Source organism: Chiroxiphia lanceolata, chromosome 1 (assembly GCF_009829145.1).
Source record: "Chiroxiphia lanceolata isolate bChiLan1 chromosome 1, bChiLan1.pri, whole genome shotgun sequence".
NCBI classification, from domain to species: Eukaryota; Metazoa; Chordata; class Aves; order Passeriformes; family Pipridae; genus Chiroxiphia; species Chiroxiphia lanceolata.
Genome location: NC_045637.1, coordinates 74324606 through 74451921, shown reverse-complemented (window position 1 = coordinate 74451921; position 127316 = coordinate 74324606). Strand labels below are relative to the sequence as shown.

The 127316-nt window shown below is 40.0% G+C and overlaps 3 protein-coding genes across 13 annotated transcripts; 1 reads left to right on the top strand and 2 right to left on the bottom strand.

Moving 5' to 3' along the window:
• The first annotated feature begins 41888 nt into the window (after positions 1 to 41888).
• Positions 41889 to 49936, top strand: SNRNP48 (small nuclear ribonucleoprotein U11/U12 subunit 48). Of its 2 annotated transcripts, none has more exons than XM_032702234.1 (9): positions 41889 to 41942; positions 42025 to 42138; positions 42237 to 42297; positions 42816 to 42890; positions 45565 to 45753; positions 46649 to 46770; positions 47210 to 47325; positions 48544 to 48705; positions 49653 to 49936. In XM_032702234.1, exons 1-9 carry the CDS (start codon positions 41904 to 41906, stop codon positions 49690 to 49692), a joined length of 918 nt encoding a protein of 305 aa, XP_032558125.1. In that variant the 5' UTR covers positions 41889 to 41903; the 3' UTR covers positions 49693 to 49936. The 2 variants fall into 2 exon arrangements, with proteins under 2 accessions (XP_032558125.1, XP_032558117.1); XM_032702226.1 differs by having other exon boundaries at positions 48541 to 48705.
• Positions 46893 to 60881, bottom strand: ROPN1L (rhophilin associated tail protein 1 like). Of its 9 annotated transcripts, none has more exons than XM_032702301.1 (7): positions 60625 to 60690; positions 59550 to 59587; positions 58447 to 58604; positions 56389 to 56512; positions 56056 to 56217; positions 53540 to 53715; positions 46893 to 47480 (listed from the first exon to the last, which is right to left on the bottom strand). In XM_032702301.1, exons 3-7 carry the CDS (start codon positions 58575 to 58577, stop codon positions 47438 to 47440), a joined length of 636 nt encoding a protein of 211 aa, XP_032558192.1. In that variant the 5' UTR covers positions 58578 to 58604; positions 59550 to 59587; positions 60625 to 60690; the 3' UTR covers positions 46893 to 47437. The 9 variants fall into 9 exon arrangements, with proteins under 9 accessions (XP_032558192.1, XP_032558184.1, XP_032558201.1 ...); XM_032702293.1 differs by lacking the exon at positions 46893 to 47480 and adding an exon at positions 51502 to 51629; XM_032702268.1 differs by lacking the exons at positions 46893 to 47480; positions 60625 to 60690 and adding exons at positions 52751 to 52922; positions 60821 to 60881.
• A 4759-nt stretch (positions 60882 to 65640) lies between these two features.
• MARCHF6 (membrane associated ring-CH-type finger 6) lies at positions 65641 to 111906 on the bottom strand. Of its 2 annotated transcripts, none has more exons than XM_032684020.1 (26): positions 111806 to 111906; positions 106990 to 107086; positions 106078 to 106151; positions 98492 to 98635; positions 97011 to 97083; positions 94858 to 95026; positions 93322 to 93514; positions 92988 to 93049; positions 90989 to 91021; positions 89896 to 89947; positions 86722 to 86780; positions 86129 to 86209; positions 85491 to 85559; positions 85299 to 85373; positions 84339 to 84473; positions 83728 to 83847; positions 81516 to 81616; positions 80664 to 80801; positions 78722 to 78923; positions 77288 to 77357; positions 75897 to 76078; positions 75077 to 75211; positions 72950 to 73039; positions 71386 to 71518; positions 70321 to 70456; positions 65641 to 68718 (listed from the first exon to the last, which is right to left on the bottom strand). In XM_032684020.1, exons 1-26 carry the CDS (start codon positions 111822 to 111824, stop codon positions 68628 to 68630), a joined length of 2733 nt encoding a protein of 910 aa, XP_032539911.1. In that variant the 5' UTR covers positions 111825 to 111906; the 3' UTR covers positions 65641 to 68627. The 2 variants fall into 2 exon arrangements, with proteins under 2 accessions (XP_032539911.1, XP_032539902.1); XM_032684011.1 differs by having other exon boundaries at positions 106990 to 107089; positions 111806 to 111896.
• Between the last annotated feature and the right edge of the window lie 15410 nt (positions 111907 to 127316).

The following is a 127316-nucleotide window of genomic DNA, read 5'->3' as shown; positions in this document are numbered from 1 at the left end:
CAGCATCGCAGTGAGGAGGTTGGGGCTCGGGCGGAGCGGCAGGGGCGCGGTGTCGGGGCGGTGTGCGGGGGGAGCGGGCGGTTGCTCCCTGCGGGCGCCGAGCTGCAGCCACAGGTAGGGGACCGGCGCGTCCTGAGCACCCCTGGGCTCCTCATCCTCAGTCCAGGGGCGTGCCGCGCTGCTCGGCGGGGGCTGCGCCGAGAGGTGGCCCGCGGCGAGCCCACCCGCGGTTGGGAGAGGCAGGGAGTGGGACCCGCGGCGTGGGAGGCAGCGGCTTCCGCTGGTCCTTCAGCGTGATCCCGAGAGCCGCGATTGCAGCGCGAAAACTTTTCAGGAATACAGCTAGCCTGTGTGGAATTCTTCTTTTGAAATAAATACTGAAACTAAGGAGAACGATCGCACAGAACTCCCGTGCTTTGAAGCAGAGCTTTAAAAGCAAGTAATTAAATCAGCCCTGACAGTTTACCAGCTGTAGAGATGGCAAGCACTTAATTTTTATGGAAGGCATTTGGAGATGAGATTGTGAAGAATAATGCATGTATAAATTGAGTTCCTGCTTTATCACAGTTCCTCTAAAACCTTTTCTCCCTTTCAAATGTCATGGAATAACACTGCTTTCTGGCAAGGAAACACTGGGAAGGAACGATTTGGCCAACCAGATAGGATATTTTCTTTCTTCAACAGCTCTTTTAAGTGAACCTCATATATCTGACATCCTTCAGCAGGTGAATGTTCAGGGACTGAGTCCCTGCCTGATGGACAGGAGAGAAATAAGCTGGTATTTCTGCACAAGGTGAGACAGTGTATGATCCATGCTTTTTACACGAAAAGAAGGTTTGAATGAAAAATAAAATGTTACTAAGTAAAGGGGCCTGAATAGTAGGTGTTTACAGTCTTTCAAGAAAACATTGTGTAAACCAGATATGATGGGTGATACAAAGCCCAGCAGCAGCTTCTTGCTGATTCCTGACTGGTGGGGTTATCCCAGAGCCCATCAGGAGGATATCTGTAATCAGAATTAGTATTAAATAGCTCCTGGATTGGCTGCTTCTGCAAAGGAGCTAAACTGGGAAAGAAGGAGATTAAACTATTCTCTCACCTCCAAACACCTCTGAGATCATAGCTGATGTACATTACCAGCTATACTCGTATTAATGCCATCTGTCTTCCATTATTTCCTTTGGTAAAGAAAGGCCCTTGATCCAATGCTGCTGTATGTGTCTGTTCCCAAACAAAATGCTTTTGAGCTGGCTTTACCTGCAGCATGACAGTCCCACAGGATTCACTTCTTACACTCATTGCCTATCCATTTCTTAAGTATTTGCATTCACAGAGTTAAAGGGCTCCATTCATTTAACTTTTTGTTTCCAGCTCAGTTAGTGTGGCCAATGAACTGCTCAAAAGAATGTTACCTCTTAGAATAGCACTTCTATTTTGGAAGAACTTAATTTTTGCTTGAGACTCTGAAGCTGGCAGGGAGCATTTGAATTGTTCTCATCCTGAACTCACTGTAAAAGCCAAGGAAGACTTTTGGCTCTAGCAATTTCAAATAGAAGGAAAAAAACCCCAAAATAATTCTAACTATTTTTTTTAAATATATGGAATTTTTAGTAGAGATGCAGGGACCAGCAACTTTGAACAGGAAAAAAAAAACCCAAACACCACCAAAAAAACAACCCTGAAAAAACTTAGTACTAACTACAGGGAAACCACACTTATTTCAATACAGGAAAAAAGTTTGATTCTGAAAAGTCATCTTTTTTCATGTTCAGAGTTTACCTTACCATCTTATTAATGAATCTGTTTTCTCTCACAGCTGTAGTGGTTCTGTGGGGATCTCAGAGATGAAATCTGATTTCTCTTACCTGAGCCTGACACTTTCATCTTTTCTCTCAAAGAATAGTGCTCTATTGCTTGAGCTTTCAAAGCAAGGTGTCTGGCTGGTACAGAGCAGACATGGTGTTTCCTATTGAACTTTTCACTTTTACAACTGCTATTGAGACTATTTCAAATTATTCAATCTCTGTGCAGCTTGACAATAAGCTGCCACATAAAGGTGCACCTAATTGGACATAAACAGTTACACGACTCCTTAAGATGCTAATGCAACTATTTATCTTGTCACACAGAGGCTCCCACCAAGGCTACTCTGCTTGAGCACGGTTATAGATGTAAAACAGATGATGCCTGGTTTCTTGGTTCTTTCAGTGACACAGCTTGTACGTGACAAGCAGGGTTTCTGTAATTTGTGCTTCTGGGAGTAAATCAAATTGAAAGAATGTGAGGAAAGGCCATAGAGTAAGTCTTCAAATGCTTTCATATTATATATGTTTAAAAAAAGCTGTTTTCATGGCATTTGTAGGAAGACAGCCTCAACCTTTCATCTAGAAAAAAACTTACTTAATATAATCGAAGTTAAACGCTGCTATTTATAAAATTTAGTAATAAAAGCAAAGAAATAAACATTATCATCTTAAAGTAAATACCCCAGAACTATTAGTCATTATCATAATCTGTATCCCATTAAAATTTATTGCTGGGAATTACCAAGGCAGGAAATTAAAATACCCAGAGCAGATACCACCTGTCCTTATGTAGACAAAGCTTCCCTTGAAGAAATAGATTTTTGGAATGGCTATAGCATGGGACTGCCCCCATTTTGCCTCATTAAGGCTTGTAAGCCATTCTGTTTATAAACAATTCTGAAATTGAGATTTAATGAGATTCATGTACAATAGTAAAGATAATAGTAAGATAAATAGTAAGACTCAATGACTCTTATGTGTCCTTCTCACATTCAACAATTTAACCTAAGGAAAAAATTCACAACAGACTGAAAGTTATTGCCAGTATTCTTAAAAATGAAGTCTAATCAGAACAAAAGCATGGTTTCCAAAATAAAATAAAATATGTTCAGTTTTGGTTGTTTTCATTGTTTAAGGTGTCTGAAATTTCTGAATAACAAGAAGCCTGTTTACATTTTATTTTTACCCATCTGACATCTGTGCACTCACTTTTGAAATTCTGAGCATACTTCTCTCTTTCTTAGTTCATCTGCCTGTAAAAATCTACCAGAAAAGAATCTGAGGCTGAGTTAGCATTTGTTGGTAAGGCATTTAAGCTGCTTAGGTACCTTCCTGGTGTATTCCCACAAACCGGCAACTTAAGCAGTTTCAGTGCTTCATGGGTTTTACAAACTCTTGCTTGCACATCAGGCACATTTTTCTGCAGCCATTTGGCTCCTCGTCCATTGCTTTGTAGGTTTTTGCTGGGAGCAGGTGAACAGATGGAGCAGCATATCCTTGCCTGGCAGTACCTGCAGTGGTAGCAATACCAGAGTATTAAACATGAGAGTCACTTCACTTCCTTAGTTCCTCTCTCTGTTGAACACATTGTAAAAACTATTTTCAAGATGCACAGAAGCTGTTGCTTTGGATGCTGGAACCTCTCTTTCACAGCACTTCCACAGCACCACCGAAGGAAATGTTCAGATCACAAGGAAACCTCTCTTGAGCAATCTGCCTACCTTCACATACAGGAGAGGAGCAGGAACCTCCAAAAGACCAGCGTGGGGAGTGGGTTTCGTAGCGTGACCCAAGTCAGCATCACCCCAGCGCTAACCTGGTCCATGCCAAGGGTCACAACAGGTGATCCATGGAGGAAAACACGGACACTGAGGGAAACAAGGTTCTGAAAGAGATGGGGTATTGCATTTTACTGACAGCATCTTTTGGATCTCTGGAGATAGACTTTCAGCATTACTGCCTGCAAGTCTTGCACTGATCCTCAAGACAGACTGGCTCCAGCTTCAAAAACTTGCTGCTTGAAGTTAGTCTCAAGACAATATTTAGGCATGTATATAAGCAAACTGGTTTCTGGAGTTGCTGAGTTCTTGGCAGGGCTAGCAGACTAATAAATCCAACCCCATGTTTATTATGCCAAATAATGTACTTTTGATTTGGATGATCAGGCTAGCTGCTGTGAGGCATCAAAGTGCAATTAACCTAGTCAAAAAACATCAGGTGGTGTACCACTGGCAAGGTACTTGTAAAGAAGGCATTCAAGGTAAAGAGTTAATTTGAAGAAACGACTGAGGAAACATTTCCTCTCAATTACAGAGAGACAAGGAGAGAGAGTTTGCTTTCGTATTTACTCTATTAGTGGGGATGGAGGGGTGAGGGTGGGGAGAGATTCAGCAGAGTCTTGATAGGACTGTCCAACTTTTAAAGTTCTTTGGAAGGAGTAGGGTTGGAGCCTCAGTTTTCCTAAGACCTTGATGTGAAATCCTGCTTGATCTGAAAAGTAACATCTGCTAAGGAGCTATGGGTGGAAGTTGCAATATGCTTCCTAGAAACCAAAGGCTTGAGCTGAATGATGAGAGCAGAGCCTGAGAATAAGAAATATTAGCAATTGTGTTGCTAAATGGTAGTGCTTTCTCACTTGCTGGTATTTTCCAGCTCAGTCAGATTAAATGTTGTTTAAAGCATTTGTAATACCAGCCCATTGGTATTTCTATGCAATTAGTACAATGAAGGGACATAAGTATAACATTGTAATATTAATTATTTAATTTCATTTACTAGCTGTGACTGAAGATAATTGGTGTTCTGCTTTTAATATGAACCTGTATTTTGTTTCTACTGAAATCCAAAACATGGACCTTTCTAGAAAAAGTATACTTCCTCAAGGCACTGGCTTGTGTCTAGCTGATCTTGGCTTAGCTTGTAGTCAAACCTTGCAAGTTCTGCCAGTGCTGAGCTCCCTGAGGATAGCAGTGGTTAGTAGCAGGTAGGTCTCTCAAGGTAAATTGTGCTAGTTGTGATCAGGTAGGGCAGTTCCCCTATAGCAAGGAGCATGTGGAAGATGTGCACCTACCACCTAAGCGCTAATCAGTGGGGCTCAGCTTCATTGGAGGAAGTCGGGAAGTTACTTAACTCTTTTTGAATTATTTCCTCAAGACCGTAAGGAACAACAGTTGTAGCATTACTAAGGCACATCAAATATACTAATAGTCTGCTTTCATGTGTGATTTGATATTTTTGAACATGGTAGGTAAAAGACTGACAATGGAGGAGCCAGTGCAAGTGCAGAGGGAAGAGATGGATGGTGTTCAAAGTCCCACAGAGATGCTCTGTTCAAATATATGCCAATGTAGAATATTTTGATGGTGAAGATCCTTGAGGCTTTTCAATAATTCTTGAACTGGAACTTTTGTTTTCATATTTCTCCTAATTTCTGCCTTAGGGAATTTCCTGGGAGAAAACTGTTGAAAATTTGTTATTGTCCAGATGTTGCCTTATTAAAATACTGAGGAAACCCAGAACTTTGCATAAAATCTTTGTCTGGGAGTCTGCTGTCTCTGAAGAGTGGATTATAAAAATCATCTCTTCAAAATACTTGCTTTTTCTTTTTACTTTGCATATTATTTTTTAAAATGCTACACAACCACACAATAATGTGGAAACAACTCTATCTTGAAAGGTCAATGAATTTCTTTTGCATTGGATGAAGGCTAACAAAGATTGAGAGCAGGAGAGAAAAATGTCTCTCAAATGATAAGATTAATTTTCTTTTTCTTTATTTTGATATTTTTTACCAAAATACCACAATACTAGAAATTAATACATGTATAAAAATTATTAGGGAAAATAATCCCATATATATTCCAGTACTAGATTATAATTATTAGATCATCGAGGTGTGTGGGGTGATGGAATTAGTGTGCATGTGAATTCATTTGTGACCGGTTATCTTATTTTTGCACTCCATTATAGCAGAAGACTCCCCACACACGTGTGAAAATGTGTCACTCAGTTGGGTATCTAGAATAAATAAGTAATGTTTATACCAAAATTGTTTGTTCCTCTCTAAAGGAATTACTTTCCACATACAGTGGATAACCATGCATTTGCTTCACATTTTCCTAAAATTCTTCCTCTTCCTTTATTGTGAAATTATGTGACCAAAAATAGGCTGGTTTGATGCTGGTATGAATAAGCCTGCTGATACCATTCCATATGGAGAAAGTGTGTGTCATGTCTACTCTGACACTTCTGATCAGTTCACTCCTCTTCTACAGATTTCCTGCATGACTGTGGGAGCTTTGAGCCTTTCCTTCCCTGAGGTTTTGCTCCTGAATGACAATAACGGTACATCTCTCTACTCCTGGGATATTTGACACCTAAGGACACTACCATTTGATAGAGGTTCTGATGGTATTTGACTTCGAGTCATGGAAGCACCCTAGGTACATGTCCATCTATCCTTACTGTTGCCCCACATAAGCAAATAGTAAAGAAGTCAGTGATAAATTCGTTCTAATTTTAATCTTTCTGACAAACCCTAGAGAAAGACTTAATATGTGACCCAGTTTCTATTTCTGAAATATTACGGGTTTAATCCTCTTTCTGTTTCAGTTTTGTCTAATTCAAACTGGGGGTTGGACATGCTATCTAATGCAATCCAGTACTGGAGAAATATTGATATAAAAGCAGAAACAGAAACAACTTCACAGAGTAAAGAAATAAAAGGGGAAATCTGGAAGTTGCTGTCATAATTTATTATTATATACCACTCTCCTGTGAGAATTTGGAGTGCTTTAGAATATAACTTGCACTGCATGACGTTTCAGCAAAATATCTCACCTCATGCTGAATAGGTGAATGTCATAACCAGTTTATAGATGCTGAAATTATATTGCAGACTTCTCAAATCCAGCAGAGCAGTGTACAATATAATGCCAAACATACAGATGTCTTATTTTGGCATTACTCAAATGCTTTAAATGATTCATGGTTTAAATGGCTTATCCATACCTAATATAATCAGGCAAATGAGGAATGGGATATGGTTTCTCACTGGAACCACTAGAGAAATCCATCTGAATACATGTGGTGTAGCTCCATCAAGGGCTACAAGAGGCAATCTTGAAACTAGTTCTCTTTTCAGAACATAATGAATGCTGGCCAGAAAATTATAAGTAGCACATTAGGACAAACACAGTTAATATATTCAGCATACTGGATTTTTCTCCACATATTTCTTCTACACTCTTGAATATAAACCAGGACGCTGAGACACAAAGTGGTCTCCAGCAAAGGCCATGTGGATGCAAATCCACTTTGTTGCTTTAGTACAGGATTTCAGAGTTTGTATTTGTTTCTCCATACAGTATCAAAATAGTTAGACCCTATATTTGGAAATGTGATTCCTTGTATGTGCAATGAATCATGCTCAGAGGATTTCTAGTTTTTCCTCTCCCACCTCTTCCTGAGATAATTGAGTTGACCAGAATATGCAATCATATGAATAACCAAAGGCTTGTATTGAAAGAAAAGTATGCTTACATATTCAGGAAAGGCCTTGAGCACGTATTTAAGTGATTTAAAGAATTAGTGCCCTGATAAGATGTGAATGGTTCGAAAACATTTCAGAAACTCACAGAATAATTGTGGGGCTATTATTGTTTTCATATTGTGTGCATTATCTATTAGGTTTCCTTGTCTTTAAGGGGATCATATTCGTTTACGTCTTTGCAGAAATTCAATGTTCTTCAAGGAGATTATTTATTGTTTTCCTGAAATCATTTAAATTGCCATACTGACAGGTTAAAACAAACAGATGCTTATCTCACCCAGTGGTTCTCTTGTTTCTCAGTGTTTTCATAATGCGATTTTCACAAATCACAAACATCATGGGACTCATCCTAGGAGATGTTCAAGTGAAAGCAGATTATCTGTAAAATATTCCTCTTTAGAAAGCATACCTCCCACGTGATCATTATTTAAGCAATTTTAAATATCCTACTCACTCTGTTTCATCCCTTTTTATCAGAATTCTTACTTTTAAGAAAATATATTTCCATTAATTTGCTACAGAAGGAGTTAGGGGAGTAATTCAGTAGATAACACTGATTAGACTTTTGTGGTAAATTCTATGCAGTTCTATTGGTTTCGATTCTGTTACTATCTATACTCCTCTGTATGGATACAGTGTATTAAGCTGAAGAGCTGTACCTGTTATGCCATAGAAGGCAAGTATGGAGGGTCCTTCTGACCTCCTTTACAGTGCTAGTTAACAGGTAATACCAAGTGGAGAAGGCAATATCTCCTTCCTGCACTGTTCTCATTGCCTGTATTTTCTTTACAACCCTAAATGAAGTACATTACTGATTCAGTAAAGGAAATAGATGTTTCAGCATATGTGGTTGTGTGGTTGTATTTTCTTTGGAAACATCCTATGAGTCTAGTGTGATTTCCTTTTGATTGTTTCATGCATATCCAGCAAGAAGAAAGTCCTTTAACTTCCTCTGTAAGAAGGGCAGCATCAAGGGATAATGTTTCCATAGCCGAACTGCTTCAGAAGCAGCAATTAATAATCCAAAGACACCGAGATAGGTAAATATTGTTATCTTTGCTTTTCAGTTGGTGAAACTGAAATAAAGATATCAAGGTCAACGTTTTCCAATTTAAAATCTGTGGTTGGACTTCGATAGCTAAATTAATGACATGAATTGCAAACTTTCGAAACCTACGAAGTCAAAAGGACTGCACATTCTCAGGAATTCTGAAGTCTGAACACTTATATATATGCCAAAATTGTTGTAACCAAATTGAACGTTCTTGCTTTAGTTATTAGGACAATGTTAGATCATGGTCAAAGATATCTTGAATATATTATGTTTTAGAGTTTTGTCTTATGTTCAGCAGTAGATATCTGCCCCCTTTGTTTATTTGCACTTATGTAGTATCAAGATCTTAGGAGGAAATTTTCCTTAAATATCTTGGTTGCTCTTAAAGTTAAGTTGTATTTAGATCTCTATGTTTTCTGTCACTACAGTCTATCTCACACTGATGAAGGAACTTGCACACTAAGTGAAGGAAAATGTATCATCTACTCTGTGGGTGGTTGTGGAAGAGATAAAAATAGGCACTTTCCTGATGAAGAAAGAGGAGGGAAGAAAGAGCATCTTCCTTTCCCAGAGGACAGTAGCAGGGAAGGGACAGGGCAAGATGAGGCAGATCTCTATAAGAGGGTTTGCGAGTGATTCTTCTCCGCATCCACGCAGTCCTGTTTGAAAGGGACGCCAGGTGCGGTGGCAAGTGGTGATGTAGAGCTGTATGGTGTGTTTTCCTTGCATATGAGTAATTTGTTAATGAAGTGCTGACCAGATGGAACCCCAATTGCATTGAACTAATAGGTAGATTTTGTAGGACTCTTAAAAACTAGGGGGAAAAGGGGTACTGAACTGTAAAACTTGAATGTTTTGGACTGATTGACCCTTTTAGGTATCTCCCTCACATTAAGGCATGTGGCCAAAGCAGATGATTTTCCCTTTTCAGTAGACATGGCACAGAAAATGCAGGTATGCTGTATGTACATATGTAACAGAAATCAGTGGTGGAAGAAGACAGGTGCTTTCTTAGCACATGATCTGACTCCCCTTCATGCTGTATATTTCCTTTCCTGGCAGAGGAGTCAAGGACTCAAGTCAGGTATCTCCTTTTTCAGTACTGCCTGGAGGTGGTATGTCCTGCCTGGAGGCACTGATCATGTTCTGCCCCACACGTGGCAAATCGATAAGAGGAAACACAAGCTGTGGGCTGCTGCTGAGACAGATGATAACTCTCCCATCGGAAGCCTGGAAACAGTATTTTGGCAGTCTAGGAAAGGTACACGCTCTGCCTTAATTATGAACACAGTTAGTTATATTGCTCGTGAAAGTTTCATTATACCAGCTAGCATATTAGCATTACAAGCAACATAATGAGGCATAATTGGTACAAGGGTTCAGCATGAACTAATTGATCTGGAAAAAATATCATTTCAGAATACAAACAAGAAAAATAAACCTTGACACTCCTCAGAAATTTACAAGAGGAATTTTATTTACAAAATAGCAGGAGAGAATTGAGAACTTGCTAACAAGCTGATTTAAGTTTTTTGTTGATTGCTTTATAAAAATGGCATCTTGCTCATCACCTAGCAATGAGATTTACGAGCAGGGACCTGTATTTGAGCTGTGTTTGATTAGAAACTGCTGAAAATGTTGTTTTGGGAATAAGAGGATACAACATGTTTAAAAAAGAAAGACTGTTGCTAATTTTTGTTGTAAAATTGTTTATTATTCAAATAAGGTTACTGAGAGAGGAAAAGCCATTCTAGCTATAACAAAACTGTCAGCCCAGCTGTAAGATTTTGTTATGTGCTATGCTGTATGGCGTGCACTAAAGTTAAACTGCAATAGATAAGTTTTTGCTGATCAAACATAGTGACATGACATTCAGTTTAAAAATCCTTCTGCTGCACTTCTTTTCTGTTGTCAGTTAAATTAAAAATACCTCTGGAACTGTGATATCTATAAACCTTTCTGTGTGTTAGAACCAAAAGCAGCTCCTGGGTTTCAGTTAAAAAAAAGGGAGGTTTAGCTGATAGTTGTGAAAGATAATGAAATGCCTTTTTAAGGACTAAGAAATGTTGTAATTTAAATGAGAAACTGCTACAGCAATTTTTAAGACATTCAATTGTTTTTATGTGTACAAAGAACCACATCTTTTCTGTGGAGACAATCCTTTTCTGATACCACTGGGACAGCTTCTGTAGCAAGATACAATAGTGTAAAATGGGCAGAGTCTTCGATGATGGGTATATCTTGGATCAAATGCACATTTTCAGCAGGTATCACTGGTTTTATACCACACGAGGCACTCCTAAATATTTGAATAGCACAGTCAGAAGGCTCCTGACACTCACAAAACGAGCAGAGTGAGTGAGTTTTCCAGGTAATTTGGCAGCCAGGAGACTGAGGAGTGAGGCCAGCGTCATCCCTCTGGGGAGGAGGAGGAAGGCTGGGGGTTGGCCTGAGTGAGGGGGAGGGACCACGAGGAGTAAAGCACATGCACATGCACAGCAGGGGGGGAGGGGGGGTGGAGAGAGACACATCACCGGGCTGGTCTATGAGCATCCTCCTTCTCTCCCAGAGTGAGAGCAGTAGATGTTTACCGGGATTCAGGGTTCTTTCTAGTAGCATCCTCTGTGCTCTTCACCCCAGTTTGTTTATCTCTGCCTAGTAAATCCCTTGGCAGGTAAAACAAATCTATTAATAACAATTTAAACCACTTCAGCACTGCAAGAAACACAGAGCTGAGGCCTGTGAGAGCCAAGTTCAATTCACACATAATTTCCCCATTTAAATGTTTTCGAGTGAGTCACTTTAGGGTGTGTGTGCCGAGTGCACTGGCACCAGTGCTACAAGAGGTAGTGTTTCTCTTTCTTTCTGGTGGTGTGTCGGCTCAGCGCAGATGGTGCAAATCCCCAGCTGTGAATCACCAGGTTTCATGTAACGGGTGTGTTTGCTTCCTCCAGGGATGAAGGAAGAGCAGGTAGGATGGTCTCCTGAGCAAGGAGACCTCCTCAGCCCAGCACTGCAGCTCAAAACACACCAGGCAGGAGCTATCGGCAGTGTACACCTGGACTGTCAGCAGGGATTTGAGGGAAAATTAATTTTAACCTTTCATCAAGCCAATAGATATGTGCTGTATAAATCACATGTAGATATTACATCAGCATTTGAGCTAATTACAAATATGGAGCAGGAGCACATCTCTCTGGTAGTAGCCCCCTGGTCTGGTTGGGAAGCAAGGCATGGTGCCAACAAAGGTTCCTCATTCCTCCTGGAGATCATGAGGACAATTACCTTCTGCATGTCAATACTGACAATGTGCCCAGGCTAGAGACTCTGAAATAGGGATTACCCCCCAGGTCCACATGGCCAGGGCAGCCCTTGACACAATTGGAGGGTTACAGTGGAAGTTTTAGCAAAGGCTGATGTTGAAAGACATATTAAGGTGCTTGGAAATGCTTTGAGATCCACTGGGAGTAGCTTTTGAGAACAACATACATACTGCTGGGAAAACACACTGTGAATAATAGGAATAGGCCGTGGTCCTGAGCAACCAACTGTCTTGGTTTCCAACAGAGTCTCATGATGTTCCCACTTTTTGCTGAGAGTCAGAGCTCTTGAAATCATCTGGTTATCTGTGAATCCCATTTCTAAACTAGAAAGATGAGTAAGTCTGCCTGATAATTTTGAAGATAATCTGTTGATTTATGTTGCCACGGACAGGGATCTTTGAAAGTTTCAGTGTGGCGCTCCTTGAAATCTGTTAATCCACTGTCATACAGTCTTACAAAATGATGCAGAAACTGGGAGCAGTCCTCAAATTCATCACCTGTCTGAGCTAATTCCTCTTCAATCTGGGATACAGATAGCACTTTCCAGATGCTTACTGCTGGTTACAATGCAATAGTACTTCAATGACTTCACGTGTTAGCTATTAATTAGTAAAAACTCTGCCTAATTTGAAATTTTTGCAGTTAGAAATCAATATTTTGGAAGTACACCTGACTGACAGCTCCAGTGAGGAACACATATTTACATGTTAGTGGTACAACAGGCACTCCCTCACTGTATCAACCTATTATTCTGCTACATAGGCAGAATAATCTTTCAGAAATAACAGGAAATCGAGCCCATAACCCAAGAAGTTCTTGGGTACTTTTCTGCATCCACTTTTAATTCTATTTGCTGTATTAGAAGCTCTTCATATGTGGTTTAAGGACATAACAAAATGATTTCATATGAGCAGCCTTTCATTACTGGACAACAGGTTTCACTAGCTGTAGATCCTGCGCTGGACTGTAAGAGGGAAGTTTCTGTACTTCATGATCAATATCTGTCTTTCCTTGACTAAGGTTCAGCCTCTTGGGTCCTAATGTAATTAAGTCAGCTTAACACTTTCCCATTATAAGGAACCCTGTTCTGTTACTTAAAAGTTCATCAAGTTTTAAATGCTTGCGCAAAATTGCTGAGATTTTAGGAAGACTGCTTCCATGAGTTTGTTGGGGTTTTTTTAACCCTAATTTGATTTACTACATTCAAGAAGGGGAAAAAAAAGAGAAAGAACAATTGTGCTGTTCTGGAAGGTTAAAAAAACTCTGCTTTTTTTTTTTTTTAAAGTGGACTTTCTGTAAATATCATGATTAATGCTTTTTTTCCAGCAGTGTCATTTTTCAGCCCTTTGAACCAAGCTGACTAGTGATCATTAGCTGTGTGTTTCTGATTTTCAGAGGGCCTTGATTCCTTCTTTTCAAAGTCCTCTATCCTTTTTTCAAAAATACTGATAATTTACTGCTGCAGCTGAAACATACCTATCCTGTATAGAGAGAGAGTATGTTGGGAAATTCTTAAGAGAAATATGAAGGTAGATAGGCACATGTGTTAGGTATATAAATGCATTTAAGTTGTTTGCTAAGAACTGACAAAATTCAGGTCCCAAGCACCTCCAGTGATATGCTCTAAATTAGTGGAAACTCACAATTCTGTGCTTCATTTCCTTCAAAAAAGCTTTTTTTAGATTTTTTTTTATTCTCTTATAAAAGTCAGATTTCTCCCACCATTCCTTTTTTATCCTTTTTTTAACCAGGAAATATGAAAGCTAAAGAGAGATGGGAAGTAAAATAGTTTCTGGACTAACTTAAAAATATCTGAATTTCTGCCTGATTGCCTTCACTTTCAGCAAACTTCTGTTTTGACACTCCCCCTTTCAAAATGTAGCTCAAAATATTTTTTTAACCATGATTCCTCATGTGCTTGGCATTCTGCTGCAGCCCCTAATGAGGCAGTGACATCTTATTGTTTTCCCTACCTGTGCTGTGTGCAGCACAGATGGGGCACCATCGGGGCTCAGCTACTGTGGGACAGGCTAAGTAGGCTCTTATCCTCTGTGCAAAGCAGCTTCTTGGAGAGGAGGCAACGCAAGCACCACGCCTGCCATTATGTTACACAAGAATTTCTGAGACATCTGTGGTTTATGTAACAGTACCCAGCATCGAGGCAGCATTTCTCATCAGTAGATATTAAAATGCTCTTAAAAAAAAAAAAAAGAGGTCAGAGTTATCACCTCAATTTAAATATTCTGTGTCAGACTTTGAAGAAAGAGCATTTTTCTCATGGTCAGGGTGGTGGTAAAAGACAAGACAGCTTGTGCAAAGATGTAAAACACTTGAGCAATGTGCCTGAGTAAACAAGGCTTATCTATTTAGTACTTAAGACCTGTGGCTGAATCCAAAACATGCCTGAATTACCTTTGTGTAAGCTTGCAGTCATAAAATTAAATACTACTAATCACCTATCTGTCTCTGATGTGTTTTATTTTGAGCTGCAGAACTAGCAGTCCCTATAGCTTGATTTGTTTAACACTTTTTGAACTAAGACCTTGTATTTAGTTGCATGTAGTTTATGTGTGTGTGTGCAGCTGTGCAGGTTAGGATTTTCAATGCTGTCTCAACAGCTTTATCTTGAAAGACAGATTATCTTTAAAAATCTTTTAGAAAAAGTGCTTCTGCAAAAATATATCAGCACAAATTGAAGTTTGGGGAAAAAATATGCTTAAGTATATCAAGGGGGAGTTTCAGTCTCCCCTGGCACTGGGCTTAGGCTTTAAAGTTCCCATTGTTATTTCATGCCCCATTACCACAAGCCCTCTGCTTTGGTTCTGTCCCTGTAAAATGAAACAGCAGCACTTTTTTTTTATGTAGTTCTTCTGTGTTTTGCCCTTTTCGCCTGCAAGCTCTTGAGACCAGAGTCTCTGTCTTAAACATACTGTCTGGCTTGTCTGGACCCAAGTGTTATTTCAAAAACTTGCTGTAGCTTCACTGAAAGAAATTTATAGTAATATAATATTATTATAGGCTCTTTGATCAGCATTTTACAACATAATGAAATAAAAATATGTTTAGGAAGAGGAGTGTATCTCGTAGGAATGATCATTTGTTTGACCTTAATCTGTCATTGGCAAAGCTTTCAGGCTGCACTGTATTAGCAGATGGATAATGGGCTCCAGCTGAAATTACTTGCACAGTTAAGTAGTTTATTTTCTCATTTTCCTACAGTGAGAGTCTCTAAGAACAGAGCTGGCATATAAGCACTTACATACGTTCATGCATAAACATGTTTGCCTCATTGTTTGCACTGTTTGAGTGAGAAGCTGAGGTGCTGCCATCTCTTCTCCAGTGCTTTGCACAAGGAACAAAAGCTGGAGCCAGATCATCATTGTTGCTTTCCTTGGGGAGAGTGGGGAGCCTGGCACAAAAGTGCAGCACCTCAATTGGGACCCATTCCAAAGGACATGGGGAGGGAGGTTTTTCACAGACTTCACTGGATTTTGGATCGTCTTCAGGGTTTTTATCTTAGAATAGCTTGCAAAGCTTCTCTTTATTGAGCTTTTCAGTGATGTCTTTGTGCCGTGTAGAGAGAAAGTAATTAAAAGAGAAAATTTACCATAGCAGTAAACAAAATTAGAAAAATCACAAGATTCAGAGGAAATAGGATTCAAGGGATAAAACTGGAGAGAACAATAGAATGATTACTCATTTTGCATGCATACAATCTTATTGCCTATAACCCTTGTTAACATGTTAGGGAGAGCTCTTGTGAAGATTTTTATTAAAGTGTAAGCAACATGAGAAACAAAAATTATCAATTTGCTACTAATTACACAGCTTTTGATGATTTTGACATCTCTAGAAAGAAATTCCTCGCACCACAACAGGATCAAATTTGTAGTTTTTGTCAAGATGACTACTCCCCTAAATGCTTCAAATATTATTAGAGCAGAATTAAATGAAGTGCAATTCCTGTCTGTCGACCAAAAATAGCCTCTCATTTGAATATAAAGATGTAGAGAGTTATTGATTATAAGTCAAAACAATGTAAGAAAATTGTGCACAAAGAAAGGGGTGCATCCAAGGGTTTTGTTCAGGAATAATGCATTTATTTATTCAGGAATGACATAAAGAAATTTCCATCTTATGAATAATAATATACATGCTCAGTAAAGTAGTTACAGAAATGTTATTGTTTTCATATGGTAGAAAATTGTCATTTGAAGCTGACTTCTTTCCTTAGCATATAAACCTGACATAATGTTACCAATGACATGGGGTCATTTTAATGAAACTTAATTGAAAGAAATTGAAAGGTAGGTTGGATTTGGAACTCCCATCTCAATTATATTCATTCTGCTTATATTAACCAGAGACAAAAGAAATTGCCTAAACTATACTTTATTTCTAACAGAATCACGGGTAAATGACATTCAAAGAAAACTGAAAGCAAAATGAAGAGCAGTTCCCCTGCTTAGAGTTGTAGAAGCTGAACAGAAAAGGATTCTTTTTTACTTTTTTTTTTAAAAATAAGGAAAAGTTTTAGCAACTAGTGTCACAGATTTTGGAGGTCAGATGGGGGTTTAGTGATATTCTAGCAAGTCCCTAGTGTGGTTAATTACAGCAGCAGTATGGTCAGATACCCAGTTGTCAATTTAAAGGCAAGTAAAGATTTCTGGGAATAACTAAGTCCTGTGGATGTAGAGTAGAAAGAAGTAAGCTATGACATTAAGACACAAAGAAACAAAATGAACACTGAGTAAAAAAAGTATTGGGTCAGGAGCCACAGATATTTCAAAAAGAGGCACAAAGCTTTGACCAGTTTGGCACCCCTGAAAGAGTTGCTACCCCTCATGTGGCAAAGCCTGCAAATGTAGCAGCCTGCAGTCTTGCTTGTCCTGTGGCTTGCCCACACCTCTACCAGTCAGAACCAGGAGGTGCAGGGCTGAATTACTCCAACCCTGAAACAGCATGGTGCTGTGTGTGACATAGTGAAATCTGCTAAATTGGGTCTGGGATTTAAGGCTAGAGCAGGAATTTAAAGACTTGGGAATTGCTTTGAGGTTTAACTTTCTCTGCTTGCAAATACACATGTTTTAGTGAGGGTAGGGCATCTCCAGCATTTCTGCTACTGCCACACAGCACACACAAATCAGCTTCAATGACAGGTGTGGAAAAACTTGCTGGATTGCTTGTGGCTACACATGATTGATAATAGAGCAGAGGCAGATGGGATACTTTTTATTTAACTTAAGGGAAGCAAACAACATAGGCTGTGTCAGCATTAAAAGATTATACACTATGACAGGAGCAGGTCTGCTACCTAAATGCTGGTGAGCTCTGTAAATTCATGTTGCATGAACCTTAACATGACATGTAGACACAGGGCCCACAGCATACCTGTACCCTTGTGACACAGCTGCTGGGAGGGAGGTGGGATGCCCTGCATCCACAGGGGCACAAGGTACCTATATGTACACCTGAGACAGTTGTATGGGCTCCAGCTGCAGTCAGTGGAGTCTTGTAGAGGAAGTCAGTGGAGAATAAGTGTGACTGCTTTCCACCAACAGTATTAGATGGATCCTACACCTGGCCCAGATATGGGTACTGCACCCAAAATTAAGGAACAAAACCCCTACCTACCTTGTTAGCAGTTGGCTTGAATATTACAGCTCTGCTGATGCTGCAGACCTCAATGGCACAAAAGAAGGATAATTATGTATTTCTTGCACAAGTTATTTGGACACTGCTGTTGGTCTGAACCATTCAGGATTTGTATAAGGGTGAGGAAAAAAAGTTCTACAGGTTATACATGGGAACTGTGAGTTCCCACAAGGAATAAGGAAGAAAAAGTAAGATTGGTGTAACTAGATATTCCCTGTACAGGCACATGGAATTTAATTTTTTTTAAAAAGGTAATTTTTTTAATCTTCTAGCAATCTTGTGTGAAATCTGTTGTTCCAGTGTAAACAGTTATATTCTTAGTTCAGTTGCTGAATCAGGTGTGAAATAATGAAGTTTTGTTTATTTGTTTTAGGCTAAAATGTGGGAATGACAAAATTACTTGTAAAAAGTATATGAAACTGCATTTTTGTTGGACTTAAAATTTATAGGCAGCATTTTTTCTAGTTCCAAAGAGTCCCTGGACTTTGCATAAATCAGCAAGCACTGGCATTTTCTTAATGTCACTAACAACATTTTGGCCAGGAGGGTCTTAGCTGACTCGGTTCACTACAGAATTGCACATGGCACATCCTGAGGGGAATTACTGCATTACTGTATTTGTTTACATTACTCTTAAAGCTGTCATCCCCAGCAAGTGTAATTGGCTGCCCTGTGAAACAAGATCTTTCATTACCATCTTTCCTAATGCTTAATCAAAGAATAATTCTTTGGGATGTTTGTTATATATGGAGTAAACAAAATGTTTCCTTTTCAGTGAGGTATATAAAGTTACCATTGTCAAATACCGAATGATAAAAGACAGAGTTTACCCAAATGCACTGTATGGGGGCAAAAACTGAAGAAAATTGACATAGATCTGATGCAATGTTGTCGAGGTTACTATATGACAAATCTAGTGAAGAACGTATTATTCCAGGCCCTTACAGAATTATATGAGCCAATGGGCCAGCTAAGAAAGTTAAAATCTCTTTCCAGGAGAAAGAAGGTCACAACAAATATTGGATAACAATTGTGCTGTGACTCAAGTGATGGTGATGGATAAAGCCCAGGTTAATGTAACCTAGCTGAACCCACATCTACTGATGTGTACTGGAGGGGGGTCTGGTAACACTGCTACCCATCATATGCTCTCTGGAGAAGAAGCAGAGTGTGCTTACTGTAACAGTTGTACATCTTTATAACAGCATCCAGACAGGTTGACTGCTTCTGTGTCAGTATTCAGTGCTTTTGGGATAGAAAGACAGCAAAAAGTGCTCCCACAGAGTGAGAGGAAAATATCTCAAAATATCTAAATTGCTTATGAATCAGATTAGGACTTGTGGGCATAGACCACTTTAGGATTATTGTGAACCTGTACCCAGGTATCTGTCCTCCTACCAGCTGGGCAGTTAAGGCACAACTCTGAATGTGAGCAGCATTTTAGGACAGTGACGTGATTTTAAATACTCCACCTTAATTGTTTTCTTCCAGTGAATGTGTATTGACCTCTTTCTTCTGAAAAGGTCAGTCTCTGCCTGACTGGAGGGGTTTGCTGTTACACAATGTGTGGTGTCTTTTGGCACACTGTAATTCCAAAGTTTTGACATCTTGTTTCTTCTCTCCACAGGCTGTTTTAAGGTGAGTCTGTGTTAGTCCTGATATCCCATTGGTCTCAGAGTAGTGTCATTAGAGGGCTTAACATAATAAAACACACTAAGAGCCAAGGGATTTAAAAAACTGACTATCTGACACCTGTGCAAGGCTTCAGTGCATAGGATCTGTGCTTTCCATAGATGTTAATTATTTGTCTGGCAAAAATATCATCTCAAATGGCATGTTCCCCAGGATGTTAAAATGCTCTCCTGATCAATAGGGTTACTGATTCCTTTTACCATTTTGAAAAGTTACATCGGTTTTCATTGGAAAATAAGGCAGTAATAGAGGTGACAGAACAGCTCATTAGTCCAGGGACTGTGACCCATGACTCAGTTTCCATAGGCAGAGAAAATGGAAGAGACAGTAAAAATTGAGAAGGTGGGTCAGAGGAAATGGAAAGGCATTTCTTTTGAAATCGAGGTGGTAACCCAATTCTTCATGTAAGAGTTGTGTGATTTATAAAAGACACAGCCTTACAGAATTTTTTGGCAAACAAGTAACAGGGATGTTTTTTGAGTTCCTCTTTTGATTGTTTGTTGGGGTTTTTTCTTTATCATTTAATCAAAAAAAAAAGTTGTTGCAGAACAAATAAGCAAACCATGACTTTTATTAGGCTGACACCAATGCAAAGAAAGAGGGCAAGTTTGTGTTTAGATGCTGATACAGACATGTTGGATCAGTGGAGAGGTCAGTACAGCACTTGTTGATCTTTCCTTAAAATGCTTTTCCCTTCTTGTCTAAACCTAGTTGCCTGATTTTTCTCTTTAACTGTTCAACAAATGTACAGCAGTTGGAAAACTCTGGAGGAAGGGCAAGTCATCCCATAACTTGAACTACTCATCTGCAGTGGTAGAACTTATGGCATAAGGAGGTGAAGCCTGGTGGATAGCACTTGGTATGAAGAGGAGACAATTTGCCTTGAATTGTGCTCCAAATAAAAGTAATGCAGTGTCTGGAATGCTGGTGTAACATGGTCTTTCCTCTAATTAGCTACTTAGATTAAAAAAAAAAACAACTAAACAATTCTAGAGCATGCACAGTTTAAACATGCTTCAGGAGTATTAATAAACTGTATGTTAATTAGTAGTCTAGGTACACACAGAATTTTTTCCACAGAATCATTTAGGTTGGAAGAGAGCTCTAAGATTGAGTCCAACTGTTAACCCAGTATTTCAAAGTCCACCACTAAAACATGTCTCCAAGCATCACATTTACACATTTTTTGGACACTTCCAGGGATGGTGATTTCACCACTATCCTGGGCAGCCTGTCGCAATGCCGACCACCCTATCTGTGAATACATTTTTTCCTAATATCCAATCTAAACCTCCCCTGGTGCAACTTGAGGCCATTTCTTCTTATCCTGTCACTTGTTACTTGGGAGAAGAGGCTGCCTCGCATCTGGCTACAACCTCCTTTCAGGCAGTTGTAGAGAGCGATAAGGTCTCTTCTTACCTCTAGACTTAACAACCCCAGCTCCCTTAGCTGCTCCTTGTAAAACTTGTGCTCTAGTCCCTAGTTCCAGCCAAAAAGAGGTGACTCATGCCCCGCAATCTACTTCTTCTTCTGAATCCTCCAGCAATTGTGCTCCTTTGCTACGAGTGTCCCGCCTTGAGTAGCAGAGGAAGAGCTTAGCCTCAGCATTCTCATGTCCTTCGTGCCCTCTCAGGATCTGCTCTGTCTCAGCTGGAGAGCCTCTTATGAAGAGGGGCTGGAGATGGTACTAATCTGACACTAGGCAGTTTGCAGAAGACCTCAGAGGAGGTAATCCATGACCCTTCCAAAGTACTTGAATCCCTTCAAGCAACAGACTGAAAACTGTGCGTGGAAGCAGAAGAAAAGGTGCACCAAAAAAGAAAAGGTACAGTCAGTTCCTCACATCTTGTCTCTGCCACTCCTTTCTCCGCAGGGGAAGGACTCTTCACAGTCTTTCCCCGGCCCAGCATGGCTCCCTTACATGGAGTGCAGTCCCTCAGGAACATGTCAGGAACAAGCTGTGCCTGCATGGGTCCCCCACGGGGTCATAAGTCCTACCAGCAAACCTGCTCCAGTGTGAGCTCTCATCTCCATGCCTCCACAGGCCCTGCAAGGACCTTGATCCACCACAGGCTTCCCACTGGGGCCTCCTTCAGGCATCCACCTATTCTGGCATGGGATCCTCTATGGGCTGCAGGTGGATATCTGCTCCCCCATGGAACTCCATGGGTTGCAGGGGCACAGCTGCCTCACCATGGGCTGCATCACGGGCTGCAGGGGAATCTCTGCCTCAGCAACTGGAGCACCTCCTTCCCCTCCTTCCTCACTGACCCTGGTGTTTGCAGGGCTGTTACTCTCACATATTCCCGCTCCTTTCTCTGGCTGCTGTTGCACAAGGGTTTCCCACCTTACCCTGTTTAACTAATTACCCCAGAGATGCTACCACTGTCATTGGTGGGCTTGGTCTGGGCCAGCAGTGGGTCCATCTTGGAGCTGGCTGGCATTGGCTCTGTCGGACATGGAGGAAGCTTCTGGTAGAAGCTCACAGAAGCCATTCCTGTAGGATCCCCCTTTCCTGCACTATCACCAAAACCTTGCCATGCAAACCCAATACATGCTGTTTCTACCAACAGAATTTTTTTTAATTGGATTCTAACAATGATGGGATTTCTCCATGGTGTCCTTTACATGTTTTAGTTAAGTAAGCATAATAAAAATAAAAAAAATGCTGACATGTATAAACAATGAGTCTTTTTTCAACTCTGTTTTCCAAATTCAGTACTGATGATTCAGTATTAACCTGGTCATCACAGCCTCCCATGAAAAAGTAAAAAAAAAAGGTTTTTTGAAAATACTTGTCAAATAATCTTAAAACACTACACAGAGGAAAAAAACACATACACAGCTATGGTCCTTTGTTTCTTGGCAGAACACCTGGAATGTGAAGGGCAATGGTTTTTCTAATAGAAGAACACGCTATGGGATAAGTCTTTCCCAAGCAATTATGTTCTTTCACAGTAATGCTTTTCTGAAAGATAATCTGATGAAATTCCTTTGGTCAGGAGTCTATTTTTAATTAAATACCCTAAGGATAGCTCTTTTAGAGCTATTTAACTCACTTGGCTTTAATGGCTGTCAGAAAACCCTGAGTAATTCACATGGTCAAAGAAATGGAATTTGTGACTAAATCCTAACATCCCAGCCCGAATCTATGGTTTGGCAGAGGGGTTTTAAGGGAGTTAGGGAGTCTCTCTCTGCTGCACAGACCTCTGGAGGCTGGGAAAGTACCTAGGTGTTTGGTATAGGACACTTTCAGATGGACCACTGGCCTGATGCCACACAGCTATTCTGATGCCTCTATGCTTAAACTCCCTAGACATTCACCTACTGCATACTCAACCATCTTTTGGGTCTCCAACATAATGAGACCTCAAACATGCTCTCCAGAAATGTTTATGCCCAGCTCTGATGATGAGCAGTCAAACACATCAGGGAGACCAATCAGTGATTTAGGCCTGAAATTTGTGCATATATATAGATAGATATATTAGACTTACATATATATACATATAAAAATACATTTACATATATAGACATAATAAATTTGAAGGTTATTCTCACAGATTAAACACATACTTGGGTGCAGCCAACAATCCCTGCATTCTGCTTCAGGAGCTTCTGGACCTCCTAGGGACAAGGTCCAGGATCATTGGGTACACCTGGAACCCTCTGAGAAATTGGAGGGTGCCTGCTGCTACCAGGCAAGAATAAAGGAAGGGAAGCCACCAAGGAAGCTCTAGCATCTTCTAAGGAGCATGATCAGCTGCCCTTGACCCAGAGAGGCTGTAGCCTTTGTGGCAGCTGGCTGTTATTTGGGCGGATAAGGCACCCTTCAGCCAGCGCTCAGGAAAGGACTATATAAGAGCCCTGGCTCAGAGTACAGTTCCCAGAGGCAGCAGTTTCTGCAGCAGAGCGTAAGACAGGGGGCCTTGGTTGTGTTTGTACTGTTGTGACAGCCTCACTTATGGTAGTGATGTGTTTAGGGCAGACTGCCTAACAGTTGTTAGAGCAGCTGCCCCTGCTAGGGCAGTGGCTTCATGTAGACTGAGTTCTGGATAGTAGATGAAGCCTTCCAAGTCCTGGGCTGCAGGGAGTACCTGAAGATTTGCTCAGATGCCCAAGAGGCGGCCTGCTGTCCTCCCAGATGTGTGCCATCTTGGAAGAACTATGCTGCCAAATGGACGGGTTACAGGTGGAAGTGAGGAGGTTGTGCAGCATCAGAGGTGACAAACAGAAAGATAGATGAGGTTTATTCTGAGACACAATGTGTGGACAACCCTAGACCCCAACTGCAGCAGAGAAGCAGGCAGTGTCCAGCACTAATACTGAGGTTAAGTGCAATTACTGGAGAATGGGAAGGATGGAAGTTCATGACTTCTAGCACTGAGAAAAAGGCTTCTGCCCCACCTGAGGGCTTACAACTGAGAAATGCATTCACTGTCCTCAAAGCTGTAGAGGAGTCAGACATACCTTCAAGCAAACAATCTGATCCACCTGACCCTAAACCATGTAAGACCACCGGGAAGAAATGGTGAGTTCATGTGAACATGCTGCAGGGGACAGAGGCACCCATCTGTTGATCTAACCTTCATCTAGAAAGGTCAGCTACCTGTCCCATGACTGGGGATACTGTGGAGGGAGTGCTGAAAGACCTCCAACCCTCTGACCACTATCCTCTGCAGGTCAAGGGAGATGATTCTTCCCCTCTGCTCAGCACTGATGAGGCCACATCTAGAACACTGTTGGTCTTGGGCTCCTAAGTACAACAGAGAAAAGACATAGGAATATTGGAGAGAATCCAGGTAATGCCCAGCTACAAAGATGATGGGCTAGAGTATCTCTTATAAAAGAGGAAAGGCTGAGTGAACTGGGACTCTTCAGACTGGAGATGAGAAAGCTCAGGGATGATCTTATTAATATATTTATATAAATACCTGAAGAAAGGGTGCTAGGAAGATGAAGTTGGACACTTTTCAATGGTGTCTGGTGAGAGGGTCAGAGGCAAAGGCCACAAACTGAAACACAGGAGGTTCTCTTTGAGGATCAGGAAACACACTTTAACTATGAGGGTGGCTGAGTGCTGGCATAGGTTGCCCAGAGTGGTGCTGGAGTTCCTGGAGATATTCAAAAGCTGCCTGAAAATGGTCCTGGGCAGCTGGATCTAGCTTACCCTGTCTTGATTATGGGGGGGGGAGGTTGGATGAGATTATCTTTCAAACTCAACCCTTCTGTGATTCTTCTTGTTATTGACACAGGGCTTTCTGATGACAAGACTAGAAATGTGTTAAAGTTCACTGTGCTATTTCACATTTTGACTTCAAATTTTTCACTGCATCAGAAAAATAAATTTGCAGAGTGCTACCTTGAAACAATAATGAGAATATGCTCATTACAGATGGAGCTGTCTGAGCCCACTAATTGTATAGAGAAGAGTATGTCTGAAAAACAGTCTTCAGAGTATTTAAAAAACCTTTGCTGGATTACGGCACAAGCTGAGAGACTAACCCAGAGGTGTAGCCTCAATATGTAATGTGCTATTAACAGCCACATTGCATCAAATCGGCAGCCACTCAGCAGCCCTAGTGGTTTGGCCTTTGTTAGAAGAGGGATGAACTCCATCTTAGGGTGTTACATATGTAATTTTAATTAATTCAGCAGTTGGAAAGGAGGTTACATTGCATGGCTAACTTAGAGTGCTGGCTGTGCACACACTCATCCTAAAAATAGGTGGCCATATTGTCAGTGGTACAGTGAATTTACTTTAATTTGGGACTGACATCTGGGCTCAACATCTCAGGAAATGGAGCTATGTTAGAAAAATATACTTGATTCAGAAGCAAAATTATAAAATTCTGTTTTAAATTTTACTTCATATCATTATGCTCCAAAATTTTGCTAAAGAGAAGAGAAATAGTGCTTGAGTCTTCTATTGAGGATTTCTTTTGTTTACAAGTATTGATGAAATAATTCCCAGAGTAAATATAACCTGTGCAGTTTCTTTGAGGAAAGTGAAACAACTTGCGGCATAATGAGTCTTCCAGGTCACGCAACATATTTGTTCTGTTTAGAAATACAGATAAGACCTATCCACTAGCTACAAGCCCTCCTTTCCCGAAAGTTCCTTGAGAAAATGGCTGCATCAGGAGCCAAAAAATTCTTTAATATAACAAAGCAAAGATTTTAGAACAGAAGCAGACAAGGTCTGAATGCTTCTAATAAGCTAATCAGTGAATCTCCATTTCTCCTGATTTTTTGATTTATTAAAACAATTGACATGAAGTTTCTGATTAATAAGTACTTGCTGAAATACTTTAATCAAGTGCACTTGTTTTTTACTAAGCTTGAACAAATGTTCTGATCAGATGCAGTTAATATGCTTTTAGTTAAAAACAATATATAAGATTTAAATTAGGATACTATGGAAAATATAACTAATGTATAGGTTCACCTTAAAGAAACATTGTAACAGTTTATTTTTACTATTCAAGATAGGCTATTTCTTTACAGATGTTAAGACTGATAAGGATTTACTCTATACTGTTAAGAAAAAAAATGAATTATTACAACGAGCCTCATCCCGAAACTGGTCACAACCAGCAGGCTGACAGTCAAATTGGACTGTTTGGCTGAACTACTGCAGCACTGCCATATTGCTAACGACCAATTTCCACAGCAGCAAGTTTTCTTTCTGATGCTGTTAATTTCTCCCTTGATTCTTTCATAGGACTCTGGTTGTCTTTTAGGCATAATACTGTCTTGTTAAAGTATGCTTAATAGCCCATAATGGCTGTTTAAAGCATCTTTTCCTTTCAATAATTTTTACAATGCGTTGAGTAATAGAATACAGTGCATTGGATAGAAAAATGCATTTATGTCCAGCTTGGATATTAATTGCCCCTGGGAATCTCAATACTTACCTGTTTCAAACCACAGGTTTTCCTTTGAAATGTAGTCATTTACCTAATCCATCTTTTTATTCTGTGTTTGGGTTCAAAATGCATGCCTAAATGTAAGCTCGTGTCCCAGGTCTGGACATTTGGGAAGCTGAGGTCTCCATTCAGGGTAGTAGTGTGCTCAAACATGACAAGGTGAAAGGAGGGCATGCTGTTGTGCACTGAGACCCACAAGCAACATCTGTGAAGTCACTAAAGCAGGTCAAGTCCTGTTTTCTGAGCTGAACTGAGATGGTAGTGTGCATGCATACATTTCTTCCCTCCCACTGCCCAAATCCATATGGCTGTATCCAGACTGGTCCCCCAGCGGTCCCCCACTCACACCTGTCCAATGCCTGGGAGCTCTTTGGGTGAGAGATGTGCTGGGGACCATGCAGTAACTTTGCAGGGCTGTGGCTGGGACCGTGTCGGGGACAACCCCGGCTCCAGATGCTGTGGATACTGAGGCTGTGTGGAGCTGGCAGTTTGGGAGCAGGTACAACAGCCCAGAGCAGCCAGCTGCAGAAGAAAGACCAAGCAGAGTGGGTTGATGAGGTGAATTAAATTGCTTGTTAAATAATTAACCTCCCCCTAAAAAAGTGCCTTTTAATAAGAGAAGGAAGTATGCCAGTGTTTTGTTTTTTCAGTGTTCTATATTTGCGCCATGGGTTACAATGGCAAAGGAAAACTTTGTAGTGACTTCAACAACCCAGATGCTTTCTGGGAAAATTCAGACATAAAGTAAATTGTTCATAATACTATAATATGATCATCAATAATAATGAGTAGGCATAGTAGACCGTTATTATAATATGCATGCAGCTTTTATTATGTATATAACTCCTGCTAAAAGGGGCCTCCTGTCCTGGAGGATTTAATGTCTAAGGTTCTAGTCCTGTAATTTGCAGTATATGAGTGCATTTCTTAATCTGTATGCATTGCCAATACAATCAGGTGTATGGGAGCAGTCAGTCACAGCCTATGGTCTTCCTAGAGCAGAACTGAAAATTGCCTGAGAGGACCCAGTGTTCATTTTTTAAAAAATTTAGCTAATATGTCTTATTTTCCTGTGAAGTTGAGGGAGCTTTCACTTCAGGAAGAGTAGGCCAGTGTAGGGCAGCTCCCACAACTCTCTGTCATTGCCAAGTGAATACTGTTGTGATGAGTCTCCAGAAATCCCAGAAGGTCTCTGGGACATACTGTGCCTTTCCTTTAATATGAAAACGGTTATTTACAGCCATCAATTTCTCTGAGTACTGAGAAATGAGCAACTCAACAGAAGTGCCTGTAGTTTTTACCTTCTGACTAGACAGACAGAAGCTCCTAAAACATTAATCTTACTAGTAGTCTAAAAATTGTCATTAGCAAATAATTATCACAATTTACTTGCACCAACATTACTGCAGGATAAATGTCTAAGGGGAGTTATGAATTTTGTTTGTTCATGGTGGCTAATGTTGATGGAGGCACAGCACTCTGCATTCTCTTATGGTGCCAGGTCAGTGGCAGTAGAATTTTGCCATGTGTGATCTGACGTTTTGTCTATTTTTAAATTTGCAATTGCCCCTCTCTGGACTGTCACCCCAGTTTGACACTAGCTGAATGAAGGCTGACTTGGAAGGGACATAGAGAGTGAGCCTGGTGTCTTTCAGGGCTTTCAGTGGCAGCTGAAACCAAAGTCCCTGCTCAGCAGTGGTGTTTATGACCCACCCTTGTGGTCCTCTAGGTCACTCCTTTGTTTTGCTGCCTGTGTGAAAACTGTGCTGCCTAGTCCCACGAGAACCATGAACACTTTCTTGTGTATTTTGGGATACAGAGCACACATGCACGAGAAACTTGCTTTCCCAACTGCATATAATAATAAGCCCTATTTGTTGCTGCTGTTGTAGATAGCACCAATTAAAATAGCCCTTAGGAATCTCCATCTTTCATCACTCAAAAGTTCACTCTGTCTAGTTCTTTTCTTACTCTTTTAAAAGAGAGTCCCTGGACATCCTTTCTACCGCTCAAAAAGCTGGACTGGAATAACTGGTATTTCCACTGTGCCAGGTATTTGGTGCAGGTATTGTGCAAAAAATGAAAATGAGCTGTGTGGTATTTTCCATTACTTCTGAATGTGATGTAAAAATATGAAATATGAGGAGGGAAAAATAGTGTCTTCATTTGTGACAGTTTTGTGTCTTCATTTGTGACAGTTTTTTGCTAATCTATTACATATTGTAGGGTTTTTTGCTGCTCTAAAGGTGAGATGTAGCAATACGTTTCAGAGCCCTGGACTCTGATTTTTTTTTTATTTTTTTTTAATATTGGGTATCATAAGACTTCTTTAAAACTGAGTTGCTGCCAGCTAACCTAAATTGGGGCTGTCCTTTGAGGAAACCAATTCCCCAGCAGGTGTGGGTGTAGCCTGTTGAGGGATGGCAGTTCTTCCTCTCTGTCCATCTGCCAGCTGGCTCAGCCCACAATCTGCTTTATTTCCAGCTGGGAAATAAGGAGCTTTAATACAAGATAGCAAAATAGTTGAACGTATTTTGAAATAGCTAAACCATTAAAGCAGCAATTTAGAAAAAGCCATCATACTGGCTATCACATCTCAAAAAGAACAAAAATGCTTTGTATTAGCCTTTGTGCTATTTACAGGTGAGATAATCAATTATTCTAGGACAAGTTTACCTTCCAACATGATCAGTGAAAAGTACACAAAGCAATCCATGTAGCACCTTAAACCTATGTGTACCCAAAAGAAAGGGAATAAAGAGTTAAGGTAAGCATGATGAACAGTTAAATAGTCTGTCCCTTCATGGTCTTTTCATAGGAATTTAGGTATAATACCAATCTGTTTCCTCTGAAAAATCTATCTACTGCAATTTACTTTGTACTACATGGTGATTGTTGTACGTCATTTTTTCTATGCATGTACATATGAAAGAATTTTTTTTCTCTTATTTGCACATTGACTTTTTCTCTCTTTCTTAACTTAGAAGTTATTTGTACTGCTACATATATAGAAGACAAGATCTGAGTACTACTTGTACTGTGTAATATTTTGCCTCCTCCTCTATCTGCTTTTCTCCTTACCACAAGCCAGTCCACCCTGATGTGCGCAATAGCAGTGGTGCTTGCCAAGTCTCATTTTCTACCAAAATATCTCCTCTTCAGTGTGAGATAGACAGAGTGCTGTTCTGTGAGTGGCAGCAGGGGAGGAGTGACAGTAACTCAGTATGTAATGAAGAATCTGACTCATTTGCAAAAGTGATACGGATATTTATTGGCTATGTTGGTGATTAGAGTTGAGCAAGAACTGAAGAAGTGTGCTTTCTTTACGAATACTCATGGTGGTTTTACTCACAGCTGCAAAGGGAGGTGTAACCTACCTGCACCTGAAGCAATGTGCCCCAGAGGAGTCCCAGTCAGGTCAAACTGAATTCTCAACCCAGCTCTGCTGTCCAGCTGCATCACTACCTTCAGCATACCCTGATGGCTTTCTGGCTTTGCTCTCCATTTCTCAAGCAAGGTTAAATGCAATCAGATTTTCCTTCCTGCTACCAAGATTAGAAGGGTAAAGCTAAGCATGTCTATGAGGGACTTGGGTGGCATGTTGTTAAGAAACCATTTTGTTGGTTTTGTGGAAGTCTGTCTTTAGCAACGCATGGTCAGACCGGCATGTCCCTGATCTCCCATGACCCTCCTCCATTAAGGAAACCAAGAGCATAATCTCATTAGCTAATCCATGTTGCTCCCTCTTTGCATTTTACCTGTGGTATTTTGCAAAGGAGCAAGGAAACCTGTCACAGGGGAACACAGGAAAGACCCCTGCCATCAATGCCTGCATAGAGGAGTACCACAGCAATCTTCCTTTTTGTCTACAAATCACAGTGTGAAACAGAGAAAGGAGAACACACAGTGGTCCACCACAAGCATGCTTTCCATGTAAAAAAAACCCAAAACAAACCACCCAAGTGATTTAAAGCATTCCTTTTTCTTCCACGTAAATTTATTCCCTGATGCTGCTCCCAGATTTCTACAAGACATTTTCTGGCACTACACTTTTTCTTCCTCTCTAGGGATTTTTCTCTTGCACTTAAGGCATTCTCTGACCCCTCCCTTATTACAAGCATGATGATTCTAGTTACACTGTTTTCTGAAGCTCACAGAAGTACAAAGATACTGTGCTATGACCACCAGCTAAAAGCAAGGGCTTGCACGTATAGCTCGAGTGCATGAAGCCTTGCTGTCCTGTCAACCTGCTGGTTGGTCACCAGAGAAGTAACATGAATTCCAGGATGTCATCTGCCTGGGCACGGGAATAAACATTAGTGATGTTAGCTTAGTACCGAGCTAAACTGTATTTACAAGCTTCTAGCTGGGGTTTTCACAGCATCTCTGACTTCAGTTTATTCCAGATCCCTTTCATTTTTGAAAGACATTTCAATCTAGGCGTGTATCTCTAGCAGAGCCCTTTCAAATGCTCATAGAACATAAGAAGTCCTTGCAGGATTACCTGGAGGTCTTGCTTACTAGTCTCCCATTTACATGGTCCTGCATAGTGCTCACCTTGTTGCACAGCAGTCTGTCACAGGCTTGTGTTCAGTTCATGGTCCACTGTAATCCCCAGAAGCTGTTCTCCAACATTTCCTAGCTATTTGGTCCTGATTTGTACTCATGAAATTGATTATTTCTGCCCAAGGGTTGTGCTTTGTACTTGTCTTGACAAAATTTCAGCCTTATTTTTTTGCTGTCTGTTCCTCCAATTTCTCAACTTCAATTCCTGCCTCTGGTATATTTGTGAGAAGGAGGTAAAACAGTGATATACTGAATATGGTCACAGTAACCTCATATCCTTGAGAAACTGGTAAAATATTCAATAAGAGGAGAATTCCAGACTTGACATGTTGCACTGACTGTCCTACATTTTCTGTAGGAGGGAAAAGTAGTGACTACAAACTTCATCCAAAATCCAAAAGTTTGTTCTCCAACACAATCAGTCATAGTTAAGCCCTGTTTTTATTCCTGGTTGCTCACGCAGCCCAAAGCTCTCCCAAGGATCTCAGAACATGAGGATTTGGTGGGCTGCACCCAGATGTGCTCCAGCATGTGTCTCTTCCCATTGATCTGAAGTCACTGGAACTACAGTCAGGTCTTCTTGAAGCTAAGTGTGCATTTGCTGCTTTGCTGGATCAGGGCCTTAATCTTTAGATGAGGTGTCAATACGGGAATACCAGTCAGATTAACTGTAACCAGATTTTCCTATCTTCTAGTAGGAAGGATAAATCAAGCATTTCTTGGTTTCACATCTGTGCTGACAGATCAAGTTTGTTATTGCTCCTTGAACAGCAATGCATGCATTTCATAAAGGCACTGATGGCAAATATGCAGAATAAGGAGGTTGTACTATTTAGTCTTGCTTTTAGTAGAAACATTGTCTCATTTACAGGCAGATTGGTATTTGTTAATGATTCCAGTATTTAGCAGCAGCTATTTTTGCCCATTTGTTTGGAAGCCTCTAATAGCTTAGTCCAGTTGAGCTCATTTCATAGCTTCCCCTGACTGTGGGACCATCTGTTATCCACCTCACTTTTTTTTCTTTCTCTGATTGGTTTCACACAGGCCCTTTAGTTCATTTTCAATTAGGGTAGTTTGGAGAAAATCATACTCTAATCTGCAGTTGCATTGTGTGTGTGTGTGTGTGTGTGTGTGTTGTCCCTGCCCCAATGCCCACCCTCTGCCCTCAAGTAGATGGAAAACATCCCATGATGAAAATTGTTGTTGAATTTACCAGGCTTGGTGGAAAAAGAGAAGGATTTTCTCCAAAGATGGTACATTTCTGCAGGTAAGCCTATAAAACCTGCAGAATAGGGTAGTGAAAACACCTAAAAATAGAACAAGGAATAGAAAAAAAGTGCTAAAAATATTGAGATTTTTCTTTACTCATACTGCTGACCTTTCATGATACATGTGCATATATTCATAATACATATGTATATATAAACACTGTTGACCTTTTAAATCTATACATAAATAATATATAATTTATAAATGTACATTATATATGTGTGTGTGTAATATTTAAAAAAACTATCCCACTTCCTTGGGGATTTTCTCTTTAATATAAAAATTTCTGGCTTCCAACTTGTACAGGTCATGAACGAGGCTGGAGAAGTATAGGGGAAATGAAGAGATATTAGAAAATTCCTAGGAGCCTCTTGAAAATATCTCTAGACAGATGAACCTGGAGGCCTGTTTTGCTTCTGGAAATTGTGTTGTGGTTTGGGTTTTTTTTAATAATTTCAGGCTCTGAGCAAGAGTTGGAGAATGCTGGATGGGGGAATTGCTGTTGTGGGAGAGATTTTTAGAAGCAATAGTTCAGAAACAGAAGGGCAATGTCAAGCTTGAAGGAACCTTGCCACGCATCCATCGTCGTTTTGTCACAATGAACAGAGTCCTGTGAAATCCTCAGGACTTTAAACAATTCTCGTTTCAAACTGAGCAGGCGGGATGGTAATCAAGGTACAGCCCACAAGTTCTAGTATCACCCCTATTATTGCTTGCAACAGTGTTGCAATAGGCTAGACCTTTGATAAGCATAGGAGCAATGCTAATTTGAGATGTAAATTTTCAAAGCTGAAAGTCCACTCACTGGCTGCAGGAAACAGGGTTTTTGCAGAATTGCTCATGGCATGTTACTGTGCGGGGTTTGCCTGAGCACAGTTGTTCTGCCTATCTTGTGGTGCCTTTAGTCTGAGTCTGGCACGAGCTTCTCCAGTTGAAATCTTCTTTTATCTCTATTTCATAGCCCCAGAGAGGAAAAATGCAGGTAAAATGCAAATGTCAGCCTGGAAGCATTTCCATTTTGGCTGGGAGCAGGGCACTGCATGGCTTGGACTGCTGGGGAGTGCCTTGGCAGAGGGCCTAGGAGAGTTGATCTGTCTCCCCTGCCCAGACTCTTGCAGCTGGACTACAGCCCTGGCCTCTGCTGTCCTGGAGCCTGTGCGTGGCCCCCCGGATGGTGAAGAATGAGAGAGAAAATTGAGCTGCCAGTGGGGTAGGGAAGGTTCCCAGGGTCCCTTGTGGCTTTGGGGAAGAAAACCCCAAAATTAAATGGGGAAAAGGCAGGGTGAAGGATGTGCTCCAGGAGGAGTGTGAGGGCTTCCCCCGGTGATGTTAGAGACACCAGTCTGCGCTAGGAGCTGCTAAGGGAAGGGTTTGTGCAGCCGTCTCATTACTGAAATATCACCGCGTCCGTGTTGCTGTGCCTTTCCGAGGCAGCGAGGTGTAAGATTCCGTATCTCTGCCTGCAGCAGGCGTGGATGCGACAAGGAAAAGCCGTGGACGTTTGTTTGGGAACCTGGAGCCCTCGGTGTTCCAGGTGCCGGTGGCCGGTGCGCGGGGCTTCGCTGCGGTTTCTGTAGCCCCACCTGGTGTCGGGCCGTGGCAAGGGAAGCGCTTCCAAAGCCTCCCGCTGCCCTTTCTCTGTTTCACACAAACTGTTTCCTCGTGAGACCCTCCCCAGGTGCCTGGCGAGTATCACCGCCTCCTGCCCGGGGCGACTTTGCTCCTTTTCGGAAGCAGAGTTGGTACCTGACACTTTTTAGCTTTGCTGCTGCCATGGGTAGCTGGGATTTCTAAGAAAGGATCGACTGGCATTTGGTGCTTATGCCAAGTATCACTTACTGCGATAAACTGGTGATGGCCTTCTCATTTATCAGCGTGACCAGGCCGTGAGCAGTGACAAACCCCAGGTGCCACCCGAAGCATGCTGCTGCACCACTGGGTCATGTGGTAAAACAAATGCACCGACACAGCTAATCAGGCTTGTTTTCTGTGGGCAAGAGCAGTCGCAGCTAAATGTTTTTTTTAGTAACTGTGTGTTTACGACTTCCTGCACTGCTGCCCCTGTAGATCTCAAGCTGAGGAGGCAGGAGGTAGCCAGGCAGCTCTTTGCATCCCACCCTGCAGGTGCTGCCTAGGCGCTGGCACCAGAGCAACCCCATGAGGAGCCAGGGGGAAGCCCAGGTATCAGGGAATGGGATCCTGAATCTTCAGCTCTGGGGTTTATGTCTGCAACCAAAAAATAAAGCCTGGTTTGCAGGATCTTGCATTTTTCAGTGATACAGAGTAGCAGTTGCTTTTTTTCCAATACTGAGTGAGGAACTCGAAGAGCTGCGACAATGCCACTACACTTTGCACAAGTATCTGCTAAATCAGTGTTTCTACCTGACTCCTCATCTGGTTTCCTGTGTAGCCACCTACAGACTACAAAAGGCAAGGCTGAGTTGAGGTATTCTGAATTCCCTGGCTGCATCTCCATTACTGTAAGATATGTAAATATCCTTCCTCTCACTTTAGCAGGACAGGTTTGGGATGCAAGGTACAGCTTGCAAAACAGCTCCAAATTCCCCAGAGGCAGACACAGAAATTCTCAGAGGGAGCCCTTTCAGCAGTAGGCTCTTGCTTATCCTGTTTCTAATCATGGCCATACTCGTTAAGACTCTGCTGATGGAGACAGGAATAGACCAGAGTAATCCTGGTGACCGCCAGCCCTACAGAGAGTTTTGTAATTCACAGCCAAGTGTGTGACATCTGAATTCAGCTCATTCTGCCTGGGCATTGCCTTGTACAAAATGTACAGGTACGACCTGCTGCTCACTCACCAAGGCATTGCTCTCCACGTGTGCTGCAGGTGTGAGAGGCATCAGCACTGCATGTGGACCCTCAGCAACAAATCTGGCTTTTCCTACATTTGAGTTTGCAGCTTAAACAATGTTGTTTTAAACCAGACTGTGTGCATGTATTAGATGGACTCTGGATTGATTATTGACATGCTTTGGCTTTGCCAACAGCTTTTTGCTGAGGTGAATGGAGCTGTTTGCCTTAAGATATGTCCTATTAGTGCTTCTATATTGCTTCTGCTGTAGTGGGCGAGAGATAGATCTGAGGCGAGACACTTCACTGCATAGTACATTTGACAGGCATGAAAAACAGCACATGCAAAGTTCTGCCTAAGTGTCTGGAAAGTGGAATAAACAACCATTCGAAGAAAATAACCTAATTCTTCATGCACACTTGCAGGGAAGCGCCTGCTGGGGTGCTGTGTGCACTGGGATGGAAGATGCATCTGGTGAAGTGAGTGAGGGTGGGTGCTTTTCCTTTTCACTAGTCAGGTCACTGCTTGCTTTGCAAGGCTGTGCCTTGCAAGAGACAAAGCCTGTGCTAGGGGATGGTTCAGATCTGCAAACATAATGCCACGCTGAGCAAAACAGTTTTCAGTGAAGGTTTTGGGTATTGTTGAACAGTCAGAAAGACGTGGGACTGTGTAGCTTCTGACTTTTTGGGTGGGGATGACTGCAAAACTACAAGCCTGACTAGGGAGGAAATGGGGGAAAGCCTGCAAAGAAGTAACAGAGGATGGGAAGAAGTTTGCACCAGGGAACAGAGAGATGAGTATACCACAGTGCCCGTAGTGAGCGCAGTACTTGAACTGCAAATTTACTAAGTCAAGAGAAACTGGCCAAGAGGTGGAATTTGACATTGTAATTCAGGCATTCACAAGTGCTTGAGGGCAATTTCTGACCACAAGCAAGAAGCACTTTTGTTTAGTGTCTCAGACCAGAGCTTGAGCTTCCGAATGCAATAACACTGGGGTACGAGAACTTGTGCTGATGAAATCCCACCACTGATGAGCTCCGCAAATACAGTGATCTTGAATTATGAGTCCCCGTGAGAGCTAAAGCCACCATACATTTTCCCCATTGGCAATTATTGAGTGGGATCTCCATTTCTTCCCTGCACTTGCTTTCTCTTTTACCCTGCCCCCATGTGCTTGGGAAGCTGGAGTGTGTGACCATCTGAGCATATGCCAATCTCTTCAAAGATTCTCTGTAATCCCCTGTGCTAATCCTCTTGCAAGAGGAAGGATGCTTGTAGGCAGCACTTGCAAATCCACACCCAGAATATTAAGCTTGTTATAACACCTGGCCTGTCCTTTTATCTGCTGACTCGTTCCCAAGTAAATTGTCATAAGTTTCTTCTTCCTGTGAACTTCCTTTAAATTTTGCTTCAGGCAAAAGTAATATTTCTTGTTTTATACAAGCTTATGAGAAGAAATGGCAACACCTAGGGACAGCTATCATTATTCACTGCATTAATAGTGCTGAACACAACTGGCCATATTTTCCAAGTGACCCCTGGGCCTGCATAAATCTGCAGATACAGCACAAGCAGGCAGCTTGATCCATGTGTCTGGAAATCGACTGTTGGCCCCATGCCAAGGATCCCCCTTGGGGGATACTCAAGGTCCCCAACAGAAGAGCTTAAGTTCCCTGTACTAGCACAAAATGAGGCAAACTTAAGATATGCCCATATGACAAATGCAAGGGGAACTTTAGCACCAGCTGAAACATGCAGTTGACACATGGCTTCTGTGTTGCCCTAAAGCTTTCAAAGTGGTTTAAGTGCTGAGAGCACTGTAAGGTCTGTGCTGTTTCAGGCCCCTGTTACCTTGCCTTGTGTGGCAGTTCATCTGCCACGATGCAGTGATGTAGGGCTGGGACTCAGCTGGCTCACCTGGTGGTGTGAGGTGCTTCAGAGGTTGCTGGTGGCACAAAGGGAGGGATGGTGTCCCTCCCTGGAAGGCACTTCCATGTGTTCCACTAGCAAAGGGTTGGGTGGACAGGAAGGGGATAGGCCACTCCAGCTGATGTTTTGCGGGTGATCAGCTGTGCTGGTTCCCTGTGCTCAGGAAATATAATCCTATTAATGCACAGCAGGCAGGGGCAAAGGCCTGGTAGAAAGCTGGGACAGCAACACAGGGAGCGGCATTCACCTACTGCTGTAGCCTTAGATGTATTGATGCATTCACAGAATGTAATTTGGGTAATACCTGTCAGCCACAGAAACACATTAACAAACACTTAATTAATTGGCTCTTGCTCTGGGGACCTGTTACTGTGGAAAATGAAGCAGTGGCAGTAAAGCACATATTTTTGAAGGCAGCCACATGTTACTGCTTGTCTGCTATCTTCTGCTCACAGGACACTGAGACCATGCTCTCAGACCTTCCTAGAGAGCGTCACTGGTAAGTGATCATTCATACTGAACACAGACAGCACCTTCGTTTAAAATCCTGTTTTATGAATTGACAAAGGAAGCCCCACTCCAGCCTTCCTCACGTCTCTCCCAAACCTGCTACACCTGCCCTCATGGCAATGCCTTTGGGGCTGCCACCTGAGGCTATGTGCAGCCCAGAGTACATGTTGGTATTGCCAGAAGGAGTGCGTATTTATACGATTATGCCTCATGTGAGGCTGCCTCTTCATTGGCATCAGCTGGCTGACCCTGCTGGTGGCTTTGCAACCCCGGTCAGCAGAACACAGCAGCTCACAGCGTGACGTGGGGCTCTGGGCAGCACAGGAGCTCCCTGCTGAGCAAGAAAGTAAGACAACAGCCAAGCTCCTGGCTGGGACATGTTTCCCAGCCTCACCTCAAGCACAGAGCTCTAAAGACTCTCCAAGAAGACTGACCCATAGAAACAGCAAGCAGGTAAATGATAAGAACATTCTTATCTCTTAATTTCAAGCAGATATCAATTGCACATCAATAGCATACTTTTAAAAGAAAACCACAGGGTTTTTTGTGCTTTCTGGCAAAGAACACAAGGAGCCCTGTGCTGGAAGGATCTCCACGCCAGCGGTAAGCAGGGCACTGGCACAGCTGAGCAAAAGCAGAGGCCAACTCATTTGCCAGAAGTTACCAGTTTCCACAGTTATAGCCACATTTTAGTTTAGCTGGTTTCCTTCTCAGGAATACTTATGACAAAAAGTATGCAAGGGGCTCTTGTTCTTCACAGGGATTATGCTTAATCACAATGGGTGTTAATGAATGAAAAATTAATTAAATAAATAATAATGCCCACCAGGCCATTAACAACTTAGAAGGATAAGGCAGGAAAGGAACCTTGACTCTGAGCAAGGTTCTGCCCAGTCAGAAAGCTCACAGCAGGGGAAGGGCAGAGGATGGAGCAGGCAAAGGATCAAGGATCGCCGTGCAGCAACTGTGAAGGGGATAGGGCTTAAAGAGAAAAAACCTTGCAGGCTCCAAAACACACATATTAAAACTTCGGTGTGCAAAAGGGCATTTACGATGGCTGTTTAACGATGAATTCCCAGCTCCATCAAGTGAGAACATCATGCTTTATCTTGAAAGATAAGGATGATGCCATCCTGATAAACTGATCTAAATCTGACGAATCCATGAGAGATCACATGGAGATAGAGAAAGAGGAATCAATAAAGCATTAACAGGTGCTAGAGTTGCCACCTGTAAATCAATTTGGAATTGTCTGGTGCACTGCTCTTTGTAAAATACACCTTAGTCTGTAATTGTGAACTAGACTATGACACAAAGGAATCAAGATCCAGGAGCCAAGGACTTGCAGCATGCTCTGAGTGGTACGCAGGTGAAGGAATAAATCAGCTGCATTACCCTAGCAGAGAAACCAGTGAGGTCTGAGCATTCTCTGACTTCTCTGGTTGCCATCAGCACCTGTACTGCTCCACGCCGGCACTTCAGCATGAGCTGGGAGGGCAACAAAACTAGAACTCAGGCAGCAAATGATGGAAATTAAACTCTGGTCAGGCGTCTGTTGAAAAAATCTGTCACAGTTGCAAGTCAAAAGCTGTCTTTTCTACCTGCCAGGCCTGCATGGGCTGTCTGAGGCCATAAGCCATCCAGGCTCCTTCCATTTTGGCTTTTGGATAGTTTCACCTCATCCTTCAGCTTGCTTTCCCTTGCTCCCTTGCCCTTTTACCATCCAGAAATCTTCATGCTGAATGTGGTAAGGATTGAAAAAGCTGTTATAAATCTTATTTGATTTCTCTTTACCAGAGGCATATTTTAAAAAGTTAATAATTTGAGCTTTCACATTTTTTCCCTCATTTCCAGGGGGAGCTGTGAACACAATACAAGTACAACACTACAAGTAGTGTTTTGCATCTAAGTAATAGAAGCAATGCTAAATATGAGAACTGTCTTTCTTCCGTGTTAGAGGAAAATTCATTTTATTCGAGGAGTCAACATACTTCTAAATAAATAAGCCTGCAAGATTTTGTTACCAGTGAAGGAAAAAACAAACACAAGGAAAAAACAAACACAGGGGATGTTTCTCCCTGTGTCAGCCATATGGGGAAGGGTTTTGTTGCTCAGGATGAGCGTCCTACTCCTGTTGCATACCCATTAGAAGGTTTGGACCTTAAGACCAGTGTGATTTTAGAATGGTTTCAACCTGGCACTCTTGGGGGTACCAAGAGGCTTTGTTGGGATGGGATCACTCAACCTGCATTAAGGTACCTGCTCCTGGGTATGGTCCTAAGCTAGGTGGTTCCTGATGTGCCAACAGTTGGAGTATCTAGCAATATAAATACCATTGGGAGAAGGGCACAAGGTGGTATGTTTAAGGAGTTCTCCAGGAGTACAGTACGGTTTTTATGTTGGCATAAATGTATAAACTAATTCCCTGTTGTACCTTCTGCTTTTCCCACAGTTCAAGACTGCACTGCTGCACTGTGAGGGTATTTGGAGCTGGTTTCCAGCAACTTTCGCTAAAGATCAATATTGTCCAGAAAGAGCATCTACAAAAAGACCAGACTACTGGCATGCTCAGCATTGCAGCTCTGCAAAGGGGCTAGGTCATGCTCAAGCATCCCCGTTCCGGGAAGCTGCAGCCAGGCAGCAGTCATGCCTGGGGAAATGCAGATGTGGAGCTTCCTTTCTCCGTCTCAGAAGGGACCACAGAGACTGAGATGTGATAAACTTACATTATTAACTATGTTGTTTGATGGCAAGACTGTTGGGCTGCAGCCACCACAGGGCTAGGCTGCAGGAGAAGAGGGTATGCCACAGACTGCAGATAACCAGCTGGGAAAGACTGTTGGTAGCTGGTAGTCGAAAGACTGTGGTAATTTTGAATAATTGAAAACGTTGTTGTTTAGCAGAGAAAACCATCTATTCTGATTTTTATCAATTTAATTTATAAGTAAGCAAAAATCAAATTGTTGTTTAATCTTTACTCTTAAAAAAAAATCTGCTTGGATACTTTGCTGAGCCTGACTTTCATAATTTTGAAAGAAACGGTAGTTTCCAGTTAAGATAATCAGAACAATTTTGCAGAGCTGTTCTTATTACTCTTTTGATAAAATATGCTAATGTTAGCAAGGGTACCCCAGTAGGGCAAACATGCTGCAAGGGCAGCTGGGAAGTCTTCACTACAAACATCCTCTATCACGTGAAGTCAAAGATCCTCAGGAAGACATAGCTAGAGACAGCAAATCTCTCAAAGGGCTAAAATCCCAACTCAGTCTCAAATTCACTGTACTGGCGAGAAAGGACTGTAATCTGCTAAAGAAAGCAGATGTACAGAGTCATTCTGGCAGTTACATCTGTCATGCTGCCTCTCCCTCACCCTGCCTTGATAGACCCACTCTTCCTTCTAGGCATATGTGCTTTGCTCATAGACGACAAAAATAGGCAAGCACAAACGTCAATCATGTGAAATTTATTCCTTAAGATAGTCCTTCTTTCAGCTTCCTACGTTACAGTTTTATTGAGTCCTAATGCTCCCTCAGCCTCTAGGGAAAATGCTCTCAGAATTACAGCCAAGTAATGGGCAGGGTCCCTGGGGTCTGCAGCAGCCACGCAGCTCCCCTACACCGACACCACCCCTGTGCTCCACAAAGGGAGAAACACATCCTGGTTCTGCACTGCACAGCCTGCTCCTTAAGGATGCCCTCACGTAGCCTGGGGCAGGAGGCTGCTGGAGGAGCCTCCGTCTAGCACCGCATCTGTCGTGTAGCAGGAGGGACTCGGGCATCAGGGGGCTCGATGGCGTCGGGAGGGGCCAACGCTCCTCCTGCCCCGCCGCTATCCCAGAGGGGCAGCTCTCTGGGTGCTCTGGGGCGCCCACGTGGGCTCGGGAGAGAAAACCTTGCTCAAGCCGGGGTGCGCGTCAGGCCTGGGTGTCGTGAAAAGAAAGCCGGCTGCCTCTGCTGTCCCTCGGAGTCAGCCCGAGGCCCCGTAGCGCCATTTCGGGGGGCCGAGCGCGGCACCTCACAGGCCCGGTTGCGCCTTCCCGCCGGCAGGCGGCGCCCGCCCGGGGTGAGGCGGGCGTGTCCTCCCGGTGCCAGTTCACACACCCCTCCCGCGTTTTATTCCAGTAGGGAGATGGGTGGTGACCTATGGAAGGCTGGCTCACCGATCATCAAGACTTTACGTTGTTTATAAATTTTTAAAACAAACAGACGCATCAGCACTTACTGGTTGCAAATTACGTAACTTTTCTACTAATTACCAATCAGCTCCCGCTTTGCGAGTTACATCTCTCGCTTCCCGCGCCAATTAGTCCGCGGGCGCAGATTTTCCCTCCGTTTGAGTCTGGGGTCCGTTCTGAGCACACAGTCAGTGAGCCGGCGGTCGTGATCGCCCACTGCCGGACTTGCCATTCCCGCACTTCCTGCTCAGTCCTGCTGGCTTCGCTCCTGGTGGTCCATACAGCCCATCCACCTTGGGATGGTCTCCCCTCTTCCTTAAAAGACTAGCCAAGCATACGATGCTCACAATGCAACTGCTTAATCGTAACTGTTCAGCTACTAGCTATGGAATAACAATTTGTTACTGAATAACAATAACAAAACAAAAATAAAAACCCTGTTCAAATCTTGAAGGGTCCGGGCTCCCCCGGGCTCCTCCGCCCCGGCCCTTCCTCGGGCTTCCCGCCGCCACCCCGCGACAGCAAGCAGCAGCTCCACGGCTGCCCGCCCCCTGTACCAGGAGCGCCCTCGGCGAACGCAGCGCCGGCTCCGCCCCCGCCGCGGTCACGGGGCCGCCCCGCCCGGCGCAGCCATGGCGGCGCCCAGTGCCCTGTGGCTCGGGGGCGATTCTGTAAGGCGGCGGGGGCGCGGCGGGGGGTGGCGGTGCGGGGCTGACCTGAGCTGACCTGACCTGACCTGTGTCCCGTCGGCAGGTGGAGTGGATGCTGTGTCCCTACGACGCCCATCACCGCGTCCCCCGCGCGTCGCTGGAGAGGCACGCGGCGTCCTGCCGGCTCCGCAAGATGGGATACTCCGCCGAGGAGGAGGTGGGAGCCCGGCTTGGGAAGGCAGACGCGGGGCTGGCGCTGCTGCCCTGGAGTGCCGCCTGCCCGGCTGGCCTTGACCGAGCCTTTTGGTCCCGCAGGCCGAGATGTACGACTCCAGCTTTTTCTACGAAAACGCGAAGGTTCCCACCGTCGCCATGGGTGAGCGCCCGCGGGGGCTTCGCCTGGCGGGGCGTCACACACAGCTAGGGGTGAGGGGGGATCCTGGGAGGGCAATGAGCATGAGGGACCAGGAAAATCCCATGGGGCAGAGGCCCTCACGGTAGCACATCCCGCTGCCTTGTCTGCTGTAAGCTCTCCAAGGTCTCCTGAAAACCCTGAGTGTTCCCATCAGTAGGTTTATTTTCTCAAATTGTAATTTGTTATTTGCCTTAATTTATCCTTTTTATGCTTCTATCACTGTGTAATTCTACTTTATATCCCTGTAGTCCAGAAATGCTTCTTTTTTTCCCCTTTTTTTCCTCTCCTCATTTCAAATATGGAATACATTAAAATTGTATTTTTAATTCAGATGTTCCCTTATACATCAGTAAAACTATGATATTCTGTACTATACTATAGCTCTCATGATAGAGGTTATGGGGAATAAAGACTGATGTGATCCAAGTACTGAAGAACTTGATGTAAAAGTTCTATGATTTTTTTTTCTCTGCTTGCAGATAAAGATCTACAGTTTCACATTGTTAAGCAGGCTAGAGCTCAAAGTGCCAAGGAAGGCACAGGCTACAGTGAAGGTAAGTAGTAAGCAGATACTGAGACAATGAGAGCTGCTCTTGTGTCCCTCCTTGCAGCTTCCTTCATTCCACTATGAACTGCTGTGAGGAATTTCATTTTATTTAATTTTAATACTCCTTCCCTTGTGCACCTTGAAGCATAACTGCTTTCTATACTTGGGCACCTAGATAAAGAGAATTTGAGTCTGTTGTGTTCACACCTCTAGCTATCTTCAGGACTGTAAAATCAACACTGCAAAATTCAGGAGTTTCTTAAAGGATTAGTCCTTTGCTCCCATCCCACCATGTACACTTTACTTTCCGCCTGCCTTTCCTTCTGTTCCTTGTGGCCCGAACTCTTTTAATGGTATCTCCAGCCTTGTTCTTCATGTAACACTTTGCTTAGGGATTAATTGGTAGATGTGAGCCATGTGGGCTTGTCCACAGATCAGACTGCTCCTCAGATCAAAAAGCAAACAACATGTGTATTACTATGTTGGACTGTTTCAAGACTGTCCTAAGAAGTTGTATAAGAACTACAGTGACACATCTGCAAATGTGATGTTGTCCTTTGTCTCCTCTCCGAGCTCATTAGTTCCTTTATGTTTTTTTTTTTTTGGTGGGTTTTGTGACCAGCCTGGGGACCAGTTTAAGGCTGAGAGAGTCTTCAAGAGTTCAGACCAAGACAAAGTAGAGAAGTAAGGCTGTCTACAGAAACTGTGGAGCTGCAGTGTATGGTTGAGAAATTACTGCAACACCTGAAAGATGCAGCATTTACTCTCTGTAGACTTTAGTTTGTTAAGCATATCCTTGCAGAAGGAAAAGTGCATTTGTTCAACTTTCTTGACAGTGAAATACAGCAGCGCTTGCTCGGGCAATAGTTTTTCATCTTGTCTTCATTTCTCTGGCATAGCAAATGGAGGCTTAATGGACAGTTGCTTGGGAAGGAGCTTTCATGGGATGGGCACTGTATTCGGAGTACGCCAGGTGCATTTCCTCTGGAGGGAAATGGTAGCTCATTAATTTGACACAAGCACATCCAACTAGAGAACAGATAGGCCCTCTATGAAGTAGTTCATTGCAAAGATACACCAGTGAGCCACTAGATGCCAGTGTTCGCTGTCCAGTTTTCCCTGCAAGCTTCCCTTTCTCCAAGAGTAACGCTAAAACTGTATTGGGTTGGTTTTCACTGTGGTATCTTGATGCGCTATAAGATTCCCGACTTGGAATTGTTTGCACAATTTAAAGTCTTTGGCAATGAAAACAAATTAAAATAATTTTTTATTGTAAATTTCCTTTTGACCAACTGGATCAAAGAAAGTAATTATCTTTCTTTGGTTTGTTTGTTTTTTTTTTTAATTCTAACCCTAATTAGAATATTAGCATAGCTGTATTGTAGAACAGGAAAACTGGTCCTAATCAAAAGTCATGAAATTCTTGTAAAATCACAAGCATGTAACTATCGGGGCATTTTTATGGACTTCTGTGACTCTGTAAGAACAGTGCATTTTAAGAACAGAATTCTAGTTTTTTGTGTTTAAATCCATTTTTTTCATATTAGAACAGTTCTGGTTTAGGCTCCAAGTATAGTAATGATGAAATCTTGTATTTTAGGTTTGTTTGTAGAGTTACTGTGGCTCCTCTTCCTCTTCTTTGGTGTCTTTAGTGAAAGCAGGATGTGAAAGATTGCCCAGCTTCCCTTAAGACCTGAATAATGTAGAGAAGCACTAGCTTTGCTGTTGTAAAGGCTCCTGCAAACATCCCGTCTTATGTGTTGGCTCTTTCTGTCTGCCTGGAGGTAATGGGATTGTGCCTTGCAGGGCAAGTTGTGTTGTGGGGAGCAGGATTATGGAGGTCAGTCAGTGGTTGCTGGAAATTTGAATGTTTTCAAATAAAATGCTTTTTTGCAGGCAATACCCTAGAATATTGCACCCTGTATCTTTAGGGAAGTCACTTTGCTGCTGTTGCAACAGATTAAGAATGGATTTATTTGTTTGGAGGGATATGTGTTTTAACTGGGGAATGGGAAAAGTGAAATGAAAAAGTGAAATGGGCTGATCATTCAGGGAAAGAGGAGTGTGCAGGCAGTGCATTTGTTTCCATAACTTTAAAGTTAGGTATCTGAGCCAATCTGGAGCACTTTGAAAGTGCCTTTGTTGCCCTTTTAGCTATAAATCCCTGTGGCAGTCTTATTATAAAAGCTCTGTAGAGAAGGTAACAGTGTGAATGAGACTGATTTGCACAGTGATCAGTTATCTAGTCTCCTAGAACCTTTCACCCTTGTTGTCAGAACAGGTATTTTGCAGCTAGTACTTTACACAACATTTTAGGAGTAAAATAAGCCCACAAGTTAGAGCTGCAGCCTCTCTTGCTTTAGCTTGTAAGCCAAGGGCTGGGACAATACAGAGTATCAGTTTGATCTGATCTACTATGATTCCTTTATGGTATATGTATGTGTGTAAGCAGTCAAGAGGGGTTATAAAGCTTGTGTGGGCCTTGGGAGAGATTTGGGCCTCTCTTTTTCCTTTGAGCAATTTTTTATCCTTTCAAATTAAGAAGGTTGAAATTTCATACAGATACATAGGGGAAGGATGAAAACAGCATTGGTGATCACAGCGTTGTTTGTTGAGCTTCTCAGTGTTTTCCTGTATAATTATGCTATTTTACTAATAACAGCTCTCTGTTCAACCTCCAGGATCTTACTCATTGCTGCCTGTAGAAGTTCCTCAAAATCACAAGCGGTTTACCTGTGACCTCACTCAAGCTGATCGCCTTGCTCTTTATGATTATGTTGTTGAGGAAACAAAGAAACAGAGGTCTAGATCCCAAATAATGGAAAATGATAGTGATCTCTTTGTGGATTTAGCAGCGAAAATCACCCAAGGTTTGAAGAACAATCTGTTGTTGAATTTATGACTTTCAGTTTGTCTAGTTAGATGAGTTTTGTTGAAAGCCAAACAAAATTGGCTGTGCTGTTTTTCTTGTGGAAAGCATACTGTTCTCAAAAACCACAACAAAGATCTGGCATCAGAAAACACTAGTTTGGTGTCCTTCATGATATTTTCCTTCTGGGAAAGCCTCATTGCTCTCCTCTTGGCACACGTGTCTCTCAGTGGATGGATCTTCTGTCCTTGCTGCAACAGACTTTGGGTCGTCTAATTTTGCCAACTTACTGTGCAGCTCAGAACAGTATTTGCTATAAGAGATGACGAGATTAAAGATCACTTAAGAGTAAAAGCTGAATGGGAAAGGTTGGCAGTCATCCAAGTGGAGCTCTTGAGCACTATGCAAATGGGTGTACTGGACCGAGGCCTCTCATCCCTGTTGAGTCATGCCAGTTCCTAACCACCTATGGAGCATAAGCATCTATGTCACTTTGTGGGCCCTACTGTGCCTGGGAGGTAGGAGACAGTGCTTGTCCTCTACACGGGTACATGTTTTTCAGAGTCTGGCTTTTGCAGTCTTTGGCTTTTATTGTAATACTGGGTTGGAAAACATGACCCTTATTTAGTAGGTGTTTGACCAAATTGTAAGCCCATTATATTGGTTTGGATCACGGTTAGGAGACTGAGATCACATAACAGTATTTGCTTGGTGGCTTTTTAGTCATGTAAACAGCTAGCATGAAGGTTGGAGAGGAAGCTTGTGCTAAATTCACAATAGTTACTAAATGTGGGAGAAACTTCAGAAAGAACACGATATATTTTATGTTCTTGAAAGTATCAGACCTGCTAATGTCCTGCTAATGACCATTTGTTTTATTTCCAATTTTTTGCTAGATGATAGTCAGAAAGGTCCAAAGTCCCATCTTGAAATTCTGGCTGAAATGCGAGACTACAAAAGGCGGCGGCAGTCATACAGGGCTAAGAATGTTCATATAACAAAGAAGTCTTACACTGAGGTGAGATCTGAAAATAAAGGCTTTTTTGCACAAAAGCGCTTATTATATATCAGCATAAACAATTATATACTCTTTTAAAGACAAAATGTGTCTCTCTCCACTTCTTGTACACTGCTTTATTATTGTTGCAAATATAGAGGAATATTTTTGGATTTTGGTTTGCTGCAGCAAGCTACAAATAACAGGAGCATTCCTAACTGCCAAGTTTTGAATGTGAAAATGCCAGCAAGATATAGTTGACTATTATAAAATGGTGCTGTTTAAATTTATACAGAAACATGTTTCTGCAAATAAGACTTTCCATTCAGACATTTGACATACAGGGTTTGGGGAAGATTTTTGGGTGTTGGGGTTTTTTTTGAGATGTTCATTTTCTGTCTAGTTGCTAGTTGAGACCACTACCATGACATGTTTGTTTTTAATGTATCTTAATCTCCAGGTGATTCGGGATGTGATTGGTGTGCATATGGAAGAACTCAGCAATCAGTGGCAGGAGGAGAACAGGTTGGATAATGCAGAGATATGTGAAGGAGGGAAGTTGAAATCTTCAGGAAGGTACACCACAGCTGACAGATTCTTTGGGCATGTCAGCAGACTGAAGCCTGTAATTTTGTCTTACCACCTTCTTCTAATAGCACATACCAGCCTTGTCTGAGACACACACAGTTTATTTTATACTGATTTTGTAGGTCTTGCTTGACAAGCTCTGCCTGCAGGAAGGATGGGGAAAAATTAATAAGTATTTTTCTTTCAGGGGTAAGTAGGTAAGTTGCAAGTGATTCAGATGAACAGGTGGAGCTGGGAAATCAATAATGCTCCCTCTGTATTCAAGTGTGTGTATATGTAGGTGGGTACAGAAGGACACTTAGAAATAAAAGTACACAATTTCTTCCCTTTCTGTACCACATGACAGGAAATGCTGTGGTAGATATATTATACCTCAGAGTAAAGGTTTCCATAACATACTAAATATGAGAAGCCTTTACAGTTCTTATCACTGTGAATGCTGCTATGCTAACTGGGAGAGTTTTATCTATTCGTATTTCTTCCTGTGTCAAGCAACACTGTACACTCTTTCAAACATTTGTCAGTGAAATAAAAATGAAATTATGGCCTAGTGATAGCGTATTTGTTTGTGTCTCTTCAGCAGATCTTTGAGATGAGAATGTTTTTGAAACAAACTAAAAGGTGACACTCTGTTTCTAGCATTAAAATGAAGGTTAATGGGTGGCCGGAGCACTGGAACGGACTGCCCAGGGAAGTTATGGAGTCTCCTTCTCTGGAGACACTCAAAACCCACCTAGATGTGTTCCTGCATAACTTGCTCTAGCTGGACCCTGCCTTGGCAGGGCGGTTGGACTGGATGATCTCCAGAGGTCCCTTCCAATGCTAACGATACTGTGACTCTCTAAAATTAGGCCTGCTGGGTTCTCCAGCTGTAGGTAGCAGCTTAAGGCAGCTGGTTGAATAGTTCAGGATTTAAAGCAAAACAGAGTGAATCCCTTCAACTGCCTCGTTTCATAAGCAGATGTGTTAAGACTGAGGGGCAGTGTTTGTAAGAAAATACCTGAATTAAATCGTGCTGAGATGTGGACATATAAAAGCATAGACTTAGGGCTTCTTTTGAGAGGTATGGTATTTCCAAGGGAGAGAGAGAGGCTTAGTAAAAGATATGTCCTCTGTCTTACATCGTTAGTAGGTCATTATATTACAAAACCAAAAGCAACTCTGAAACTATTTTATTGACTACAGTCAATAACCTTTTTTCAGAAGAGAAGACAGGCGGTCAGCTTCAGTGGACTCACGGCAATCTGGGGAAAGCAGTAAGGATACTGAATGCACAAGACACAGGAGAGACACCAGCAGGAGTCCGAGTAAACGAAGAAGGAGTCGCGAAAGAGGCAAAGACAGAGACTCTCGGAGAAAAAGAGAGAGGTGAGCATAAATAGGGACAGCTGACTCCTGCTTCTGAATCAGGCAGCCACAACCACTGTGAGAATTTCGTGCAGAGAACAAGAATATCTAGTCCAGTAAACAAGCTAGGTTAACCTCATGTGCCGTATGTCAAGTCAGTGCATGAGGCTACTAACACCAACCAAAACATGCTGTGAGACCACAAACTGTGATCCAGACTTCAGAATCTGAAATCTCACATCTGAAAGGTGGCACTTCCAACAGCATGTTGCAGGACTAATACAGTACTGTCACAGACTATTTTACTCCATCAACGTGGTTAAATGGACAGTGTGTCCCTCATGCACAGCTAGGTGTTCTTGTCATGTTTAATGCTAATTTCTGCTCTAGTTCACACTGGAACTTAGTAAGTAGGATTATTTGTTTCACTAATATGCATATACATACAAACACAGTGAGTTGACTAGCTTTTCTATGGTAGGTGCTTCAAAACTGCTGTTGCTCTTCAGTATTTCTGGACATATTTTTAAGCAAAAGAAAACAAATCTAGGCCACACCTTCTAATACCATCAACAAGGATATATTTACATCTACAGGAGCATAGGTGTGTCATTCTTTGTTTTTAAGCAAAGACTCGGGCTGTTGTGCAGAAGAAATGCTGCACTGTCCCTAGCATGTATGGGTAAATGCTTTTAGATAAGTGCATGGATGGCTATGATTGCTTCTATCAAAGCTGGCTTCATTACACTGTGATGTCGTTCATCCTAAACTAACTGCCTCTCTGCACTGCATGACAAGGCTTTGATTAAAGCAACATGGGAAATAAACTGTCTTAAAGTAGCTTACTTTCTTTCATTAGCAGAGGACATGACTACATTTAATGAGAGCTTACCATTTTACAAGTTGGTTTTTTTCCCCTTCAGACTCTGAGCCTAAAAGCCCCCACAATGTTTGTGTTTTTGTTTCAGGGATGAAGACAAGTATCACAGGCATAAAAGAAGAAAGTAGAAACAAGAACCTGATTATTTTGTTTGTCAGCTGTTCAAAAAATTACTTGCACAAGAACTGTTGCTACTGCTGTTGTGCTGAGGACAGTAACACTGTGTACATGATACTGGTATTGCATCATAGCTGTGCTTTGAGACAAAAAAGTGTTAAGGTTTGCCAGAGTGGAAGCAGTATATAGAGCAGAAAATGTGTAAATCTGTAACATTCACGCGTCTTTTAATAAATTATATTGGCTTTGCATGTATTTGAGTTTAGTCTGACAAGACTGAAAAATAAAATCTGTGAGAGGCCGTACTAATTGGCCTTCCTGGCCCATAGTGGATACAGAACAGAGCTAATCCCTGGAGTCCAGGATCAGTTACAAGCAGAAAAAGCATGAAGAGAGCTCCCCTCCTACCTAACACTTTGGGAACACTGTTCCAGACAGACAGCACTTATGCCTAGTTACAGCATGTACCAGAGGGCATATTTCAGAGTTCCTCAACAGGCTAAAACATCTTCAACTGCAGCTAGTGGTAAACTGACAATAACATGAAAGTTACTGTTCCCAAGCTCATACTCAAAGAAATTTTGGATCAATGTCATCTGGCAAAGATGATGAGAATATAGCTCTCCACAGAAACTAATGGACACTTGAAATATTGCTGAGTACCATATTCAAACACCAGGGGCATATCCATTTCCTTCCAGTAATAACTAGGAGGTGTTCCCATCCTGTGGACTCTACAAATGGTAGTAACAGATGTTGATAAAACAGACTTAAACCATGCATACATGTATTAACATATATATTAAGGATGTGCAGTTCTGTTAATTCCTCACACACTCCACTTCAGCAAGGTCAGTCACAAGGAGCCAAGCTTCTTGCCTCAAGGAAGTCAGCAACTATAAAAGAACAAGCTTGCAGATCCATCTTTCCTACAGTTTTTTTTCTGTTTGATCAAGGTGCTGGGAGAGGGCAGTCCATGTGCTCCTGGTTTTGGCCTTCTCAAACAAAAGGAATCTCTCTGGTTTTATTGTAGCCATTAATATCCTGTTTCATACCTCAGCTATTTCTGCAATTAAGTGTAATTATCTGTCACTAAATACATGGTCTAGTTCTGATGGATTTAGGCTTCTATACAGCAGTTCAACTCAAAACCAAACAACCCTGTGTCAGGCATTCCTTGCCCTACATGACAAATACAGTAGCTTTTCATGTTAGAAAACAGGAAACATTCTAAAACAGATTCTTAATTAGACAAGTTCAAGAATGAAAAAAGATATCTAAGTTCTGAAAGGGTCCTAATTAGAGGGAAAACAATATGGAACAATTGCAGATCTTGAGGTGTTTTGTTTAGCAGCTCAGCCATGGGGTTCTCATTAAGTTCTCTTTCAGTAGGGCTTGGTAAAACAGTTTATTTAGATAAAGGTTGTTCAGGCAAACAAGGTATCAAAAAACCAGCTGTATTTATGTAAGAGTCAAAGTCAGTGCTACCAGAAGCATAATGAGAAACACTTCAATTATAACTGTCCAGTCTTCTCTAAATTTAATTCTTGCATTTTACTTCTTTTCTTACAATCTCTTACAAACTATTGGTAGGAAGATCCGTAACAAAATAACTTTTGCTCAATATAAGCAGGTAAGTGAAGGGATGGTCCCTAGGTGTAAGCATCAGTATTTGAGAGGCAGGAGAACAGTATAACCATGTATTCAATTAACATCCCCTGAGGGGCCATTTCAAGAGTGGGACAAAGAAAAGGAAATGCCAGAGATGAGGATCGTGTTGTACTGAAATGTGCACATTATGGTACTTTGAACACAAATTATTTTCTTGAACTTACTTATTCCTTTTTTTTTCCCCTCTCACCTCATACTGAACAGTAGGGTTGATTAATAAAATATGAAGGTCGGTGGCAGAAAGTGTCTGATCAGCACCATGCCAGATTGTTTGTCCCTGGAAAGGAATAAACCAAATGTTTTAGAATGGCACTTTAACATGGTAAATCCTAGTGTGTTGGACAAGATACAGTTTAGGGTTATATGAATTGCAAACAAAAGTGGTGTGATTAAAAAGTGGTTCTTACTAAAACTTGTCAGTCTGGTAACTAATGATGAAACAGGTCATTTGTACAGCTCATGTTTTGGAGCTCCCATGTACTTGGAGCTGATAGCAATCTTAAGTGTACTGGGTTTGTGTGGCTAGGGAGTTTTTGGGGGAGGTGGAGGCAGGAACTACAGTGGTGGCTTCTGTGAGCTTCTGACAGAGACTTCTCCTCTGTTCGAGCCAATGCCAGCCGGCTTCAAGACAGACCTGCTGCTGGCCACGGCTGAGCTCAACAGCAATGGTGGCAGTGCATCTGGGGGAATGTGTTTAAGAAGGGGAGGAAAAAACCTGCAACTGCAGCTGGAGAAGAGATGAGTGGGAATATGCGAGAGCAACAGCCCTGCAGACACCAAGGCCAGTGAGGAAGGAGGAGAAGGAGGTGGTCCAGGCACTGGAGCAGAGATTCCCCTGCAGCCCGTGGCTCAGATCATGGAGAGGCAATTGTCCCTGCAGCCCATGGAGGTCCATGGGGGAGCAGACATCCACCTGCTGCCCATAGAGGACATGCCAGAGCAGGTGGATGCCTGAGGGAGACTGTGACCCCATGGGAAGCTCACACTGGGGTGGGCTCCTGGCAGGATCTGTGTTGCCATGGAGAGAAGAGCCCACACTGCAGAAGGTTTGCCAGACTTGTGCCCCATGAGGGACCCACACTACAGCAGCCTGTTCCTGAAGGACTGCACCCCATGAAAGGGACCCTATGCTAGAGCAGTTTGTGAAGACCTGCATCCCATGGGAAGGATTCAAATTGGAGAAGTTCCTGGAAGACTGTCTCCCATGGGAGGACCCCACACTGGAGCAGGGGAAGTGTGTGAGAAGTCCTTCCTCTGAGGAGGAAGTAACAGAGACAATGTGTAATGAACTGACCACAGTCCCCATTCTCCATCCCTCTGTGCCACTGAAGTGGTGGGGTGGGAGAGAAAATGGGGAGTGAATTAGAGGAGGAAGAAGGGAAGGGTTGGGGGAAGGTGTTTTAAGATTAATTTCTATTTCTTATTATCCTGCTCTGATTTGATTGGTAATAAATGAAACTGAATTCTCCAAGTTGAGTCCGTTTTGCCTGTGACAATAACTGGTGAGTGATGTCTCCCTGCCTGTACCTCGACCCAGAAGCGTTCCATATATTTTCTCTTCTCTGTCCAGCTGAGGAGGGGAATGACAAAGCAGCTTTGGAAGGCAGCTGGCATTCATCTGGGGTCAGCCCACCAGGCACAGAAAGACCAGTTCCAGATAGACGGTAGGAAGAGTAAGCGTCTGTACGCAAACATGCTACGTAGGCAGCACTTGGAGGACAAACCTGCTATGGATCTTTTTAAATTGGTTAAAGTGCATTTTGTGTGACCCATGTGTGACTATGGATAAAATAAGAGAACTGCCAATCTCTCTCTCTCTGGTTTATGACCTATATTAAATCAAAAGAACACCCCATAAGATGCTGCTGGTTCCAGAACCAGTAATATACAGCTGATAAATGCCTGTATCTAATTGCATCCTACAGGGAAAATTATACCACCAGACAGCGACTTCAGTATTTCAGAGAAAGATGGATAAATAACAATTTATCTTTTAACAGTTCAAACAATGAAGCTGACAAAAAATAACTATGTACACTTTTGATATAATCTTAGTCAACAGTTATTTTTGTCATCATGGCTATGCCATGTCTGTCTGAAGACAGAGTATTCACCTGAAATTAAAGGTTTATGGAGAACCCAGAGGTGACCAATACCTTAAAATTCCACGCACAGATTTCTACTTACGCTTCTTCTTTAATTTTGTGGAGGAATGCTTCAGTTTCATCCTCTGGTATCTCTCCGTCAATACTGGCCAAATACAAATAAAGGAACGAGAATGTTTCAAAGGGAATCGGAGCTGCTCCACCTTCTGGCTCGCTTGTTAAGATTTCACAGGCATGTTTCATTGAACTCAGTAAGGACTGCAGGGGGTTAAGTCAAGAAACGAGAGGAAAAGTATCAGAGCCATGAACATCCTTTGCATACTAGACAAAATCCACACTGTTAGCCACTAAAAGTGAGGGTAAATGAGATGAAGGTGTTATCATCATTATCTAGGTTTAAACCTCAAAGTTACACTCCAGTGCAGGTCCAACGGTAGAGATAGTAGCAAAAAATACCATAATCCTGTGATGTTTAAAGATTGCATGGGGTAATATAATCCCTATCTCCAACATGGCCAAACTGCTCTGTTCTGCTACTGTAAGAGCTCGAACATCACTATATCTAGTGATAGACATATGTGTGTGTATGTGTATATTTATTATCTCAATGGTTCTAAACGAATTTTCAGCAGCAGTTAAGGCAGATAAATCTACAAACCCCAGAAAACGAACATGGGTTTGGTGATTTTTATTCTGACATTATATTATATAATTTTTAGATAATATTTTAGCTGATATTTACTGTTTCCTCTATCTGTATGCAAGTTCTATTTTAGTAGTTAGTAGAAAAAACATTGAGGCAAAAAGCATTTAAAGAACATTTCAGTTCAGTCAAAGGGCAATAACATCCTAGTTACCCTAAAAAAACTCCATGCCACAAATTATTTTCCAAATCTACTTTGAAAAAATCCTTTATTTAATATGGTGTTGATAATCCAGTGCCCTCTACATGCTGAGATATAAGGGGAAAAATGTGGAAAAACTAAGCACCAAGCTACATTCAGTCAAAGACTGGTTGGATGCCATTAAAGAAAGAAATAAACAAACAAATGCACACACTAAATAAAAAAAAACACACCAAAAAACCCCTCAAACCCACTCAGGCCTTTTTTAACATGAGTGTTAATATTTTTTGCTGTAACATTTTCAAAACTCACCCTTACCTTTTCCTTAACAAGCAAGCAATGACTACGTAAAAAGATAGTATTTTCTAACACTAGACTAGCAATACCTAAAATAAATGCAATATCTGTTTAAGATCTAGAACACAGGCCAGAGAAGTGTAATTTTATAATCCTTTAACAGTTTTACTTAATGTATTTCATCCCCTGGGAGGCCTCTCTGTGGAAGGAGAGGCAGCTACCTCTATGATGGCAGATGGCATTTTGCTACCTCTCTACTGCCCTTCCTGCCACTGTCTCTCTCTCTCTCACAACACAGCAAAATTATTCACATCCATTTTGGCACCTTTGAAAGCCTATTTAACAGGCTACCTGTGTGGTCATTTCCTCAAGGCTGTAAAAACACATCAGTGTTTAGTTTATAAAAAGATACTTCAAACTGGTGCTCTTAAGAAGTTCACACTTGTCTAGTCCTGTATTTCAGCTGAGACCCTGTTCAACTACGACCACAATTTACAGCTGTGGGAAGTGAATTTAAATTTCTTGTGTGCGTCTTCCTCTACGGTTTAGGAAAATGAAGTCTAGGTTTTGTTATATACTACCGAAATCAAATCATTCACATAATATCCAAAAGAATGATGACATGGATGTAAATTTAGTCTGTCTAGCTCCATCAGAATGATGCTTCCATTACTCCATTTTTTTTTGGTTGGTTGGTTGCTTTTTTTTAGATTAGTAATGTTGCTGTTACTATTTTTAAATGGAGAAAAGAGCCCAAACTACAAGATCATGTCAGGAAGGAGATTGGAATGAAGAAATACACAGTTGAAATAAGTAAATATAAATAGATATATACACACACAATTGCATTGTCAGGCCAGGTCAACATTCAGGGTTTCCAGATATTGCAACAATCTCAAAATATTATTTTGTATGTATTTTCTTTTAAATATCTCTTCTTCCATACTGTAGAAATCACTAAAAGTATTATAGTTTATAAGAACATCAGCTTAGTGCATTTTATAGTCTTCCATTCTGTTGAAATGCTCTACTGAGATATTATTACTGACATCAAAAGAACTAAATGTATATTTAGTAACTAACTGCTGCTGTGAAAATTTAATTGACTACACAATCAATTAAAAATTGGTGCTTTAATTTCTCCCTCCAGTTCTCCTCCGTGGACATTTACACTGATGCCATCCGCATCATTCCTCTATCATCCTCTCTCTCATGGTACAAGCTCTCTGCAGACATTCTTGCTCTTCTACTGCCATCCCAGTCAACTGAGGACTTAGCCATCTTTCGAAGTCCCCCCAATTAAAATCTGACAGAGAACAGAAGTAAACATGCAAGCCACTTTGCCAGCTGCTGCAACCATTTCCCAAACCCATTTGCAGTAATTGTTCTATGACCTTATATATGATCACAGACAACCACCTGTGTTTAGATACAAGAGCTCCTGTTGTGAACATACCCCACCGAGCACGCTGCACCCAAGTGCCAGAATCTTCATCCATTCCACCTCCTCACCAAAATTGTCCAGTTGCAGGATAGATTTCAGCTGCTCTTCTGGCAAACACAAGTGCTTCCATTTTTCCTTTAGTTCTGTAACAGTTACCATGCCTTTGGGAGAAAGCTTTAAACGAAATCATGGTACCACAATAAGAACTCTGAAAACCAGAATGAATCAAAGGACAGAGTAGTTCCCCAAAATACATCAAACGCTTGAAGGTCAGTCTACCCAACCATCTCCAACACATCAGCATTCCTCAGTAGCATTGTGCATTTGATAAAGGCCAGTTTGTACCTTTTTGTGCAAGACTTTGAGGAGTCCAGGAGTCAAACCACCTTCTATTTCCCCTGTTGCTGAAGGAATTTCAATCCTCTCCTTCACAGGAAGGGGCTCCCCCTTTGACAAGGCTGAAAAATACCTGAGTGAATGGGAAGAGCAACACACCTCAATGCCAAAGGCCATTACAAACTGCACAGAAGTAAATGCTCTTACAGGTCAGTGAAAGAACCCACAAGCTCCTGAGCAGGAGCAGCAGCACTCGGCAAGCTGCCCACACACACAATTCCCATCTCCCCATGCTCAGATAGCATCTTTCTTTCTAGCAGAAACCACAATCTTTAGATTTAACATGCTCCTTTTTATGACATTCTAATAATTCTTAAGGCATTTAACTTATTTTGTGCGATACACTCAGTTCTTCTTGGCAAAGGCAGAGAGTGATTTATTAACATCACAGTGCACTTCCAAACAAAACGCAGGCTTTTCCCATTTGACTGAGGAGCACTTAACTGCTCATCTGTTTAACATTCCCCTCACACACTACCCAAAATGCTGCAACTGTCTCATCAATATTTCTACTATTTCTGTCCAGTCCAAAATAAAATTTAGGAATAGAGCAGAAAGGGCATTAGATGCACATTCTTTTGATTATAAGGCTGGCATATCCTCAACAGCAACCACCTCTGCCATAACTGGCCAGGAATCTGAACTGTGCAAGGAAAACTCAGTTTTCACTCAGGTAGTGATGGGTCTAATTTAGGAGTTTCTCCACTCATCCTGCCTCATTTGCCCTGGTCACCCACCAGGCTACCCCATGCTGTGCAAATACTTGCCAAAATGCACAGCAAGCAGCACTGCATTGGTGTGACTGGGTAGAAATAGATGCATGGTATGTACGTAGATACAACACCTGGGCTACTTTTCAGCCTGATCCATTTCCCCATCTGATTATTTACAAGGACAGGCCTACAACACTGGTAGAACATGTGAACCCACAGCCTTGCTCTACCTTGTGTGGCTCCCAGGCACAGATCTTGCTCTGTTCACCAGAGAGGTGCGTGATCAGCAGCAGCTGCCTACTCCTGTGTGGGGGCTCCTCTCTAGGCAGAGGTTGGGGTCTGGTTGGTGGTGTGGCCATGGCAGCGCCACACTGCCCCTTCTCTCACCAGCCCCATGTCCCAGCAAGCTCCAACTACCTGGTGACTGCTGCTTCTGACACAGCTGGGGCAAGCTCACTGCACATCCATCACCCAGAGCTACGCTGCAACCCCCTCCATCACGTTCCTAAGAAATGTCATGCCATTTTAAGATTGTCCCAATGCCTTTCTCTGACACTGGAGCTGTAGCAATTCAGCTTCAGATTCTTTCATTTTTTTTGGACAAGCCAGACCCCAGCCTGGCTTTGTTAATAGCCTCCCCTCTTTCATGTACACAGTATAGACGTTTTCCAATCCCCCCAGCTGAGAACATCTCACAGATACCTTTCAAGAGCTTGCCCACACAAACCATAGGACAGGAAAAAATTATAGTGGGCAGATGAGGCAAAAGAAAAAAAAATAGAAGTTAAAGAAGAAACATTTAAACATCTTAAATCAACATTTTAGTGAGAGATTTATTACATGGATTATCATTTAAAAGTTGCAACTTTTCAGGCACTTTTCCCAGAAAGGAAAAGAAGAAACCCAACAAGCTTAAGAATTAGAAGGTTATTTTCTAGGTTGCCTTTAAATTTCAAGAAGTAAATCTCATGTGAGAGGAAAAAAAAACCAACCAAACCAAATCAAAAAGGTTTGGTCTTTGAGATGGAAAAAGTAATAACAAAAACAAATTAAGATGCATTTTCCTGGATGGAAATCAAACTATTCCAGGAATAAGCCAGTCCTAAGCCTCAAGGAAGCAGAAAATAAATCAAGCACTACACTATTTTTTAAAAGGCTCTCATACCACATTAATACAAAGCAGCATGTATGGAATATACATATTGATGTAATATTCTAAGTCAGCTCCACTGTACATTAAACAGGAGCAGTGAGATTTTGTGGGTCCCTATTGTTCTTTGCACATCAGACTTACGCAGCTGCCCACTGCAAAACATCACGAGGTTGAGTCCTAATAGCAGCTTTAGTAAATTGCTTCAGAATGTCAGGTAGCTCTGGGGGGATTTTGATCTGCTGAGCACAAAACATGGTTTCTGGAAGAGGCATGGTCGGTTTCTGTTCAGTCACAAGGACCTGAAAGAAATAAAACAGCAGTTCACAGATACAGAACGTGAATGAAAAACTGTGTGTGCACTTGTGGGTGAACAGTGCTCATCCCCAAACTCCCTCCTGTCCTGTCCCCAGACAGCTGGGGCTACTGGAGAGGTGACAGACTTAGAAGGGCCTGTGTCTGTCAGAGGAGCACCGCACTTCTCTAAAATACTTTAATTTGGTGGTAACACCAAGTAAAACACTGGAGCTTGGACACCAACCACAGCTCTGGATGAGGAGAACTACTACTTTAACGAGTATCTTTAGGTAGTTTTAAACGGATTTTTCTCCTCAAACCTACCACAATACAAATTTGTAAAACAGGCAGTGCAGACAAGACACATCACGCATGTCAGTGTGAAAGCTAGCTATGCTGGCAACTCACTACTGCGCACTGAGGAGAATCCTGTCATTTTTGTACAGAAGCCAGAGTATGCAGATGACCAAGTTTCTACTGTGTTTACGTACTCCAAAAATGTTGTAGCAAAAAGTTACTAATTTGTGCTCCTGGCAGACTTCACACAAAAAACCTACAGCAATGAACAAAACATTCACGTGTGCTGCAACCACACACTGCACTTTGCTCATACAGTTCTACAGGTATGTTTGTCTCATTCAGGATGTAACTCATTTGTTGCAAGGAATTCTGTCACCCAGGATCCAAAAGAAGGGAAGGAAATAGGTTATTGTGTGGTACTTCTCCCATTGAAATGGGGCACATTTGGTGGGAAATCTGAGTACTCTCCTCATCATTTCGAGAACCAACTATACCCTATTTAAGTTGATTTGGCAACAAGAACTGAAAACACATTGGTTTTTTGCAGAGGAGAAGAGCAATGAAAGCGACAGCATCGAGAAAGGAATCAACATAACAGCATCCTCTATCCCTTTACATTATTTTAATTTTTAAGATAAAAATAAGACTACCTGGCATGTGGCTTTCTCTCCCTATCATGTGAATTTTCCTGCATTGGAAAAAAAAATTAAAAATCACTGCTGGAGGAATGGGACTGCTGTGACCTAAGGCTCCTTTGAGGATCAAACCATACTTAGAATTTTATTTCTGGAGAAATGCAGACAGAGCACAGCATCTTCACCACTCCAGTGCAGCAAATTTGCATCAGGGATAGACTTTAGAGAGTGCATTTAATTACCTTATTGGTCACACACATTCAGTAATGATTCAAAAACACAGTTCTAGCCAAGGAATTGAAGCCAAACACAAAAATTTGAGGATTTCAGGATAACAGAAAAAAATAGAGGAAGGAATACACGTGTGTGTGTATGCCCCCTTGGGAAACAGTAATAATAAAAGAGTAAAAACAAAATCAGGAAAAAAAAAAGGAAGCAGTGCAAGAGCTGCTTTTCTACAGTAAACCATTAATCATAGAGTCTCACAGAAGGTTTGAGGTTGGCAGGGACCTCTTAGAGGTTACTTGGTCAGACCCCGTGCTCAAGCTGGGCCACCTACGAACAGACTGCCAAGAACCATGCCCAGGTGGGTTTTGAACATGTCTAAGGATGGACACTCCACACGTCCCTGGGCAACCTGTGCCAGTGCTCAGTCATCCTTACAGTGAAAAAGGGTTTCTCGATGTTCAGAGGGAACCTCCTGTACATATAGACACAGCCAGGTCAGGCAGTCTCTGCACCCCTTCACCATCAGTGCGCGGCAGGGGTTACGCTCGCTAAACACAAAGCTCAGCTCATGTCTTTCACCCCCTATTAGCTCTTATTTTCTATTTTTTTTTTCCTTTCACGCACTCAAAACCAGCCCCAGGAGCTCAAGGCCGACAAGCAGCCGCAAGCAGGCCGGCCCGGCCGGGCCGCGAGGCCCGCCGCCCCCCAGCCCCGAGCTGTGGGGAGGGAGCGCCGGGAGCCCAACCCCGCCCCCGGGCACCGCCGCGGCGATGGCGGCCTCGGCAGAGCCGTCCGGGACGGCTCCCCCCGGCCCGCCGGTGCTGCCCTGGGGTTCGGGGGAGGCCCGGGCACGGCCCCTCACCTGCCCCGCTCCGCGGCCCCGCTGCCCGGGCAACGCGGGGGGAGCGGTCGGGGCGGGCGGGAGGCCGGGGAGCTGAGCGGGGTAAGGCGGGGGCCGGGCGGGGAGAGAGGGTTGGTGCCTCTGCGGTTTAAAGTGCAAGAGCATCCCCTGTTTTGTTCAAACTTGTGAAAAGACGCGAGACACGGATGATGTCTACCTTTAGCAGATTCGCAGATGACACCGAGTTGGATCAGAGTGTTGATCTGCTGGAGGGTAGGAAGGCTCTGCAGAGGGACTTGGGCAGGCTGGATCAGTGAGCCAAGAACAATGACCAATGACCAAGTGCCGGGTCCTACGCTTTGGCCACAAAAACCCCATGCAGTGCTACGGGCTGGGGTGAGGGCACAGTGACGGGAAAGCTGCCCAGCAGAAAAGGACCTGGAGGTGCTGGTCAACAGTGACTGAACTCAAGGCAGCAGTGTGCCCAGGTGGCCAAGAAGGCCAGTGGCATCCTGGACTGTATCAGAAATAGTGTGGCCAGCAGGACCGAGGAAGTGATTCTTCCCCTGTACTCAGCACTAGTTAGGCTGCACCTTGAATACTGTGTTCAGTTCTGGGCCCTCAATTCAGGAGTGAGTCTGGAGAAGGGCAATGAAGCTGGTGAAGGGTCTGGAGTGCCTGTCCCAGGAGGAGTGGTTGAGGGAGCTGGGGTTGTTTAGCCTGGTGTGACATTATTACTCCCTAAAAACTAGCCAAAATGGGGTTGTAGCCAGGTGGGGGTTGGTCTCTTCTCCCAGGCAACCAGTGACAGGATGAGAGGACATGGTCTTAAAGCTGTGCCAGGGGACGTTCAGGTTGGACATTAGGAAGAATTTCTTCAGAGAAATGGTGATTAGATGTTGGAATGGGCTGCCCAGGGAGGTGGTGGAGTCACTATCCCTGGAGGTGTTTAAGGAAAGGCTGGACGTGGCACTTAGTGCCATGGTCTAGTTGGCAGGGTAGTGTTCGGTCATAGGTTGGACTCGATATCAGAGGCCTTTTCCAACCTAATTGATTCCGTGAACACCTTAGTACCGCATCACTGGCAGAGCCCATAGTGGGATGGCTGGTCCCTGGGTGCCTGGGCTCCCTGCAGCCCACTAATCCCATGGCCATGAGGATGCACTGCCAGGTGAGCAGTTAGGGTGGCATGTCCATCCTGCCTTTAGCACTTTTAAACTTCCTTTCCCAGCTTGGACGAGATGTGAACAAATGCTGAATGAGCTGAAAAGTAGACATAGAGCAATGTATCCCCTAAAATTCCCATTATTTGCAGTAGCTGCTACTTTCAAGGGCAGCTCAGCCACAAGCTGGGCAGTCGCCACAGTCCCGAACATTCCAGACAGCAGCACCGCAGAAGGTCTGCCACCACGGAGAGCAGCATGTCCAGTGGGACATGCTTCTCAGCACCCACAGCTCCAAATATGGCCCCACAAGGCAGCATGGATTCTCCCACCACTTCAGAACTCTAAGGATTCAGTGCCCTCTCTGCCTCCAAGTCCTGGTTGCCAGCTACAAGACCTATTTCCACTGCAGAAAAGGACAGCACCGGAGGTAACCTGAATGGCATCCTCTGTAAAGACACTAGTGCATCTCTTGGTTATAAAGCAATGCCCCTCCCGTTCCTTCTAACGTGGGCTGTAAAGTAGCTCGAGCACTCAAATTAACTTGGTAATAGGATTATTCGCTTCAGAAAGCCTTCAGAAGCCATTGCTCCAAAGAGACTTAGGTGCTCTGTGCTTGAAACAGGCCAAACAGTTACTGCAGAAGCACACAATCTTATTTGAAGCAAGCCCTTTTTAATCCACATTATGTCCCCACTGATGAACATGTAAGGCCATGCAGGACAAAGAAAAACATGCAGCAAACATTATCCTGCAGGAGTTTCCAGAGTGGAATTAAATTAAGCTCATTTCACAATGCAGTTTTTCAAAGGTGTCTAGGGATAACAGATAAACAGCAAAAATTTCATATTCTCTGTCATCTGCAGTTCTTGGACACACTTGGAACTATCTCAAAAATGCTCAAAAAGTAAATGTCATATCCTCAATTCTTCCAGTGATTTGGTCCAGTGCAGTGAAATCATGCATAAAGCTGCCATACTGTATTATGGGAAACAATAGCATGTAGGTGGAATTTTTCCTGTGAGTATTTAAAGAAAAACTCCGTATTTTTCAAACGTTATTTTATATGAATTGCAAACCAGTGGAAAAAGCCAAAGGCTAAAACTTCCATATAAAAGTGAAAAATAACTGGAAAACAGGTTACCAATTAATCACATGCTGCTCCAGAACATGCTTAATCTCTAAAGGCATGGCCAAATTAATCTTTGTATAAATGCTTACATGTAACAAAGATTAACAAGACATACTGCATCAAGTAATAAGCAAAACTCTAGGCAATACAGTCCTTGCTCTTTGCAGAAAGAGGAGCATGGGCACTGCTCTCCTTTATTCTTTGACCCCAACCATCATATATTTAACTACAGGGGGAGGATGGATGGGATGTAAGAGGATGGTATGGAGGGGACTGCAAAAAAACCCTAGAGTTACATGAGTTATGACCATCCTTACCATGCAGCCGCCTAACTTATAAGCAGTACCGGATATACTGCAAATTTTCTACTCATTAGTCCTGTGTTAATGGTACAGAAAGAATGCATAATTATACATGTTGGCTTAAGTTTGGCATACTGGGATGGTATTCCTTTTAAGAAGTCATTTATACTTTCGGGAACTCAGTTTTAGCTAAAAGTAGCATGCTTTTCACATGTAATTACACTAAAACATCTACTTAAAGATCATTGTAACTCGTGGATGTAAAAGGAAGAAGACTAAACCAGCATAACAAAGAGTGGAATAACCTCCAAGATAATTGGTAAGTAAAAACAAGATCAAGAGGTAGGTGAGGGAAGGATGCTTCAGTTTTGAGGGTTAGTGGTGTGAGGAGAGATGTTAATTCTCTGCAGATTAATGCAAGGTTGTTTAAGGAAACTCAGGATTACACAGATCAGTACCGTGGCTGTGGGGTCAACAAAACCCTTTCAACAGCGAACAAAAAAAAAAAAAAAAATAAATAAAAAAAAAAATCTCAGAGGCGCAGTGAGAAGGACACTGATGGGTCCGGTTGAGAATCTTGGCACAAAGCTATAAAGGGAGTAAGGCCTAGTTTCTGTTAAGAAAAGGTTGATCAAACTCCATGAAGATATAGGCAATAAAAACATAAGTGTAACTTGAGTGAAAGGAGCAACTCAGATTCTTGCTATACACTGAGTATAGAGGGAGTACTTCCCTCCCATGCATTTTACCCATTACTCTTATACAAAGAGCATTTAAAAGTATATCCATGGACGTAATTGTTCTTTTACAGCACTACTGCCTAATTTCGGCTTAGAAATCCTGCTGCTGCTTCCTGCTTCCGTGCCTCCTGCTCACAACTAGTCAAAACATCCCATTGTCCTGGTTCCGGCCAAGACATGGTTAATTTTTGCAGTAGCCAGGAGGGGGCACAGCTAGGACCGGGGAGGTTTACCTTTTGTGCCTCCAGTTCTCCTCTCCAGCCCGTTGCAGGCGAGAAGGGGGAAGGGGTAGTGAGCGAGCAGTGCTGAACAGTGCGTGGAGTGTTTTCAGTGGGAACACTAAATTGGAGAATACCGTTCCTAAACCACGACACTCATGTACACTCCATTCTAATCCACAGTATTTTTAGATTCAGCACATTCCTTATTGGACTTCAGCAGGCCACGTGTGCAATTTGCACCTGCTGAACATGGCAAACCAGTGCTGCTCGGCACTATTTGGATTCTAATACAGAAATTCTATCCAGTATAAATAAATTAGCTTTGCAGTGTTCTCTACTTCTATAAGCAACAAGGAATTCTGTTCTCTCTAGTCTTACTTTCCAGGAACACAAACGGCCCTCGAAAGCCAAGTGATTTTGTGATGAATCAGACAAGTAATGTTAAGTACCATCCCCTTCTCCCCCCCCCGGATATCAGACAACTCCAGATGTTTGATATCTCTTCATGGGGGGTGGGTGGAAAATGCCTATGCAGCTTTGGCATTGGCCACTACTCAATAGCCAAGAGATAACTGCAGGTAAGTAGATAAGCAGCAAAACTGATGTTCAGAGTTGTGAAATAATCTTGCCCTTCCTCCATCCCTCAGTACTATCCTGAATTTAAAACATTTAGTTTATTTTGGATTGGTATTTGAAATACAAGCTTTTAAAATTTTCCATTACTGAGTAACTTTGATTTCAGCATATCATTTCTCAATTTATGGTGACTTCTAAATGAAGAAATTAATACCGGAAGCATAGCTTGTGGAATAACCATAAATAAAATTGTTGCTAACTTTAGTTTCAATTAATCTAATTAAGAAATACCAGAGTAAGAGAGCTCTAACTCACTTTTATGCTTTGTAAAAGTTTTTTCTTATCTGTTTCAGAAGACAGCTTCCTTTATTTTGCATCCTGAACTTCATTATACTACCAAGATTCAGTTCCTTGTTTAATGTTTTTATTATCTGCATAATCATTTCTGCTAAGAGCCTCACTCATTGCCCAGGCAATTCCATTGCCATTCCCAAGGCAAGCAGAACAAGAACACTGACCCTGCCACAAAGAATTTCCAATCTATATGTAAACAAATGGACAGTGAAGTCCAAGGAACAAAATGACACTGATCAGCATGCCAGGCAGTCAAATCAACAAACCACCCATTTGTGCACTGTAAGGTCTTTTTTACAGAGTTCTCTGCAGAATAGTGGGGCTGCTGTGCAGACTTTTATGATGATCTTGACTCAGTCTAAGGGAGAGCCAAGGAAAGAATTAATACACTCAACTGAAAAGTGATGCGAGTACTGTAATTGTGTTGGAGCTGGCATCTTGCCAAGGAAATTATGGACTGAAAGCAATTACAGGTACCGGAGGGCCCTCAAACAAAACCAAGTAACTTCAGCTTCACCCAGCAGAAAAGGGGGAGACAGAGAAGGGATGCAGAGTTTTAACTATTTTTAATCAATATAAAATAATCTGTGTAAAAACAGTCAAAGCCATGCCGCAATTAAATTCTTTCAGAACGCAAAAGATAGCTACAGAGCCATCTTGACAGTTCTTGGATGAAGGCCTGTGGAACTAACAACAGCATTAGATTCTCAACACCACAAAGGGGATACAGTTAAGCCAGTACATACCTCCAACCCCTCCATTCAAGACCCAAGGTCAACCCGAACTGGGGTAAAAGAGCGCGCATGCGCACACACGCATGCACGCACGCACGCACACACACACAGACACACACACACACACAGAGTCTTTTCCACTTGAAGAGTAATATAAGCCCACAGCATGCTGTATTACTCTAGCACAGATGGAAGCCACTGGTACAGATCTCATCAGCTGTCTCAGTAACAGCCACTTAACTTACATGCTTACTATCATGTTTCTATGCCAGAGGACTACTCAGGGCACAATAAGGCAAACCATTGAAATTTAAAACAATAAAAAAGTACTGTTGTTTAATTCTTGTTCTATACAACCTCCATATTCTTTCCCAAAACATGTAAAAATAAAGAGGTAAGGAGATGAGATTTTTCTGAAGTCCACAATGGACAGTTTTGGAAACAAACTTCATGCCTGCCAGCATAACAGTTGCATTTGAAACCAGTTCTCTGTAACAAAGAGAGAATACAGATAATGTAAGCTACATCAAAACAGCTACAGACCACATTGCATGACTGGCCCGATTCTCTTTTTTCTTTAATGACTTGTGAAATAACAGTGGTAAGAAACAGCACAAAGGCTTTTTCTTAATAAATTTTAATATTAAGACCAATTTGTCTGGATAAAAACACAAAGTTACAAGTACCACACTACTGTAAATTCTCCATGATGCACAGTAGTGCTCTCAATATTTGAGTGACAAGCCCATTTTGGAACTGTTTGTGAAAGGTATGTCAAAGACGGAATCTTGGCATAAGTAAGAATGTACGTTATCAGTGAATTTATTATTGTGAAAATATATTTGCCCCACAATGTACACCACTGTAAATAGTCAAATGCAATATTTATGCACATCAAAAATATATGGGGGGAATATATAGTCAATTTAGCATTAAGTCAGCAACAGTGAATGAAAGAAAAATATTTAGGCTATTTTTCTGACTTCATTTCACTGGAAATTTCCTAATAAATCACTCCAAAAGGTAATATTTGTGGTTCAAAACCATCAGTACAACGTTAATTCTGTAAAATAGTATGAATCTGATAGTGACAGCCCAGTCCTCCTGTCACTAGATTCAGATGCATTTGGCTTGTTCTCGCTGCCTTAGAACACGAGTCCAGACACCAAAAAAATGAACTACCACCATCACAGTCTGGACCATAATAGCTCAAAACAATGTCAGATCAGAGATGCAACATCAATAGAAGGAGATGACACTTTCGAAGCACTTGCCAGATTCTCAAGTATTAATTATATACACACATGGTTAAGTACAGAATACTGAAGAAGAGAGTGTTGAATAGCAATTAAAATGTTCCATTGATGTTCTCCTTACTGCAATGGATATTCACATTTCCCACATTGGTCTAGGAAAGATACTGCAATCTACATGTGATTTGATGCTACTTAAAGCTTTGTGATACTGTTATGTATTTTCTTTATCTACATAAGCCCCCCCAAACATTACTGCAAAAGAACTCTATCTACATATAGAAATAACACAGACTTGATTTGGTGGCTCTTGTTTGACTGTGCTCTTGCAAAGATATCTGCTAACTCTTCCTTGCCTGCTTAATAGCATCTGTATTTCCCTGCCCCTCAGGAAATAAATGGTACATGATAAATCACTTCCTTCAATATTATTCCCATAAAAATTCACAGTGACCAATTCTGAGAGAATTTTTTTTTGGTTGGGTTTGTTTTTTTTTTAAAATAATTGTGCAATATAAAATTCATACTACAATTTTCAACTTTGGTAACTTACAGAAAAAAGATTTCAAGCTCTTTAACTAAGGACCAGGTCAGGATGTTGCTTACACTATGCTCCTTGTGCTGTGCAAGCACATCAGTTAATGTTCATCCCTTTTCTTGAGGTCCTGAAAAATTCTGTTATTGATAAGAAATTGGCTACAATTTAAGTTGTGAACCTATCTAATTTTCCTTTATACCTTTAAATGCTTCCATCACCTAGACTTAGTAAATTTTTATTTACTGTTTCAATTCACAAAATCCTGATCCCAAAGCCAACACCCACCCCCTTCAACCAAACAGAAAAATCCAGCTGAGCCTCAACAAGTACATCTGAATTCTCAGAAGAGGAAATATTTTCTTGATTTAACAGCAACTGTACAATATTACAAACTCTGACACATGAAAAACAATCAGGCAATAGAAAAATGTACAACAGCTTTGGTGTTATACAAAATAATAAAAAAGACTGGACAGCAAGATACATAGTTCATTATGTTCTCACCACAGCCACTTCATTGCTGACTGTAAGACAGTTATTTACTTTTGATATTCTCTGTGGCCTTTCCACTCATGAAAAATCATACTGTATTACTACAATAGGATCTGTTATGAACACCATAAAGTAAGCTCCAAATTTTATAAAAACATCTTGCCTCTTCGCACTATTGCTTTGTGGCACATTGTCAACAGAACAGCAGTCCAAAATAAAGTGACAACTAGATTTAATAAATTAATATACTTTTTAAAGATGTACAATGCACATTCTTTTTAATCCAAGGTTTTAGGGTGTCAGGATACTTCTATTTACACATATACAGATCTCAGACAGCATTTATAACATCAGAAAATGCAGATAAGGAACAAAGCCTTAACTGCTATCCGGATGCTGCTAACAGAAGCCAAAACACTGCTGAGAGTATTATTGGGAGAGATATCCAAAGATGAGAAGAGTCTATGAAAAAAGGACATGTAAAGGCAAAGGAAAGGTCAAGATGTTTAATATGACCATCTATTCTTGTGAAGATTGAGGTGGAGTTGTTGATGTGCCTGGTTTACCAGACTTCCGTTCATAATTCACAAGTCGTTGTCCAACAAGGTACCTGGGATTACAGGAAAAACAGTGAGAAATTAACACAAATTAACAGCATTTTGTAACACAATCCACTCTCTCCTTTTCCGCAGAAGTAGCTTTCTCATTTCAGTAAACATTATTCTATAAGCAATCCCTCCCCCTCCTTAATGGACTTTAACCACCCTCATCTTTTTTCTCAACATTCAGGCACCTTGTAATGGAATACAGGCATTACAGGTTTGTATTTACAGCCCTAACTTTGGTAGTCATACAGTTCAGACATATACAAACTGCATGAAGATATGAAATATAAGGAGTGTGTTTGCAGTATTTATATACCCAGGCCCTTTGCTGGATACTTTTGAGAGCATCTTTGCAGTGTCTGTTTGAGTGTTTGAGTTCTTTCACTTGAACATCTGGAAAAACAACTCTGATATAAAACGAAATGAAAGGGCTAATGAGGTTCTTCTAAGTTCAAAAAAGAATCTGTGACAATGCAGAACATGCACTCAGTAAAGCTAAGTAAGGCTCAGCTCCTATATCCAATGAAAAACACCCTGGCTGAAAAAAAGTAAATATTGCAAAGAAAGAACTTTTGCTGCAGCTTTATCTTTCTTAAAGGGAAAGAAAATATCCTAATGCTACTACTCCATGTCAAGCTTAAGGGGTGTGAGATTCCTTTATTTAAATTCTGTTTCAACATTATACCATCTAATCAGCTTAGCAGTTTTTGTACTTTTTACATTGTTCCTTACTTCTCTAGGTCATTGGCTCACACTCCTACTTTTTGCCACCTAAATTCCTCTCCATGCTTCATGTTTGCTTGCTACATGTTCTACATGTAGAAGAGCCATACGCACCTATGAATTCTTCCCCTAAAACTTATCATTTCCTTTAGAAACTTTTTCACCATCTCTCCTTTTGTCACAGAACCATAAACAACAACCATCATGTATTTTTTGTACATTCTAGAATTTCAAAAAAACTTGTATATGCTTTTAGAATTTGTTATATGAAAGATTTAATTAAGTGTATTTCTAAATCTCAAATCTCTACTGACTGGCATGACTATATTTGCTTACTTCCTGTTGTACAAATTCGTTGTCTGAGTAATACAGACTAATAATTACTGAAAAAAAATAATCAAAAAACCATACAAAATTTAGTAAGGACAAACTCTATCAAACCAACTGAACATTCTTTAACAGGTTAATTTGACTGATGAGTACGAAAAACAGTTATGCAGAAAAGGTTGAAGAAATGGTTTTATAAGAAGCAGATTGTGACATGATTTTACTTCCAGGTGTATCATAATCATAACATTCACTAGTTCTTCAAGACTACACAAGAGGAGACAAACAAGCAATCAGCTTCATTTGTGGTAAAACGCATTCATGTTAGACATGGAGGAGTGTCTTCCATTTATAAAGACAGTCTATTCCTGTGTTTGTCTACCTGAATCATAAATAAAACATTTGCCAAGAACAGTTTAGGTCTGTCTCAACGGGCCATTTGTCCAGAAAACTTCCTAAAATCCCTTTAAGTCACAAGTATCTACAATCCCTGAATTCAATCTGAAGTAATCACAATTTAAAGTGGAAAAATTAAAAACCCCACACTATATACTCACTTGTCATTTTTAATATGTTCATAAAGGCGCTTGAACTGGCGGACTTGGAAGGATAGAATTCCCATCAAAACCACCACCATAAGCAGGAAAGGGTAAATCCGTCGCTGGACTAGGTTTTGCATTTCAGCGGTAACTCCTTCAAAACAAGACAAAACCCTTACATGATCTAACACTGCTGAAGTAACTCACATATTTCTGCTTCTCTACCTGCTTCTAGACTTTTTGTTATACTGTAACTTCAGTAGAACGGCTGTGAAATAAATTACACGTCCATTTATCCCACAGTTCCAACATGACAGCTGCTGTCCTTTTTAATCTGAAGCACTGGAGTGGAAAGTCTTCCATTAGCACAGTGAAAATCCACAGCAAAAAAAGAAAAGGGCTTATAAGTTCTTTTTGCTTATTGACTTCTGTATATCTCGTATCAGGAAAAAGTTGCAATAGAAGTCAAGTGAGAGATTGAGAATAAAATGGGACTTCTTTAACATATTGTTAACATCAAAACTAACTACCAAAAGACAACTGTTGATGGAAAAGCTCAGACAGGAAAGTCTAAAAAAAAAACAAAACAAAACACCTCTATGTTTAAAATTTACATTTTATTCTAATACTATCGAAATCGCAAAACAAACCCAGTATTTTCAGCTGTTCTAAGCTTTGTTTAGAATCTGGCAAGTCAGAAAAAAGCTCAGTATAGCTCCCAGAGAGACTAAAATTAAAGGTTGATTGTCCAAAGAAGAAATGAATTAATCATTCCTTTCTCAAGCCAGCTAGATACCTATATTTTTGCTGTTAGATATTATTCAGTCCCATACTGGTGTAGCTAGTCAGAATAATGTATTGCATTTCTCAAAAAAATGCCACACTAAGACGACACAGCAATCCTTTAGCATTTACATTTGTTGGCAGAATAGAGGGGTTTTTTTGGTGAGGTTTTTTTTGTTTGTTTGCTTGCTTGTTTGGGTTTTTTCAAATAACATAGAGCTTGGAGTGTTATTTCCACGAATATATTTCCACTGCTATAAACCATCAGATGATAAACAGGTATTCTGAATGTATACATACCTAGTAAAGGTACAACACCAGAAGCTATGATGTACGGCACACACAGCGAGAGTAACAGAACAGAGATTACGGGTGCTGCCAGTTTACGGATGATGAAGTGTAAGTCAATGTTACGAATCCCGTTTGCGTACACCTAAAAAGGAACAAGTTAGAAGTAGAAGGGATCAATCGTGAAAGCCTTGCTTTGCACTTACACTAATGACCAAAAGGTTTTTGCACAATTCTCCTTATGAAAGGACATGGGTGTTCTCAACTTGAAGAAAGCAGTGATGGCCACAGTTGAACAAGGAAAAGCTCTCTGCCAATCTGCATCGTGAGTGTTCCAGGAAATCATTTAAACAGTGCCCAAGAGACCAACTTAATCACGAATAGTGTTGTGATTCAGTTGTAGGAATGCAAGAAACCAGTTGAAAGATCATTTAATAGAGCTATACACAGCGTTTTTGTGGGTGACCTGGGATCACTTTGTGCTGTTAACTTTGTGCTGGAAGAGAATCCTGTGTACACCAACAAAATTAATCTATTAAATTTGGTAACAGGCAGAAAATACGAACTTATTTTGTATTTTGGTGGGGCAGACTAGAGCCTCTGCATGTAGAGTCTGTGCCTGAAGAAAGGGCCTGCACAATTGTTAAGTTTCTCCAGTTACTACCAGAAACTAAGGTCAAAATGTAACTAGATTAAGCTCAGCAAAAGACTAGTTTTGAATGGCTACCACCTACAGCCAGACTATGGCCTCTGTCTCACATCCTGGATGAAATCATTTGTGAGGATGGCTCAGAAGAGAGCCTGATGGCCCATGGAGAGCATTCAAAATGGAAGGAAGAGCCGTGATATGCATCAAAAGGTACTCTCAGAACTAAGACTACATTTCTGCAGTGTGACAGCTAAAGTAATTTAATAACTGGGACTATGTGCTAGACTTACTCAAAGAGGCACCTTGTGTACAGAGGTTGGGACATGCACCACAGCCATCATATACTGTGCAGGGATGAAAAGTTACCTTCTGGCAAACAACTGAGATACTTCACTGAGATGACAAGCACAGAACTTAAAGGTTATAACCAAGAAAAAAAATAAAAATACTTCTGCCACAGAAAAGAACAGGCCATGCAACTTGGAACTGCTCACAGGAACTGTTCCATCTTGCTTAATAACCAAAGGGGAATGGGAATAGTGTCTTTCATATGTACTAATCTGTGAACGGGGTAATATCTACAGCTCCAGAGAAGGCAAAATTCTCTGTTCTTGAGACGTGGATGTAAATAATGTTCAGTATTTGGACACACTGACTTCATCTAAAAATGTAATCATGTTTTCTTTCTCACTTTAATACAAATCTGATAAAAATGCATATATGTATATGCAGTTTTTCTTGATTTCAGCTTTCTGAGGTTTGCTTTTATTTTTAAGTGTACCTTAATGGATTAGGCTATACAATTTAAAAGGTTTCTACAAGACTAAATGAATTTTACTCAATTACTCCATTACTACAAATGCACACATTCAAAAACCATTGAAAACGTATTATACAGAAAAATTCACATGGACAGATTTTCCCTACCTGTTCAATAACAGTTTTCAGCCACCACTGAGGACCCATCAGCGTTATGGCAGCAATTATTTTGGCATGCAGAACTCCAAGAGCCCAGTCCTAATTTTGTAAAAATGGACTGTTAGCATTAACATATCTTTAAAAAGTTAGACAACCAAAAGCTTTTCAAGCATCTTGTTAATCTTACTTATAAATGAAAATATAATTACTTTTCTATTTACATAGGACATTGCTTAAAGGGAGTGACATCATCTACAAACTCCTATGGAAAACAAGATGTTCTCAAGCTTAACTGATGTCTGTCAAATTAGCTCCCTGGAATGAGGAAAATCAGTACTACTATTAAACCAAAAGCAAATACAAAACAAAAGCATTACACTTAAGATAAAGCAACAGACTATCATTCTGGTACATAATAGTTAACACTGGTAACATTTAACTACAAGGATGTTATTTGGATTCCTCCAAAAAAAGAATAGAAACAAGATGCAAAGATGTTCACATACTTCAGGAAACAAGTTTTTTCCGTTCTTTTAAATTTTAGTCATTCACAAAACCCTCTCTAATGTGAGAAAAGCTAAACAAAGCAAGGCAACACTGTTCATGAAAAAACATCATACTACTTAGAAGAAAATTTATATTTTAACATAAACTGCAATTATTATGGCATGGAATTAAAAGAACATAATATAACTACTGGCTTCTACTAAACTTTACAGCATGAGTCAATCCTTTCTGGATTACAGATATGTGTAAGATTTTCAGTAAGAGCCACCAAAAATAGAATGCAAAATATAGGCTGAAAAGGTATAATAAACAGCTACAGAACTGGTAAGACCTAAGATATCATAGACTAATCATCCTTTGCTAAGGAAATATGTTTTCTTTAACCAATTATTTTTAAAGAATGCTTTTGTTCACATCTATTTTCAAAAATTTAAAAAATTGTTACAAAAAAAGTCAGTATTAAAGTTGATTCATGTTTACTTAAGGCTGTAACCTTTGTATAACTTTGTTCTCTTTTGTGAAAAATGGAAATTATTCTCAATTTCAATAGCTTCTTGTTAATTTAGAACAAGTCTCAAATCCCTCTAATCCATTATTTTGAGGAAGCTCTGCTACGTGAAAATAAAATTTTTCAGTATACTGTATTTAAAACTTCTAAAGAACTAACATGTCTAGAATTTTTAGAATATCTAGCATTGCAAATTCTTTCCAAAACTGTTTGGAAATCAAGATCATCTATCACTGCAATTATATGATGTCCTGATTTATTAGTCATCTACTCAGATACCTCAAAAATATACCTGTATTTTAAAATAATGGAATAATTAAATTAGCAGTCAAATTCTTCTCTGTATTATGGCTTTCAAACATTTGGATACCGAAAGTAAACAAAAGCTTGTCTGTGGGCAGCTTACAAAGTCACTATCCCTGAACACTTCCTTGTTACTTAGTAAATGCATTCTAGATGTCTTGAGTTATGGTTCCCTCAGTTGAGTGTCTGAGTTATGAGTTCTTTCATAATTCAGCCTATGTGATGGAAGCATTCATTACTCAATCCTGTCTTCTGGATTGAAGAAAAAGAAATTTGCACTGCCTGTGAGACTTGACTGAAGAATAACAAAACATGACTACCTCAAAATCTTGTATTAACGATTTGACATCTCAACCCAAAACCAGCATGACCCTAAAGCATATAAAAATTCCATTTATAGTGGGCATCATTACTGAATTAAAGCCTTGTAAGGAAAAAACTATCAGCTGGACCTCCTGCTCCATAACAGTATGCAGAAAACTATCTAGAAAGATCAGACAGAGTATGTGCATACATACATACAGCTATACTAACTTCCTACATAACTTTACAATGATGCTACTGGGGATAAGTGTCTAGCTGGCCACTGAAATGCAAACATCCTCTGATGTCATCTCACAACAGTTTAGCTTTTCATACTCTGAATTCCTCAGCATACCCTTTTGGTTCAAATAATCCTCATATCCAGACTTGGCTGCCTTTTCTCTGCCATACAGAAACATATTTATAGAAAATGCTCTGAGGCACCGAACCAACATGAAACAAGAATGCTCATAACTCCTTACATCAACAGCAGCAAAGGAATGGGAGCAACTGACCTGCCAAGGATAGAAGAGAGGTGTTTGATCCAAAGGAACTCTCAAAGGGGCAACGATGACCAGTTCAAAGAGAAGTCCAAGCAAAAGTGGAACCACACCAGCTAGCAGTATAGCCACTATTAATGTCTTCATTATCTAAAAAGCCCCAAGACATTTAATTAATATATTTACCAGAGGATTCTTTGTTTAAGCTTAGGCAAGAAATGTACAATAGAAATCCTCAAAATCAAAACCAAGATAAAAATCTGGGGTATAAATTTGCTTTCATGGTGAGAATCAGAACTCCTCCTAATAACAGATATTTTCTTTAAAAATATTAAATTGAACAACATAAGATTCAACAAATAATGAAGATCTTTCTGAATATTTGCATCAAGCTACTTTGTAGAGACATGTTCATCATCATCTATCAGCTTTACTAGTTTTTTTTCCATTTGATAATGTCACATTACTAAACAAATAATAGTTAAGCTTCAAGGTATATGTGAACATGTAAATGTCTCTGAGAATACGTAACATTTGGAATAATATAATGCCACACATTCCCTTTTAAAGGAAAACAGAAAGATATACACATATATATAAACATATATACACAAACATATATACACACACACTTATTTACTCTGATTGCTTAACATTGTGCTAAATGGCTTCCAAAAATAGTTAGCCTATGCAACAGGAAGGGAAGCTGCAAAAGCTTTGAAATCGTCTGAAAAGGAAAATGCAGTGAACATCATAGAGTAAAATTGGTAAGCAAAAATGAAACAACAAGTTTCATTACCTACTTTTTGAATCACTAATTTTTCTTGAGACTCACCATGAGAGACCATTCCTTGACCTTCTGAAAAATCACTCTCCGACCCTGTGGCATCCAGGCAACCAATACTGTCACCGCTCGGATAGTCAGCCAACAGACATAAAGACCACAAGCAGCTGTGTACAGTTCATGGATTTTGGCAGTCCCCGTCCAAAATGACATTAACCATCGGCCAGCAAACACTGAAAACATAAGCACTGTTAAGTAGAGTAATGCTTTCTTGATGTATTAGGGAAGGATGCCTATTAAAAAACATTTATCAAATTTATTGTTAAATATGAATGCACAAATATTGTTCATCATAAAATAGTATTTTGGTACTATACTCATAATGCAGAAATGTGTGAAGCACTATGTAAATAGTTTCAGAAATTATGCCAAATACATATGTAGAAATTTTTTCCCCCTAAAATTTCATTATGACAGCAATGTGACCCAAACTACAGCAAAACCAAGCACTCAATACAGCACTATTCAGAGCCTAAACACTAATCTTCAGAACTGCAAAGGCATTAGTGCATAAGTTTGAACTTAAATTGCATGAGCTATATTTGGATTATTTCACTGCCTCACATAATTTTTTAAGACTTATTGATGAGGCTTCTGAAGCTTTATGACAAAAATGGGAGACTCATTTGCTACCACTCATTTCTTAATAGTGTCTCCATTTACCAGTATCTCAGAGGAATTATTTTATGTACTACTATTAAAATAATCACAAAATTTGTAACTCTGATCTCAATACATTATTGACTTTAGGATCAGTAATACAAGGAGGTATAAACCACATGGTATTACAGCAGCCAGGTTATAAAATTCAAATGAGTTTACATGTCTTAGCCTTTTGATTTAAGTACTTATTCATACATTTTTAAAGTGATATACATGCCACTTTCCAAAATCTCCTAGCGACCTGTCAAGGTCAGAATATCTGAAGCTGGAAGGGACCCATAAGGATCATCAAGTCCAACTCCCTGCTCCTTGCAGGACTCAATAATGACACCTTCAGAATATTTAAGTAAAGAAATTAGAAGACCTGGTAACAAATGACATATTTTCCTTCTCTAAACAGTAAAGCAGGTGCAAGAGTTTAAATTCCTTTTTTCTCTCAGTACTAATGAGATTGTCTCAGCACTTGGAGCTATGTTGTTAAAGGAAAATTATTCTACAACAAAACAATGGGAATGGCAATCTCTGTCATTTAAATACAAGTACTATCATTACCATTTAGGTTTTTAGATTATTACAACTTGATGATGTACCATTAAAAATGAGATGATTTTCCACGTTTTCTCCTTTTAACTTTAAACGATGGTTTCAAAACATCTGCCATTGCTGAGCACAGCAACACACAGTTGCTTTTAATCACAGTTTTACAGTAATAGACTCACCTGGTAAGGTAAGGCAGATAAGACTAGCAATCAGTAATGTTATGCACATGAAAACAATCAAAAGAAATATCTGAAAGAAGGAAAAAATAAAAAGGAGAAAAAGTTTATAAGAAAGTTACTTAACCAAAGCAAAAAAATTCCACATAAAAGATACATCATCCTAGAAAGGCGGCTGAACTAGAATATTCAAATACCAACTGATATTTACTGTATAAATAAATCAGCAGTGAGAAATCTACCCACAGTACCTGCAGTGTTGTGCATTTCTTTCTAAGAGTTTGCATCAGCTGTCCCAAGAGTAAAAATTAACATTTGAATCCAGAATGACTGAAGTTCCCCATTAGATTACATTAAAAAAAATCATCTCTTCATTTCTGCACTGACCAGCACAACTCTCAATTAATCCTGAAAGGTTTCTAGCTCTGTATACCAGATGACCAAGACAGTGGTTTTCTACGAAAAACCTTGCTGAGAAAGTTCTTCCAGATGTCCTCAGGTTTATGTGACCAGAAGATGACAGTGAAGCTGGTCGCTCCTTAGTCAGGTTTACATCTTATCGGAGAATTATCATGTACTTGACTTCTTTAAATATGTCTCAAGCACCATGTGCTATGCGGCTCTGCTTCATTAATCATCAAAGACACACAACAAGTAAGCCTACTGTGGGAAAGCTAACACCTTATCCTAACAGATAACTGAAAGAAAGTTAAATCTGTAACATATATTTTCCTTGATGAGACTTTTGGGTATAAAGGAAGGAAATTTCAGAAGCACTACCACACTGTCATGCTGTTAGCCATGGCTTCCATTCTCACAGTAAGTGAGCTGTGTTGGAAGTTTATATTTGATTAATTCAGAGTTCCAATAACAACAAAATAGTTATCTAGTTTAACCCGTATATTATTCTAGAAATTTAAGTATTTGCCAACAACACTTCCTTTCTAATTTTAGGGATTTAGAACTTTTAAGTACTATAACACTTCTGTGTTTAATATAGATGCAAATGAAACAGAAATTCTCCATTTAATTTCTTAATAAAGCCAAATAGTTTAAAGTACACTTCAGCTACAAGACCAAAGTATGCCCCCTCGAAAGCCATGCCTTGTTAGAGGCACACCATAACTACCTGTTTGATGGGGGCTTATTGTATTTCTCTCCATTACTAATCGTGAAGAAAACAAGACGTAAACTAACAGATAACAGACAACATATATGGGATCTATAAGTAAAATCATAAAAATGACAAGCTGAAAAAAGCTTTATGTGAAAAAGCTGAAAAAGTCTACTTTTTAGAAAGGTGCAAACCATACAAAACACTACACGACCCACCACTTGACTTCTGATAACGTGGGCCAAGTCCTTCTTACAAAAAAATTACTCACCATATTCTTCCAATTTCATTTTCTGTCCTCTTTATGTGTTTGATATACCTACCCTGAGTGGGAATTTTAAAGGCCTACGATAAGGCTGGAAACCCACAGGTCCTCCTTGTTGAAGTATGGCTTGATGGGCTGCATGAAGACCTTCTCCCACAACTGGAATGGCATTATTATTGCGAGCATGCTGGTTGTTAGGTTGCTGATTTGCATTGTTTTCATTCTCTTCCTGGTCACCAAGTAAGTAAGAATGAAGATCCCTGTAACAATCAAAATGAATGAGAAACTTATAGAAACATAGGCCGACTCAGAATGCGTACAAGCTGCACAAAACTTATACAGGATTTTCATTAAGTAAAATAAGCCTTTTTCTGATAATGCACTCGATGTCATCATACTCACAGAATTTAGAAGGAAAATGCTAGGGGATGTAGATTAGAACAGTTGGAACACAGTCACAAGAAAAGATCACTTATCTGTTTGATTGCTTTAAAAACATCACCTGGTATTGCAGTGGCTGTGTTTATGAAAGGAAAATTGCAGTGCTATTTCAGTTCGTGAAAGCACACAGCTCTATTGACAGCTTTTATTTTACTGTTACCAAGCTCTATTGGAAACAATTGCCTTCAAACCTAAACTGTACGAGAACAGTAGATCATTGCTATAGACATGCTCTCAAAAGTACAGAGGCAGGCAGAGTCTTTCAAAAAGATTCTAAATGGCTCAAAACCTGGTCACGACTTTCTAAGAACATCAATCCTAAAAGAGTCAATCTATTTAAAAAACTTTCTGTTGATGTTTCCCACATATATCATAGCAAAATCTGAATTCGATTAAAAAAGACCCAAACCCAATATGAACACTTAGAAGTTAATTTTCCTCAGCTTTAGCAGAGTAAGATGTGTGCAGATATTCTATTGGCAGTGAAAACATGCCAATGTTTTCTTCTCTGTTCAGTGTTAACAGAGAAGAAGATTTTCATCTTTGCTCAGCTAAAATTGCTGAAGAGATAATTCACAACTGTTCTAAACAGCTGCAACAGTGGAGAAAGAAAAGCCATTTTTATCGTCTCCAAAATTCTCTTGTTGCATTATACTCAAACACCATCAAAATGTGGAAAAATTAATAGAAAAACCCAAACCCTTCAAACTGCAAAGAGAACAGGGGGTGAGGAGAGTTTCTTTATGAAAAGCTAAAATAAATATTTTAGATTGCAGTGAAGAAAAAAGTCTTTCATTCATTCACTCAGTTTCTCAGACATAACTTAGCAAAGAATAAACCTTGATCCTAGTAGTGCAACACTCAGCAAGACATAGTGGGAGAATGCCAATATACTTTGAAGTAAAACTGAAAGGTATACAGGATAAAAGAAAATCAACTTTATTTTTTTCTTGACTAATTTGGCAAACAACAGATGAACTAAAAAATAATTTCAAGTGCTAGAACTCTGCCTGGCAGTATAATAATCCACTTTATCTGATGAAGATACAGTTTTCTCCTTTCTCCTTTTTTAGAGACTGAACTTTCAACTTTAACATCCCCGATTTAAAGTTGTTCACTTTTTCAGCTTAATGTTCTAAATAATTTTTCTTTATTTTTTCCTTCTTATAGTAAGAAGTGCAGGAAGTGCACGTGAATTTTACATGACTCATGGAAATGCTCTGCTGACACTTATCTCTTCATTCTTTTCAAGTAATAGAAAGTTAACAAAATATTAGTCATACTTCTAGATTTTTTTCACTAAGCAAATACTAGTAATAGTGTACTAAAAGTACACTAGTAATAGTGTACTAAAAGAATTACTTGTCAAAGACAAGTCCAGAAGTCGGTACAAATACTGATTAGAAGAAATCACTATAGAAGTTTTCCATCACATCGTTATCTGTAAAAGAGCTATTAAAGCCACCTGTTGGGATAACTTTCTTGAAAGCACGGTGCTTTCATGTTTGAAGGCCAAACTGGACACATGGTTGTAGTTGATTCTGGATCTCTGTACTTACAGCAAGTATCCAGCAGTAACAGTCCATGCTCGTACAAGACCTTTCAACCACTGTCTTGTATGTCCTTGCTCTAGCAAAGCTGGAAGCACCACCTGAAGCAAAAGGAGCTCTAAGGAAAGTTCGCTTACTGGAGCATCACTAGAAACAATGGGAAGAATAGAAAGTCAAACATAAGGAACATTCTGATAGCAATCTTTTACAGTGAATCATATTAACACCACCACAATACAAAAATATATTGGATGCCAACAGGAAGAATTCTTAATTTTTTCCAGACATTTTTCCTTATATACTACCCTAGGCAGAGATTAGGTGTTCATGAGTATTTAGACATTTAGGTGTATAAGAAATTTAAGAAAAAACATTGAGAAAGATTATATCTGAGAATACAGTTTGCTCTTTTATTTGCTTCTGTCATCACTGTTTCAATTATTATTTAGAAACAGAAAAAACCTGCTATCATCAAAAACAAATCCAGTTACAGAAATTCTTTCATTCTTGTAGTAATGATAATCAGGAATGAGTGTGTTAAAAAAAACAAACATGAAAGCAACTTCACTATCAAAAAGTTGAAAGGGTAAGTGTTTTGAGGACATAAAACCCCAAAGAGTTATCATTATGGAAGTAATACAAAATGCCTTTTATTTTTGTTAGTAGCTTTTCACTTGACAAACTGTATGATGTAGCCATGTCCTTTACCTTTTAACTTCCCTAGAACAATGAAGATTAGATTAACTGAAAACAAAATAACATAGCAAAAAAAAGTCCCATTAATGCTCAAAGAGCACAAACACACTTTTGCTAGTTATAGGAAGACTGAAGAAACACAACTTTTAAAAAATAAATGCTTACCTGTAGAGCATAACATTATATGGAAGAAAGTTAGGCAGGAGATATTTAATAATGCGTATAGGAAGCCAGAGCATTAACAGTACAATTGATCCAAAGACAATCTGCAACAAGAAAGTAAACAAGTTAGTCCACATTGTAGAAACAACCAAATCTAGCTCCCCACCCATTTCTGTGACACGTTCCCTGTGTAGTGGGTTAGCCCTGGCTGACAGCCCAACACCTACCCAGCTGCTCGCTCATTGCCCTTTCCTGCTGAAGGGGAAGGCAAAACAGAAGGAAGGCAAGACTGAGATAATGACTGTTTAATAGAGAAGGCAAAAGCTGTGCCCACAAGCAAAACAATAAGAGGAATTCAGTCTCTATTTCTCACCAGCAGACAGACAATTAGCAGCTTCCTGGGAACTCATGAAGACAAAACACCATAACCATGAATGCCCCCCCTTCCTCCTTTCCCACAGCTTCTACTGCTGAGCACGATGTCATATGGTATTCCTTTGGTCAGTTTGGGTCAACTATTCCAGGTATACCCTGGAACCACAACTTATTCACTGGAGGCGTGAGGGAGTGGGGCAGAGCCGGAAAGAGAAAAGGCCTGCCTTGATATCATGCAAGCACTGTCTAGCTGAAGCCAACAGGCCTGTGTTGGCAACACTGTTTCAGCTGCTAATTCAAAGTGCAGAAGAACATTTGCCCGTACGCCACAATGCTCTCACCAAAGAGGACTGTGACTGAATAAGCATTGACTGGCCTGCTGACAGAGCCATGTCAGACAGTTCTTCTTTCTTCGCTGTTCCCCAACACCAGGATTACTAATTTTGCATTCCCCTCTTTTCTAAGCAACTGACTTTTCAAGCAACTTGCTGAAGCATCAAAAGGTGTTTCAGTTTCTATTTTCTCACATTTTAAGCTGACTGAAACACCAAAACTTAAGTAGGTGAATCAGGTGCATGAAGATCATGCACTTTTATAAATCACATTTCCTTAAGGAACCAGATGAAAAATTAAGTACATTTTAAACACATTCTTACATTTCATATAAATGCACCACTAGAAACTAAAAATGTAAAAAAAAAGAAAAAAAATACATGTTTAACTATGTAGAACAGAAAAATCGAATCTCCTTCTCCTTGAAAATTAATATTTAATGTTCTACACAAGACATTTCTTAAAAATATTGAAAAAGAAACAAAATGTGGAAGGTGTGACTTATTCTTTGAAATGAAAAGTGTAAATGATTACCATTCTGGGTCTCACATTCTAATATGAGGCTAGTAGAAATTCTGAATTCATTAGCTAAGCAAATCAAAAGGTGAAGTTCAAGTAACTGTTCCAACACAGTGTGAGAACATATCTCAGATCATTAGTAACAAGCAGATCTTTGCTTGTATTTGGGCCACCTGCTGTGACATGAAGTTTTAGGCAGATGAGGAATTATGAGTATCCAAGAAGAAAATGCTCTGAAAGGTGGACAGGTCAGCTCCTCTCACGTACTGAAGGGTTCTTGAATAGAAACTCTGTCTCTGAGCTTTCACTGCTCCAAGCACCTCAGGTGTAATAATACAGCACATGAATGTTTCTGGTGTGTCAGTTTTCACAGTTGATGTGATATTTATATCAAAGACGACCTGAGACCCTTTCTTTACCACGTGCTTGGCAAACTTCAACCAAACAAGCAGAGGGGAAAAAATTTTCATTGCTTTTAATATCTTACAATGATAATCTGGAGACAGACACCATTGGCTAGATCAGCAGAATCCAATGTAAAATTAAACTTGAAAGTTACTTTCCCCTGCTGCACTATCTTAGCTGAACTAGACACACAATGTTACTGCAATAACTGAAGGCATCATGAAAGCATTACATGATTTACAATATCCATGATAATAAAAATTTGTTGTCTGAATATACAAATGTTTTCTGTGATTTTGCATAAGGAGAAGATATCACAGAAAGATGTGTTTTGTAAGGGACCTTTAGAGTTCAATCAACCCTCCCTAATCCCTCAGAACTCTGCTCTGAGCAGACCCAGTTACATGAGGTTGCTCAGAACCCTATCCAGTTCAGTTTTGAGTATCAAAAGATGTAGATTCTGTTGGCAACTTGTTCCAGTATCAATTCACCTTCATGATGAAAGTCTTTTTTCCTTAACTACACAGTACCATATATGAGAAATTTTCTTTCCAAATAAAGAAATCTTGACAAAAGTCCTTACCACCGATAAGATAAACCTCCTGAGATGTCTATAGATGGGCAAGTGAATCATTTCCTGCACAGGATTGAAGTCTGGATCATTCAAATTCCTGAGAAACCATAGGACACCAGGTCTCAATACCTGAAGTAGGAAATAGAAAACAATATACAAAGAGAAACTCTTGAAAATACTTTGTTTTTCATTTTGAATAACACTCCTGCAGCAAATAAGTTTTAACATAATAGTGATATTTGTTGAATAAGATTCAACCAAGAGGCACAGAAATAGAACAAAGGAAGTATCATCATAGAGAAGAAGAGAAGAAATAACCAAATACAAGTTTAATTTTCAAGTACTGATCAATCTTAAACAATTAAAACATATTTAGATTAATTTGAAAGCAACACTCAGGTTTAAGGATTCTTTGTAAACTAAAAATCTCTAAGCAAAATATACTTTAAATCATAATTTTCCACTGCAGTAAAGTACCAGCATGGCCCTTTTAACCAAAGGCTGAAATTCAATATACACACAAAACACAGTAGCAACAATACCCACATGTGAAAGATTTAACTGTTCAACATGCAAGCCTCTTAATATGTTACATACCAATCTTGTTCTTACAGACTTACCTCTCTCAGTAAAAGAATGAAGGATGCAAAATAGAAGACATAAACCATTCCAACTAACCAGTGCAGAAACATTGTGGTACCTGGAGCAGACTGAAAGCTCAATTCTCTGTCTTTCAGAGTGGCATCAAACATCTCCTAGAAGGTAAGTAGTAAACAAATATGAATCAAGTTTGGCAAACATCCACAATTACTCATTTTGTTTACCCTAGTTCATATATAGTACTAAACAAATTTAAATGTCTGCCTGGTGTTAACAAATAAATAAGTATAGCATTTAATTAGAGAAAAAAAGGAAATTTACAATAAAAACAGTAAATAAAGATTGATTTCTGATCAATTTATTTCTTCTGACAGAAAGAAGAAAGAATTCAACTCTAACAGACCCTACATAAGTTATAAATCAGTTCGAACAAAGTGGCAGTGTGATGGAAGTAAATACTTACTCTCTTAAGTAAAATTCTACTTTTATTAAGGCTGCAAGAAATTAATTTTCTCCATTTGAAATTAGGCACTCAATTTTTTTTCAGGACAGAAAAACTGTCCTTCTCAATTCCAAGCAAACACAGCATGTATCTTGTTCAAAACAAAAAGGGACTGGATAACTTAAAATATGAAGTCATTACCATTTCACAAGAGGTGGCTACATAAAGGCATTTCTTCATTGCACAAGTTTGCCTATAAGTAAGCTAATTACCACAGTGGTCTTGTAACTGCAGTAAAAAGGATTATATCCTTATTATTTTAACAGCATGTTAATTTGTATTTAGGAACATAAACAAAATTAGCATTAGGGAGTACCTAAAAATCCCTTTCCCTGTGGAAATGATGTTTATAAAAACAGAAGAGTGTTGTCAAACTCATATTGAACAACTCTCTTCTCATCAGAACTGGTTTTTTTTTTTCTTCAAATATAAACAGTGTTAAAAAAAAAGGTTTTATCCCATTTATTTCTTTTCTTACCAAGGAACATATATCCAGCCACCAGCCACAGATGAGAGGAAATACACCAATTTCAACCACCACTAACAAGGAAACCTTTAGGAAAATAGAGAAAAGAACAACTCACTAGTTTAACAAAAGTTGCTAAGAAAATGATAATGTAAGCTCAAATTGAGAGGGTTTTTTGGCCCACAGAAAAGAAATTAGGATTACCTTGACAACAATATAGCAAACGCCTAATAAACGACGTGATCGCTGGAATTTAACAAGTGCTGCCAAGCCCTGAATACTTTTGTCAAGAAAATAATGCTGAAAAATACTTTATAACAGCCTAATTAATATGAAACACTGTATTACATGGCTTTTAGCAACAGGAAATTTTATAAAAGACAAAAGTGAAATAGGAAGTATATAATTTATCAGGGTTGTATTTTCAAAATTGGCTGTGACTCCAGAAGTCACTGTCTGGTGTGCTGGGTAACACCCCCAAACATGTACCTAAAATAAATAAATTAATAATAATAACACCACACTTCTTAAATTAAGCATCCAAAAGTTTTCTCAAGAAATAAACAGTTTCCTTTGAAAACATCTGCCACGAATAAGCAAGTTTCAAAACTGAAGACCTACTTTAAAGAGTAGCTTTCTTTTCCATGCAGTCTGAAACAAATTCTCATCTTTTCTAAGAAAAGCTGGATGCGTATTACACTTTTTTCTTCTAATTTCTCCAAAAGAGCAGAGCAAAATGTTCAATTAATTGCACCTGCATCATGCCTGTGCCTCCTCAAAACACAGCCAGAAAAGTCATTTACATGTAAATCTGAACCAGGTAACTACTGACAAAAGGATACATGACAAACAATTAGAGTCACTGCTAGCAGAACATATCCGACAATAGTTGTAATCAGGCCTTCGAAGTGAGATGCTTGAACCTGGAGGGAAGAGGGAAAAAGAGGAAAGCTTACCAGTCTCTTAAAAGATTACATCTCTCTTTTATGTAATCAAGATAAACTTCACTTTTAAAATATTCATTAAGAATGACAAGTTTCTCTAGTTTTCACATATTTGTTTCATACACATATGCAACAAGAAGTTGCATACTACCCCCTCGCTTTCCCTACCTATTATCATCCGCTATGAAAATTACTCAGTACACAAATTAAAAATGTACACAAGGAAGAAGAGGTTGTTAAAAAATCCCAATACCTATGCATTTTTTGTAAAGTAGGAAACCTCACTTTAAATGTAAATAATGGAAGAAGTGGGAAAGAATGAGTAACATTTTTAATCATAGATTCAAAAAGGACTGATAATTTAAGGACTGAAAATGAGACACAGTCCAAGTTACTTTTGCAAATAACAGTTGAAAAATGCTACAAGAATATTATGATTAAATAAACAGTGGCAGGTTTTTTTCATTTTGAAATTAAAGGACAGTACTCACGTATTCCTCAAAGCCCAGGCCAACAATGGAGAAGTGACCAATGTGGTATGGACAAAATGCTGTATAATGTAAGCAGAAAGAAGAAAAAAGGCCATGAAAACTGCTAAATGGAGCCTTATTTGCAGGATGTGTATTGCAACATGGTAATAATTCCACTTCTTGTCAACTTTATGAAAACACCTAAAAAAAATTACTTTCTGTGCAAATATTTGCAAGTGTTAAGATTTTTAGAATTTTACAAACACTGAAAAATCATATCCGAATTCACATGGAAAGACTAAAAACAATATAAAACTACACAGAATTAGAGGACAGTCTTTTCCTTCTTAGTTCATCTTGCAGTGCATAAATTAATTCAATTTCTCTGTCTCATGCACTAGGCTGGTATCTGTCTCAGACTGCTGTAGGAACCTGTTCTGCATATTCATTCTGTTCCATGCACTAAAAGACTTAAGCAGCCATTTTACATCTCCATGGTCAGATGGGACTTGCTTTAGCAAGGCTTCAGTTCTAATGCTTTAATTCTTAAGAATACTGTGAAAAATGCAAGCCCTGCAAAGGGAAGACGAAACGGAGAAAGATGACACTCCAGTGAAGGGATGAGCAACAACTTTTACTTTGAATTAATGTACTGAGAACTGTCATAATTCCTGAGAACTCTCTTGACAATTCTGAGGTTTCAGGGGGAATGCATTAAAAACCAGAACACTTTCCCCATTTTCAGACACTCATGTGTTTGAAACAAAATCAAGCAGTTGTTTTAGCTCACTTTGTGGTCTTCTAACCAAGCTATGAATGACTACAGAATTCAACATCTATTTTTTTTCAGGAGTAGAGGGAAGCAACATAAAGGAAAGGGGCTGCAGTAATGGCAAGCTTGTACTTTCACCTTTCATTTTCACTCTGAGAATTACTGTAGACTAAATGTTCCCTTAAATGAAAAGTCTGATGATTTTCTCTCTCATCTTCATTTCCATATGACCAATATGTTAAAAAAAAAACCAAAAAAAAAAGCAAACAGGAACAACAACAAAAAAAATCTACTAGGAGAAGACTTAGCAGGACACATATTACCCTAATCAATGATCAGAACATTTTGGAGAAATAAGCAGCTAATGGGAAGAGCAAAATAGTAAGATAAAATAAGATAAAAAAGATAAATAAGAAAAAAGATAAAGGGAAGAGTTGAGCTCTCCCCAGTCAGTAAGAACAAGTGAAAGAAAAGTGAGATGAAAAAGATCACACTCACAATTCCTATACCAGACTAATGATTTAAAAGTTGTATTTTTGACAGTGTTTTATGAGAATACAGTGCACAGTATGTTTTTTAAATAACTTGATTTAAAAGTGAATTTCTCATAGATCCCTTTACAGAAAAAAGCATAAAGCAGTACAAACTCCTCTGTGAGTACTAAGATGAGCTACAGAAAATATTAATTAAGTTGAAATGAATTAATTTGTCCAAGGAGAATTTCTGGACCAGTAATTAAGGTTCCAAATCCTTTCCTTCTATCTTCTAGAAAGTACCCCCTATGACATTTGAACTCACCAGTACTGTAATTACAAATAACCAGAGATTTGGTGGTTGTAAATTAAGCAGTATTAACTTAATGGGAAAGATACTAAAAATAGACTTGAGAGGCACATATTAAATTCCCAGACCTCCAGTCATTCCCTTCTCTTCTCTATTTGCTAGTTTCCCACTTGGCAAAGCACACTTAGAGCTACTGAAAACACATCTATATGACACTTATTATTGAATCTTAATCTGTGATTTAGAAGTTTCATGGTTATTATCTACTTACTAAAAAAGCTTACATTTTATAGCAGCTAAAAAACCTCAATTAACTTCTGATAACTACAGATCAAAATAGAATAATTCTCAGAAAGAAATAACTCAAGTATTTTCTAACTCTTATTAGAACAGTTATAGTGTCTTGTGAATTAAACATACAAGACACTAATTTTTATTTTTTTTTGATCTGGCGATTTGTTTCAGTATCTAGATGCTCAAATCACCGGTTCAGTGTGGTGAGCTTTACTTTGCCAGCAAAAATTTCTTATCTAGAGTATGACTTCAGTTCTTCAACCTCAAACCCTTCTGCCAAGAAAGACTACTGAAAATACCCAAAGCAACATAAATTCCTTTTTAAACTGATCATTCAGAGCAAGTAAAATTTTGTGGCATTTTTATCTGGTATCTCTTCGAGTGTATAAAATGCTCCATCTTGTCACTAAAATGATGCTGCTTCTACACACAGTTGTGTCAAATTAACAACACTAATGAGCTTGAGTACCATAATCCAAAAGCAGAGAAATTTCAGAAATTCTCAAGAGGAGTTTACATCAATAAGGCAGGTATTTTACCCTTTTAGGGTTCAAATGACTGAAAAGTATATACCTACAGTTTGGGCATTTTTAACTTTTTTTTAAACCTGTGAGAAGTTTATGTCTAAGAAATTTTCCTAGCACTAACTATACATGGAATTGGAACACAAAAATATTCCTATCTTGTACTAGAAATAGAAAGAGTCTTGGAAAGATTTAAAGTTACAGCTCAGCTTCAGCATCTACAGGAAGGAGCAACGAAAATGGAGTAAAATGTGCCACTGATTAGAATTTATTATTTTCTAAAACGTACGTCAGTCTAAGTTGTATGAACTAAGGAAAGCTGTCCTGTAGCAATTTCGGACACAAAATGGAAGCATATTTGACAACTCTACAGTCAGTTACGTTCTTGTGAACCTCCCTCCCTCCCAATACTGAGCTCCAAAAATGGATTCTTGATGTAAAAAGTGATGTAACTATATCTAGTGAAAACTATAAGGAGTAAAAAAATATCCTAGCCATTCCTCAAAGTATTGCATTTGCTCATAAATTAAATTCCATGAGATTTCTCCTTTAATTTAACAGTATTACAAATAAATATTATTTTCTGTGCTTCGGTTGATATAGTTAAGGTTTTAGTAGATTTCCTATTTTAAACCTATTCACTTAAATTTAAAATTAAAAAGCTAGAAAACAATAAATATTTACTATTCATATTCCCAGTTCATTTGTGGTTCCATTTTTAGATGTCACATCTTCATTTATTCTGAGAGAATAGCCTTAAAATTAACCTGCATTACACTTCACAAAGGATCTTTTTAAAATCTAAGAGCAAATGATACTTACCAAACACGAGTATGAACAATGTATTTAAAGACACCACCCAAAAGACATGTTCCTGCAAGGAGTATTGGAGAAAGAGGAAGGAAGATGACAAGGAAACAGTACATAAGTATCAGTCATTTAAATAAGTAACTTAACTTTTATATCTAAACTTATTTCAGCTGCCTATTATGATCAGAACTTATATATCTCCTGTTAGAGCCAAGAAATTTGCTCTAATAGAAAGACTAAAACATGCAGGACAGATTATGAAAGCACCTGTTTACATTCATGGACATTTGCCTCGATATGCACACTTACTTTTTTGCTTCAAAACTCTTACTTTGTAAAAATAAGCTTTTATTTTAAAATCATTACAGTTCCACCTTTAAAAAGAATTACATGAAATGTGTGTGGATATTTGTTTCATAAATAAGAAAAGGTTCATCTAAACTTTTAACAATTAGTCTTCATCACAACAAATGCACTGACAAAACTGGCAGCTCTGACTCTAGAAATGACAGCATGTCTCTATTGTTTTAATATTACTTTTAGCTAAGATGTGACCTAAGCCATAAGTACACTGGAGTTTTTCTTTTGATATTAATGTTATGGTCAATCACTGATAACATAATTGTAAACCTAAGCCATTAAAGTTATGAGACTTCCATGAAAAAACAAAGTCAAGAAACATAACTGAAGATCTTATATTTTAAAATCTAGTCTACACTACAAATTCACTCGTGGTGTTCTGGTAGTACTAGGGCAAATAAAAGACATCTAAATGAGAACACTATTTTAACTGTAACATAAAGAGCAAAACGTAAGGTTAGAACAGGTAAGTATTTTCAAAGTATGCTTTTTAAAAGAGTTTGGCTTTTATTTACAATGGAGTACATGATCCAAAGTTATCTATGTCTTTTAAAAATTACATTCACAACTCTATTCTGTGAAACTCCTAAAAACCCCATTTGTTCCATCATGACATCATATGAAACCCTCTTTAAAGAAATATATGATATGAAAATAGGGACCTCAAATACAATGATGTACTTTAAAAAAAAAGATACTAAAAAAGTCTTCTATAGAAATTCTTGAAATGCAGGATCGCACTTACTAAAAAAACCAGAGATCCATCAAGTCCAAGCATCTGTGAAGATAAGAAAGTTTATTTTACTCACTCATCAGAAACATTAAGCAATCTGCATCTAAAATAAGCCTCTTTCATACCAACCTTTAATGTCCAATACAGTCAAAAGCTTTTTTTATTGCTCAACCAACAGAACCAGGACATAAATTCTTAAAGATAGAAACTAAGTTCTCATTCAACACAGTAAACTCAGTTGATCAAAGGCAGTGATATACGTGTGGAACATCTTAACACTCATGTATTTAAATACCTCAAAGCAAACACAGAATCAAATAATTTATAGGGTACTTCTCTCCAAGACTTTGAAAACTCTGACAAAGATTTTGTATTTACAAAATATTTTAGTGATTGAACTGCTATTTAAATTCATGTTTAATCAACTCAATATTAAAACACAAAAGCAAATTTTTTGTTGCTTCCTTGTTGCAAAGTATCAGTTCATGTTGCACTGAGAAAAGTAAGTTAATATTTTACTTTTTATGTATAAAAGCAACCAGTAATGGGAACATTTGCTACACTATATATTTTAAGTTTAGAACAGAGTTGTTCTATGGTTTGGGAAGACAGGAAACAAATCCTTCATCACTCTGCACAGCTGCTTTGGGAAGCATCCACAAAACAGCCAAAAATAAAGTACCTATTAAAAAAAAAAAAAAGAAATCTCCTTTCCCCCCCACTTCAAGGGTATCTTACTATTTCAACCCAGACACTCCTACTCCACAATTACTGCTGTAAAGTTCCCGGTTCAAGGCTCTTTTTTTTGTATGAGGATTTTGCACTAAGTTCCAAGATATGAGCGCTGCACATATTTTAGAAGTAAACCAAGATGCAAATATTTTTGAAAATTCAGAAAACGTGCATGCTATTTTCATAAGATGAAATAAGAGAAAAAAAACCTACCCCAACTTTGATACTAAATGCCAAACACACATCTATTGCCTATGTCAGCACATAATACTGGAAACAGTTATGAGAATATGTGGAAACTGATTTCTATATTCCTTAAGAGGCAACAGAATATTTTCAATTAGGAGTACATTAACACTTCCCAGAACATAAATTGGGTTCAGAAATGTAACACCTTCATCTTGAAATAAACCATAGAATGATTCAGGTACCTGAATTTATATATGTCCTTTATAATGAAATATCTCTTAAAACACATTAAGAAGCTTTTAGTAGATACAAAACAAAGATCAAGACCTGTCGCTTGTGATGAAAACTGTATTTATCCTACTCTGCAGTTGAGGCAACAACTATACCACAGTCTAGGAATACAGTGAGTAGTTTTATGTCTTCTGCCTCAGGCACTGGCGACACTGGTAAGTATCATGAAGTTGCTGTATCTACCTTCAAGCAGATTTTGCTGCATGTGGTGAGCTTTGAAGTCAGATGTTGGCTACTTCTAGACCAGTCACACAAACCTAGTTCTTGAGTCTACTCTATGACTGCAGTGCACATGCATCTCATGCTCTAATTACAGAATTTGTGATCCATAAACAAACAGAAGTCATGTTACATTAAAGTGCTCCATCATTTTTAAAGAAACACATTTGTTTTTCGCATATTAACCAAAATTTCCATTTTGCTCCTTTAGTCTATTGTTTCCACAAATACAAAAATGAAGTATTAAACAATACATAATGCAACACCTGTGCATTCCTAATCTGGCCCAGCATCCTCAAAACAAGCTGCAATTAATTTCTAAACCTGACTAAGTTGAAGACTTCAGAAAAGTCTGTGCTAAAACATGTTTTAAGCTGCTACTACATTTGAAATCGAAGCAATGCCTTTTCTGATAGTTAACAACATTTCGTTTATAGTATAATAACTTTTCTAGGTAACTAAAGGCTCTTACTGAGGGCATGATATCCAAATCTGTCTCAAATGCATTTTAACACAGTTTTACAAATAATTTCAAGTATGAGTCTGAATTATTAAATTCAAGAAAATTATTCTTACTCACTCGCTCCCAAGTAAGCTCTTCTGCTGCTCGATCCCATTCCAAAGCATTCCAGTTCATGTCATCTGAGGAGATAATGGCCATTTTTACAGCTGTTAGACTCACTCAAAGCAACATGTAACCACACCATGATATGTTTTAAATGAACAAAAAGACTTGAGTGCATAATATTCATCTTATAACTGCTGCTAGCTTTTCAGCAAGAAAATGCTTCAGCACTCAAAATTTGCAAGAGTGGGAATTTACACAGCTTCCTTGAATTATGATCGTTCTATATTCAGGGGTCTAATTATATTTAATAAGAACTAGAACATTACTGTTTTGAGTCACCTGTTACCTTGTGCTCCATTGTTTGCATCTGCTGCATCTTCTACTACAGCATCTTCTTCATCTTCATTATCCTCCTCCTCTTCATCTACTTGTTCTTCTTGAATTTCAGGGTTCTCTCCTACAACTACATTCTCAGCAGCTGGGTTAGCAGGTTGGTCAAGCACAGCATTTTCAACACCTCCATTTACAACAGCCTGAGCCTGCAGAAACAGGATTTAGTGTTCCGTTAAACTCATCATCTTCTCTCCATACTTTTATCCTGTATGTATATGAAACTGAATAGTATTAAAAAATGTCAATAATATAGGTCTTAGATAAGCATTACATTTGGGACCACTAAACCTTTAAAAACAGGAAAAGAAACATTCAAATTTCTTCATAGAGTAGGTGAGGTAGGAAAGGACCTCTAGAGATTGTGTAGTCAACACAACTGAAAGCAGGGTCAGTACAGCAGGCTGAGCAGTGCTGTTTCCTCTTGGCTTGTGAGTAACTTCAGAGGTGGAAACTTTATAACCTCTTTGACCAACTTTTTCCTGCAGTTGATCACAGTTAAAAACCTACATTTTTTTTGACTGAATGGAATTTCCTGTATTTGAATTTGAGCCTACTGCCTAATGTCCTGTCACTCAATACTACCAAAACAACTCTGTCTTCTTTACACCCTCCCATCAGGCATTTATACTAATAGACTAGTAAGGTCCCTGAGCCTTCTCATCTCCAGGCTGAAACTTTCCAACTCTCTCAGGTCCTCATGATATGTCAGATGCTGCAGTCCTTTCATAATTTTTGTTGGGTCTTCACTGCACTCACTCCAGTATGTCCATGGCTCTCCTGTACTGGAGGAGCCTAGAACTGGATACAACACTCCAGATATGGTCTCACCAGTGCCCAACAGAGGGGAACTCTCTTCATCTTATGAAAACTACCATTATATTTGGAAGATGATAATTCGAAGCCAAGCGAGCCACTCACCAAAATGAGAATTTCTACCTCTGTCTTTAAAAAACCTGACATTTATTAAAAGAAAACAAAATTTAGAATTATTTCCTTCCTATGCACGTATTGCTTATATCATCTCTTCTCCCACCAAGAGGCTTCTGTAAGAACTAAAGAGGTGCATGTGTGTGTTGGGGCTGAGGGAGGGCAGAGAAGCGCCAGCTTCAGTTGTTTCAACAAAACTTCCAACTGGTTTGAGAAGAGTGAGTTGTTAACTCACAAACCACTGAAATACTTAAGAAAAAGACAAAATAAAAGCAAGCTGATTCTTCATTCACTATGCCTGAGAATTCAGCTTTATATGCACAAAATTATCTTTAAAAAAAGGGTGAAGATAGAGACATAAGACCCTAAACAATGTTATACAAAACAAACAACTTCAAAAACATAACAGTGGTGTCACTATGTTTATACAGAAACACATGTTCAATTTCTGCTAACAAAGATACCATCCAGTAAAACAACATCACTGGGTTCTGGTAATTTATTAAATCACAAAATTACATTTTCTAAATTTATCATGAACTACTGAGCAGTTAAGTTTTACCTCATTTTGTTGACCAACACCATTGAGTGGCTGTTGTTGATTTTGTTCCAACCACTGTGGTGCTCCTCCGTGGACGATCTGTTCACGTAACCAAACAAGGCTGATAAATGCACATAGAGTGCATGTTACCACAAAACAGCCCTGCAAACAGTCAGCCAGTAAGTTCTCCCTGTTAAAGAAAACAATAAAGCATTAATGACAAAAATATTTTGCTAGGAAAACTAAACTCAGTCATTGTTAACCATCACAAACAGATCCTACTAGTCCAAATTAACAAATAAACTGGCATTTGTTCAAAAAGCTGAATTTATTTATGTGTCTAGGTGAAGAAAGTATCTAGACATAATTTTAATTTAATCTTAAAAAATCTGTTCAAAGAAGGCTTATTTTAGGAAGGCTGTAAGTACCTGTGTACAAATGGTTTAAAGTGCCAGGATACACACCAATTTGGAAAAGGTTTTATTTCCCTCTGGTTTGGTTTGTGAAATTAATACTGTAGTAAATATTCTTCCAAAACAGGATCTGACCAAATATGAAGAATATTTTAAAGAGTAGCTCAGGAAAAATAATCTTTAAGAATAGCAAAGCTACTAAATAGTGAAAATAGTCACTAGGTAAACGGTTTGATACAGTAAAAGGGTTTTTTAAATAGCTCAGTGCATTATATCCAGTCCACTGAAGCATTTTATCTGCTGAGCTACCCTAATCAGAAAAATGGAACTGCAGGGTTTCCCTTCAACTTTTCTACATTTCAGGTAGTATTTTACCCTAGATATTATCTCTGTCCTTTAAAAACCCTAATCTATCAGGTCATACATAACTGTAAAGCAGTAGCAAAACAAAGTTCAGCCAGCCAACTGAAACTAGGGTTTCATGCAATGAGAGGTACTTAAACTATCTTAAGCAATCCTCATCCCTAATCTCAGGTACCTCCTCCCAGTTGTTTCCACCCTTGAACTACTTGACTACAGAGAATCTACTCAGAAAACTACAGTATACTCTTTAATAATAAGTAGGAAACATGCCACACCAGTACTCCACCATGCCCAAAGAAGCATCAGCCTGGTTCTCCTTGCAGCCACATACTTGTGCCTGCACAGCACAGTGAATACCATGGGGACATGAAACTCACAATGAAAAGAGGCTACTGTAATTGTCTCTGTCAAAGAAATAAATGTCAAAGCAGTTTCACAGGCCATTAAAATCTGACAAATACTTGAGTCCTTTATTTTCTCCCTAGCCTGTAACAGACAAAAGAAGAGGTGCTCAAGTTCATTTGTTTCAGATTCTTCTCAGAAAAATAAAAACAGAATCTACGCTACAGACATAACAGGAAAAATACTCTTATTAGACCAAAGTACGCATCTCTCTCCACTAGTAAAAATTAAATGTAACGTGACCTGAGATCTCAAATCAAATAGTTCAACTGAGATGACTTAGCTGAACCACACAGAACACTCAATCAAAATTTGCTTGATGTGCAACTGACTCTACCTAAACTGAGTTTCAGTTCTTCATGTTCAAGATAACGAAAAAATAAGAACCAGTCTGAAATTCTATTGTTTGGTGTTTACTGATTATTTAAGTAAAATTGATTTTAAAAGGACAAAGACAATATGTAACAGCAGATGGTGACTGAAGAACTAAAAATCCAAGTATCAGCTAGAAGAAAATCTGATAAAAAAATAATAATCCCTATCGCGTAAGAGACGGAATGGATAAAATTAAATTCAAAGTATAAAAATGCAACAAAGAAAACAGAATGTGACATTGGCAACACATTTATTACTATTCTACTATGTGGCATCTGATTGAAACTGTAGGACATAAATTTTTTTAATTATGTGTAATTTTGCACATAAGTTTTCTTTACATCAAATACAAATCTCCATTACCCAGGGCCCACTTTGTAAAGTGAGCTTTCAAGCTCTAAAAATCCTGAATAATGGAACTTCAGAGTGAAATGATTTCTACTGTAATGCTGTTGGCCATACATCTCATTATGCAAAGGGTAACTAACGGGCAGTTGCTCGGGTAAGATGGCAGAAGGTAACAAGCATAACTGGAAGAAAGGGACACCAAGTTCCAAAGCAACCATTTTCAGGGCAATCTGACTAAACCAGTTCTTTGTATCAAACTGTTTCGGTACTTACGTTGACAGAATATCTAATGGCAGTGTCAGTAGTGAGCTCACAGAGCCAGTAAACAAGCACTTGTAGATACGACCTGCGTGAATAAACAGAAGCTTGGTATAAATTTGATTTCGGTTATAGCCTCATTTGGACCACAGGTACCCTTGTTTCACCTCATGTCCAACTAAATTTATGGCAAAGCAGAAAATCTCAACTTTCAGAGAATGAACAGAACCCAAGACCAGATTCAACCAGTGGAACAAAGCTGTATTTATTTTAGCTGCATATTCTTGAAAAGTGTATATTCAAAGTGTAAGAATTGCTATACTAGGTTAGACCCAAGATTTATCTAGACCTGTCTCCAGCATGGTCACACTAAGGGAAGTCTAAGGAAGAATACTGAAATAGGTTAAATATACTCGTAGCGATACTTCCTCAGTACATTCTCATATGATTCATGCAAAGCAGCTCAGTTCCTGTGCCATAATATCTCATTGCTAATTAATCCGTGATGGACTTTTTCCCCCCCTTAATTCGTTCAATCATATTTTGAACCTTTATAACCTCCTGGTATTATATCATACAGCACAGATCATCACCATTTCATTTTCTGTTTCAAATAACTGTTTTATGGATTAATACTTGATGTTAGTTAATGTTAGCTTTTTACCATGATTCTTTGGTCACATAAACTTAAGAAGTAGGCCATCAATGTATATAGTCTGCTTCAGAAAATTAGGTGATGCCAGTATTGTGCTATTCTCAAACTAAGCCTGGGCCAGCTACAAATGAAAGCATAGAAAATACTGAGAAGCTGTCTGGGGAGATGCATCTACTCCCTGCTCTTTTGTTCAATGGGTATATTATGGTTTGTAAAGATGCACTTTCAACCATTTCCTTGACTGAACACTACATCCCTTTTACAGTTCTCCATCTTCTCTATATTTTTAGCTTGTTGAAACATCAATAGTTCTCTTTCCATCCATATTTGGAAAGTGAATTTCAAAATGGATACTACAGTAATTTAAATGTGCACTCTCCTTTCTACTAAATTCCTTTACTACTTAATGACTTCGTTTACATTTTTTAAGAGTTTTACTAAGTAATTTAGCTAAGGAATTTTACTTTTCATAGAAAAAGATAAATACTGCACTTTCATTTATAGAGGATTAGAAAGAACAGGACAATTTTTCTATCCTAATATTAATAATTGGCATCAAATAAAAACTTCCATGTAGATTTTAAAGATACTTGAAAAGAGGCATTATATTGGAATAAGAAATTTAAAAGCCCTTTCATGCATTTTTTCCTATGTCTTAACATCTTCCTGCATTGCATTACTGGCTTAAGAGTCCAATAGGTAGAACTGAGTGAAAATAAGTGAAATAATGTCTTCGATTTTTTTTTTTAATAAACCAATAATGGTCTCACAAAACTTTGTTGCAGAAAGTGGTCTATTTCCCTGTGCACAAGAGTATTATGTACAAAAAATTAATACTTACATGCAGTAAGAGGTACTACTCCCAACCACGCAAAGGCCACAAGTGTATAATGAAACCAGTATCGTATTGCTGTGCCAATACTTGTAACCAGTCCAGCAAAGATGTCTTGGATTGGAAGCCGTGAAGGCATATCTGGGGAATAAACTGCATAGAAAAGGCACTTATGAAACCTTCTGTCCTTTAAGGAAGCATTTATGTAAAGGTGTTGCCAACTACAGAATATTTGTATCTGCCAAAAGCTTACCAGAGGAATAAGCATATTTTACAGATTCTCAAGAGATGACTCCAAACGAAGAACAAAAAATTTCACAATGTTACAATTTACTGGAATAGGAAAATTAATAAACTCCATGCTAGTTTTTGACTTAAGAAAAGTTTTCTTAATAGCTCTATTTATCCACTGTAAACTCCGACTACCTCAAAATAAGCTTATGAAAAAGCAGATTCTAAATGCAGTAGCCCTCCCACCCAACACTACTTCAAAGATACCTCTGTCTATTATTTATAAACGCAGTTCATGGAAAGAGCACAAGGAACAAGAGCAATTTGCAATTTTGCAAGCTGTCCATTTGTCTGTGCTAGATAATTTAGATTCCATTTGCTATCCAACAGCACACACAAAAAAAACCCCCTGAAAAACAAAAGCAGAACACAGAGAGGAAAATTGAAGGGAGTTGATTAAGTATCTACATAGATTGAATTCTACACATAATGACTTTTACTTTCAACTTTCGTACCATGCAAGATTTCTTCTCAGAACATTACTATTACAGAGCAAAATGCAAATCTCTCACCCTGTATAGATATTTTCATAATAGTAAATTGTCTTGACTTTTTAAATTCAACACATACATTGCATAAGCCCATCCATACCCAAAAGCCAAGAAAAAAAGTGATGAGGTTTCTTCTTTTGCAAACAATTAGAAAACACCTTACAATTTAATTACATTTTCTTAGTTTCTACACACATACGTATACCAAGAATTGGTAATGCACACTATCAGTAACAGATCTGAATTAAAAAAAAGATAAACTACAGTTGGGAGTTGCACAAAGACATTGCTGCCTGGATGTCTGTTATGTTGGAAACACCTGCACTTGAGGACTTTAACATAATGGACTATTTTTTAAAATCTCATAAACTTCTAACTACATATGGAAACTCAAATTTTATAAGAACAAATAGAAAAAAAGGTTTTCCTTCTCTCTCATGAGCAATCCTTTAAGAGTCTAAGAAATACTGCTTTCTGCTGTCTACCTGCATCCCCTTTTCCTACATTGCTAATCATCTTTTTACTAGTCTCAGTGAAGAAGCCTCTACAGGAGAAAGAAATTCTTCTTTTCTCTCCAGGGCTACCCCTAAGTTTCTGTATTGTAAAGAGAACTCAAGAACAGGGAAAAGCAGTATCAACTGGCAGAAGTACTCAAAGAATGGGCAGAGACTGGTACATTTCAACAAGATGTGGATTGTATTTGACACAGAGTAACAATAAAAGAGTAACCCTTAGACAAATAATAACTGGTTTTAAATTTCAAAGCTCCTTATTCACCAGGTAGCTGGCAAGGAACTGGGATTCATGAAAGAAAGGACTAATAACATAACACTAGGGAAGTGTACCTGTGACAACTCAGCAGGAAATTGAAAGCAGGACACAAACATATTTTGACACTGCCTACCAATTTACAATTTTCTTGTTACTGAAACAGATTTAGTGCACAATTTGGTACCATAGAAAATGCCAACTGAAGTCTTACTAATGATCTCTCAGTTCACACTGAACAAACATTCTGGAAAATATCTGCCAGGGGAGACAAGAAACCTTTGTTAAGGGTGCAAAAGAATATTTACTTACAGTGTATCTGTTACATATTTATGGTACCAAGCAAGACAACTCACCAGATACTTTGAAATCTTTTTGGTTTTCAAAAAACGTATTTTGATCAACCCTTTGGAACTGCAACAAGCACTACATGGAAAACATTAACGTGGGTTTGAAATTAAAAAAAAAAAAAAAGCCTCTTTCAGGAATTACTGATCACTCACACAGGGAACTGTAAAAAAGGATGGTCATCCTAACTCAGTAAAGTTAAAGTGGCTATAAATGTTAGCAGTTCTACATACTCACTTTTCTAATGTCTCTAGGATTACAACTGAGCATTCAAATAAAAGCACAATGTAGCTACTACTCAGAAAACAAGCTATATCACCCACACTTTAACAATTTGATGATTTTTTTATGATTTCAGGAGGTGGAAGTAGGGATGGGGAAGAATGTTGTTTTTCCTGTGCATCACACCTCAAAATATATAAAGCTTCTACCACTAGAAGCTTTAGACCATGATGATAAGATAAAGCCCTTCTACGTCCCACAACATTCTGGTGGGTGAAATGCAAGAATTCCTAGCATGACAGGAACCCTGGTGTGCAAGCACACTGCAGCACTGAAGCCTGCTGTCAGTGATTTTCATTGCTAATCCCCCCACTTGTGTCTGTCATCTACTGCCATTTTCTCTCTACATTCCTTTTATCCACTCCACACTACACCACTTTGAGGCCTGAGACTTTGACCCACAGCATACATACCCTTCACTCCCTTTCAACTTGTCCTCCTCATCCTTCCTCCATCTCTTAATTCCTATCCCACTAATCTTTCCTAACTCAGTTTGGGAAACCAACTTCCTGCATTATTTACCAGAGTTTCTCCAAATAAAAATCTTTCTACTAGAGACCAATTAAAACAATAGAGGTTTTTTTATTACAGCATGAAATTCAAACAGACTTTGGCTGAGCTTTTCATAGGTCTAGTTCGACTTTTTTGAACTGTACAGGCCACAGAAAAACTACTAGAAAGCTTTTTGGATAGTCAGGTAGCACCTATGCAGCTGTTATTGAAGTTGTGAATACTAAATTTGGGTATCTGGTTACTTTCAGGAGGGAGTGTTTTGTTCCACCCTTCCTTCCCCTCCCGTAAACCTAACTTTTCCAGGAATACAAATATTGATTTTACTTCTCCAAAGCAGACACCATGACAAAAATCTGCTATTGCACTGACACAAATGAGGTAGGAAAAACACAGGGCTACCTTTAGAAACTGCCATTTAGCCTACTTCACAGAATCTCCACACTTACAGTCCTCTTACCCATAGATTTTCTATTTACTATTACACTTGCAAGCAATTTATATGCCACCACAGTCATTCTTGTGCACTGACCATGAAATAACATCATATAACTCATAAGTAAGAATCATTTATTTAATAGTTCATGGGTTAAAGCACAGGTTTGACAAAACAGGGCTTGTGAGTTATTCTTTAAGTTGGACTAGATGATCTTCAAGAGACCCTTTCAACCCAAACTAGTCTATGTTTCTGTGTTTTACACCCTTGAGACACATGCAGACTTCACTCTGGATTGCTAAGGTAAAAGGAGAAAAACTCCACCCCTTCTCATGCAAGTCACAGGTCTAACAAACACATGAATTGATTCATATAAATCTCCACTGTGTGTATACTCTGCACCCTGGAACTGGCAGAAGACACACTGAATTCTGTGCTAGAATACAGTATTTTGTTTCAGAAGTTTGTTTTTCCAAATTACTTTCCAGAAAAGCTAAAGCTATGGACTACTGTGTTAAAGTTTGCCAAAATGAACAGGTAAAAAAATCAGCCCATTATATCCTCCAATAAAATCCTAATTACATGATAATGGATAAACCCAACAAAATGGGTCACTCAGCATAATTACAAAGCTTCTTAAAGATTAAGAAAAAAATTGAAGATCAAAAAGTTTCGAAGTCTTCCTACGAAAACATGCAATTATTAAGTGATGTTTTTTGCACAAGTTGCTTACAAATATGAATATATAATTGAATACTGAATTATGTCGGAGTGATACTCCTTTTTCTTTACCTTAAAATTTACAAACCATGAACTCTTTCCCATTAAGATAGCTATGCTAGTCTCATCTGGAAGGTTTTAAGATGATCAGAAAATACCAAGGCTTGGATTAATTGAAAATTAATGAGTTAATTGAAAAAACCCCAACCTTAAGTATTGAATGTGGAGAATCTGAATGGGCTATAGGCTAGCTTAGGAGCTCAATCAATCCAAATGATTCACAGGAAACCATGAATCATTTGTGCTCCTGATCCAACAAATTTTCATATTAACAGCTACAGGTGAACAAAGGCAGCAAACAACAAGAAAGGAAGAACAGTAACAAACCAGGACTAGAACAACAAAAATAGTGAGGTCCTAGTGCATTCAAGCCTTCAATTAGTAACTTTGCATGCACAAATCAAAAGCTTATGTCAGATTATAATAATTCATAAATGGAAGAACACCCTGCCCATAGGACTTCCTTAATTTTTACAATCTTTGTATTAACTAAGCTTGTGACATTGTATCAATCACTTACCAGCAATGTAGCTGCACAGGAAGCAGAGAAATGAACCCATCCCAATCTCTAGCCAAAGATCAGGTTAGTCTGCTTCCATATTTGTGTTTTTGACAATATTTATGTTAAGGTTACCTTCTACAGAAAGGAGAAGTTTTGAAAACTGTATTTTCTTGAGAAATACAGCCACACCTTCTTTCATGGGTCAGTGCTTATGAATGTTTAGTGAGACATCAATAAAAGCACATCCTTGCACATGTAAAAGGAGAGCACATGTGGGGAGGGAAAGAATACAGAGCAGTTGCCCTTTAAAAACTCAGAAAGAAAACTTAAGATTTAAAAATGAACAAGCACCTTGACATAATTAAAAATGTCCAAAGCTATTTTTTATTTTTAATAGTTGTGTTAATTCATAAGTTGAAGAACGGCAGAAAAGGAATTCAATTTAAAACATAAAAAACTTAGCTTTAAAGCATTCATTTGAAAATCGGAGTCATTTGCCTACATGACTAAACACATTTAGAGAATGATGCTATTATCCAAAAGAAAAATCCATTCCTTTGTAGTCCTGCCAAGATGCAAGTTGAACCTTCTCCTCTTTCCTTCCTTCCAAACAGTAACTAAGCTAGCAGTTCAGGTACTAAAGAAATCACAAGATGTTACACAACTTAAAGAATAAATGCACTAGAAATAGTTTATGAATACTTCATACACAAAAAGTTACACTTAGCAAGGGATCATTTTTGACAGAATGACAACAACAGCCTTAACAGGCAAACCAAGCTCAATAAGAGAGGAGTTGCTGGTATTCCTGCACTATTATTCTCAACTTAGTGCCTGTCTGTTGAAGCACAGATATTAACTACATACATGTGTTTGTTTGACCACATCCCATGGTGAATTAACTTATCTGAAAGTGTGTTACACCTGGCATGGTTATAGGCCAGATCCAACTTTGCTCACCATGACTGGCATATACATCAATCCCCTTTCTGCCTTATCATTCTCTCCAGCACCTGTGACTCATTCTCTCCCAGCTCCCACAGGCAGATCCAGCTGCCAGACTGGAAAGCCATTATTATGTCTCAAAGAAAGGGGTAAGACAAACTAAGGAAACTGTAACTGCACAAGCATTGGGTGCAAGGAAACAATGAAACAAGACACTCTGGGTAGAGAGGGCAGGAGGAATCTGTGCAGGGGCCTGACATGTTGCTACCAACTGTGGGCAGCCTGGTATGAAAAAAGCACACCGCAATATGGAAAGCCAAGAAGAACACATTATCAGCTCAGGCTGCTCAGTCAGGGGAGTGGCAAGTGTGTGACAGGAGGATAAGGAGACCTTTCCTAGAGGTTGAATGTGGAGGAAGCACTCTATTGCACGAGGAAGAAAGAGGTTCACTTACTATCAACGTCAAAGCTCCTATGACAAATGGTAACTTGTTAAGCCACAGTAACTCAACTGTGTTTTCTCACATCTGTAACCTACAATTACATTACAGGCTGTGCTGCTAACAGCTGTGTCAGTCAAGGATTAGCTTCTGCAGGAACACCTCTGTTGATAAGGGCAGTGACTAAGCTTCCTCTTATCAATAGCAACACGTGTATAAAGTGTATTTCATTAGAACGACTCATCTACTTTTTCCTATATCCCAAGGAAAACACTATACACCTTTGTGGTTTGTTTTGGTTTTTCTATACAAAACTAGAAAGTCTTCTTTCTTCTTAACAACTAATAAATCACTGAAATGCCATTTTCTGGTCTTGCACACTATATTCTGTAGAGAACCTGGCAGCAGAATGCAATTTTGCAAGTGGCTAATAACCGGGGATCACTCTTAATTTGCAAAGCTTCCAGAAAGAACCAACGTAATACCTTTATAAAAATGTTTAACAAATAAAACCTGCAACCAGATGATCTCTGTCTTACATTCCTTATACAGGTCTCTGTAGTATTTAAAAATAATAACCTGAAGCATTTCAACATAAAATATGCTATTATCCTCATAAGACAGACTTAACATTGCACATTTCACTGCTGGTCTAATGTGCTTAATTAACTGTTAGCAGAAATACAGAATACTGAGTTTCAACATACAGAAGGATAGTAGACCATGGGATTTTTGGAAAAGAAGACACATGAACTAAACCACCTTAGCCTCAGTTTTCTCTACCAAAGTACAAAACTAATAGGGAAAAAACCAAAAAACAAAACCCACAAAAAAACGTGAGAGGGAAGCAGGAGATGGGATGAGTGAGCAGCTACCCTGAAAAGGAGCTTTGATTTTTATTGTAGTACACACCTGAAACAGTCAAACCATCATCTTTCCCAACTCAAGACAGCTTCTACAGTGAGGATACTCATCAGTTTAAAAAAAAAAAAAAATTACTTATCTTCAACATGAAGAACTGAGTTCAGCAGTTGTAAGGAATAAATCAGGACAAGTAAATGTAAAGAGAAAAATGTAGCATAAAACCCACGACCTGCTCAACAGGCAGTAAGTTGGTAATACTAAATAAAAAGCCTAGCCTGCCACCAAGCCAAAGGACCTCACCTATTTCTACTACAACCAGTTAAAATGTAATTAAGAAGCCTCTGGGAACTATGTAAAGATACAGTAATTCTTCATCATAAGTTGCCTAACCTATTTAGTTGTATCTAACATAAAAGGCAATGTAATACTGGGTAGTTACTGTATCTTGACTGAAAGGGAAGGGGAATAATCATACTTTGCATTATCTGTCAATGTCATTTGACCTGACACTGACAGAAGTCAAGTGGTAGTTTCAGGTAGATCATTCAAAGGTAGCTGAAAACTGGTGTTCAAATTCAAATTTTGCTGTGGTTTCACTTTACCATTCAGGCTTGCAAACACTCAAATTTATCAATGAAGCTGAAAACATGCCATACTCTGTAATGCTGGCAACAAAAGAATGGGACTGAGGCTGTCAGAAAAGGTACAGAATAATACTTCTTTTATGTCTCACGCAAGATTATGAAAGAACCAAATTATCCATTATTTAAACATTTCACACAGTATGCAATAATATGCATAAGAACTGCAATTCAAACAAGAATACAGAAGTTAAAACACAAGTTTGGATCTATCATGCTGAATGAAAAAGTAATCACTTCATACACACTAAAAGAAAAAGAAATTCTGAAAAAATAGGAGCAGTAAAACATACTTACTTGGTGTGAAAGCAAATCTGTGCTTACATAATTCACAGTATTCTTTTCTGCTGTGTTTAAGCCACTGAACTAAGCTGGAATAAAAAGTGATCATATTAACACATGTTATATATCTCTCTGCCCTATCCCTCCATTAAGGAAAACACCAATTCTCTGTTTCCAAACATAAGTCAGGATATTGGTACTGTCAAGCAGGACTTAAATTAGCACGTTCATTAAATCCATTTAGGCCATCAAGGAAGTTTGAAAAAGTAAAAAAAGGTAAGCTGACATACATAAGTTACATCATTGATAAAGTAAATTCTTTAAGTACATTATTGATCAAAGCAGATATTCTGGCATGGACACCCACTAGTGACACCAGTTCTTATTAATACTTCAAGATATGACATACAGATGCACACAGCTAAGATTTAGAACTGTTGTATTTGTGAAAGAATGGCTACTAAAATACCATCAAAAGGAAATGTGTGCTATAGACTAGAACTACAGTTTTCATTTCAGCACTTCCTGATAAAACACACACCTCAAACCCCTAAAAAGTACTAGGGTATTTTTATTTCTTGCTATGAGTTTAGATGTTCTTTCTATTCACAGCTATAAGTGGGCAGAAAATGCCCCAACATACTAATTTTTCTGCTTAGTTTTCATAAAGCTGACATATGATCAGAACTGTAGTCCCAAACACAAGCAATTATCAGTACTTTCTTTCTGTACATAATTAATAATTTTTTTGTGAATTGTAATGAATCATCATGTAAAAAACATCAAAACCCCTAACACATTTCCATTGAAAATTGGATTTTTCTTACTAGTTAACCTGAGGACTCTGCAAGTAGTGTTTTTAGAAACATGTTATTGTATTCTAATTAGAAAAAAAAAAGTTAAGAAAGCTACAGGCACAGAACTCACCATTCTTGATGAATAAATTTAATACTGCCAGTACACACACATGGATGATAGAGGGGTTTCTCAGGAGTTCCTTCAGACCGACAGACTCTGCATATATCTGCTGACAAGGACAAAAAGCTTATTACACTACTGTTTAAAGAACTCAAATGTACAAGACAAATTATACAATTACATTCTAGAAACTTTGCCATGTAGCAAAATGAAGCCAGAATAAACTGGAAGAGGATGAAAGACAGATTTCATCAGACGCAAGACAAAGACCAAGAGATGAACAGAAAAAACAACAAGAATGTTACTCGCTTGATCACGTCATAAAAACTCAAGACACGTCTTACAATATTTTCAAGATTTCCAGAGAACAGACACAGTTAAACTACAGGAGGAGGTGTTTTTTGCCTAAAAAGTTATTGCTAAAACAACATACAAACTGTTAAGAATAATCTTCCTGAAAGCGGAGACTTAGAAATGGAAGAATTCAATCTGAATTTTGAACAAGTTAAACATACGCTTAGCAGAAGGGATTTAATAATGTCCAACAATGACTTATACAAGTCATTTGCTACTATTGAACCTAACGTGGATGTTTCTTTGGTGCTCTTGATTAAAAGGAAAAAAACCCATCATAATAGACATAGGTATTTTGTGAGTTTGCTACCCAAGTTGAATAAAGCCAACCATCTAGCAGTCTACTGTCTAGTCACAAGAGAAAAGACATTTTCTATTTCATAATTACTGTAACATTTCAATAGGTCCTGCACCTTCTTTATTCCCTATTTTTGATGTTTTCTTACAACTAAAGGTTGCAAGATGTTTTGTGGACAAAGAAGTGAGCATAAATCCCTCCCTCTAAAGAACAGATGTCTATTTAATACCATTCAGTCAGCTACACGATTAAATAGAAATAAAAATCAAGTATTTTATCTGCTTATCGATAGATTCATGGTATCTTCCCTTTACTCCTCCTTTTATTTCTATTCAGGAAATGAACATAAAATGCCCATTTTTATAGAATATGTGAGCTTAGGATTTTCTCTTTTGTTAATTATTTCTGTATCAACCACCACCCCACAAACCTGCAAGAGTATAACACATACATACCAGAGATCATTGTCAGAAAAATACCAACCGAAAGTACTGATGTAGGAATACTGCAAATATGCAATTTCAAGTCTGAGTCACCTATCTTTGTTCTTGGTCGAAATCTTCAAAAGTTAATGCTTTTCTACATAAAGTTCCAAAAGATACCAAAAATTAAATTATTTTTTCTAATAAAGAGGTCACAATATGACCATAAACATAGTTTACGCAGTATTAGAACAGTTTCTACACATAAATCATAAGAATTCAAGTGATTCAAAAGGAAAAAACCTCAAACAATTTCCTATCTATAAAAGTAATATTTGATTGAATTCATTCATGCAGCACAAAAACCTACAACTCACAGAAAGAGGTATTCAATATCACATCAGTGATGCCACAAAGAGACATAAAGAGCACTTCTGTCACAGCCGTATTGAGCAACGACTTATCACTGCAAACATCAAGAGTCCCTGGTTTCTCTGCTGATAAGAATGACCAGAACTACTACTTCACCTAACAAATGATTCTTTTACCACAGAGAGCATTTCCAGATGGCTGCACAGGACAGGTCTCTTCAGCTGACAGGCAAGCTCTACCCACTCGCTGTGGCATGCCCACCTCCTCCTGCATTCTTTCCAACAGAGCTGTTCCATTACAGCAAGTTGACAACTTGGTACACTAGATTGGCCTCACAAAGCCTCAGACCAGCGCTACGACCAGCACAGGAGACAGAATGTGAAACCAATGCTTTAAGGATACTCTCTGGCATGAAAACAAGTTCAAAGCACACTGTTCCCTGAAAGATGCCCATTGCTCTCTGAATCTGCTCATTAATGGCCTGTTGACTCTCACAGCCAACTGTTCACTTATTCTGAAAACTGTTGGGAACATAATTTGCATTACTGAAAGCAAATGAATTCTGTATTTGAGAAAGGATTGCCTTTGTCACTTTACTAAAATAAGTTAAACCTCAATTTTGTTTTTTCAAAGGCTATGAGAATTTCGAGATATTTCTACTTGTTTTATAAATCCAAATTAACATATTATGAGTGTATTGGTCTGGGCTGTTAAGCAGCCGATAGCTTCAAATCAATAAACCCCACTGAGGGTCAACATGTAAAGCTATGCACCTTATGACCTCTGCTGTGTTCAGAGGGAATTCCACCGTGCAATAGTCACTAGTTTTCTACGTGTACACACACTTTGCATCCTGTTCTTCATGCACGTGTCTTGGAAAAAATGACCTTGAATAATACAGTTCCTTCCCGTTCCCCCTGAGAATGAGTCTGTGCCTATCACCTCTCTGAATTTCAACACTGCAATACTGAAAAGTGAAGATTATTTTATTTAGCAACAAACTGATTTAACTAGAAAGAACCAGAATTACCTCTCATCAGCAAAACATGGTATCTGGTGCTTTCGAGTGCTACAGAGAAGCAACTCTTAGATTCATCCCGAGGTGAAGTAGCTCCCACTTAGGTCTGACATTATGACCCTAAACCGCCTCTCTTATTTGAGCTCTCACCATCCAGTTCAGTTTGCTAACTCCACAAGACAATTCAGTCAAGCACGAAACCCATCAGTACCACAATATTGTTATCAGACTATCGATAGCTAGGGAAGTCCATCTGACACTGTGTAGCAGAAGCTGAAGCACACATTATTAGAGCATGGATTTTCTCTTCCTTAAGGCACTAACAGAGTCTTTGCTGCTGCTGGTGGTGTTAAAAGCTTTCTAACCTTGGGAAGCCTCTTTGGTGTTCTGGCAAGCGGCATGAAGGTCTAATAGCGGGAACTGAGGTTTGAAACTGTAGAAGAAGTTGTAACATTCTAGTGGTATTTATGGAAAGTGAGTATATAGACGAGTTACTTTCACACTACTACACAGAGCTTTTGAAGGTAACATTGGCAAGACCACAATATAATATCTAAGCCTGCATATATATGTGTGTTTATACATAAAAAAAACCTCAGAAAAGTCCAAATTCTAAGTGTAGAGTTTAACACAAAGGTTTAGTTAAAGAAGACAATGCCTTAAGATGTAACTAACAACCCGCTTTTCTTTCTCTTCCTGGTCTTGCTGTTCACCTACTTAAGTCAGGTATGATCAAAGTCTACCACTGGTAACAGCCTCTAACAAATTATCAACTATGCTGTTTGAATTAAGTCCACTGAGACAGATTTACCAACTGCTGGAGTGGTGGAAAATCGGCTGGTCGTTTCTCAGTATCCACTTCTCAGACTGTGGAAATCCAAGTTTTCTGGCCAAGTGATCAGTTCATTTGGTTAATTTCATCAGTGTGCCTATTGCTCTACAGAGTTGCAGCAAGCAGTTTTAAATGTTAGATTTTAAAGCCACTAATATTTTGACAAACCATCAGTGTTCATGAGTATTAAAGATGTCTACAGCACATTCCAAGGGACATTACTACAAAGGTGCTGTCTTATTCCATCCAGTATTTCATGTTTTTCTACCTTTTTTTTTTCTTTTTAATCCTCTCAAGCTGGAAAATCAAGTGACATCAGACAAAAAGCTACATTCAAAATGATGCCAAAGCAACAAAAGCCAAGACACAAAACGCTTTCCTTGGAACTGCCTTGCTACTGCAATATGTGTTTGTCCCTATTGCTTAAGATGACAAACAAAGCTCTAATACTGCAATAAACACAGCACAACACACATCCTTTATTTATTTTTGTTTGTGCTACAATATGAGGTCCTGCTTTATGGAAGTTCTCCAGTATCATCCTGAACTAAGTAGTCCCTCATTGTACTCCCTCTCACTCTCTGGAGACATTCAAAACGCACCTGGAGGCGTTCCTGTGTAACCTGCTCTAGGTGACCCTGCCTTGGCAGGGGAGTTGGAGTAGATTATTTCCAGAGGTCCCTTCCAACCCTAACGATTTCTGTGATTATCCGAGCAGAGCAAAAGTGCTGACAAAACATATCCACATTTGATCTCAAGTAATGCCCTTAAAAATGGAAAACCCCTTAAAAATAGAAACTACACATTCAAAAAACCCACAACCAAACCCAACCCCCCCAAAAAACATGACCGTGATCTCTTTGACAGCTTCTTTTTTAAAAGAACTTACTACGTATCAGTCTACCGTAAAAGAGACAGAGAAACACGCCAGCTCCTGCATATTTCAATATTTTCGAACAGATTTTCCAGCACACGCAACAAAGTTAACCTTGCACAAGGAGCAGCAGCTGCTATCGCTATGCGGCCGAGAGCGTACATTTAAGCTCCGCTGGGTTACAGGCAGGGTGGGACAGGCTCGGCGGCCCGGAGGGGGCTCGGAGCAGTGCTCTCCCCCCCTCAGCGTGCGCACCCCGCCTGCCGCCGCTTTACGCCCCCGAGCAAAACCGCAGCCTCCGGCGGGCCCCGGTGTCCAGGTGCCCCGGTGCGGCCCATCCCAGCCCCGCTCCCGGGGTTCCCACAGCACCGCCTCCCCTTCCCTCCCCCCGCGATCCCCGGTGTTATGTAAGGGGCGCCGCCGCGCGCGCCGCCTCACGCACTGGCTCCCCTGACCCGGCCCAGCCCGGCCCGAACCCCGCGGGCCCGGGCACCTGCAGCCCCGGGACGGGAAACCCCCCCCCGGGCGCTGACAGCCCCTCGCCCGCCCAGCGGACCCAGCGACGCCCTCCCTGCCCCGGCCCTCCGCCCTTGGAGGGAGGCTGCCCCGGCAGAGCCCCCGCCCGGGGGGTCGCGGCACCGGGCGATCGCGATACCTTCCTCGGCGGTCTCCATCTTGCCGGGCTGACGCAGCGCCGGGCGGGCGGGTGGTGTGAGCGCGGGGGGCGGGGCCGCGCGGAGCGGACGGACCGGCGGCGCCGGTGGGGACAGAGCGCCGCGCCCGCCCGCCGCGCGCACCCCCTGCCGGCCGCGGGGACAACGGGAGGCCCGGGAGCGGGGCCGGGCCGGGCCGGGCCGGGCCGCCCCGGCCCTCGGGCAGCCCCATCGTCGCAGGACTGCCCCGCTCTGAATCACAGAGTCAATTAGGTTGGAAAAGACCTCTGAGATCATCGAGTCCGACCGATGACCGAACACCACCTTGTCAACGAGACCATGTCTCCGAGTGCCACGTCTCCGAGTCTTTCCTTAAACAGCTCCAGGGTCGGTGACTCCACCAGCTCCCTAGGCAGCCCACCCCAACGCCTACTCACTGTTACTGTGAAGACATTCTTCCTAATGTCCAGCCTGAACCTCCCCTGGCACAGCTTAAGACTGTGTGCTCTCATCCTGTTTCTTGTTGCCTGGGAGAAGAGGCCGACCCCCACCTGGCTACAACCTCCTTTCAGGGAGTTTAGAGAGCGATAAGGTCCCCCTCGAGCCTCCTCTTCTCCAAGCTAAACAACCCCAGCTCTCTCAGCTGCTTCTCATCACAATTGTACTCCAGACCCTTCACCAGCTTCGTTGCCCTTTTCCAGACCTGCTCCAGCACCTCAACCTCAATTCTTGAATTGAAGGCCCCAGAACTGGACACAGCATTCGAGGTGCAGCCCCATCAGTGCCCAGTACAGAAGTATCACTGCCCTGGTTTTGCTGGTCACACTCTTTCTGATACAAGCCAGGGTGCCATTGGCCTTCTTGCCCACCTGGCCACACTGCTGCCTCATGTTCAGTCTCTGTTGATCAGCATCCCCAGGTCCTTTTCTGCTGGGCAGCTTTCCAGTCACTGTGCCTCCAGCCTGTAGCACTGCATGGGGTTATTGTGATCAAAGTAAAGGACCTGGCATTTGATCTTGAACCTCTGTCAGCCCCTGGGCCTGCCGCTGTGGGCAGAAGTGAGCAGGTGGTGGAATCAGGGTGGTGGGACAGGGTGGCCGGCAGCTGGGTCCATGCTAAGGACAGCAGCCATAGCAGGGAAGAGCATGGGAGTCAGGCAAAATGTAGCCAGAATTGGTTCTGGATTCTACTCCAAGGTCAAAGAGAAATGCTGCCTTCCTAGATGAAGTCAACCAGGCTTTTGGGACAGTCAGTGTTCCAGGGACCAGGAATGTGTAAGCAGCCCTAGAAACAGCCCTCCTTGTCCTCCTCCTCCTCAGGGGCAAGTAGTTACCTGTGTTCTTCTTCAAATCCCATCTTGCCTTTCATAGCCAGAACTTTCCCAGAGAACTAATAAATAGTTCAGTAAAGCACAAAATCTCTCTTAGCTTAATCATTGATGTTTTCAGGTCTTGCTGGCCTAAATAGCTGAGGCAGCATGCATTAAAACTTTGTACTCTTCCATGTGCACAGAAAGTTGTAGGTCAGTCTCTGGTGAGCTGGCAGGGACACTGTTAAGGAAGAAAACAATTTAATTTTATTCAGGATAAAGAGGAATTCTATACTGATGAAATGTATGCATGTATTGGTTTAGGTTTCCATTGTGGCAGATGTTTTAACCCCTCTAGTTGATTAACAAGTCATAGCAACTTTCAGCTCTCTTTACCACATGACCCTTTGTATCCAGCCAGTCATTAAATCCTTTGCATTAAGCCTTTGGCCATCAGGTCAGCAGCAGAGTGGATGGTAGTTCAGGTCTGGACTTGGAGTGCAGAGATGGCACGTGCCCAAGCTGCAGTTGTATAACTCTCTTTTCCTAAACTGTAATCACGTTAGTACCTTCAAGATTATCTCCTTCAGCCTAGTGGGGTATATGATGCTGGCCTGTGCAAGCAAAAAAATTAAGGAAAAAGTGGAGGTTTTATGTGGCTCTCCAGTAGCTGTATAATTGCAGGAAATTCCTGCAATAAAACACATGTAAGCTATGCTACCATACCCAGCTCTTCTGTGTCCTCCCTCTCAGAAAGGCAAGGTGGAAAAATGCCCACCTATAACTTAAAAAAAAAAAAATCCTTTTATTTTAAAAGTAGGCTCATTTTTATGTCAACAAATTATCTTGGCCTATTAAAAAAGTGCCAGCATAGTACTGAGGATATGAGAAATGCTGTAATATTAATTTTGTCTGAACAAGGAAAAACTGATGGAAAAAATAGATGAAAAAGCAAAGAAATGGGGCACTTTAATTTCCATGTACATTTGTAATTCCCACTCTTTATTTCCTAGAAATGTAACCATTATTAGTTACTTTACTCTGCTGCAATAAATATGAATTAAATGTCATACAGAAGACTCTAAATTGTAATTCACATTGAAAAGGCCATGGCAAGATTAATGTATATAATTCTCCAGTTTTGGTCTCTCATGTTAGGCTTCTTTAAATTAGATGAAAGCTTTTGAAAGGAGGACGCTGTATGTTACCAGTCAATAATTTCATTCCTGTCTGTATCTGTCTATTCAGCCATTTAAATTACCTAAAAATCATTACATATCTACCATCTTCTCAGCATTTAGAATTAATCCCAAAATTTTGTTCTTACTCAGTGTTTCATATGGGCTACAAAATAGCTTACCAGTAAATGTGAGTTGAAGGTAGGCCATTATAATTTAAACACAAAAAAAAATATAGTATTTTACTGTAAGTTAAATTAAATGAAATCTGTCTCAACCTTCTTGGTAGTTTTGGTGAACATATTATTAATCCTCATCTATTTAGTAATATGTTAGGTGTTATTTGCATAAGAAATACCCATGGCTTAATTGGCCCTTATTTTTGGTACAGAGAAATGTGTTGGAAGGTTGTTATTGGCTTCAGACTCTCAACAAAGTCAAGAATTCATGACCAAAGGCACTGAACAAATATACTGGGGAAAAAAAAATCTCTGCTCCTTTTAAGGTATTATATGGATAGTGGAGGAAATATGGTAATTTTACAGGTGGAAACCGAAGACAGTAATAGATGTAAACCCAAATCACAGAAAGTTATGGCAAAAGGAAAGGCATATTTACCATGGATAGGAAGAGTGGAAAAAAGACAAGATTCTTTTGAATGTTGTTTTATTTTGATAAAATGTTTTGGGTTTGTAACATTTATATGCTTATATAATGCATTTTTATTCAAAAGTTCTCTTAAAAGAATACAAAATAAATATTGCAAAATTAAAGCTACCCACCTTTTGTACTGACATTTCCATCTTTCTTCACATTTTAAAATGGCTTCGTAAAAGTGATTCCCTTATATTTTTAGAGTTATTTTGAAGTTCGAAGTATTGAAAAAGCCAAACAACAAAAGATACTGCTTTTCGGTTTTTATTTAGATGAACATTTCAAAACACATTTAGTTTCTTAATTGGTTGTTTGGGGTTTTTTTCAGTGTTGTCCTAGTTTTTTCCCTCAGCTGTTCACCTCGCTCTCACTGCAAAATGGGTTCAGCTGGTTATGAACAGCAACTTGCAGAGAAATGTGGAAAACATAATGGATTATCTTAAGGAAAACCAAATGGATGTCAGCTTATCTTGAATAATCAGGCAGTATTTGAAGTGAACATTTATCTGGTTGCTAAACGATGCACCACTGCCAGGGAGGCCTAGAGCTTCCATGGCAGGAGAAAAACTGTTAGAGCAGGCACTCCTGTAGCACAAAGTACGGCCCATAGAAAATGAGCCTGACAATTAGAAAGCACAGAGGTCTGCAGACTACAAAAACATGGTGAAAGCCACTGTTAGCCTGGGTCTTCCCTATGCGCTTGCAGGACCTTTAGAAGACATGCTTGCTGACCACTGTCTGTTTTGCCATGACAGCTCATGAACCATCCTTAACCAGCAGGCAGCTGCTGTGGCAGCAGGTTCCTGGCATGAAGATGGAGAGAAGTAATCTCGCATGTACTGTGTGTGCAATAACATTTACCCCTGCACCAGGAGGATGGCCCAGGCTGCTGCACTGACTCTAAATACTGACTCTGAAGCCTCAGAATACGAAGTACTGACCAGCGTGTTTCCTTTCAGATGGTGTTCGCTTCTTACCAAACCTGGGCTATGAATAACAGCTACCAGAGGAATCAAACCTCCTGAATGAAAATGTGACTTGTGATTCATGTTTTGTGCACCTACTGTGTGCTATAAAATGTGTAGCATTACTGCACTGAATATAAATTTAGGGATGCATGTAATGGCTCAGCACCATCAGACACAAACATGATATAGGCTCCAGACCTGCTTATTTTAGAAACTGTTTCTAAAGAGATGCTTGACTATGCACTGGGGTTTGTTCTAAGGATTATTCATATTTCAACCAAGAAAGAAACTGTGCCCACTAGCATTTTAAGTGAGATGTGAGGTCTGATACTGTCAGAGAAATTACTGTTTTATAAGTCTGACTGAGAAGAAAATCAAGGCTGTTTGTACATATCTAGATTTTGAGAAGCTTGGTGATACTTGGATGATTGACACATATAATTTCAATGCAGTAAAGAAGTATTTGCAGAACTTCATGGCTCTTCTCAAGATCTGCAGAATGCGCATCACCAAACTACATTTCTTAAATGCAGCAGGGATATTTTCATATGTATTAGTTACAGTGGATTTTCTGTTTAAAACATAGACCCTACCAACTTGGCTTGGATCCCGCTGTCATGATGAGAATGGAGCCAGTGGCTGTTATTAATCTACTGAGGATTCAGAGCTTTGTGGCTGCAGTTACTTGGTGGAGGACTTCTGCATTCAAAACAACAACAAAAAAAGGCTGTATTTGTCTTCTGGAATATCTCATTCCTAAAACTGTAATATCATTTGAAGCATATGGTTCTTTACCTAGAAGACTTTCATCATCTCCAAGTGAACCTTTTAGACAGTTAGATATTTGTATCATTAGATTAGAATGATATATTTTTTTCATACTTCTAGAACCTTGTTCTCCTTGGTAATAGAGGGTGTGGTGTGAAACGTTACTATTGTCAAGTGACTGCTTGTAAGTGCTCCTGAGGACATGTTGGCTCTTGTGTCTTTAAAAATCCATGAAAATATCCTTACACATGACAGCAATTAGGGATTATCCTCAGTATTAACAGGAACAATCTTTTTTTGCCAGAAACCTTTATCTTGACCTTCCAGATGTTATTGAAGGTTATGACTGCCAATCAAATTAAACTGAGCTCCTCAGGGCAGGGTTCATTTCTACTTCATTTAAAACCATGAGTGTTGCCAAAAAACAGAATGTGTTTGTTGGTGAGAGTGATCCACATAGCCACTATACAGGTACTTTATGTAACAACACCTGTGTTACTACCTCTGCTTCTGCTGCACTGACTAGGAAAGAAGTACAGAAGGACTTAGAGTTCTAATCATTTGTCATTACTTTTTGTCAAATGTTTGCAGCAACAGGAAATAGGGGAAAGTGAGCTATGATCTAAAGGTCAGAGTTATTACAGGTTGTTCAGAGTCAATGACCTCTGTTTTATGAGGTTGTCTGATTTCTCTACTAACTTCTATTTCACTGTAGCTTGCACAATATGAATCTGGTCATAACCCCTAGCTTTTGCTTGTTTCGCTGTGGCAATAATTATTTGCTGTGTGTACTGCCTTCAGTGCAGGGTCAGAGAATACAGTGAAGAAACCACTTAAATACTTTTGATGTCTAAGCAAAATGCTTGGCTCACTGAAGTAGATTTTCAGTTGGATGACTGACATGGAATGTCACTCATTTACTACTCAAAAGCTGTATTTTCTTCACTGTTCTTTGCGGATCAATTAAAAACTTTGTTACGCTAATTTTTTAATGCAGTCATGATGTAAGATGGACTTCTGCCAGGCCTTCAGCCTGGTTAAAGGTGCTAAAGACCTACGTCACAAACATGATGATACACACAGAATTGGCAGTACATGGTATTTCTTTTTCATGGCCTTGTCCTCAGAGTGTCTGAAGACTATTTAAGCAGCTCAGCTCAGCATGCCCCTTCATGAGATTCTGAGAACAAGCTTGTTTGGAATCTGTCCTTTTCAATGGAGAAATCTGGGAAAGTTCCTATTTTGAAAGTTAGTGTCTAGTTTATCACTGTTTAAGATGGAAGAGTCTTCTGAGAGCCTGTATTTTCTGGTTCATTACCATCTGAACCCTGAGAGCAGAGATTGCTTGGACCAAATTTTCCAGTCAGGACTTTCATATTCAGCGTTGGCAAATTTGGCTGTCGTCTTTTGCTTTTCTGTGGATCCCCAAGTTTGGTTTCACTCCTCCTTTTCTCTCTTCTCCTACTGCTCTTCCATAGGAAGGAAATAAGTAGTCTTCAAATTATTTATAGGTTCTTGAGGGGTTACATTGTCTCTGCTTTCCTTACACACTCCTGGTCCCCCTGAGCCAAGTTCATGATCCTGCTTCTATAGAAGAGCAGAGAAGAATTTTACACAGTAAAGGGCAGGGAGTTTTCCAGGAGGCCTGAATCTCACAGTAGCTTCAAGGAAAGCAAAGGCTCACATACAATTATCTTTCTCCCTCAAACTCACTCCTAATGGGGGTAAACTGAAGCCTGACAAATAGAGTTTCTTCTCTTGACGTGGATCCTACCGTGCAAGAGTTCAAGAAGAGCAACTAGGAGCTGGACAGATGTGTGGTGGAAAGGATTGTGGTGAATAGCATGGCCAAGACGAGTATGGCAAGTCAGGACAGGTGTGCATACAGATGACTGAAAGGGGCTAGGAGAGAGACTAGAAGAAGTTGCGCAGAGAAGTTGCAGATGCTCCATCCCTGGAAGTGTTCAGGGCCAGGTTGGATGGGGCTCTGAACAATCTGGTCCAGTGGTATGTGTCCCTGCCAATGGTAGGGGGGCTGGAACTAGATGGTATTCTAACGCAAACCATTCTAGGAGTCTATGAAGTAAAAAAAAAATATAATAGGGAGAGATCCTTGAAAACAGGGGAAAGGGATGTGTCACAATTATCTTCAAGACAAAAGAAGAGAATCCAGGGAACTACACATCAGCCAGCCTAATCTCAGCCTACAGGAAGATTATGGAATGTGCAGTGAAAGAGCCTCATAGCAACAGAGACAGGAGCATGGACTGATCCAGAGAGGTGACAGAGCTCCATGTGTGCCACCAGAGGGCACCTCTGCTCCAAGCCCAGGAGGTGGAACTGAGAAGGTGGCAGAGATGGAGCATCTCTGCGGCCTGCAGTGGCCAGCCAGGCAGGGATCATGGTGGTTTGCACCCATTTGGGGTCATCAGCCAGTTTGATGGGCCATGAAATGAGCAGCTGCTGATGTCGGGATACTGTTTGTCTTGAATGCTGCTACCTTATGAAGAAAGACTTTTATCTGAGGAGCCCCAGTACATTTCCAGGTGTCTGAAGCCTTCAACATTTGAAGCAGCATCCTACACAGCTGCCCTGCACCTTGCCAGTACTGGTGGCAGCTGAATGACTGAGTCACAAGGGGCTGCCAATCTTCTGTCTTGCTTCAGGCTGCCATATCTTCACTAGAATAATCCCTAGATAATATCCCATGACTGCCAGAATCCCTTGTACTGGGGTCAGTCATCCACTATGCTCAGCTGGGACTGGAGGTGGTTGGGCAGAAAAATGTGGGGACTTTGGGCTTCCCCCACAAGCACTGGGGTGATGTGCCAGTGGCTGATGGTTTCTGTCCCCAGTCAGCTGCAGGTAGTGCTGCACTCCTTGAGCCCCACCGGGGACCAATCCCAGCTCCTGCACAAGGGACTGGCCCTTGTCCCTCTCTGTTCAAGGTGATGTGGGGAAGAATATGCCCCTTGCCTTATTGAAGAGGATCCAGGAAGAGGTCATTGTCACCCCAATGATGTTCAGTGAATTTTTACTCTGAATCTGGGCAATTCTGGGCAAAATGCTAACAGCTAAAATGTCCTGTTGGCAGTATCAAGCAGTCTGAAGCCAAGAGGAAAGAGACAGGCTTTAGCTCCCCACCAGGAAGGAGGTAGGGGGTAGGGATGGGTGTGGGAGTGTTTCAGCATTGACGCACCAAATGGTCTCACCTGAGGAGCCTGTTGTGTGAGCCTGGCCATAAAGGATGGGAGATGGCTTGGCAGCACGTCAGCACAGCTCTACTGAGCAGTGTGCGTGTGTGAATTGATGTGTTCTCACCAGCAGCCTTTACCTTACAATTACAGGGGGAATTCCAAGAGGCCAAGAAAGGTGACCAGAGCTCTCTAGTTCGTCTGATCAATGGGGATTTGTGGATGTAGGTGAATTGGCAATCTTTACAGAAAGAACTTGTTCTTAGTTTTCTGCTGTAGATTTTCTCACTGCAGTCCAACATTTGGGGTTGAAAACGTATGCTTATCTTAAATATGCTGATATAGCTATGTATGTATGTTTGTATCTGAAATGTTCTTGGACCTGCAGTATACTTGGAATTGACTTGTAGATTTTGGATATAGGATCAATTTCGGATAAGCTGTCACAACCAAAAAAAAAGGTTGAATTTAAATTGTCTCCAAAAGACACAGAGAAGAAAAACATTAAAGACCTCTTTCTGGTTTTGAAAACCCATATTTATAATATGCAGAGCAACAAACCATTTGCTAAAATGTAATTACGGTTCAGTGACTTTTCCATTTATTTTTTCCTTACAGTTTCCCTACCTGCTATATTCCAGTTGCTGTATTGCTGTCTGTCAATTTCTCAGAGATATTTGCTAATGTCCTGCACTTTAGTATCACATATAATCATGGACAGTCAATGAGATTCTTTGCCTACTCATTTTCAGTTATTTAATGTGACCATAATTTCATGAAAGTTGGAAACCAAAAGTTATAAATGCTCGCCCACCTGGATCCATTGTACTTAGAAAAGTGCCATACGTATTTAGTGGTGTGCTCATGGACAAATGAAAGTTCCTTCTGGAATCCGGGGAATAAAGTGGGTGGGGCTTTGGGAAAATATTGTCTATTGTAGGACTCGCACCTGTACTGGCTTGGCTCTTCTGAGCTTAGCTTGAACTTGGCTTCCTCTTCAGCCTCTCAGTCGTGTTTGAGATGGAGATAATGAACTGCAAAACCCTATATATTTCTTGGTTTCATAGCAAAAATCAGAAAAAATATATTTTCTTCTGCATAAAATTTGCATTTAAGATAAAGAGAAAGCCATTTAATGGAGAGATATTTAGTACAAGGGAAAAGAAAGTTACAAGTGTGACAAGGGGTTTATAATCATTGATTTTCAGCTGCTATTGGGAGAACACAGAAAGAAGAGTTCCTTCAGAAGATACCATACCTCAAGAATATGAAGAATTCCTAAAAGCCTTTGAAAGAAATTTGCAGATTCTCTGGGAGGTTTCCAGGACTGCCAGTAGTTCAGCTGCCTGAAAGATGAATGTAAACACACAAAAAATTACTCTGAAGCGTACTCAGGTGAAACACACAGGATCTAGTTTTAATTTAGGGAAGCCAGTTGTTTCCCCAACTTCGCAAAACCTTTTTATCCCATCAAAGCAGGAAACATAAAACAGGCCTCTTAACAAACCTATGTTTTAACAGCATTTTGAGGGGTAAACAAGAGCCTTAATTACTATGCCAGGGCAGGAACCTGCTTAATTTCTGACTTTCTATTTGCATAATTCACAAGTGCACTGAGGAATGCGCAGTTTCATTGCTGTTCTTCTGAGTCATGCCATGCTTAACTGTTTGCTCTCAATTCATGATATGTAGTTGTCCCTGGGAATTTGTTTAGCACTCAGAGATTTAAGTCTGAAAATATTGGCATTTATATCTTTTCTCACAGGAAAGAACTTATCACGTTTTCTGTGTAATATACAGAAATGGTTTTGCTCTGCTAAACTATGGGGTTTAATTCTGAAGAACTGAGATTAGCTAGATGTGGGGGTTTTTTTAGAATAAATACATATAATCAGAAAAATCCATGTGATTACAATTCAGTTTTCATGACACTTTTGAAGAAATTTCAGGGGAAAAGATCTGCAGCAGGCACCAATTTCTGCTTAAAACCAGAGAGGAAGTGTTGGAATAGCTAACAGTCTTGGAACAAGAGGAATCAGGTTTCTGGTTCTGGCTCACATGAAAACAGAAGTGGCTGCACAAAGGCAGGGTCTCCCAGAGAAGACAGAGGGTAAGCAGTAGCCATGTGGGAGTGGTGGTTTCTGCATGAATGAGCATGGTGGAGCAGTAGCTTGAGCATGGATCTCTGTCCCAGCATATTTATGTCAAATCTTCAAGGCCACACTGAGGACATATGTCTTGGATAGAAACTCCAAGGTCCTTCTTTAAGAACCAGCCTATCCAAGATTTCCTCCCACAACATTATTCCTATCTCCTTTATATCTGAATTTTGTCTTTTGTATGGACATTCAGACAAATGCTTCCCATTAATGTCAGTCTGTTGTTTTCTCATGAGAAAGAGTATGTGATGGTAGACACACACTATGAATTCCTTCTGCAGCGAAGTTTGCTAATTTCCCTTTTTTCTCTCCCTCTCTATCCAAAAAATAAGCCAGAAGAGAACTTTTTCATCATTTGTATCTGGGCTTATGAAAAGATTTATACATGAAGAAAAGAAACTCACTGGGGTCTGGCTTGGTAGAAGCAAGTGATGATTTCACTCAACAAAAAAAGGATCTCAGCTCCCCAGGCTGAGATCAAGTCAGGAGATCTGGGGAAGCTTATAAGCTGTGGTCCAGACTGCTGGTCTCTGAAGAGGCAGGTGACTGGGAATTTGATTCTAGCATGGGGTTTCAGGTTTGGGCAGTTTTTTCCTCCTAAACCAGGAGAACAGGCTCTAATGAGCAGATGAGCTTGTCTTGAGGCCTGAGCTCCAGCTCAAGACAAGTCTCTGGAAGGGACCTGCCTTATGGTAGCTGCTGTGTCAAATACAGAGAGGCTATCACCTCTGCAGCTTCCTGGGAAATAAAGGGAAATCAGAGCTCCTTAGAGACAAACCATGTGAAGGATTGAATAAGATGGCCCTAAGCATTTAGTCTCATGGCCTACAACTTCTCAGCTCTCTGAGATCCCATTGTCAGTCTATTAGGAAACTGAGGTCCATTTGTTTCAGACCAGAAGGAAGCAGCAATGCTGGAAATTGTCATCTCTGGAAGTGCTAATGTCAGCCCTTTAGAGTAAATCTGGCCAGACCTTGGAGTTTCCTGCTTAAGCTCATGCTTTTTCCTTGCTGAAACCTCCAGTCTGAAACTTGCTAGTTCACAAATGAGCTGTGGAAGAGCGAGCTTTGGAGTTCACTCTTGGCACAGCTGCTTCAGCATAAACAGCACTTGCAAAAGTTTGAACTGGGGGGGGCAGGGGGAGATATCTGGGGGGGGGTGGGGGGAGGTAATCTCTTCCACATCATGATGTTTGATGCCACATGCAGCAGACATCCTCTCTGAACCCGGCAGAGTGGGCAGTGACTGCAAGTCTTGTCCTGGCCCAAGCATTCCCTTCCACATGGAATGCACATTGCCTGTGTGCCTGCCTCTGCCTGCCTCTGCCTGTCCTGGGCAGTGGTGGTCAGGATTCACTTGGGCGACTGGCCTCTTCTCTGTCTGGACCACTTTGGTCTTCTGACATGCTCTATTATGTGTTTACTCCAGCTCAAGGACTCTTGGAAACTCATTTTTTTCAACTGACACGGACTGTAGGATACATACACTTACTCTCAGCACAGACTCAACTGCAGGATTACTGTAAAACGTAAATTTTTTTTCTGCTATGCCAAAGTTCATTATTTAGTTTTAGAAAAAGGGTAAGACAGGTGCTCTCTGCAAACATATTTAATAAAGTCCCTTGATTGCTCAGAATTGATTTATGTATGGTAATTGTCTTGTTATATAATTAGAAGCTCTTATATATACTTTGCTTATTGCTTTGATGTTGCACTTGGGCGTCTGTATTACTTTGTGGGATACAGTCCAAAGCTGCCTGGATACAGTCCAAGATTACTAATGCATAGGCATATTTGCAAAATAGGACTTTTAAAGTTGAGCAAACATGGGTAAAAATTTTTTCTTCCTGACATTCTGTATAAAGTTTTGGAGTTTAAAACACTGATTTAGTATAGTAATTTTTGCTAGATTTGTTCAATAGTCACTGATGGTAGTAAACAGTTCCCCTTTTTCCAGTTAGGGAAAAAAATTCCTAAATGTTCATCTAGAAGATGTATAACCTGTTGGGGAATCATATGTAAGTGGAAAATTTGGGGTCCTCTTGGCTTTAAAAAGGATATCTTGGAAAATCTCAGCCAAATCAAAGTGTTCAAGCGCACACTGAGAGTTTACAGAGGAGAAGTTGGATTTCTACTCACGGAAGCTGCCTCTTCTGAAAAGTGGGATAAATTCTATGGGCACATGGTGCAGCCTTTTGCCCGGGGCAACCTATATGTACTGAAGACTGAAACAGTGCTTACATCTCAGTGCAAACACGGCCCAAATTACAAGCAAACAAAATTACCTCCTTCTAGTTGATTCATCCCAGAAAGTTCCTGAAATATAAAATGAGCATTAGATGAGTTTTGTGTGAGACAACATATACCAAATAAAGAAACAGAGAAAAAAAAAAAGAAGAAAAAAAGACTTATGCCCTGGAGAAAACAGACCAAATATATCTATCTTTTTAAATCAATATTTTATGGGGAAAATTCTGCATACAAGATTCAGTTTCAATGACTGAATCTATGGAATGAATTCATCCTTGAAAGTAATAATCTGAATGGTGGATAGCTGAAAGAAAAAAAGAGGTACGTTTTAGTAATTTCTGGATTTCTTTTTTTAGAGAAGAAGACAAAATATTTGGTAAGAAAAACCAATAGACATATTCTTAAATCATACACAAAATAGGTGTTCAGTTTTTTAGTGAAGGAAATCAGCTCTTAGTCCATGCAAAAATACTCTTAATTCTGTTGTCTTGCTCGTGTCTGCATATATAGTGTTCAGAGGAAAACTGATGCTGCCTTTGATCTAGGATACCTATTTTGGAGCCATTGCTATTTCCCTATATATAGCTATTAATATTCATTATTATTTGGAATCATTTGCTTGTACTGAAATTCCATTAAAAGCATTTCTTACTAAAGTGACGAGCTACTGAATAACCTAGAAACACCCGGGCAGTGTTAGGTAATTTTAATATGCCTCTTTGCATGTCACTCACAATATTAGAATAGTTTTCCTGTTATTGCTTTGGCATAATTAAAGTTATACTCCACCCTTTTTCAATAAAGTTCACAAAGCACACCCTCTGAAATCCCACAGGCTCTTTCAGCAGAAATAGGAAATTTGAGAATAACGCAATTTATTTTTAGATAAAAATTAATCCAGGCATGAGAAACCTAGAAGCTATTGGGTCAACCAGTTCTATGTTGCCAACAAGCAAACATACCTATTGAAAACTATAATCATCCTCCTGCCCCTGTGGTCAAAGCCACACTTTTGATTTTAGGCAGATAAGTACTTGTATGCTCTGAGACCTGACCCCCTCCAGAAAACCCCAGAACATTCAGAGGGATATTAGAAGGGATAACCAGAAACCAGTTGATACCAGTGGCTTTAAATAACTTCCAGAAATGGAGTAAAGTGGAAGGCCAGGAGAAGGGGAGGATGCAAGGGGGAGATGACCAAAATGGGAGGGATGATGACAAACTGAGTCTCTTGTTTTTCAGCAGCTAATAAAATCACAAGGGAGTGGAAGCATGGTGAGAGATGCAAAGATTTTATAGTGAAGAAGCAGCAAATTGCTCTGGCCTGGGTCCTGGTGCCCTGTGAGGAGCAGCGGGTGCTCTGATCAGTGTGGGGAACATGGCCATACCTGCCAGTGAGGCATCAGATGAAGCAGATAAGGTCACTCCCACAGAGGACAGACTTTGGAGCCTTTCTCCTTAGAGACATGTGAAAGCATGGGAAAGAGCGGGGATACAGTTCACAACTAACCAGATCAGAGGATTCCTCGGAGAATTTTTGTAATGCTCCAGGCAAAGGCAGCCACAAACTCTAGAGTACCATGCTAGGTAGATGGCAAAGAACAATATCTGTACATGTAAACCTCTTGCCAAGCCTTGACTTGCAATAAGAAGGGTCTTCATTCAACACTGACTAGAGACCCAAGCCAGAAACATGAAATATTAAGTCAGATTTGTTATAATATATTTCTTCCCTCCCAAGTGATGACTCAGTAGATAACTTCAGGTATGCAGCCTTTTACTGGACACAGGAAAAGGAATCGGGATAACATACAGGAAAAAAAAAGCACCAAACCAAGCTCCAAATTACAAGCCCACTAAGGTGGCTCTCTTTTCGGTGAAGTTGTGTGAGAGGGAATAGCTATGCTCCCCTCTTGAAGAGACCCAAATCCCAAAGGAATCTTCTGGCTATCAAAGCAGAGGATGGTTCAAAGCCCCCTATGGCATTACAGCTGGCCTTGTAGAGCTGCACTGTTCTGACCCCATCCCACCACAACTGTCCTCTAGCCCTTCCTGAGAGCCTCTCCACCAGTTCCTCACAAAATACCTTCAGCAGAGGTAGCCCCTTAACAAGGGTGCTATTGCTGGCAGGTACTGCACAGGAGGAGAGGGGGGCCTTGCCGTCCCTCTTGCCTCATCTGCAGCTTCTAGGCTGCAAGCAGAGCGTCACTCATTCTAGATGCTTTGAACAGGTTTTTCACAATGTAAGTGTAAGTTTTGTAATGATTTCAACTTTCTGATGAGTCTGTTATTACCAGCAGCACTCTAAATACTGTACCAGGTGACTGTAAGCATGTTTAAGCCTGTTCATTGGTTTCTCCATCCGACTCTCTTGCTTCTGCACTAGATGCCACCAGAGTACTTGCCTTTCTGGGTTTTTGTTTGTCAGTAGTTGTCTAGGAGGGAATACCTTTCTATTTTGCCTTGGGACAGCAGGCTTGCATGTCCTAGGGTCTTGTTTCTTGTATTAGCATAAAGCTAAAATTGCAGCCAAAGCTGTGAGGATTTACTTTGGGGTTTTATTCCACACACATTTCTATAAAACCAGGAAGAGCAATTGGAGAAGTGTGGGTGCAAAACTTCAGGAAAAAAAGAAACAAAATTAACCAAAAACCAGCTGTGTATTTCAGGTCAAGTAGAAATTTCACCACTGTGTGTTTGAACAAATGAATATATTGTGCTCATTCTAATCCTTTTTTGTCTTCTTTTCTTTTTTTTTTTTTTTTTTTAATCCTAAAGATAGAGATGTTCACAGCAAGCATAAAAAGTTAAATGTATAAGTTCCTTGAGACTGTAGGAAATGTATGGATGCAATGACTACCATAATCCTGAGTCTATTACAGAGGTGATTGTATCTTTCAAGGACAAAAACCGTCTCTTCATGTATGGGAGATCTAAATGATAGAGGGTTTGGAGCCAAACATAATCACAGTGCGCAGGCAAAGGCTTGCATTACAGCAGAGTGAGTCCTTTGCTCTCCTTTCACCCTAACCAC

Excerpts from the sequence above, each read along its gene's own strand:
- SNRNP48 (XM_032702226.1), top strand. The coding sequence starts at position 41,904 with ATGGCGGCGCCCAGTGCCCTGTGGCTCGGGGGCGATTCT. Across the intron at positions 46,771-47,209 it reads CAAAGAAGTCTTACACTGAG|GTGATTCGGGATGTGATTGG; the intron begins GTGAGATCTGAA and ends CTTAATCTCCAG. Across the intron at positions 48,706-49,652 it reads TCTCGGAGAAAAAGAGAGAG|GGATGAAGACAAGTATCACA; the intron begins GTGAGCATAAAT and ends TTTTTGTTTCAG.
- ROPN1L (XM_032702283.1), bottom strand. The coding sequence starts at position 58,577 with ATGCCTCTTCCAGAAACCATGTTTTGTGCTCAGCAGATCAAAATCCCC. Across the intron at positions 56,513-58,446 it reads GTTTTGCAGTGGGCAGCTGC|GTATTTTTCAGCCTTGTCAA; the intron begins GTAAGTCTGATG and ends CCATTCACTCAG. Across the intron at positions 52,923-53,539 it reads CACAAAATTAAAGAAGAAGC|CTGGACAGAGAAGAGAAAAT; the intron begins GTAAGTAGAAAT and ends TCCCCTCCTCAG.
- MARCHF6 (XM_032684011.1), bottom strand. Across the intron at positions 78,924-80,663 it reads GTTACTGCTGGATACTTGCT|GGATCTTCATTCTTACTTAC; the intron begins GTAAGTACAGAG and ends TGATTGTTACAG. Across the intron at positions 75,212-75,896 it reads TCAAGGAATGGTCTCTCATG|ATAATGAAGACATTAATAGT; the intron begins GTGAGTCTCAAG and ends GGGGCTTTTTAG.